The sequence below is a fragment of the Pseudochaenichthys georgianus genome, chromosome 17, assembly GCF_902827115.2.
Source record: "Pseudochaenichthys georgianus chromosome 17, fPseGeo1.2, whole genome shotgun sequence".
Classification (NCBI taxonomy): domain Eukaryota; kingdom Metazoa; phylum Chordata; class Actinopteri; order Perciformes; family Channichthyidae; genus Pseudochaenichthys; species Pseudochaenichthys georgianus.
The window spans coordinates 2,830,195-2,966,350 of record NC_047519.1 but is presented as its reverse complement, the minus strand read 5'-3'; the positions used below and the strand labels follow the sequence as shown (position 1 = coordinate 2,966,350).

The window sequence follows — 136,156 nt, the reverse complement described above, 5'->3', positions numbered from 1 at the left end:
AATATAGCTTTAGGTGATTTGCTTGTTTATTTCTGTGTTTGAATGAAAGCTCAGCTTTAGTTACACTGATTCCATTGTTCAAGTAAACAAGAGTGCAAAGAATGCGGTGGTGGAATATTTTGCTGATTCAAGAGTTTAAAAAAATGAATTATTCAACAAGGGCCCCTTAGTGCATCTATTAAACATTAATAATGCTACATAAAATAGAAATACAATATGAAAAGTGAATCATAAAGTAAACATAACTACACTGATAACTGCAACTCTAAATAAAAAGCTGGGAGCAGAGCCTCCAGCTATCAAACTCCTCTTCTGTCGAAGCAGCCCCTAGTTGTTGTTCTCCATTTTTAAGACTTTCCTTTTTAATAAAGCGTATAGTTAAGACTTCCCTTGAACCAGCCCCTAGTGGTTGGATGAAAATACTAGTTAAGAGTTGACATGTATTTTTGTTTTTCTTCCAATACAAATGAAACGTGTTGTATTATTGTTCATGTGTTGGATTTGTCTCCCCCTGCTGGCAGTAGTCGTAATGTGTAAAATATGTACCATGTGACCTAGTGAATAAGGAAGCTACATGTGAATAGGACAGCCACATGTTTTGGTGATCACAATCCGCTCCAATCATTGACGTTCCATGCCTTTGGTCGCATTATTGGGATGTACAATTGATATCTACATAGTGTTCTTACATTTCCAGTTAATATGTGAAGTAATTCATAATGTAGAGAATATGTTTGGGATGATAGTTAATGTGTGTTGTAAACTCCTCTGTAGAACTACCGTTAGCTACAGCCATAATGTTGTGCTACAGCCATGTGTGTGTCTGTCTGTGTTGTGTTTTGTCTGTCTCTGGTTTCAGTGTTCACCCCCTGTCTTGTCTGTTGATTCCTGTCTCTGTGTTTGCCCTGCTGTGTCTGTGTTCCCGATTGTGTTCACCTGGTGCCCCTGTGTTTTCTCCTCCCTCCTCACCTGTCTCTTGTTTCTTTGATTAGTCCTGTGTGCATTTAGGTTCGTTTTGTTTCTGTTAGTCTTTGTTAGTTCCTTGTTTGTCTTGACTGTGTTCACAGGGAAGAGTTCTGTTTGTTACATTAGCCTTAAAATAAAGGTATTTTCTGTTTAAATCTGCATTTGGGTCCTGCCTGCTTCACTCAACCCTGACAGTGTGTATATGTTAATTCAATGTATGATGCATAATGTAAGTAAATACTCTTCCGCATATTTATGTACTTCTTGTATTGTGTTTATTTCCTAGTTTCACCCTTTCTTCATCATTAAAGTGATTTAAATGACATCTACGGTCTCTAGTTCTTGATGGTGGAAGGTGTTTAGCTGACAGTCAAAGTGCACAAGAGATACGTGCACGTAGGACACAGTGAAACAATAGCCTTCTAGCGGGCTGGACAACAGGTGTGAGCAGATACAAGTTACTGCTGCTACATTACAGCTAAGAGAGAAGACTACAACAACAGCGCTAACGAAGAAACCTCATCCTCGGCTTCCCAATGGAGGAAAAACAGGCAAACCCCTTCAAAGTCAGGTATGTCACATCAAGCTCCGTGAAAGCAGTGCTTCCACACAGTGTTCATTTTGGCAGCTGTTTTTGATTTAGTCTTAGTCATTAGACGAAAATGGTTATTAGTTTTAGTCACATTTTAGTCATTTCTATCCTTCATAGTTTTAGTCGCCGAAAACTCAAAACGTTTTAGTCTAGTTTTAGTCGACGAAAACTCAAAACGTTTTAGTCTACTTTTAGTCGATGAAAAATTACATTTTAGACAACTTTTAGTCAAAATATTTTCTCTCTTTAAACCAAATCAGCAAATACAGGTTTCTCACATTGGAATCAATGGGACAGCATCAAGTGTTGAAATTCGAAAAGCAACATTTCACTCTCTTAACACTTTACTTGTGTAATATCTAGGGATGGGTATCGTTAAGGTTTTCTACGGTACTACTAGTTTTATTGATACTGCTTATCGATCCGGTACTTTAACGGTATTCTTGTATTTACTTTTTGTTATTTTTTAAAGGGAAAAACTAACAAATTGTTAACCGAATTAATTGCTTTATTTAAATGTGAAATAAATGAAATATATATAATTATGTTAAAATATCGTACTGTACTTGAGTAAAATAACTAATAATTAATTTGCGAGATCTCGCAAAACTCCTTGGCAAGATCTTGCAATACTTTTAATTTAGCTCAATGTACTTCCTGGTCAGTTCGGCTGCTAAGGCAACACAGAAACCACAACAATGGAGCGGTTCATCGATTTTACTTTGAGCTTGGCCTTAAATATAAAAATATAACATCAGTGCTTGGCAATAGGCACGGGTTTCACATAAGTGAAATACACCTCAAGAGAACACTCACACAAGGGACATCTTGTGTGCACATCTTTCTCTTTTGGTGGTCATGCCACAACCGTGCACGTGCATGCATAGTCATAGATTTCATAGATATCTGGATTAAGAGGTTGCTTTTTCTTTGCACAGCATGAAAGAAAGGCGAAATGAATGGGCTGTGATTTTAGTTTGTTTATGCAGAGGTCAATAATTTGTACGGCCCTCGGAGGATGTTGAAAAAATTGAAATGGCCCCTGAGTGGAAAAAGGTTTCCCCCCCCCTGGTTTAGAAGAAAGAATCATTGATTTCAATTGTTCAAGGTTTATGGCTGAAAAGCATTCTAATTTACTATCTAGTGTAATATTTAGGGCTGTCAAGTTAACGTGTTCATAAAAAAAAGTGGCATTCAAAAAATGAACGCCATGTGTATTTTTTGTCCTTGGAGCTAGTCTATGTTGTTTTCTTTTCTTCTTTTTCAAAGGAGCAACAGAGTCTAAATGTGTTCGCAGCGCATCTGTAGCACTACAAGATCAATTTGGGGTGGTGTACATTTTGTATAAGTTTCCTCCCTTACATGCAGACATGCTATCGAGTTAAGTATTGATGGAATCTCCTCCTTACATTTGGCTATAGCACTAACAGATAGGCAACTCCGGCGCGTCCATTAACAAACTTAAACACTGCTTCCAGGCGCTCGGAGTTCCTCCGGCAAAAGAGAAAACATCAGGTCCCATCTCCAGTCTGGAGTTTCTCGGCATCACCCTGAACTCCATCGATATGAAGGCATCCCTTCCCTCCGACAAACTGCAGCGCATCCGAGATATAGCGAAATCCCACTGCGAGGCAAAAAAAAAAAATAAAACTCACAAAACAAAAACTGCTCTCACTCCTCGGGCACCCGAATTTCGACACGCGCGTCATCCCGCAAGGGCGCTCCTTCATCTCCCGCCTTCTTACGCCGGCGTCTTCCATCAATAATCTCCACGACCTGATTTCCCTAGACGAGGGCTGCCGCTCCGATCTACGCTTCTGGTCCCACCTCCTCGACCACTGGAACGGCATATCGTTCTTCTACGATGACCCGGTGCATTCCTCTGACTCCCTGAGGTTTTTCACAGACGCGGCCCCTTCCGCGGGTTTTGGGGGGTTTTCCAGAGGGAATGGTTCGCAGGCTCATGGCCGTCCCCCATCTCCCGTCTCGCTCCATCCTCCGCAATGCACGAAATGTACCCTATAGCCGTAGATTGTCACGTATGGGGCCATCTCTGGACACACACAAACACATTTCAGTCCTATGCGACAACAAAGCAGCAGTATGCGTCATCAATAAAGGGTGGTCTTCCGCTAAAGACATGATGCCCTTTATGAGAAGCATCACATGGTCTTCAATCACTCATAACTTCATCATTACAGCTCGCCACGTTCCTGGTCACCTCAACACTTTCGCTGGCGCTCTCTCTCGTTCAACTTCCACGACCGATCAGGATTCCCCCATTCCACCTCATAGCTCTATATTTAAATTCAACCCCATCACGAGCTACCTCGACTCAGCTAGAGCTTTATGAGAAGGCTTAGCCAAGTCTACTATAAAAACGTACAACTTTGCCTGGCATACATTCGCCATGTCTTGCGTCACACTACCCATGCCTCTTAAACCCGTTACTATCAACAACGCGTGCGCCTTTATTTGCTATTGCACGGATGACCGGCATTTCAAGCTCCAGTACATTCGCAGCCTGCTCGCCGGCATCCAATTTAATATCAGATGCTATGACCCCAGCTTCGCAGAATTTTCTCTCATCCCACAGTCAAACTTATTCTTAGATCCGACCGTTATCCACACAGCGTTGGCTAACCAAAGATCTCTCAAACCTTAACACTGGTAAGATACACATATAACTGTGTGCAACTCGATTTTGACAGGATAACAACTGGTGACTTCTAGAATGGTGTGAGTAACATTCTGTTTTTAGATTTCTCTGTTTCAGTGTGTGTACTCTGTATACATGCTCTGTAGTTGATCTTAGTTTAGTTTATTAGGATCCCCATTAGCTGGTGCATAACAACAGCTGATCTTCCTGGGGTCCACAAATAACATAAAACATGACATTCGACAGTACATTACAAGACAATGATACAAATTGTGTACGGCGTCAATTTTCCTTCAAACAGTGACTTTCATATCAACCATCACATACAGCTTATTTTCTGATTCCCCATTTCCTTGGAAAGAAAAAGAAAAAAATAATGATCTGACTGAAATTGTGATTTTAAATCTCAAAACCGCTACAGTATCTGTCAGGCAGAAACTTGGGACAAGTAATTTGACTGAAACCTTAAAACTGAACTAACTGACTGCTAGGGTTAACTTTGATTTAAACATTTGTAGAATACTAAGAGCTTTATTGAGTAGGTGTAACTGTATTAAGGGTTAAACTCATAACTTTATAACTTAGGGTTTAATGTAATTGTAAAACCATTGGGCCACTGAAAAGATACAATAACAACTCTGGGAGCCAGTCTAGATTTCCTTTTGAGGGCCACCAGCTGCAGAAAGTTAACTAATTAAAGGGACGTGGTATCGCTGGTGTTTTATTTGGTTGTTTAGCCCCTCAGGCTATAATCATGTGTATTTTCTCCATTCCTGTTCATGTGTCTTCTCGCAATTATCACTGGCCCCGTGTATCTCGTAATCGATATAACCGGCCTGCTCTCGTCTATCCCACATGCTCCACTGAGATCCAACATCTAGTTTCAGGCGGCCTGTGGAACTGCCAGTCAGCTGTTCCTAAGGCTGACTTCATCTCTGGCTACGCCTCCCTGCAGTCTCTGGATTTCCTTGCTCTCACTGAGACGTGGATTACTCCATCCAACACATCCACCCCAGCAGCTCTCTCCACAGCATATTCCTTCTCCCATACACCCAGACCCACTGGCAGAGGAGGAGGCACTGGTCTCCTGCTCTCTCCCAAATGGAGCTTTTCCCTCTTCAAGCTACCTAACTTCACTCCTTCCACCTTTGAATTCCATGCCGTCACAGTAACCCATCCTATACAATGAACCATTGTTGTTCTCTACCGTCCACCAGGTGCCTTGGGGGACTTCTTGGAGGAGTTAGATCATCTCCTCTCACACATCCCTGAACCTGGCCCTCCCGCTGTACTTCTCGGAGACTTCAACCTCCAGACAGGGAAGATAGACGAACTAACATCTCTGTTATCCGCCTTTGCTTTCTCACTGTCTCCGTCCCCACCAACTCATAAAGCTGGCAATGTCCTTGATCTCATATTCTCATGGAACTGCTCTACTTCTAACCTCTCTGTAAACCCGCTCCACACCTCCGATCACTTCTTCATTTCATTCTCTCTACCCCTTTCCAAACATAACAAACTAATCTCTTCGCATCCTGCACCTGTTCGCCGTAACCTCCGTTCCCTCTCCCCCTCTACCTTTGCCTCATCGGTGCTATCAGCCCTCCCTTTCTCTGACTCGTTCCAACTCCTGCCTCCAAAGTCTGCTGCAGAAACTCTCCTCTCTACTCTCTCATCCTCTCTGGACTCACTCTGTCCTCTCACATCTCGGCAGGCTCGTCAGTCCCCTCCTGCTCCCTGGCTAAATGACTGCGTGCTAATAGAACCGTCCTTCGGGCAGCAGAGCGGAAACGGTGGAAATCCAAACACCATGACGACCTCCTAACCTATCAGGCTCTCCTCTCCTCTTTCTCTGCTTCGATCTCTCAGGCAAAAAGCACTTTCTTTCAAGATAAGATCCAATCCTCCTATTCCAATCCCAAAAAACAATTTTCAATCTTCTCCTCCCTCTTGGACCCTCCCAAAGCCCCTTCCCCCTCCTCCCTCTTGGACCCTCCCAAAGCCCCTTCCCCCTCCTCCCTCTTGGACCCCCACAAAGCCCCTCCTCCCTTCTGTCAAGCGACTTTGTTAACCACTTTGAAAAAAAGGTCGATGATATTCGCTCTTCTTTTTCTGACTCACCTCTACTCACCGCTGGATCACCAGACCCTCCTTCCACCCGCACACTGACCTTCTTCTCCCCTCTCTCTCCAAGTGAGGTTCTTACCCTCATTACCTCTGCCCGCCCTACCACCTGTCCTCTGGACCCTATCCCTTCAAACCTCCTTCAGACTATCGCTCCTGATATTCTACCGTTTCTCTCCCATTTAATCAACACTTCTCTAACTTCTGGTCACTTTCCAAACAGTCTCAAGGAGGCAAGAGTAAACCCTCTCCTAAAGAAACCCACTCTCAACCCGTCTGATGTTATAAACTACAGGCCTGTCTCTCTCCTCCCGTTCCTGTCTAAAACACTTGAACGCGCTGTCTTTAAACAACTCTCCTGTTCTCTCCATCAGAATAACCTTCTGGATCCGCACCAGTCTGGTTTCAAGGCAGGTCACTCCACAGAAACTGCCCTCCTTGCTGTCACTGGGGAACTGCACACGGCTAAAGCAGCCTCCCTCTCCTCTGTCATCATCCTGTTGGACCTGTCAGCTGCATTTGACACGGTGAACCATCAGATCCTCCTTCACACTCTCCAAGAACTTGGAGTCTCCGGCTCTGCACTTTCCCTCCTCACCTCATACCTCAAAGACCGCACCTACAGGGTTACTTGGAGAGGGTCGGAGTCCGACCCTTGTCAATTAACTACAGGGGTCCCTCAGGGCTCTGTTCTTGGTCCCCTCCTCTTCTCCTTGTACACAAACTCGCTCGGATCTGTCATTAGCCCGCATGGTTTTTCATACCACTGCTACGCTGACGACACCCAATCAATTCTGTCCTTTCCCCGCTCAGAGACCCAGGTCGTCGCACGCATCTCTGCTTGTCTAGCTGACATCTCTCAGTGGATGTCTGCTCACCACCTCAAGCTCAACCTTGACAAAACTGAACTGCTTTTCCTTCCGGGAAAAGATTGTCCCACTCTTGACCTAACTATCAACATCGGCACCTCTGTTGTTTCCCCGACTCAGACTGCAAGGAATCTGGGTGTGACCCTAGATAACAACCTGTCCTTCACTGCAAACATCGCTGCTACAACCCGCTGCTGCAGATACACGCTTTACAACATCAGGAGGATACGTCCCCAGCTGACCCAGAAAGCCACGCAGGTTCTGGTCCAGGCTCTCGTCACCTCACGCCTAGACTACTGCAACTCCCTCCTGGCTGGTCTACCTGCATGTGCCATCCGACCTCTGCAGCTCATCCAGAATGCAGCGGCTCGTCTGGTCTTCAACCTTCCTAAATTCTCCCACACAACGCCGCTCCTCCGCTCCCTTCATTGGCTTCTGGTAACTGCTAGAATCCACTTCAAGACAATGGTACTTGCGTACCATGCTGCGAATGGATCTGGCCCTTCCTACATCCAGGCCATGGTTAAACCGTACACCCCAACACGTGCACTCCGCTCTGCATCGGCCAAACGGCTCGCCGCACCAGCACTGCGAGGGGGACCCAAGTTCCCATCAGCAAAAACACATGGGTTTGCTATCCTGGCTCCAAAATGGTGGAATGAGCTCCCATTGACATCAGGACAGCAGACACACTTCACACTCTCTTTCGACTCCACTTCGAGCGATAGCACTATTAACAAAGCACTTATATACCAATAAAGGACTGGCTTATCTAAAGCCAGTTGAGTAGCACTTGAAATGTTTGTACTTATATGATTCTGTTTTCTTCAAGTTTGTATTTTGTTGGTCGAACGCACTTATTGTAAGTCGCTTTGGATAAAAGCGTCAGCTAAATGTAATGTAATGTAATGTAATAACTGGTGGTGGTGTAATTATATCTCTGATACGTCGTATTACATGCAATGTCTCTCATTCTCTACTCTCGTTCTCTAAACAGGAGCCTCACTCCCTGCAACCAAATATACCAAAGGGCCGGGAGATCAGACCCTATTACAAGCCCATCAGCTCAGCGAGCCATCAGGAGCCATACTCCTGCCACATATCAAGGGGCAGGGAGATCAGACCCTATAACATACGCCCCAGCGTCAGCCAAGCTAACAGGAGTTATTCTCCATGCAACGTTACATAAGCATCAAGGTGCAGGGAGATCAGATCCTATAACATACGCCCCAGCGTCAGCCAAGCTAGCTTCTCTCCACGCAAACTATTATCGCATGGGAGCACGCACTACCCAACGCGAGACAAGCCCTCTCGCTAGTAGGCTACTAGGTCGCATTGTACCAACAGCATCACATCGGGCCGAGAGAGCTCTACCCACGCGGCGCTTAAGTAACGTCAGTAGATCAGCGAGGATTCTAACATGTAAACGTCGGTAGCTCCCTAATACGGGCTGCAGCTCACCCTATTTTCCCTCTCTCCCACTGCATATTTCTGTCTAACCCTCCTTCTTTTCACAGACTCGTCACATCGTAAGTATATGTCCACGTTCAGCATTGCGCTATTCGTAACAACACTCGGATATCGTTCACATCATCATTATTGTTTTGGGGGTTTCTCTTTTTAGTCGGCTTCCCCTCAGAGAATTCAGATAAGAATTCTGAATAAGGACCTGGTGCACGATACACTGTAACAAATAAGATTGGCTGCAAAGTTTTCCAGGTCGGATGCGTAAGACTAAAAACGAGGCTTTCAAAGGAGGTATAATTTAATTTTGGTTTAGTTTTGATAAGTAAACTTGAGTCAAAGATTGCTGCAACTCCACCTCCTCGGCCCGTGCCTCGAGCAATATGAGTGTTGATATGGCTGGGTGGAGTGGCCTCATTTATGCTGACATATTCTTCATGTCTCAACCAAGTTTCAGTGAGACAGCATATATCAATATTATAATCTGATATTAAATCATTTACCAATATTGCTTTAGATGCTAAAGATCTTGTATGACACCTCTATTAGGTTTTACCTTAAATTGTCCTTGGGCAGACACACACACCGTTAATATTGGGTATTTTATTGGGTTCGGGATTCCTATGAATGACTGCCCAGGAGAGAGTGCATTCTGATTGGCGTAAACGAACATCATTACCACCGACGTGAATAACAATCCTACTGTATTTACGTTTATTTTTAGCCAGCAGTTTAAGATGCGCCTCAACATCGCCCGCTCTGGCCCCCAGAATGCATGTGACTGTGGAGGCTTCGGTCTCTAAATTCACGTGTCTCATAATAGAGCTACCAATAACCAGAGTTGGCTTCTCAGCGGGTGTCTCGCTGAGTGGGGAATATCTGTTACGTGAACGGGTTGGTGGGGACCTGCGGGTTTCGCGTTATGCCCCTTCTGAACAGTCATCCAGTCTCCCTGCTGCTCGGGAGTTGCCGGGGACGGCTAAGAGGAGCTACCGTTGGCCGGTCCGCACCGACTAACATGGGCTTTACTGTAGCTGAGTTACTTTCTAAGATGCGGAGCCGGGCTTCTATGGCTATGACCTAACAACTATACTACATTTAACACATGTATCGGTACCAGTAAAGGAGCAAGGGAAGTAACCAAACATGAGACAGGAAGAGCAGGAAATAGCACCCGGGGGTGGGGAAGGAGCCATTGCTAGCTATCAAGCTAAAGTAGCTACCGTTTAGCAAACCCGAAAGGAGTGTAGGCAACTGTGTAGTTACAGTCGCTAAGAGAAGGAGAGTTGTGAGAAATGTTTGGTTCTAAATTATTATAAGAAGTACAGAAACACGTAACTCTGGATTTGTTTGAATGTTTGAGGTGCAATAAACGACACAGCAGCTTTTTGGCGGGTTAAAACTATTATTTTCTGCCTCGCTCATGAGAGTAACAGCTGGCAAAATTACAGCCTCGCCTACTGATTTCAAATGTGTGCTCTAAAATAATATTTATAAATGACTATTATCATTATTATAAGCAAGACAATAAATGGCAAAGATATGTAGAAAATAAACGTATTTAAGATACGTTCATAACAAACGTAACGTGGGACAAAATAAGTTTATAGCTAAACGTAATTGAGAATGCAGTTTAGTTCTATGGGAACGTAATTTTTAGGAGACAGGGTTGCCATAACCAGACGAAAAATACAAATTATTATGAATACAAATAAAATAAAAGAAGCCTCCCGTGAGTTACTACAAGCCCGTGAGTTACTACAAGCTATAAAGTAGTCGATTTTAAAAACGTTTTATAGAATAAAAGCTCACTGCAGGACGTTGTAGAAATGCGTGTGTGCAACAGGACAAAGGAGCCTCATTCACTTTACATTGGGGTTGTTTGCGTGGTGCAGACACGTAAATGTAGCAAAGTTCGTAACTCCACCACGCAATGCGGTGTTGAGTCGTGGTGGAGTCACGTATTCTGGTGAGATCAGGTTGGTTATTATGGTAGAATTACTATTATTGTGGTACTACTGCCTTATTAGGCCCATATTGAGCAGAGCATATTAAGACCAAAACTCATGTTCAACAACTTCCTTACTTCAACAAATCAGCACTAAATAGAGTGTTATTGAGGAAAACTGTCAACTAATGGCTTATTACCTGAATATGGTCATGCAGAAAAAGGCATTAATAAGTGTTTTATAATGACTAATAAAGAGCCAACATACTAGTTGATGGTTAATTTGTGTACCTTAATATAAAGTGTTACCATATTTATTTATTTATTTATTTATTTATTTATTTATTTATTTATTTATTTATTTATTTATAGAGCCCTGATCAGAAGACCTTTTGACAAACTGGAAGAGATGCCACCAAAACAGAATACGTGACGTGGATTATAAATATATCAACAATTAAACAACATCTTCCATTTATTTTCACACAATACGTCTCCTTGCAGTATCAACACTAATTCGGCTGACTTTTATATTTGATCCAATTGGTAGATAGGTTATATTTACACCATAACGGTGCACAGCTGATAGAAAGGGATTTTTGTTGTAGTTTTTAAAGATATTATTTACTACCTTTCCAGCTCCTCATGCAGTTGACTGTTACAGGTCTATACAAGTTCATGGTACAATGCATGAGCTTCACATCGAGAGACGGAAACTGTATTTTCCTTTACCGTTCTGTTTTAATTTCACAAATAAAGTTAATAGTCATATTATGTTTGATATTATTATGTTTTATTAACTACACCACTGTTTTTTTAACCCGCGCCGCCTAGTGGTTAAAGCACGTTATTGAATGTTGTTGTTGAATACGTTTTATTTGATGAAAACATTTAAATATTAAGAGTAGCCTAGATACAAAATTTGGGGAAAGTTAAAGGCATGATAGAAATATAGAATAGAAAATATCAAGAAGATACTGAAGTGATCTCTACAATAAAACAGTTTAGTGCAGGACGTCCAAAGATATTAACAGGAGGATGTGCAAAACAGACAAACTAATAAGGCTTTATTTAAACATTAAAGAATACTTTAAGTTAAGGTCTTCTTTTAAATAAGAAAAAAACGTTGGGGTTATCCACAGATAAATATGAAGTCTGACAAAGTACTTAACGTCCAATATATTGCATAGTTTATTTTGGCACTTGACAATCACCTTCCCTGAATTTGACTCAGGTGTAACTAAAGTCTGATTTAAGGGTTGTTTATATTTCACATCATTAATCAGAATCTGCAAAGTAACTAAAATACATGTAGTGGTGTAAACATACCAGGTTAACCTCTGAATTGTAGTGGAGTAGAACAAAGTAGTATGCTGCTATAACAAAAGTCTTGGAAAGTTTTGGAAAGTCTGCCATGGTTCCATTTCATAGAGCTGTGACGCTCAGCGTAACATTGACACACTGCCACTCCAACATCCAATCACAGGGCTTGATGACTAATCACGGGGTCACGATAGCTGGGGATTCTGGGTAGTGTAGTGTCTTCGGAAACTGTAGTGTCTTAACTCCGAAAAAACAATTTGTTTCTCTGAATCGAAGGTTAAAAACACAAAAGCATTGTACACAATTTAAACCAATCAATATTGTGTAATTAACAAGGATACACTGATGTTTTTTTAGTGGATGAGTAATGCAGATATCACTGTGTAATCATTTGACAGTGAGGGGAATATATCCGCTTTTATTATGAAAACTTCGAGACCGGAAAAACTGTTTTCACCCACGCTAACTTTACATGGAAGCTGCACACGTTCTCCTGGCGAGACCTCAACTCATCTTTGTAATATCTATCAAACTGTAGATCCTACACATCGACTGGACGTGGATTCTAAGAGTACAATATACACTTCTTGCTAGAAATCAAATAAAAAGCATTTTAATGGCCAAACTATTCCACAATTTAGGATTTTCCAGAGGGTTATATGTGAATAAACGTCCCTCCGGAGCGTTTGCAATGAACGGGGCAGGGAGTATGGTGTTTCTCAAATGACCACTAGAGCACCTCTAGCGGTCGTGTAAGGAACAACATACACTTTAAAACGTGTCTCTGGGTTGTAATGAGGGCTTGAACAATCGGCCTATATGGTCGTTTGTTGTAGGAGGACAGGCTGGTATGAAAGGGACATTGTCCTGTACTATAAATGCAGAACACAGCTTCCTCTAGGATGATCACATCATTGATAATCAGAGCATGTCTCTGTCAGACGCATTGCCAAGGTCTTACATGTTATTATGGCGCCATCTGGTGGTTACATTTAAATACATCAATAAACCAACAATCACATTTAAATATAAAATCTAACAAATGTTATCGACTTGATGAAAGAAACTCAAGAAATAATATCTGTATATCGCTGCATTAAGTCCCAGTTCCTCCCCGTAGGGACATTCAGGTGTCATAGCAGCAACAGAATAAGAGTTCAATCAGGACAGATAAGAGTTCACACAATGATAATACGAATTAAACATGTAAGTAACAGTATGAATAGAATTAACAACAATAAACAAAAGGTAAAACCCTGATCAGCTGAATGTACACATATAAGGCCATGATGCAATATTGATTTAACGCTATGTATTTAAAATGCTATATGTTATAGATTGACCTTGTAATGTGTGTGGCTGTGTTCCCGATAGTGAAACGTGTTGCTACAGACGAGGTCAGATCCTGTCTCCAAACTGTGCTTTTGTGTTTTTCTTTCCAACAGCCAATCACATCGGCTCAATTCATTCATCAAACAGAATTCAAACTCATCAACCAGAGCTTCTACCAGAGGGGGTTTTAAAATACCTTATAGTAAAAGTATCTTTTTTAAAGCACCTGGAATACTTTACCCAGAGCACTGGAGAACATTGATTCCTCCAAATCAGTCAATATGTAGCGGAACAATGAAACACGCTGTCAAACTGGAGCCAGGGATAACTCGTGATGTAGTCTGTGACTACTGGCTCTTCCCTGTGTGTGTGTCTGTTGTGTGTTTGTGTTTGTGTGAATGTGCTTTGTGTCTGTTGTGTGTTTGTGTGAATGTGCGTTGTGTCTGTTGTGTGTTTGTGTGTCTGTTGTGTGTTTATGTTTGTATGAATGTGCTTGTGTGTCTGTTGTGTGTTTATGTTTGTATGAATGTGCTTTGTGTCTGTTGTGTGTTTGTATGAATGTGCTTGTGTGTCTGTTGTGTGTTTGTGTGAATGTGCTTGTGTGTCTGTTGTGTGTTTGTGTTTGTATGAATGTGCTTTGTGTCTGTTGTGTGTTTGTGTTTGTATGAATGTGCTTGTGTGTCTGTTGTGTGTTTGTGTGAATGTGCTTGTGTGTCTGTTGTGTGTTTGTGTTTGTGTGAATGTGCTTGTGTGTCTGTTGTGTGTTTGTATGAATGTGCTTGTGTGTCTGTTGTGTGTTTGTGTGTGTGTGAATGTGTGTCTGTTGTGTGTTTGTGTGAATGTGCTTGTGTGTCTGTTGTGTGTTTGTGTTAGTATGAATGTGCTTGTGTGTCTGTTGTGTGTTTGTGTGAATGTGCTTGTGTGTCTGTTGTGTGTTTGTGTTAGTATGAATGTGCTTGTGTGTCTGTTGTGTGTTTATGTTTGTATGAATGTGCTTTGTGTCTGTTGTGTGTTTGTATGAATGTGCTTGTGTGTCTGTTGTGTGTTTGTGTGAATGTGCTTGTGTGTCTGTTGTGTGTTTGTGTTTGTATGAATATGCTTGTGTGTCTGTTGTGTGTTTGTGTTTGTGTGAATGTGCTTGTGTGTCTGTTGTGTGTTTGTGCTTGTGTGTCTGTTGTGTGTTTGTGTGGATGAGCTTTTGATTCCGCCTGTATGTGTGCTGTGTGTGCTCCTGTGTGTTTCTGTGGTTAAGTGCATATGTAATTTTCCTTTAACGCCATCTGTTTTTGAAATGAGCTCCACAGTGAGACAGAGAATTCAGGCTGTCGTGGACTTTTAGAAAGAGCTTTTCAGATCTTCAGTAACGTGGTTATATCTAAGATTATCCAAACAGTGTATTGAGAAATGAAATGTGTGTCAAAGGTGATCCTTTATAATGTTCATATCAATGAGTTCTTCCTATGTGTCCGAGCTACAGCCGAATCAAATCCAGGTGCCCACACTTGTGACTATAGATCTTCGTATTGTATAAGCAATCCATTTCGCCCAATATTTGCTTAATAAGGCGTCATGTACTGTTACGTTATGTTCTGTTTCATGTTATTATTATTAGTTCCCAATGATGCTCAAAATGCTTTTTCTGTAGCTTTTCAACTCAATAGAAAACACCTTATCACTTGTGTTCTGAGTGAACAGAGTGTCATACACTCATGTGTTGGTCATCACAGTGACATGACAGATATGTGACTAATGTCTAACAGTGTCAGTACTGATCACATGTATCTCTTAAATGTTAATGAACAGAGCTTGCGTGGATGGCTGGACGTGAGTAGAAAGGTGCGGTGCATGCATTAACACAAACAGAAGAGATGCTCAAACATTGCAATATGAGCTGAGGAACGCTGACGACATGAATCAGTTCCATCTGTTTGAAGAAGTCCGAGGTCATTCCCTTGTGACTAGAGATTACAGAGACGTCCTTTCTGCATGTCCCGATGATGTAACCTGCACGGTGCTGCGGCCTGGGGCGGGACAGCGCTCTCAGACTGCACTGCAGGGCCGCCTTATGTAACCGTCTGCTCAGTGTGTGTACGTGATGTGTGTGTGTCTGGGAAAGACTGGCATTGCGCAACAGAGGCGAGGCAATAGAATGAGTATTTGGCAGCAATACCCCATTACAATCATTACCTGTTGCTGACAATACATCATATGCAATTTCATTTATGTTGCCAGTATTACACACTACTGTTGCAATCCAGCAGAGTACATTGAGTACAAATATTTGACAAATAGACCACATTTTTTACCTTTACAAAGGTTGTGAAAATTCATGGCAAGAAAAACGTGATTCTGTCAATTTACTAAGCGTTCCTCAACATTACATATCAGAAATATTTATAAAAGCTGTGTAACTGGGGTTCTGGGAGGATTTCATAAAAAAATGCAAGTACTTAAATGTATATTAAGACATTCACTGAAGTTACCCATGAGCAAGGCACCCAATTCCCAAATCCCTCAGGACAAATGGTACAATATGACCAGTGTTGGAATGTAACTATAAGTACATTTACTCAAGCACTGTACTTCAGTAAAAAATGGAGGTACTTGTACTTGAGTATTTTCACGTTATGGTACACTATACCAAATACATTATAGGAAAATGTTTAACTTTTTACTCCCCTACATTTATTTTACAGATTAAGTTACTAGTAACTTTGCAGATTTAGATTATTCATACAAAATGTTATTTATTATCACGTATTATAATAGGTTAAGCTACCCAGTAGTTTATAAAGTAATAAACCCCACTTTTACCAAGAGAAACATTGAAGTGATGAAATGATTAATGCATTCATAATTATAATACTACAATTTAAAACATATCGTGCTAGTATACGCACTTCTACATAATGAGTACTTTTACTTTGGTACTTAAAGTAAATTGTGATACTTGCACTTTTCTTATTACTTTTAATTCAAGTACAATTGTATATGCAGAACTTTTGTCTTTTCACTGTACTTCTTCCACCTGTGAATATGACTGACTGAAGCTCCCAGGCAGCTTCCTGGATGCATGGACTATGGCTTTAGATATGTCAATAATTTGTTTAACATAAAAATTATTTGTGTGTAAATATGAGATTTGTAAATGTAAAACACCATCCACAAATGTATTTAAAAGATTTGCAAACTCACAAATACATTTGCAAATGTAAAACGGATCTGCAATTACGCCAAATATAAAGATCTTTGAATATCTCTTTAACATTTACAACTTTCGATCAGGCATTTGTGAATCCATTTTGTATTTGTCGACCACAAATGCGCTTGTGGATCTCACATCTCTGCTCGTGGATCTCACATCTCTGCTCGTGGATCTCACATCTCTGCTCGTGGATCTCACATCTCTGCTCGTGGATCTCACATCTCTGCTCGTGGATCTCACATCTCTGCTCGTGGATCTCTCATCTCTGCTCGTGGATCTCACATCTCTGCTCGTGGATCTCACATCTCTGCTCGTGGATCTCACATCTCTGCTCGTGGATCTCAAGTCTCTGCTCGTGGATCTCTCATCTCTGCTTGTGGATCTCACATCTCTGTTCGTGGATCTCTCATCTCTGCTCGTGGATATCTCATCTCTGCTCGTGGATCTCTCATCTCTGCTCGTGGATCTCACATCTCTGCTCGTGGATCTCTCATCTCTGCTCGTGGATCTCACATCTCTGCTCGTAGATCTCTCATCTCTGCTCGTGGATCTCTCATCTCTGCTCGTGGATCTCTCATCTCTGCTTGTGGATCTCACATCTCTGCTCGTGGATCTCACATCTCTGCTCGTGGATCTCTCATCTCTGCTCGTGGATCTCACATCTCTGCTTGTGGATCTCTCATCTCTGCTCGTGGATCTCAAGTCTCTGCTTGTGGATCTCTCATCTCTGCTCGTGGATCTCAAGTCTCTGCTTGTGGATCTCACATCTCTGCTCGTGGATCTCAAGTCTCTGCTCGTGGATCTCACATCTCTGCTCGTGGATCTCAAGTCTCTGCTCGTGGATCTCTCATCTCTGCTCGTGGATTTCACATCTCTGCTCGTGGATCTCACATCTCTGCTCGTGGATCTCAAGTCTCTGCTTGTGGATCTCTCATCTCTGCTCGTGGATCTCACATCTCTGCTCGTGGATCTCTCATCTCTGCTCGTGGATCTCACATCTCTGCTCGTGGATCTCACATCTCTGCTCGTGGATCTCTCATCTCTGCTTGTGGATCTCACATCTCTGCTCGTGGATCTCAAGTCTCTGCTTGTGGATCTCTCATCTCTGCTCGTGGATCTCACATCTCTGCTCGTGGATCTCAAGTCTCTGCTTGTGGATCTCTCATCTCTGCTCGTGGATCTCAAGTCTCTGCTTGTGGATCGTCTTTTTACACAGACTTGAGACAAACTTTCCCCGGTCTCGGCTAAAATCTACTCGTGTCACTCGGTTATTTTCGGAAATCACGTGATGGCCCGCTGATGACGACATTTCCGCATGGTTTTCAAAGTAAGAGCATGATGGTTTGTTTAATGCACTGTTTTTTTAATGAACAGCAGAACGTTAGATGCATTCTTTATCGCCATCATCATCATCATCAGGTTATAGTGATAAAGTTGGTTTGTTATTTGTTCAACTTTATTCATTGTTTGTTGTGTATTCAGTCAAGCGGGTCAAAGTTACAAAGCACTTCACATCTTATTAATCGGCCGAGTTTTACCTTACCAGTGCAGTGGTGAGGTCATCTGTAGAAAAGCACTGTATTTAGGTCAGCCTTCACAGTAAGGCTACATTAAATGTTATACTATTCATTGTGTCCTTTCTACTGTATGCATATTCCTGTCTATTGCTTTCATTTGTATTTAATGTTATTATTTCCACACATTTCACAATTTGGGATGAATGAAGTATCTACCCCAAGTGAAGGAGTTCAAGTATCTCGGGGTCTTGTTCTCGAGTGAGGGAACAATGGAGCGTGAGATGGGCCGGAGAATTGGAGCAGCGGGAGCGGTACTGCAGTGGCTTTACCGCACCGTTGTGACGAAAAGGGAGCTGAGCCAGAAGGCAAAGCTCTCTGTCTACCGGGCCATGTTCGTTCCTACCCTCACCTATGGTCATGAAGGATGGGTCATGACCGAAAGAACGAGGTCGCGGATACAAGCGGCCGAGATGGGTTTTCTCCGCAGGGTGGCTGGTGTCTCCCTTAGGGATAAGGTGAGAAGTTCGGTCATCAGGGAGGGACTCGGAGATTAACCGCTCCTCCTTCGCGTCGAAAGGAGCCAGTTGAGGTGGTTCGGGCACCTAGTTAGGATGCCACCTGGGTGCCTCCCTAGGGAGGTGTTCCAGGCACGTCCAGCTGGGAAGAGACTGAGGGGGACCAGGCGGAGGGATTTTATCTCTTCGCTGGCCTTGTTCACTTGCAGAAAAATATATGCAACTTGGTTATTACAACCTCTCAAATCAGTCATTACAACTTGACGAATCTGCTCTGTGGCAGTATAAATGTAACATCCCGTCATGTCTGCTAAATTGTTCATGTCATGTTAATCAGGTTCATGTTATTGTTTCACGTTTAGTTCATAGCCCAGGTTAGATTTATGTTTAGTCAAGTCTTTTTGTTCACCTGTCTAGTCCTGTCATTGCACTTCCTGTTTTATTTTGTACTTACCTCTGGTCTCATTTCAGGTCCCCTTACTTCCTCCCTTTGTGTGTTTTCCCGCCATCGTCAGCGTCTGCCCCGCCCCTGATTGTTTCCACCTGTCCCCCCTTACCTCATGTATAAATAGTCCTGTCTCCCTTTGTCCTGTGCCAGTTCGTCTTGTGCCTTGTGCCATTTAGAGAGCCAGCTTGTCTCGCCCAGAGATTATTGTATTTTGTGACCATAGTCAAGTTTATTTAGTTTGTAATTTGCTTTGCTACGTTTTGCCTCTTAGGAGTGATGTTTTGTTTGAACTTTATACTTTTCCAAAGTAAAGACTATTTTGAACAAACTTTCTTTTGAGTCGTGCGTTTGAGTCCAAGTGTCTGTAAGGTTCCTAACAATAAATCGACGAATCTGCCCCCTTGACTTTTGCTAGACTTCTTGCGATGAATGTGTCGCAAAGTAATTTTCACCTGTAGATGTGGGGGGAGGGAGGGGGGTTGGAGCGAAGGGGCGGAGCTATAAGAACGACGAGGCTCGACTGCAGTCCGCTGACATGCTTACCCATTACTTACCCAGTATTAATTTGAATATTATTATTGTGATTGAGGATTAAATCCGCTTTGAAGACCACCGTTTTATATTGTGCATTTTAGCGGTAAAATAACGTCAGTTAGCCAGCTAACGTTAGCTTTGTTGAGTTTATGCTAGCTAAACAAGTAGTGGTTGTAGTCTACAGCAGTAATTCATATATTATAGCCTACTGCTTTGGTACTAACGGTTGATAACCGTTTATGAAAATAAAACCAATTGAACTGTACTGAAATAATGACAAGTTTTATAATTGTCTTGGGCTCCTGCTGTGTTTTTAAAGCCTTTGTAAATTATCCATGCTATTTTCTATTTAGAACGAAGACTTCAGAATCTTAAAATCCCTTAACGTTTGTGTGCAATTGTGCTAAATTCAACACTGGAATCAAGCAAATATGAATATGTTTGCATGACATTAGTTATTTATATTTTGCCATCACTTAATTATACGTTTAATACATTTAAGTCAAGCTAAGGTACATGTAATGGTAGCTACAGTAGTTAGTGCTCTTACCTGTGAGGCGTCCTCCAAACAGCATAATAACCGGACTGTACCATTAAAACTACAAGTACCAGTTCTAGATCCTTGACTTTGGACAAACAATTCAAAAGACAAAATGTATTTAAAGACTGGTGTTTACCCTTCAGGCTTCGCGTCAGGATCTTCGGGCAGTTGAATGTTATGCACCCTCTATTCAAAAAATAAAACGGAGTGAAAAATACAAACAAAAAATGGTGTCAATTGTGTATCTGCACTTTACAACGCTCTGTGTGTACATGTGCCTTGACCTGTTGCTATCTGTCTGCTTTGTGAATATGTATTTTAGTTTAGTTTTTATGTTTTTATATATGCTTTTATCATAATATAAGCATCTCTGTTGAATGTTGTTTTACTGATTGTATTTACCTGTTATTTGAAGTGAATTTTTGTTTTTAGGATGACTTTCAACATCTGTCCAGGGACTACAGACGAAAAATAGCCTGTTGGCTAACTCTGGCGCATTTACAGAAATGTCAATCAATGTGCACTGTCCCTGTCAAATAAATATATAAATAAATAAAATAAAATCAGGTGCGCGTGACCTGCTCCGCTGCGCGTGCATCATTTCCAAAGTGCTTCCACAGCAGTGACACACATCTGTGGATAATCATTTATACGAACATGGTTAAAGCAACCATCACTAAACGCCAGCAACACTGCATCTACTGCAGACCGTAGCAACGGGTCAGATGGGGACATCACATTACCCTCCGCTGTGGACACTAGCTTACTCCCGCCTGACTCGCCGCCCTCGCCCCCGGAGCAGCAGTCTTCGTCGCCCGAAACTACGCCGCCCCTCTGCGGCCCGCAGGTGCCAGCCAGGATACCACGGCGAAACAGAGCCTGCCCCGGTAGATCTAAACAAGTACCCGCCTGTACAGTGGGGTTAGGTGGTCATTTTGAAGCTCGTGGTATACAAATAGACAAGGGCTAGAATATGTGAAAATAGGGCCATATTCTGCCATGCCTGTAGAAATGTTGGTCAAACATAATGCACACAATAGCACAGATGCCTTCACCACGAATGGCTACAGAAAGATCTCATATCCCAAGCTTATCAACAAGCTGATGTTGCAGCTGAAATGTTCTCCAGGTCACAAAGTCAACCTCACATGATGATGATGTGATCCAGTTTTCAAGCACAGTAAATATTCTCTTCCCAGAGTATATGATGGGACCAAGGTGATGTTTAGTATGGTTTTAATAATACTTTTGCTTTTCAATGTTTGCCATTTCAAACCATGAGCTGGTTCAAATAACATGTGCCTTGATTTACAAAATGTTCTCATTTGTTTTATCAGTAGCTTTGAAGCTGTTGTGCTTTTCTTTGCCACAGTCCACTTTGGACTGTATGAGATATTTCAGGATTGCACTTTTAACTCACTTGAAATGTTCTCACTTGCTTGGTTTCAAAACATAACAAAGGCCATAATCTGTTCATTGGGGACCATCAATGCCTCTATTGCTCATGTAAATCTACTACTGCTGCCCCCCTGTAACCTCAGAGGCACCCTGAGTCATGTTGTTCTGGAGCCGGGCCTGCACACGGCCATATACTAAACACACTACAGAGCCCATTCCGTGTCCTGTTAGTGTTTACTTCCTGTCTGCCTTCTTCTGGTGATTTGTCTGACGTCCAGCGCTCCGTCTTTTAACCTCTTTTCCTTTCTCTTTCTTGATCCTCCTTAGCAACCTTCATTATAGTCCTTGACAGTGGTCTGTACTGCTGTATTAACAAACGTGTCACATGTTAAGAAGTTACAATCAGAATCGAGTATTCAACTAACCCGTGTAATACAAGTTGTCAGTAGCCTGAAGGGCCTCCACAGTGGTTATGCTAAACCACATTCCCCTTCACTGGATGTATAATGAGCTGCACTAAACTACATTTCAGCATTTAAAATACCTAGCCATTCTTTTGCGGTTATTTTGGTGAAAGTAACTCAAAAGTAACTAAAAAGTAGTGTAACTCATTACATTTCAGAGACAGTAATATTGTAATGTAACTTATTACTTTCAAAAGACTGTAATATGTAATATGTAATATATTACATTTTGGAAGTAACTTGCCCAACACTGATAACAAGTATAGCCTATTTAGATTTTTGGGTGTAAATAACCAACGGTGTCAAGAGGAAGTAAAGTGCCCTGGTTTGTCCCCTACTCTAACTGCCATGAGAAAACTCAAAATCAATATAAGCATATTTAAAAACGGGGACATGTCCGGGGACAGATTGACCCGGGGATTGGCCACCAAAGCCAGGCAGGCATTTGGTGTGATCACCATAGCCATATGAGGCCGGAGGGCTGTCCTTTGCTTTCAGCTGTCAGATTGTAAACAAAGTCACGTAACTAGGGGCAGATGGCAGCGCTGTAAGGTGTGTTTTATCGCATCGAGACGCTACAATACTAATTGTGGGCTTATCATGTTTATTCGGACACAACAGAAAAAACATAAACCTCTTGCTCTCTCCAGAGGGGCAGGTCAACCAAAAATTGCAAAAGGGCCGTTGCCCGGGCAACAATAGCCCGTACCTGTGCACGTCCCTGGTCACCTGTGATGTAGCTGACTTCACTGGATACATATCCATCCATTTTGAGTGAGCATCCACTATCAGTAGAAACATCTCTCCCAGGAAAGGGCCTGCATAGTCCACATGAATTCTCATACAAGGAGACTCCGGCCACTCCTCACAAGACTGCACTTCCTTTTCTACATCCTGGTCCATCCCCGGCCACCATACATAAGATCTAGCCAGACCTTTCATCTTTGACATGCCGGAATGTGTTTGGTGCAGGACTTTCCATATCTTTTCCCTGCCTTTGTTTGGTACGATGACTCTGGCTCCCCAGAGCACGCAGCCATCCCTCACTCTCAGTTCCTCTCTCCTCTGATGATACGGCTTGAGAGGAGCCTCAGTCACTGAAGGCCATCCCGACAGGACATAACCATGAACTTGAGACAATATTACATCCTTAGGTGTCCAGTGTTTTATTTTGGCTGTGTCCACGAGTGTGTCATCCAGAAGATCAATCATGAGCACTTGTTCTGCGGTCTCACTCTCTCGCACATTTTCCGACAGCGGCAGTCTGCTTGATGCGTCCGCATTAGCGTTGTTCTTTCCTGGTTTGTACACAATGTGGTACTCATAGGCACTCAGGTGCACCGCCCATCTCTAAACTCTAGGGGAGCCCATCTGTGGAATGGGTTTCTTTTGGTTGAAGAGAGAGATCAGTGGCTTGTGATCTGTATAGATGGTGAAAGTTCGACCATACAAGTACTTGTGGAATTTCTTGATTCCAAATATAACTGCTAAGCCTTCTTTGTCAAGCTGTGAGTAATTCTTTTCAGCAGGCGCTAGGGTACGCGACATGAACCCCAAAGGACGTTCAGTTCCATCGTCCATTACGTGTGATAAAACAGCGCCCACCCCGTAAGGTGACGCATCACATGACATCATTAACTCTCGGTCAGCAGAGTAATGCACCAACACTTCTGCTGAGTTGAACTGGGCCTTTGATTTTTTAAAAGCCTCATCCTGTTTCATGTCCATCGCACATCTTGTCGCAGGAGCTCATGCAGTGGCGCCAATAGTGTAGCTAAGTTTGGCAGACATTTGTTATAGTAATTTAGCAAACCTGTACGACTTGAGTTCAGTAACATGTGTGGGGTTGGGAGCCTCCATGATGGCTTTGACTTTCTTTTCCACAGGGTGAAGTCCCTGTGCGTCCACTCCATGTCCCAGATATTCCACTTCCTCTTCCAGGAAAGTGCACACTCCTTCTCAGACGCAATCCTGCCTCCTCCAGCTTTGCCAACACTGTTTTGAGGTTCTGCAGATGGTCTTCCTCATCCACACCGCTCACCAGGATGTCATCTAAATACACTGCCACGAAAGGAATGCCTCGCAGGAGACCTTCCATTGTCCTCTGAAATATAGCTGGGGCTGATGCTACTCCAAAAGGCAGTCTGTTGTATGTGAATAAGCCTCTGTGCGTATTCACTGTTACGTATGTCTTTGATTCATCGTCCATGAGTATTTGCTGGTATGCATGACTGTTTTCCTCCTGTCAGTGCTGCAAACAGGTCTTCCATTCGGGGTATGGGGTATTGTTCAAGTGAGGAAACTGTAATTACAGTGAGCTTGTAGTCTCCACATAGCCTTACTGTCCCAACAGGCTTCAGTATTGGAACCTGGTGCTGCCCATTCTGCATGTTTAACAGGTGAGATTACTCCTTCTTTCAACAATCTGTCTATTTCTTCATCTACTTCGGTGCGCATGGCGTACGGGACAGACCTTGGACGGAAGAAACGAGGGACAGCCTTCACATGGATGGTAGCTTTCATACCTTTCAGTGTGCCAAGCTCCTCTTTGAAGACATGTTCATGTTTGCTCAGTACTTGCTGCAGCGATGTGTCCTCTGTCTTCAGGTTTTCAGGACTCGGGATTTGTGTCTGAGCTTGATTTCTTTCCAACTCAGATGTATTTCCTCCAGCCAGCCTCTTCCCGGCAGGCTGGGGCCGTCCCCTTTAGCCACAATGAGATGTTTGTATTTCACACAATGGCAGCTCCGACCACATTAACAGGGTCACCTGTATAAACGTACAGTCTGCTGCTTCGCGCTTGGTTCCCTTGCATCTGAACACTCTTTGGTCGGGTCTCTGTGTGCATAAGCCGCCTGTGGCTCTGTATCCATGTTGAAGCATTTAGCTGTGGCCCCTTGGCTTTGTATCTCCTGTGCTTTTTCATTTGCAGTCTCTGACGCCACAGCAATTGACAATGCTTTTTCAAATGTTAAATCCGCTTCTGATAAGAGTCGTCTCTGAATCCGATCTTCATTTATTCCACAGACGATCCTGTCTCTCAACCTCTGCTGCAAAGTGTTACCGTAGTTGCAATCCTGCGCTAACCCACGCAGCTCAGCCACGTAGTACTGACTCATTGGGCTCACGGTTGCGGGAGTCAAACTTGTACCTTTGCACAATTTCACTAGGCTTTGGGTCAAAGTGATTTTTTAGCAGCTCCACAAGTTGTGTGTACGTTTTATCTTTGGGCTTATCCGGACTGAGGAGGTTTTTCATAAGGCTGTATGTTGATGATCCCACAACACTTATTAATATGGCTCTTTGTCTGTCTCCATTATCAATTTCATTAGCCTCAAAAAACTGTTCCAATACCTCACAGTATTCTTCCCACTTCTGATGTGTTGCATCAAAAGGTGCCAGCGTGCCAATCATTGCCATTGTGTGTCAATGAATCCTCTCCTCCACCCGCAGACTTTGCTAACAATTTGAGCTAGCTGCCGCTAACGACCCAAACCTGCATGTACGGTGCTAACCAGTCCGTTCTGCATGTCCTCTTTGATCCTGTCTTGATCCTGGTCTTAATCCTCTCCTTAATCCTCATCGCCAATAATATGTTGTATCTTGTGATCAATACATAGGAGTAGATTTAACTGGTTTACTTTGGTAAAATGCTTCCGGGACTTCCTCGTGGGAACATGTACAACAGGCTCTTTTAATACCAAGAGTGAGTTTGCCCCCTGCTGGACTAACGCAATAACATGTAATAATAACACAAGGTAAGATACCACAGAACGCATCTCCAATACGTTTATTTTCTACATATCTTCTAGAAACATATTTTCCCCACTTTACGTTTCATATGAATGTATCTTAAATACGTTTATTTTCTACATATCTTCGCCATTTATTGTCTTGCTTATAATAATGAGAATAGTCATTTATAAATATCATTTTAGAGCACACGTTTGAAATCGAGAATTGGGCTCGATATATGAAATTAAAATCAGTAGGCGAGGCTGTAATTTCGTCAGCTGTTCCTCTCATGAGCGAGGCAGAAAATAATAGTTTTAACTTGACAAAAAGCTGCTGTGTCGTTTATTGCACCTCAAATATTAAAACAAATCGAGTTACGAGTTACGTGTTTCTGTACTTCCTCTAAGAAGAAAGGACAGTAACAGAAGATCTCTGTGACGCCAGATGTGGTATTGTTAATGCGATATGATATTCGAAAAAATATTCAGAGTTTAGGATGGCCGAAGACACTACACTACCCATAATCCCCAGCTATCGTTTGGGACTACAGTCCCGTTGACAAACCCCGTGATTAATCTTCAAGCTCTGTGATTGGATGTCGGAGTGGCAGTGCGCCAAGGTTACGCCGAGCGTCAAGCTCTTTGAAATAGAACGAAACCACGGCAGACTATTCAAAACTGGACTCGAACGTCCCCCCAGAACTACACATGCTGGCTATTGTGTTTCGCAACATGTTCTCTATGGCACGTCTCTACTGGGAATTGTAGTTTTAAAAGACGTTTTCATTTTTCCAAAAATTAGAAGTTGACACTGACAGTATTAAACTGTGTACAGCCCTGGAGGTTTAGGCGATAGGAAACACATTGGTGTGTACACATTTAAAACATGTAATTACTAAATGAACATCGCTTGTATCCATAATGGGCAGCATTAATATATACCCACATGACAGCTCATTGTTACTTTGTAATTCTACTCCACTACAATTCAGAGGTTAACCTGGTATTTTTACTCCACTGCATTTATTTGAGTTACTTTGCAGATTCTGATTAATGATGTGAAATATAAACAACCCTTAAATCAGACTTTAGTTACACCTGAGTACAATGCAGGGAAGGTGATTGTCAAGTGCCAACAATCAGGAGAGATATTTGATAGTTGGTGCTTGAGAAGACTAAACATGTATCTGCAGATCTCTATAAAGTATATTCATTACTCGTTATTCTCTACTAATAGTTAATATAATTGCTATTTTGCACATCCCTTTCAAGATTTCAAGATTTTTTTTTTCTACGGTTTATTGACATATCATATACACAACTACGGTGTAGTTATGCAATGAATGAAAAACTTGGGTCGCAGGTTCCTCAACAGTGCATTACAAGACATCTATCAATATGTGTGTGTACCTCCACCATTAAACTGTCGAATTCTGCACATTTCTTATTCTATCTACATAAGAGTATAATTAATGTGTATAATATCAGTTAAAATAAGTGCTTCAACATAGTTAACATTGCAGGAAAGCAATATCTTAGACGTTAACTGGCCTCCAGCTTGCCCCCTTCCTCTGCTGGCTGCGCTTGTTCTGCCTCCCAACCTTAAACATGGTCTTCCCTCAGACTTCAGGCGCTGCCTTGGTTTCTCCTGGGCCTGGTCACGGTCTCCCTGGCTTCCTTCAGGGTGTCTTCCAGGTGCAGGGTTTCCTCAGTCAAAGTCTCTTGGCCCACAACATCCTCCACACGACCATCAACCTTTGCACAAAGTTGTAGAAAGACATTACTCAAAGTGACTAGTATATTACAGAACATATATTTCATAAAAAAGCTCAAGGTAAGAAGGTAAGAATGCACACACAGCCTAGATTGGACTCAATGTGTAGGTGAACCAACCATGCAGCGATCTGGCGCCTGACGGGTGGCGAGCTTCTCTCCAGACATGAGGAAATAGGGAGAACATGTTGTTGTCATCTGCTTTTTTGTCCGAAGACCAAACATTACGGCATCAAGCTGCTCGTCCCACGTCTCTGGCCTCTGTCCGACCAATCAGATGAGTGCTCTGAGAAAAAGAAAAACAATGATCAGATGAGATTGAAGTATAATTCTGACATACAGACACAGAGGTTTCTATAACATTCTATTTATATTGAACAAGCTGCATTATCTTTTTAAACTTACAAAATATGTGTTCATAACAATTAAAGTTAAGCAAAACTTACAAAATATGTAATCTTTATGATCGGTACTTCTTGCCGCTTCTAGTAACTGAACAGCGCATGAATGAACACAGACTCTCTGCTCGCCTGTGTGGCACCGTTCACCCTCCACCAGCCAGGTCCGAGGGTGATGTGGTGAACACACCCTTCTTCTATCTGGAGAACCTCACAGACCCGGGTACTGATCTGAAAAGTGGTGGAACAAAACATGAAATGGCTTCCTCAAAACTAATTATAATTGCATGGTGTGAAATAAATTAAAATGTTTAATTAAGACTTAAATTAAGTAAACATAGATTATTCATGGCAGATGTTAACCCTTTATTAAGAAACACTTACGGCATTGACAAATGCTCTGCCTTGATCGGTGAGGATTCTTGTGGTGCTTCAAGTTGATAGAAGGATTTCAGAATGCACCCAGTCACTTCTTCAGCAGATCTGCTCCTGAGAGGCCTGTTCCCATTGGTCATGTAGTCATCATGACACAGACACACTGGGACCCATGTTTGGTTATTGCCAGCTTCCCAATCAAATCCATCCGATGAGTTCAGATGGTTGTGTGACCTACGACAGACAACAATGGAAAGACCATGAAGTATGCTATGTGCAGAGGGTAACTCGAGGGTGTGATCATTAGATATTAACATGAGTATCACAATAATAGTATATAGGATTCTTTATACTCATCCTATCAAGCTGTTATACTGCAAATAATGATGTAGGTCTTTATTTTAACAGAAGATACATACCTTGATTGGGTGTACTGCACCTCCTGTTTGATGACGAGGGCACCGGCCTGGCATGCAGCACGTTGTGCAACCTGAATGCAGGGACATGGTCATGTTATCAAACCATTTCCATAGTTACTGGTACATTTCCTTGATGTTTTAATTTATCATCTCAACATAACAATTTAAGGTGAAATAAATTCAACATGAGCATGAATTCCTCTCACATCTCTGCATCACGGTTGATAACGCATCATTCATTAACAGATGTATGTGGGCTGAAGTAGTTGTGGATATGAGAAGAGATAATACTTTGCGATAATGAAGGTTGCTCACCCATTGGTCTGTCTATGCACATTCCGGGCCAGAGAGCGCTTGGAGACAAGTGTGCACCTGTGGGGCTAGCATGAACGGCTTTGAAGACTTTGCCCGCCTCCTCAGCACCACAGACCACTTTCTGGGATTTACCTGTTGCTTTCACCAATAAGTCTCCTCCCGTTTCATCAACACAGATTAATGATGTTATTGTACTGTTACAGTTTTGTTCCCATTGCTAACACGCTACACTTACACAAACAGCAACATTACTTAAAGAGCAACACCTCAGCTCGAGTGTTAGAAACTCTTTTAGCAAAGCACAGTTCTCTAAGTAAGACACTATGCTCTTGTTTGCCACTTTCTAAACACTGCCATTGAAATGGCTACACATAAATCAATAAGAAAATGCACATGCCAAATGACCATAAACACAGAAGTGCACTGTAAGCACTGTAAACAGACTAGATGTAGGAACTATCAGCGAGAGGAAGAGCTGGATGGAGATGTGGTGATTGAGGAGTTGCTTTCAGCATGGAGCTGTCTGAGCATCAGCCCTGTGTGCACGCCTCTTCCACAGGCAGTGGAGAGAGGGAGATATCCTCTGTGATGGCGAGGAGCTAGCCACAATGAAAATAAGATTTTATTTGAATAAAAAAATCTTTATATTTGTGCCTCAAACTTACTTTCTATTTACTGTATTTTAAAAGAGGTATATTTGTAGTTCACACAACTCTCTCTGTGCATGCCGGTGCCTTTAGTTCAAACAGTATATTTGTGTTTCTGCACATATTTCTTTGGTGCAGAATTCAGAAAAAGCCCATAAAGATGAGTGTGCTATAGATTTGTGCCATTTGGTGCACAATGTTTGTTTTTGATAAGTGCTTATGTGGTTTTGAGCGCAGGGCTTTTGCATTGTGCAGCACACGGAGTGCCGCGCCGCACTAATTGAACTCAGTTCGGGCTCGCGGTAAGGCACCCTCCGCCTGTGGGGGGGGGGGGGGGGGGGGGGGGGTGGCCCTGAGTGTAATCATGACTGACTAAAACATTACCCAACATTGAGAAACGATTATTCAATACCAGAGTTGGGTGTAACAATATTACTTTGTCGGTAACGGAGTAGTGTAACGCGTTACTTTTATAATTCAGTAATCACACTACAGTTACTAACATTGCCCCGACACGCGTTACTTCGTTACTTTCTAAAATCAGTCATAATCAAACCTCAACAAACACCTGCAAAGAACACATGCTAGGTGAAGCTAACGCACATAGCTGTTGTTTATTTATATCACACACGTAGTCTGTTCTTCTTCTCTGTTTTCCGGTTGTTGCCTGTTTTGAATGACGAATACACACTACCGCCGCCTGCTGGTAAGGAGAGTTATTGCCACTCACGCATGCGCAGTTCGTACGTGCTCGGCTGAAGTCTTTGCGGTGTGCTCCAGTCTGGCTCCAGTGCAACACATGGCCAACACGCAGGAGAACACGCTGACGCAACAGCGTGAGCAGAGATAGACTGCACAAAAATATACAGATAGCAGGAGACAGAGGACAGCCACGGTCAGATAGCAGGGGACAGAGGACAGCCACGGTCAGATAGCAGGAGACAGAGGACAGCCACGGTCAGATATGAAAACATTCAGGAGCTATCTGGATCAGTCTTATGCGACAATGGAAACTGAACTAAAGAGAACATTTGAAACTTTAGCAGTCTGCGTGATCTGCCTGTAGGGAGGGGCGGGCCGGCCCTGCGAGTAAAGTAACGAGTAAAGTAAAGAGTAAAGTAACGAGTAAAGTAACTAATTACTTTATGTAGAGAGTAACGAAGTAGTGTAATATATTACTTTTTTTTAGTAACGACCCCATCTCTGTTCAATACACAAAACAATAGTTTATAATACAGTAATGCATATACATTTCTCACCGTTGGTTTCATATTTCATGGATCGTCGTCGGATTACATTTCTCTGAACTTTCGAAGCACCCTCGGGATACTTGCCTTTGGTTATGTATTTTACTATTTCGCAAACGACATTTTGATCCATTTCTGCTTGCAAAAGTAGGTGAAAAGGTCACAACTTTGAACTTTCCTCTACCAACTCTGGTACTCTGAAATGAATGACAGTATTTACTGCTTGATAATAGACCATTTGATTTTCTTGCTGTCAAGAAATTACTGGCGCGTATTTTAAGTGTTTATGAGTAAAGGTGAAATTACGACAACATTAAGTTATTTACGTATAACGTAAATAATGATGAAAGTAAAGGGCCCTACGATAGCCCGAGGTTTGTTTTGTAATATAAATGCAAACACAGTTTAACTGCAGTTGAATTGTAGCCTACTTTTACACAGTTGTTCATTAATTTCCGCTGCATTTTTTTAACAGTTTTTTTCAATTGTTTACACACATTTGTGAGCAGGCTAAAACACTAAACACAATTCATACAAGTGCACAACACCATATATGTGCTGCAAAATGAAGCACTGCGCTCAAAACCACATAAGCACTTATAAAAAAAAACGTTAGCACTGATGTAATTAATCTAAAGCACAATCATCTTTATGCGCTATTTCTGCATGGGGAGAATTCAGAACTAAAATATGCTTTCTATGAAATACAGTGAATAGAAAACTAACTTTGAGGAAAATACAAACACAATTATATATTCTAAAGATTATTTGGATTTGTTGCTTAGCTGTGTGGCAACATCTCCTCACCATCACAGAGGATATCTCCCTCTCTCCCCCTGCCCGTAGAAGAGGCGTGCACAGTCTGTTTACAGTGCTTTCATCCTGATTGACGAGCAGAGTTGGGTGTAACGCGTTACTTTGTAACGCGTTACTGTAATAATATTACTTTGTCGGTAACGGAGTAGTGTAACGCGTTACTTTTATAATTCAGTAATCGCACTACAGTTACTAACATTGCCCCGACACGCGTTACTTCGTTACTTTCTAAAATCAGTCATAATCAAACCTCAACAAACACCGGCAAAGAACACATGCTAAGGTGAAGCTAACGCACATAGCTGTTGTTTATTTATATCACACACGTAGTCTGTTCTTCTTCTCTGTTTTCCGGTTGTTGCCTGTTTTGAATGACGAATACACACTACCGCCGCCTGCTGGTAAGGAGAGTTATTGCCACTCACGCATGCGCAGTTCATACGTGCTCGGCTGAAGTCTTTGCGGTGTGCTCCAGTCTGGCTCCAGTGCAACACATGGCCAACACGCAGGATAACACGCTGACGCAACAGCGTGAGCAGAGATAGACTGCGCAAAAATATACAGATAGCAGGAGACAGAGGACAGCCACGGTCAGATAGCAGGGGACAGAGGACAGCCACGGTCAGATAGCAGGAGACAGAGGACAGCCACGGTCAGATATGAAAACATTCAGGAGCTATCTGGATCAGTCTTATGCGACAATGGAAACTGAACTAAAGAGAACATTTGAAACTTTAGCAGTCTGCGTGATCTGCCTGTAGGGAGGGGCGGGCCGGCCCTGCGAGTAAAGTAACGAGTAAAGTAACGAGTAAAGTAACGAGTAAAGTAACGAATTACTTTATGTAGAGAGTAACGAAGTAGTGTAATATATTACTTTTTTTTTAAAGTAATATGTAATATGTAATATATAACTTTTTTTTTGTAACGACCCCATCTCTGTTGACGAGTCAACAATAAAGCAGTTCAGTGTTTATGGTCATTTGGCATGTGTATTTGATTATTGATTTGTAATGGCAGTGTTTAGAAAATGGCAAACAAGGGACTGTCAGTTGTGTGCCTGAACTGTAGAACTGCGTGCAGTGTTGCCAAAGCGCCCTGTTGAATTTAAAATTGAGTGCAAAGCTGAAAATGTGTTTAGATTTGTGGAGACTTGAGCTGAGGTTTTGCTTTTGAGTGTCACTTTAAATAATGTTGCTTTATGTGTAATTTTAGTGTGTTTGCAAACGAAAAATACTGTATTGGTCTAATTATTTATCATTTACAAACCTATTGCAATAAAGTGAAGAAATGGAGAAGATACCACAAATGTGAACACATATGTTTGGGTGAGGTTAAAAGAATGTCCCTTTATGTTGTGTCCATAAAGAACGTGTGCACTGTTGAAAGAATTCAAAACACTTGAACTTGTAAAAACAGGGATTTATCATTGGATAACTTTATTATTATGATATTACACAGAAACGCAGCAACGACTTGGACTGCAAGCAAATAGAAACTCTTCCTCAGGATAGAAAGTGTGCTCTGCTGGATTTGGAAGCCCCTCTTTAGTTTTCACCTGCTGGGTCCAGAGTGAAATGCTTCTGTGAGCACAACCTAGAGGGGAACAGCCAGCACCAGTGTGGTGTTGGTGAGTCTGTGACTATCCGGAGAAAGATAAAGGGGGGGGGGGTTCCAAATCCGGCAGGAGAAACACCTGATCTGAACATGTTATGTAGAACAGTGCAGAAAATAGGAGTGGCATTACAATACAAACATGTGTTGAGTAGGGATATATAAAGATGATATTCAAATGAGCAATTGAAGCGAGTGAAGCCAGTTTGAACACATTATCTTTTAGGCTTGATTGAAAATAACACATGACATGATCATGTGATATCATTACTGTTTTATCATTGCTTACTATTCGTGGTTATCAGACACTTAAACAACAGAGAAGGTTCTAAGAAATAGGACTATTGACAAATCACATATTATCCTGTCATTGTCTGTTCTGAAGGAAGGAGGAATATAACAGAGTGGGACTATACACTCAAAAACGGAAGTTTATTCCAATACGAAGATTGTGAGAGATCTGAAAAACGTGTCCTTAAAACGAGCCTCCTCGCAATTGTATGCACATTATTTATTCAGCCGTTTGCTGTTTAATCTGATATATCACTCAAAAGAGAGAGAAAAGCTTTGAAAAGGGTGAAACTACGGCGAACGCTCAACACACGTCCCCGCGAACAGGGCTTCAATCCACGGCAAGGCTTCAACCTACGGCATAACACCGGCTCCCGTCGTTCACTTAAAAGAGCCGACCGACACATCACTACTGACAGTGTCGTCTACCTCCCAGTCAAAGCAGGACAAAATTGAAGCCGAGCTGTCATCCTATTTGTTGTCGTCTGAGACAGACCCTGATACAGACCCACTGCAGTGGTGGAAGCTACATGAAGCTAACTTCCCAAGACTGAGTAATCTGGCCAAGAAATATCTCTCCATTCCTGCCACAAGTGCCCCTTCGCTCGGAGAGGGTTTTCAGTACGGGGGTAACATTGTAACATGCCAAAGAGCATGCCTCAAGCCAGAGGCAGTAGACAGGCTTGTCTTCCTCGCGAAAAACCTGTAGACAACTTCCTAGAAAGTTAAAGGGATGTTATTTTGTTTGAGGGTATTTTTTTATTATTCATTTCATTATCATTATTTATTATTTGTTGTATTTGATTTTACAAGTTTTTTCAGGGATGGCCTAAAAGAGATTTTTTTTTCAGTTTGATTTAAAAAAAAATCTGCACATTAATGACAGCCAAGTGGCGTGGTGCTGTTTTTATTTTTTTTTATTCTTGAACAACTAATTTGTTCACATAGGCCTAGACTACTTGGTAATCTCATTTATTTGTATTGTGTTAATAAAGAAAATATGTATTTAAATGTTGCCTTGGTCTGGTTTGTTTAGAAAAAAACTGAAAAAAATCGAGGTTTAAATCGAACATTGTCCATTGGTTAGAAAAAAAAATCGAGATTTTATTTTTAGGCCAAATCGCCCAGCCCTACCTCCAACCCGTCTCTTGTTTCACCACTAGGGATGTTTGGACAGAAATGTATATCTCCCTTCCTGGGCTTCCTGATGTTGGCTGCTGGCCACTTCGCTTGTTTTTCAGAGAGTTGATGGCAACCTCGGGGTGTCCAGCTCAGCTGAGGAGAAGAATTATATTTTATCAGCACCTTTAACGGACCAGGATCACAAATTGCTTCACAATTTAAACACAATGGGCTCTATTTTGGTTTTGGCCAAAATGCCATGTCTTTAATACATTTAACGAATGACATAATCGGTCAACATGGGCGCCGAAAGGAAAATGGCTCCGCTTCATCCATCCATCCATCTTCTCCCGCTTATCCGTGGTCGGGTCGCGGGGGTAGCAGTTCCAGCAGAGAGCCCCAAACTTTCTTTTCCCTGGCGACATCAACCAGCTCTGACTGGGGGATACCAAGGCGCTCCCAGGCCAGCGAAGAGATATAATCCCTCCACCTGGTCCTAGGTCTACCCCTTGGTCTCTTCCCAGCTGGACGTGCCTGGAACACCTCCCTAGGGAGGCGCCCAGGTGGCATCCTAACTAGGTGCCCGAACCACCTCAACTGGCTTCTTTCGACGCGAAGGAGGAGCGGCTCAACTCCGAGTCCCTCCCTGATGACCGAACTTCTCACCTTATCTCTAAGGGAGACACCAGCCACCCGGCGGAGGAAACCCATCTCGGCCGCTTGTATCCGCTTCTCAGCGCCAAAAAAAAAAAGGCCACTTGAACTGATGCGAGGTTTACAAACTGAAAAAGTGCATTCCAGAAGTTCAAAAAAATAAATGTATATATAGAAAATTGATGCACTGACACAAGTTAGATTAAAAAATGTCTATGTAAACAAACGGACAAACACAAAAACACATCTCTCTATAATAAACCGTTTCGGAGATATTCACAGATATGTAAAACTTTAGACTTTTTGTCTAAATCTAAAAAATTGTCTAAAAAAAATGCACCCCTACCCGAAAAGCTTTGAATGAAATGCATTTCAATTCGTCAATCATTGATTATTTTCCTACTCAGCATAGAGCACCACGTTTAGTGAATTGCTAGCTAACGTTAGCTAACGTTAGCTAACACAACGGTACACAACACTGTAGGACTAAAGATAAAACTGCTTACAATCACCACAAACTACGTAGATTTGATCATCAATGAATTGATATTAATGTAATATGATAAAAACTGCACGAATAATACACAGATGGATGTAAGTAGACAAAGGATGACTCGGATTACTCACCATTAAGCCTGAGGTAGGAGGTACCATAAACCGCGTTCACACTGCGGTACTTTTCCCACAAAGGTTCATGCGAACTTGAACTAAGTACAGATCGCGTTCACACCAGAAAAAGTCCCTGGGGGTGGATTAGGCCAGAGCCATTTAATAGAAGAGTTACGACATCTCCGTTCACTCCAATGGACCACTTTTTTACAGCAATGGCGGATCGTGGAGCCTCTCAATCGTTCCCCGGAAGTTAGCGCCAAGGCTGGCAGAGCTGTGGAGTTGCAGCATAATACACCGTTCGTGACGGACTTTTAAAGGTAAGAAGAAGTTTAAAGATGTATATTGCGGATATTATCAGTACATCTGATTCAAATGAACATGTGTATTAAAGGATGTCAGTGGATTATCCCTCAATTAGTAGATTTAGGGAACGTTTACAGATAACAGATTAAGCTAGCATACCGAAGCAAGTTAGCAACACACGTTGAACAGCCTTTTAATTGTAAATTCCGTTCTCTTAATGTCATTTCGTCCAACATGTTGAATTAGAGAACAGGGGCTTCTAAACGGGATTGTATGCGGGGGTGGAGGGAGTTAAATATTAGATAAATATAACTTTGGTGCGTGTAAGAGTGAGTGTTTTTAGCAGAGCCATATTGTGTCCTTGTGATTCTGTTGATTATTACCTGTCTGTATAATGTTGCAGCTCAGCTGATTCTGGATTGATGGCAAAGGGAGAGGGATTTAAGTGAGAGTGAAAACACAAGGTACGTTTAATACTACTGTTTTATATAAGTAAACACCTTATCTCCCCAAGGCATTTCCCATCCAATAGGTGTGCTGTGTGTATAACCCTTTCTCCTGTCTGTTACTCCCTCTTTCAGCACAAGAACCAGAGGGGGATTCAATGGAGCCTGAATACCTGCACTGAGACCCTCACCCTGCACCCTGAGTCTCAACTCTGTGTTTTTCAAGCCTTTCCCTGTTTTTTTGTATTAAACAAAACATTAAGCTTTCCCAATGGTGTGGTTTTCGTTTTATGAAAAAGTGCAAATGCAGTGTTTGTATATAATTACATCACATATTGTGTTGCTGTTGGTCGTGAAATTGCTCCTGCTGACTTGAGCCAGCCATTTTTTCCTCCGCTCTGAGTCAGTGGGGAAGCCGTACATTCGTACTCCTTTCTCGGAGCGATGTGAGCATCCCCAGGCAGCACAGCAAACCATGGTGGCGACTAGGAGGCAGCACAGCAAACCATGGTGGCTACTAGGAGGCAGCACAGCAAACCATGGTGGCTACTAGGAGGCAGCACAGCAAACCATGGTGGCGACTAGGAGGCAGCACAGCAAACCAGGACAACACGGAGGAAAAGGCACCGACAAACTGCATGATATGCTATTCAATGTTTATTGAATTCCATGTATTTGCAATGGATGTTCCTAAAGCAACACATTTAACATCATCATCATCATCATCATCATATGCTGCTAGTCCTGCTGCTGCTGCTAGTCCTTTGATAGTCACCTGTCGGTCTCCTGTCCTTTCTGAAAGCCATAAAGACGACATTAGTCATTTAGATAACTTGTGTCCTCAATTACCATGGGAGTACTGAAACTACCATGAATTTAAGAAAATGGTAGAAATGAATCCAATCTGAATTTTAAAGCATTACTTTAGATCCCCTCCCGCTAAATATATCAATATACATTAGAAAGTGATGCTCCTGACTACCATACAAGTTTAAGAAGATAATATTGGTTTGAAAGAATTCAAAGCTATAAATAAACAGCAACAGGCTCTTTAACAAGGCACTGTTAGTAACATGTACACTAGTTGTTCACACTAATCCTAATATTATCACTTAATATTAGCAAATTTGATTTTATTTTGAAAACATATTGATGTAAATACATACACATATCGATTTGTTGTATAAATATTGCAAATCAAAACCTTTATTCACTAATAATTACCAAAAATCGTAGTTCTATCTCCTGTTATCAATGCATTCACATTGCCCGCCATGAACTTCCGGGGAACGATCCCTCGTCTACATGAACCACGTGACGATAACCGTTTTTGGACTTCCGGTGTCGTAACTCTTCTATCTATAGAGAACCGCAGTGACGCGTCCTAAAACCCGGATGTAAACTTCTTCCGGTTCCTTCGTCAAAAACGCAATGCAATTTCTCCATAGGATTTTGGAAAATAGCTCGAAATAAGGTCTGTGGTTGGCACACATTTAAGAGAAGGATCACGTTTTGTTCAGCCGGATAATCTCCACATGTCTCCCCTACTTTTATAATTTTTTAATCATAAATCTAGTCGCCAAAAGCGAAATGCTAACGTTATGCTATAAACTAACTACAAGCCAGTACAGCAGCAGGGTCGCACGAATTCAACGTCACGCCAACTTAAGATCGTTTCAACTGACTTGCACTGAAACTGCACTTTGAACACTTTAAATATATTAACATTTTAAACTGTATACCCCGGTTATCTAGGCCCTTTTTGTTTTGTTTTATGTATAGGCTACATGTCACACTGTGGGAAACAATATTTCTGGATGTATAACACATGTAGAATTTGTTTACAATAAAGCTGACTTTAACTTCCGCGTGCTTGCATATTTTAACAAAGCTTTTCATTTTAGCCACACTGAATTTAACTAGAAGTCATGGCTGTGTCAATTACCAGTCTGATATCGTTTTACAAAGATGACAAGAAGAATGGAGATAGAGGAGAGAACCACTACAAGTCAGGACACGTCCAGCCTCGATGAAGGTGTACTTACCGGTGTTGTCAGGGCTAGCATGAGGGACAAGGATTATAGAGTGTCGGTGAGTAGTTATAGCAAGAGTACCGTTAACCTAGAGTTAATTTATTCCCATTAATTCCCATCAACAAATCCATTTTATGTGTCACATGAAATCTTTATTAGGCAAGGCAAGTTTATTTATATAGCACTTTTCAACACATGGCACATGGCAAAGTGCTTTACAAAAAATGAAAGACATTAAGAAATGGCATTTAAAACCAGTCATTAAAAAGAAAAGCTAATAAAATAAACATTAAAAGAAAAAATACATGGATAAAAGTTACAGTGCAGTTTAAGATGTGAATAGTTCAATTAAAAGCAGCGGCAAAAAGAAAAGTCTTCTTGCTGGATTTGAAAGTAGTCAGAGTTGCAGCGGACCTGCAGGTTTCTGGGAGTTTGTTCCAGATGTTTGGAGCATAATAACTGAACGCTGCTTCTCCATGTTTAGTTCTGACTCTGGGGACAGAAAGCTGACCAGTCCCTGAAGACCTGAGAGATCTGGATGGTTCATCATTTAGCAGGAGGTCAGAAATGTATTTTGGGCCTAAACCATTCAGTGCTTTATAAACCAGCAGCAGTATTTTAAATCTATTCTTTGACACACAGGAAGCCAGTGTAAAGACTTCAGAACAGGAGTGATGTGATCCACTTTCTTAGTGTCAGTGAGGACTCGAGCAGCGGCGTTCTGAATCAGCTGCAGCTTCCTAATAGATGTTTTAGTGAGACCTGTGAAGACACCATTGCAGTAGTCCAGTCTACTGAAGATAAAAGCATGGACGAGTGTCTCCAAATCCTGCTGTGACATTAGTCTTTTAATCCTAGATATGTTCTTTTGGTGATAGTAGGCTGATTTAGTAACTGTTTTAATGTGACTGTTGAAACTCAGGTCAGAGTCCATGACTACACCTAGATTTCTGGCTTCATCTGTTGTTTTGAACATTGCAGGCTGAAGCTCAGCGCTAACTTTTATACGTTCCACCTTGGCTCCAAAAACCATTACCTCAGTTTTATCTTTGTTTAATTGGAGAAAGTTCTGACACATCCAGTCATTGATTTGTTCAATGCACTTACTCAGTGTTTGAATTGGAGCATCGTCTCCTGGTGAAATGGTTACGTAAATGTGTGTGTCATCTGCATAGCTATGGTAACTTATGTTGTTGTTCTTCATTATCTGAGCCAGTGGTAGCATGTAGATGTTAAAGAGAAGAGGCCCCAAGATTACAAATATTACACACCAGAAAACACAGAAATATCCATGAAATAAACATACAGTAGGCTATAAACAATTAAAGGGATAATTGGGAAGGCTTTACAAATGTAAATATATTTTAAATAATAAAACAATCCCACCACCACAGGTATCTACAGGAGAAGAGGGAATTCTCTCCACAGAATGTGAATGCCCACGTGGAGAATGGAAATGCAGTCATGCGGCTGCATTAGCCATCTTTGCCATCCACAGTTTCAGCTGCACTGACGTGACACCCCCTGTCAGTGGAAGAAGCCAACGGCAGCTACACGTACGCATTCAGTGGAGGAGCTATTTCCTCCAACCAATAACTCATTCAACCCGCTGACAAGAGAGCCCACCTCCGAAGATCGTGACTGGCTGAGGGACAGACTCGGGGGCAGGTTCTCAGGAATATCTTGGCTTCTCTCCCCCGAGCCAGAAGAGGAACACTACAGCTTGGAAACACTTACTGTTCCTGAAATTCTCAAACCTGTTGGGCATCAGGGACCTGAGGCAATTGTGGCAAGCATGGCATTGTCTGAGGAGCAACAGAGGGCAATTCAGGTGGCTACACTGGTCAGCGAACCAACCCAAACTGGCATTTGTTCAGGAAAGGAAGGTTGACTGGCAGCAACGTTGGAGCTGTCCTGAGGTCAAAGCGTGCGACTGCTTCCCTTAGTGCCAGGGTGCTAGGGCAACAACAGACCCTTGATGGTGTTTTGTCTGTACAGTGGGGGACTATGAATGAATGTGAGGGCGTCAGGGCATTCACCACTGCAACCCAGATGCAGGTCCATGAGTCAGGTTTGTGGCTCTCCCAATCAGGAGTGTTGGGGGCATCTCCAGATGGTCTGGTAGGTTCTTCCGCTGTGCTGGAGGTAAAGTGTCCCTACGGAGCCAGGGAAATGACAATTAGTGAAGCATTGCAAATAGGGGTGTAACGGTACACGTACCCGTACCGAAATTATTCGGTACGGGCCCTTCGGTTCGGTACACGTGTGTACCGAAGTGTACCGAATTAATATAACGTTAAACGTAAAAAAATTGAGAACGTGAACAACTTCTTGGAAGTAATCTCAGGTGCTGCGTTGCAGCATTCAGAGTAATTTGCTCCCATTGTGTTCAACGCGTCATAGAGCGAGCAAGTCATTTCATTGGACGAGCTGGTCAGAGGGATGCGTTCAAATGTAGTCAGTAATTTGAGGAACTGTCCAAATGGCGAACGCAGATAAAGTTGAGCTCGAAAATCCTCCAGCATCATTGAAGTCTCCGGTTTGGGAACATTTTGGTTTCACAGTTATGTACAAGGATGACGGACAAAGACAGGTGGACCGAACCAAAGCTGTTTGTCGGCATTGTTCAACTAAAATTGGTTACGCGGCTGGCAATACATCAAACTTGCACACTCATTTGAAAAGGCATCACCCGAACGTGAATATCACCGGTACCAAAAGACTGAAGTGCAAACCCAACTCCCACTAGCATTTAGGCCTCCACCACTCGCAAAAACTTCAGACCGAGCCAAAGCTATTACAAACGGCAAATATCCTCATGTTGCCATGTTAGCAAAGCGCTACCTGGCTGTATCTGCTACCTCTGTCCCTAGCGAGAGGGTGTTCTCCACAGCAGGAGACATTGTTAGTGCCAGCAGATCTGCCCTTTCGGCAAGCAATGTGGACAAGTTCATCTTTCTTTAAAAAAACATGAAAATACAATGACCAGCAAGTCATAATGTCAAACTGGCTGCTTAGGTACTAGTACAGTAAAGTTCAAATACAGAGTATTTCAGTTAATTGAAAAGCTGCACCTTAATGTTTATTTTATTATATTTTATATTTATTTGAGTGAATATTCATAGTTATAATAATTAAAAACCCAAAACTAATAGTTTATGTTTTGTGAGTACTTGTACAGTAAAGTTGAAATACAGATTATTTCAGTTCATCGAAATGCTGCACCTTAATGTTTATTTTATTATATTTTGCATTTATTTGAGTGAATATTCATAGTTTAATAATAATTAAAAACCCAAAACTAATAGTTTATGTTTTGTGAGTACTAGAACAGTACAGTTCAAATATAGATTATTTCCGTTCATCGAAAACTGCACCTTAATGTTTATTTTATTATATTTTGCATTTATTTGAGTGAATACATTATTCACAGTTTAATAATAATTAAAAAAAAATATGTTATGTTTTGTGATAATTTTTTCTGCTGTACCGAAAACGTACCGAACCGAACCGTGACCAAAAAACCGAGGTACGTACCGAACCGAAATGTTTGTGAACCGTTACACCCCTAATTGCAAATCAAGGGCTTCTGTGTCAGTAAGGAAGAGAAACATTCAGCCTGCGTGAGGAGCATCCTTACTGGCACCTAGTGCAAGGTCAGCTTCACCTCACTGCAAGAAAGAAGAAGACATTAAGAAATTGTGAATCGTTTTTAATTTACATTTACTCGCCTTTGCAATGTTGTGGTTGTTAGAGTGTTAGGCTTCCTGTCAGCTCGTCTGTTGGGAAGATATAAAATATTAGTTTCATGGAAGTCACACCGTCACATATAAGAGCATTAAGACATACAGTACATAGGCTAAAACAAAACATCTAAAGATATAACCGTGCACTTTGTCTCGTGAACATTTTCACTATTTTGACATTTTTATAGATCAAAATTGAACTAAAGAAATAAAGGTAGATTAATCCATATTGAAAATAGGTGTCAGCTGCTACACTAATTATAATAGTTATATTTCTTAATTAATTAAGATATTACTGTATTGATCCCAATTGGGGAAATGTTTGTGTTGCAGCAGCAAAACAAGAAAAACAAAATATAAGTTATTATATATACAAAAGTATGTTAGGGATGGAATATTAAATTGAATATAAATGTAAAATGTACATGTGATGTTACGTCCAAGAGAAGCTATGGAGCAGAGAGTTCTCTGCCAGGCAGAGGTTATTTGTTATTAGTTCAATATGTCAAACTGATTTCCCTGAATACAATCTTTAGTTACATGGTGAAACGTTATGCTGCTTGTACTAATTAGACTTATCATATAAGCCACACAGGTTTTAATAGGATGTATTCATTATCTTTACTTATGTTGCGGTCTTTTCAGCAGTGCCATCTCTAAAACGGCGATACACTACCCATCATTTACATTTCACCGTGACATGGACAAAAATGTAACGTCAGCTTACCTCATGACACGAATCCAGACTCTCCTTTGGAAAACATTGGCCGGGAAACGATAGAACGAGCACGTTTCATGCAAAGACCTGTGGCTGCAACCCGGAGCAAAGCAACAAACCATTGCGTAGCTAACTAGTAGCGCTAGCTTTAGCTAACGTTAGCCAACGAAACGAACTGCCGAGTCAAATTGGAAAACGCTGGTAATTAATTGTTCTATAATTTGTAAAGCTACGGTGTTAAAAATGACCATTTCAAAAATAGAGATTCTAATGGTAAGATATAGATATACAGATACTAAAGATACTACAGATAGGCTCCTAAAGATAGGCAGGTACTTGCTTTCAAGCAGAACACAGGGGAAAACAAACTTAGCGGGAGTGTTTACGTGTGTAGGCGTAATGACGTACAACGGCCTCGACAATTTCTGTAGTCCTATTCAGCCACTCGGTAACAACCATCGTTTTTCAGACACGTAAACTCTTCAAAAATCACCAGTGGGGTCACTGCTGATGTATCTACTGTCGTAGAACAAAACGTGATTTATCTCTTAAATTTGTGTCAACCACAGACCTTATTTCGAGCTATTTTCCAAAACCCTATGGAGAAAATGCATTGCTTTTTTGACGAAGGAACCGGAAGTGCTAAAAATGCTAACTTACTTCCGGGTTTTAGGACGCGTCACTGCGGTTCTCTATATGGCGCTGGATTAGGCAAATGAAGCCGCTGACGTCACTTCTTCTTCTTCTGCTTTGGGTTTACTGGCAGGCCGCAAACCCACTTCACGGCGTATACTGCCGCCCAAAGTCCCCGGCCGGAAGACCCCGGAGTTGGGGACTGGCTTCAGTAGACGCTGCTGGGACTCCCAGCAGTCTCTACTGAAGCCTTCCGAGTAAATCGCCAGAACGCCGACACCTCCTCATCTCCACCGCTCCCATGTTTTATTTTGTGTTGCCATAAATTAGTCTCTCTGCGTTTCTGCGCTGGGCTAATGCTAATGCTAATGCGAGGATAATAAAATGGCGGCTTCACAAAACTTTTTGGGAGTTTTACGGGGCGTGGTTTGCAATTCGCCCAGCCAATCAGGAATATAGCTCTTTTCTCAAAAAAGAGCCGCTCGAAAGTCCCTGCTAGGTAAAAAGGTTCGCATGAACTACTTTTAGTACCGGCTCTTTTTGGTGTGAACGAGATCATGAACTAAGTTCGCGTGAACCTTTGTGGGAAAAGTACCGCAGTGTGAACGCGGCTATAGATATATATAAACACTAGATGGCTCATGGGAGATTTTCCAGCGTAGCTGACCGGCCGCCATCTTGCTACAGTTAACAGTTACTCTGATTCGCGTTATGGTAGCTGTTGTAAGGTGAGTGATCTGCACAAAAATACTCTTAACTCACTGAAATCTTGACTGATTTACAAACGGTTTGGTTTATTATAAACATGATTAGCATGGCTATGATACAGGATGCTTGGACATGTTGAAATTGCAGCTTTTCTTTGTGTATGTGGTTGTATTTATTAGCTGGCTGATAACAAGAGGCTGTGAGTGAGACCGAGTATTACAAAGTTAACCCAGCAACTTTACACCAGTGGGAGAGGCAGAACTGCTCTTTCCTTTCAACACAACTTAAGTTACACATGATTTCTTCCAAGTGGTTTGGCTTGTTAAAAACATCTTGCATTATGATACAGGAATTTGCTGGCTTTGTGTTTACAGACTATGCCGGACTTTTGTGCAGCCTACGGATGCTCTAATCACCGCAGTCTGGAAACAAGAACCCGTGGGATCACCTTTCACGTGTAAGATATGACTAAAATTAGGATAATCGTTAATTACTTAGTGGATGTAACATTACAAGTCCTGCTACATAGGATCAGTGGGGCTATGTGAGATAATAGTATTGCAAGATTGTTGTTGACCCAGCCTCTTTAGAATATGTTGTTACCATTTCTTTACACAATTATTTAATGTTTCTATTGGACACCTTTTTTATTACTCTTAGTGTGGTTGTCTTATTCTTAAAGTAGGCTATACATACATGCATAAATACCAAAAATATGATAATTTCGGTGTGTATTTTTGTCCTACCCTTAATGTTAAAGGAAAGAAGGGAGGAACATGTTGACAATCATTTATATATCTGGCTACCTTTCTCATGTTTTTAAGGTTTCCCAAAACCAAAGAGAGGAGGAGGCAGTGGGAACTCGCCCTAAGAAGGGACGGTTTTGTTTCCTGTGACAGGACACTGCTCTGCAGTGAGCACTTCAGGAGTGAGGAATTTGAACGGACAGGGCAGACTGTCCGGCTTAAAGATGGTGTTGTGCCAACAATATTCAACTTCCCAGCTCATCTTCAAAGGGTATGTGTATCATTGGCCAACAACAATTCAAGGTGTATAAGATTGATATATAAATATGTGATTAAATGTCACACTTTAGTTTTTCTTTCTGCAAGTTTAGGAATAAATAATGTGTTGTGTATTACAGCACATTTTAAACACTCAACATGTCTTTAATGTTTATTTTAGCCGGAAGCAACAAGAAGCACAACCACTTCAAGAAGAGCGGAAGATGAACCTCAGCCTAATGTTGTGAGTATTCTGAATATGTCCAAGACCAGAGAGATGGTCATTGATTTCAGGAGGGTGAGGACGTCTCCTCTACCCCTGTGCATTCTGGGAGAGGATGTGGCTGTTGTGGAGGACTACAAATACCTGGGAGTGCACTTAGACAATGGGCTGAACTGGAGGATCAACACTGACGCTGTGCACAAGAAGGGATATTAGAAGAAGGATATTAATTTCCATATTACTATTATTTATATATTCGTACATTTTGATATTTATATATTAATGGTGAATCGCTACCACTAGGAGCATATATTGCCACCTATTATGAATTTATTAAATCTTCATGTTCCATGAGATGCAGCACTATGTTCCCCACATATGTTTATGTTTGCTCAGTCCAATAAACCCATAACATGGTTGTGAAAGAATACCAAAGCTGAGGCTGGACGATGATTGATTGTTGGTGTGCCATGTGTCACCGTGTGTCTTATTGGTTTTGTGTTATACTGTATTTTATTGTGTGCAGCTGGTCCTTATCTCCAAGACACATTTAAAACAAATAACCTTGAAGTCCCATCTCTCCCCACCTGCTCCTGCTTCCTACATCCCCTCCACACCACACCAAGTTGTTCTTCTTAATAATAATAATACATTCATTTTGGGGGGCCGCCTTTCATAACACCCAAGGACACCTTACAGGGGCATAGGTGCAATATAGGGAACAATTTAAACAGTGGATTTTGTGATATATCAGCCGGGGTGAGACAAGACAAACCACAAATGGACTACAGAAGGACACATGGTACAGTTTATATTATTCTTGGTCTTTTTTCAATAACATATTTCAAAGGTTCTGGATTTGTTTACACATCTAGAAACTAAATACAAAACTAGGATGATATGAAGATCTCATGTCAAAAATAATTGTGATAAATTAGACAGAACTGGCCTCTCTGTGAGCACATTTTATGTTGGTTTGGTTCTTCTGATAAAGGTGTGAATATCTAAATAATATACCAACATATGCTATTGTCATTAGTTGTGTCCCTGTTCTTCAAGCTACGGCATTGCTAAATTAACAACTCTTGGCTTACAGAGTGGTAACATGAGACCGATTTTTATATATAAAATATAAATGTATTTTAATTTTATAATTTATTTATAATTTATTTTAAATATTAACAATATAATAAAATAAATGGAAATATATACACCGGCAAATATTTAATATAAATACCTTGTGTGTGTGTATAGCTATTGCTTTATCTCATTAATGTTATTTTCATATGAAAGTCCATGATTATAAGTATGCAGTATCATAACTACATCTTTGATGTTTATAAAAAACCAAACCGTTTGATAATTGGTTGAAAATTGAGCAAGCTATGGTTATTTAAATAGTCAACCATAATGTTATGAATGAGAGCACTGCCTGTAGCAAGATGGCGGCCAAGTGGCAAGGTCGGTCTCCATTGGCCAGCAGCGCGGGTGAGTCATCTAGTGTTTATTATATCTATGAGTGCCCCGGCCTGCAGACCACGCCCCCTCAGATCAGTGCCTATTCATATGCTATCCATCAGGAGAACAGAGTGTCTCCTCTCCTGCGCATGCTCCTGTTGCTGTGACTCTCTAACTAAAGACACATCTGACAGGTGAGTGGGAAATCATTTCCAAACATGTTTTTGCATTGTCGTGTAATACAGTGGATATATCATCACGCTTCCAAGAGTTTTCCCAGCCAGTGGCTAGCAGGTTGAAAGATAGACTGCTGTTACGTTAACTAGCTGACATGAATTAAGCTAACTGTTATAACCTAAACTCTATATTTACCGTTTTTCACGTTGCGTATCGTAATTCAACTTCCTTATATGGGAAAATAACGCTACACGCTAGGTTGTTTTGAGACGACTCTTCATAACCATTCAAAATACAGTCCTTTAATCTACGTGTTCAACGTTAGCCTGCGAAATAACGACGGTATCTCATTTTGCCATATGAGTACATTATATATGTATTCCCCTTTGCCATTCTAAAGTTTGAAATCAATATGACCAGACCTGCATTACTTTCTTCATTAGAATGTCAAGCTGACGGCACCGCCCGCCACAGTGCATTCTAGTTGGGGCCGACTGTATAAATTGTCAAATGAACCAGTACTAAATGACGTTTCCTTATTAAAATAAAGCGCCTTTGGTTAATTTTACATATGCCGAATTGTTAAGTGGTTAGTAATAGTATCACTAAGGCTTTGCAATATGTTATGTGGAGAATAAGGGTGTCTTAGTAAACGGTGTAACATTAAATGGCCTGTTTTTTTAACGGAGTTTGGAAGTCAGCCACAGACGGGGACAGTAGCTAGCTTGACAGGGTCCTGCTGCATCACCCAGCGAATCATTTGTCTAGCGTTATCTTGACGTCTCTCGCGTTGTCACTATGTGTCGGTATGAACTCGGTGTGCCAAGAAAGCTGAACGGTGTTTTAAAAATAGATAGTATGACATTAACGCCTGGATTCCTGACCTTGTCCTGTTTGGAATAAGGCACTGCGCAGGCTCAGAGTAACTGGATGCATTGACATGCTCCCTCCAATTATAACACAAGTGAACCAAAGATCTGACAGCATCATCTGGTTCTGTGTGCCAGTGTCGACTACTGTAATGCTACTGAGCTGTTTAGTTTTGTCTGTCTTTTTGTCCACGTAGTTTTGCCTGAATGAAATCAGATAAAAAAGTGTCTGTGGAGTTGGATTCTAATCATTTGAGTGTCTGAAAATATGCCTGTTTATGATTCAGATCATTGTCCCATTCTCTAAAAGCACATTGAGTAACTCATTTATGTTACAGTAATCTGAAAATTCAACTGTCGTCCTTGAACACCAGATTGCACAATGTAAACACTTTGTTATTCTGACTGCATGCTGGAGGAAACAATACTAACAAATACTCCTGCTACAAAAGTAAAGAGTACAGACATATCAGAGATATTTATACTATGGAAAGGAAATGGTATTGGCTATATTTACATTTGTATAACATTTGTTATTGAAAGTGCACCAAAATGACAGACACTGCATTAGTGCTGCACGATTCTTGCTCAAATGTGAATCACGATTTTCCTCCATAAGAATTGAGATCACGATTCTCACACGATTCTCATCGTTTCAATGAAAATATTTATTGCACTCTTACTCTTAGACGTCACGTGAGTACAATGAATTTAAACAGACAACATTTGTCTCTCTTGTAACAAAAACATAACTTTGTCTTTAGTCTGTAGTTGCTGAATACTGAACAAACATTACTACATTCAAAATGTGGAACCTGGAGCCAACTATTGTGGCTTTAAACAGACACCATCAACATCAAAGTGCTGGACTTAAATCCAAGTCTCAGTTTCTTGTAGCAAAAACATGGAGTAACTAAAATGAATTTGACAGCCAACTACTGTGGCTTTAAACAAAGTGCTTGACTTAAACTCAAGTCTCTCTGGTAACAAAACATACAGTAACTAAAATAAAGATATTGCTGCTGCCTGAGTGCTGAACATAACAAATAGAATTTTTGCAGCTTTATAATAACAACATGTAAACTTTGCAGTAGCACCTGTCCACAGTGACAGGACACCCAACTACTGTACAACACCAACCTGTTTGTGACAGGGAGGAATGCACTTCAGTTACTCAAAATACCTCACCACAGTCACAGTGCTGAATATAAAAACAAAACAGTCACAGCTTTAGAATAATAATATAAAAAAAAGCCTAGCCGGCTAGCACCCAGTTCAACTACTGCACTTAAAGGTTCTTGTACTGAAAAAAACATAAACGTAAACAAAGTGCTAGACTCCACTGAGTAGTAATGTCACTGAATCAAAAGGATTAACTTAAATACTGCGGTCAGTACTGAATAAAAAAACGGAACAGAACATAAAGTTACAGCTTCAGAATAAATGTAAATAAAGCCTAGCTGCCTAGCTACTAGCACAGTCCATCTACTGCACTTTAAAGGAATGGTATGCTCATGACACTCATTTTTAAAAAATTATCATCCGATAAAACAGACCAGTCTCTGCCAGTCTCTCTCTTTTTTTTTTTAATCCGATGACATTATCAGTGATTTTAAACTGATTATATACCGAAATAACATCAACACTGTGGGCGCCGCCATTTCCCGGACGTTAGACGTAATCCATGCGTTTGGTTTTCGAAGACACGTTGATCTCCATGTTATTTACTGTAGTTTCTCTCTTCAAATATGCCTCACTGTATCGCGAAATATTGCCATAATTCGGATAGGGACAATCCACGGAATGCTCGGTTCCATCTGTTGCCAAAAGGTAAGCATAAGAAGTACATTCGGAGGCAGTGGCTAGCGAAATGTGGCCGGCCTGAACCGAGAGATTTACAGACCGTGGTAAATTTGGTTTTATATTGGACGTTGGATATTCGATATTCGAAAAATCTATTAAACACTGGCTTCGATGGGCGATTTTTTGTCAAACCAACTTCGATGTGTTAATACAAGGCCCGCCTATATAACACAAAGCTTTTTTTTTTTTAAAAACCCACCTTTTGATTTTATATTTTTTTTGTGTTAAAAAAATCCTATAAATCTATTATGCGGCTTGACCTTTTCACCTACACATGTCAAAACACATCTGATGAACTCAGCTAACTGCCCTACACTTAACACAAAGCTTTTTTTTTCAAAAAACCCACCTTTTGATTTTATACTATTTTTTTAATGTTAAAAAATGCTATAAATCTATTATGCGGCTTGGCCTTTTCACCTACCCGTGTCATAACACATCCGATGAACAAAGAAAAGTACCCTCTGCATGAGAAAAAGCAAACACTCTGATTGTTAAAATGTTCCTCATCATCAAAATTGATAACAGTTCTTTGTTTTTGTCTTTTTGACCATGTTGCAATATAGGACGTATACAGTGTTTTCAACTGTCAGTTAAAAATATCCTCTTGCCTACTATTTCTGAAGTCCTTATATTATATGGAAGCGATTTAGTAATATCCGAATTATTGTCATCCTGAGGTGCCTTTCTGTTGGCATATCCTTGAAAATGCTTAAATAATAATTAAAAAAAAGTAACTTTCATTACTATTGCCTGTGTCAACCTTTGGTTGTTTTATGTGAAGATGTATATTTAGCTATTGTAAGTCATTTAAAGAATTCCATGTAGCCTAATCACCTTAAAAAATGTTAAGATGAAAAGGCCAAGCCGCATAATAGATTTATAGCATTTTTTAACATTAAAAAAATAGTACAAAATTAAAAGGTGGGTTTTTTGAAAAAAAAGCTTTGTGTTAAGTGTAGGGCAGTTAGCTGAGTTCATCAGATGTGTTTTGACATGGGTAGGTGAAAAGGTCAAGCCGCATAATAGATTTATAGGATTGTTTAACACAAAAGAAATAGTATAAAATCAAAAGGTGGGTTTTTTGAAAAAAAAAGCTTTGTTATATTGGCGGGCCTTGTATTAACACATCGAAGTTGGTTTGACAAAAAATCGTCCATCGAAGCCAGTGTTAAATAGATTTTTCGAATGTGTCGAATATCCAACGTCCAATATAAAACCAAATTTACCACGGTGATTTACAGGCTCATGTATGCAGCGAACATTTCACATTTCCGGACGACTACTCTGAGAGTATGATCAAACATAACATGGGATTTAAAGAACAACCATTACTTAATGGAGATGCAGTACCATCGGTCTTTCTGGTGTCATCACCGACCAGGACACCAGTTCGGCCAGTTGAGAAATCGCCCTCTGCAAGTGTGAAGCGACGGAGGAGCAGAAGTAGTGCTCGGAGTAAGAATAAGGTATGTTATAGCGCATTTCCATTGCAGCGGCTAGCCCCGTTTTAACGTCCAGGCCAGGACAGTTTTTGGTGGCCTTTCCATATAGCGTAGTACCGGCTAGTGTGTATTTCCCCCCAGTTTTTCCGGCCCCATAAAATCCTGATTCTATGGCCAGGGACAACGAAGCTGAGTATGCTAAACTAGAGAGGGAATAGCTAGCAAGGGTGGTACTACATGCATACATATAGTATCTTATATCATCTTCCCATTATACACACATGCATTTCCAAACATTTGGACTACCTATGTTGCAAATGTATTATCTTTTCAATTTACACACGGCATCTATTGCACGTCTGTCCGTCCTGGGAGAGGGATCCCTCCTCTGTTGCTCTCCCTGAGGTTTCTCCCATGTTCCCTTTAAACTGTGGGTTTTCTTCGGAAGTTTTTCCTTGTACGATGTGAGGGTCTAAGGACAGTGGGTGTCGTATTGTCATACTGATATGTATGGATGAATTCCCCCATCCAATCTCTTCACATTGGTCAAAACTTCTTCCTCTGCTGACGAGTCCGAACTGAAATACTCCACCATATTTCCGTGTGTTGACAAAGTGAACGCATGGATGACGTCACGACCATCACGTGACTACTGAAAATGGCAAACATGGCGGCGGCCAGACAGAATATACAGGTCTTGATAAAAAAGAGCTATAAAATCATTATTTACCGGGGAATATCGCTGATTTCTTCAGGGTATGGTTTAAACATAACGTTTCACTAAATACTGAAGTTTTGATTAATTATCTAATGAGTGGACCATTCCTTTAAGATTCTTGGCTAAGAACACCAACATGTCGACATTCTGAGGTTTCAGGGAGGAACGCTGGCAAGTTACAATGTTCCCCCTTTTTTTTTCCATCGGTGTTGTTGTCATTGTCCTCGACCTCCTCGTCACTCATTTCTGTGTCACTCATTTCTGTTTTTCTTGTACTACTAGTCGCTCTCGTCACTCTTTGCTAATCAGTGCTAATGCTAACGCTTCTGTAAACATACTGCTGGCTCCTGCCCTCACGTGCTGCAGTCAGTGAGTGTTGCCAGGTATACTTATTATAAGCCACATTGGGTTTATCTTTCTGTAAAGTTTCTTGGTAGTAGGTAATAATGGTTGTTGCGGTGGTGAGCTTGTAGACAGGTTATTTTCAAATAGCCGACCCGACATATATAGGTTTAAAGTGCTCATGTTCTTGTGCGCTTGTTTTCATAGACCTGGTTGCTTATTCCTTCCGCAGAAACTGGCAACACGAGTGGCTGCAGCGTTAACACTGCATGAGAGGAGGAGAGACAGACAGAACACTACCATTTGCATGCGATCATGGTACTTTAATGTTAAATGTATAGAGTATATTTGCTTTACATCGTTTAAGTATGATTGACATTGCAAGTTGGTATAATTCAGAAGCAAAATAATAAAACGTCATAGGATCGCCGTAATTTAGAAATGAGATCGCATAGGTGTCTGAATCGAGATCACGATCTTTTTTCGATTAATCGTGCAGCACTACACCTGCTCATCATCTACTCTAATGCTTATTCACATAATGGATGTATTATGTTTTTCAAATATAAAACCTCCACAGATCAAAAAAATGTGTTGCAATCTTGGTCATTTTTGTGAAATTCATTTACAAAGGTATTTACTTAACTTCCTGTGCTGTGTTGCAACAGTTTGCACAATGCATGTCTCAATCAAGTCATTGCCTAAACTACCTTTCTTATCATTTAACCCTTCTTTTCTTCTTGCCATGTGAGTAATATTTGGCAAATATGCAAAAATACAATTCATCTCAGTCATGTATTTGCTTTGTTTTGACTCGCAATAGTTCCTCTTTGATTTGTTAAGTGAGCCGCTTTGTCACAGATGCTTGTGCCCATTTGGAGCTCCTGTTGTTTAAAAAAACGGCACCTTTATCACATTTCATATTGAACTGTGATAGCTGTCAAAAGCAGAAATTCAACCTGTGTACCAGTGTCACACACTTTTGTTGCAGCCTACTATTACTTCAGACTTCATTGCTTTTCTTTAGGCATTTACAATTTGTCACTAGCACATCTGTCTCTCTAAAGTTCCTGGTTATGCTCCACATAATGACAAATATATAAGCTATACCTCTGCATCCATACAGCTAAAACCTGAGTCAAACTAAAGAACAGCAGTTATCAAAGTATTAACCTGGATGGCCGGCTAATTCAATGGAAAATATCAATCAAAAACAAGGTGGTGTCTTCGATTAGCTGACTAGCTACAAAGACCATAGCATGTCATGTAGGTATCAATGAAGTGCAGCAACTTTTAAAAATAGCTTTATTAGCTAAAGTGCAGTTGTGTGTGGATTTTATGCAGTCATGATATCAATGGTGAGATGTTTCACCATTTTGAGGCCATGATAGCAAGCATGGGTGTTTTATTTGTAAGGGCTAGATAGATAGATCTATCCTTAATTAATCCCAAATTGGGAAATCGTTTCGTCACAGCAGCATTTTGACAGTCAATGTACAAGAAATACTTAAGCACAGTGTACTAAATACATACAAATATTGTGTACGGTAGCTTTTAATACAGTAAGTGTGAGGTAGTGTAAGTGGGCTACAATATTTAAGTACAGTATGTGCACCTCGATCAGTCCAACTCAGTTTGCCGATTGGCTGACGCAGAGCGAAGTACACATGCTGGAGTGTATGGTTTAATCATGTCCTGGATGTAGGAAGGGCCTAATTCATCCCAGCACAGCAGGCCAGTACCAGTGTCCTGAAGCTGATTCGGTCAAGGGAGCAGACTTAGACCTAACCTAGGCAGGGTGAAGACGAGCTTGAGTATTTCTATTTTATGCTACATTGTTCTTCTACTCCACTACAGTTCAGAGGTACATGGTGTACCTTTACTCCACTACATTTATGTAATACCTTCAGTTACTTTACAGATGTGGATTAATGATGTGAAATATAATTAAGTGTTGAATCAGACTTTAGTTCCACCTGGAGTAAATCCACAAGCTACCCTGCAGTATACAAAGTCATTCAAACTAGCTGCACCTTTACCAGCTTTGAGAACACTTTCATGATCAATCATTATAAAACATATCATATATATTATTCTGAAATGGACCAATCTGCACAACGACTACCTTTGGTACTTTAACTATAACTAATACTTTTTGTAAGGGAAACTTCTGTTGCAATGGAAAGTCAGGACTCAGAGAGACACGGGATGAGCAGGAGTTCTGATGTCAAACACTGGGATGTATTGAGAGACAAAACGGCCGGAGGGTTCACAAGGCATATTCACATCTCTACAGATGACCTGCCCCGCGAACTCTGAAGACAAAGGGGCAAAGCGCAGATCTATACATTAAAGAAAGGAGTGTCCTATATTCCCGCCTTTGGTAATCAATACCAGACCTTGGATAGAAAAAACTGTTTGTATGGCAACTTCTCCTGTGCCCATACCCCTCCCCCACAGGAAAGGCAAAAGACCTTTTGACCTGTGTCTTCCTGAGAAATTATTTGCAGGAACATGCAAGAAAGACTGAGAATCTTAACACACAAAGAGATATCCTTAAAATATTCTCTGACATTTCCTTCCTTTTTATCAATTTATGATAACCAATTAACATTAGTCTTAGAATATTTCAGTCCCTTAATCAATAAGCGTCTTCAGAGTTGTGTGGGCTCACATACATCAATTACATCAAAAAGTAAAACAAGATTGAAAACATTTCAATCACCATGAATGAACACAGTCAATCATAATAGAAAAATCATCTCTCTTCAGTGTTTGACTTCTTTTGTCAAAAAGCACAATAATAAACACATGAAATACAAAAATATAATAGTAAAATATATGTTTCAAAAACTAAGATATTTTATCATTTATCACTCAGTTAATCTCATTCATCAAACACAAATTCAAAGTCAGCTTACTTCTCAAAGATTTACTTCAAGGCAATTACTTATTAAAACTAGGGCTGTCAAACGATTACAATTTTTAATCAGATTAATCACAGCTTAAAAATTAATTAATCATGATTGATCACCATTCGAACTATGTCCAAAATATGCCATTTCTTTATGTATATTGTTGTGGGAATGGAAAGATAAATGAAAGAAGGTGGATATATCCATTTAACATACAGTATCTATGTTTATTATAACATTGTTCTGCGTGTCAAAATGAAAGACAGTCCACACACCTATCAATCATCAAACCGTGGGGGCTTAATTCATTACGTGTTGATATCAACGGGGGAGTAGGCTACTTCAGGAAAGTCGACAGAGGGGGGGGGGCGGCGGCGGCTAGTGGAGTACTTCGTGACCACAGAGTGTGAACGTTGTGATCAGCTGTTTTAGCGCAGTTCTCCAGTGAAGGGGGGAGTCTCCCTCCGCAGCCGGTTGGCGTAGTTTTGGCACAATTCCATTGTACAGACCGACGTTAACAGCAGCCCTGTCTGTGCACACGGAGACCGACTCTGTCGTCCGGTGATCTAACCGCCTTCTGGAAAAGCTTCACAAGTACGTCGGTACGCAAATGCGCTTTGTGACACAAGTGACGGTACGCATTTCAGATTACATAACCTGCGTACCAGTTATGTGCACCCCTGTACCAGAGCAAAAGTATTCTCCGTCGGGACTTCCTGCAACAACACCACGCCGTTATCAAAGATGTTCTATTGAGAAGACGATCACTACGTGACAAACGTTTTCAAAACCGTGGCTGCGGAAATCAATCTTACTAACTGCTGTCTGTGCAATTTACTCCGCGAGTTGGCAGACTTTATTTTGCTTACTTTAACATAATTTGTCATGGTGGGGCTCAGCCATTTCTTGGTATGGGTGTAGCCTACCCCAAACATACCCTGGCGCTGCCACTGGTGGCACGTATGGGGTGGGCCATTCTGCACATGCGTTAAATGCGTTAAATATTTTAACGCAATTAATTAAAAAAATTAATTACCGCCGTTAACGCGATAATTTTGACAGCACTAATTAAAACACAATTAGAATTTAGGATTATAAGAAATCCAATTGAGGTATGAAATCAGAATCATGAGATCCAGCTAAAATTCCCAGTTAAGGTATAAATTCACAGTGATGAATTGATCAATCTGTAATCTGTAAAGTTACAGTGTCAATCTTTATCATTACTTTACGTTTACTTCAGTACGCTTATTCAAGAGTAAGGCACTTAGTAGTACATACATTTCATTCAAATACATTTGTTCAAAATCTGAAAAGGAAGAATCAGACATTTTATTTTATAGCATCCTGAAAAGGAAAAATCAAAACACCTGTTCTTTATTCAGAGTGTCAACTGTGTAGGGGGCTTGCCTAAGGGTATTGGCTGCGTACAGTCATGTATTTCAACCTCAACGGAGTCCACTGTTCTGGAGCCAAACCAGGGAACAACTGTTACCAAGGCTTCAATCAACAAAGATAGCGTGTGGTTGAGGTGAACATGTTGGATTTGTAGAGTTTAGCCGAACAATTAGTCTATTAGCTAGAGCTAACTGGAATCTGTATTCAAAAGCTAGGTTAATGTATTTCTTCACATATATTAGTTTTAAAAACATCAATCGTTTGAAACCGTCAGGCAGGTAATTTTTTATTTACTGTATCAACAATGAGAGAGACTAAGCCCTCGTACTGTAAAGGTTGCTCGTTTAAAAGGAGTGATTAAGGCCTTTTTTTGAAAAATCTACATCACCTTCTGATTGTTTAAGTGGAGTGGATAGAACATTTGTTTTTCTATCTGGTCCAGAAAATTTGCATGCAGTAACACCTGGATTGGAAACCTGGTAATCTGGTTTCCTCGTTGTACATTTTACCTGGTAATGATTAAGGATAGTAACATTGTCTGTTATAATATTAGCAATATCTTATTGTTCAATACCTTATAAATCTGAAAATATCAATTAATTTATTTTGTTTAGTGTGAAAGTGTAATCTGATCTGACAAAATATATTTGTCACCACTATGTAACACATATCTGTTCATCGGAAATATAAAAACAATCATTAATTGTACATCTGTAAACATCTGGTCATTCAATTCAAATGTTATCTTTGTACAAGAGCTAGAAGAACATGTCCTCCTGACTCGTTCTCCTCCTTTCTTTATGACACAGAATGTCTGGTGTGTGAAGGCATCCCGATACTGTAGATTAGCACTGAGGTGCTGATTGGCTCAAAACTCTTCTTCATCAGAGCGCCATATTTAAACCCCCCAATTGCTCTGCTTTTTGTGGCTCATTCAGTGAGCACTTTATGATCTCCCAGTGAACCAGAGGCTCATCTGCCTGCATTCCTTCTGCTATCTGCTTGAGAGCAGAGCCTATTCCAAGTGGCACATCCAGATGCCACCCCCGTGATGGGAGAGGTTAGGAAGAAATCTGCCCCTCCAAGAAACACGGAGCCTCTGAAGCCATCGCTCGTCCTGCAGAGTTGTCTGAGCAGAAAGATGAAGAAGCATCCCATCCCATCAGAAAGTTGAAGATTAGAATCCTCTCATCTCGAACGACCTCGTGCCTCCTTGTTGGGGGTGCTCTCTGCAGCCAGAGAGTGTGACCCTCTCTCTCTGACCCTTGGCCTTCAGAGCTGTCCTAGTGATTGGGTTAACACTTGATAGAGATGTTTTTCTGAGTGCAGACAACTCAAGGTAATGGATTAGCACATTATCATTCAATTACAAAAATAGGATAGGCCCCTCAGAATTATTTGGGAGCCTTCCCGACACATGCACATGCATAAATGTAAGGTTTGTGTTAGTCATTTAACATGCAAGAATCATATACTCATCAGTCCAAAGCAGAGAAATGTTATTTTAAGTTAAAGGTGAGCTAGTCCCTGTGGATATAACCCTTTCTCAATGATTCTAAATGTTATTTTAATTCACCATTTACCGTTTGATAAAAGATTAGTTTATCAGGAGTACATTTCCTCTTCCATAAAACATAGGTTTGAGAAATGAATGTTTCAATATGAGATCAATTACTCAAATATAATTGACTCTCCCCTTTCCTACATATGTCACATAATGTAATAACAACGTAGGAGTCTATTTAAACATGGTATTGTCTATAAGCTATTAATCGAGAAAACTCAGTATCAGCTGTGCGCAACTAACAAAAACAATTGTAAGAAACATATATTATGCAGGAAATGCACACCTTTGTTGAAAAAACAAAGCATAGCCCATTTGGGAGGAAAAGCTTCATCCCCCTTAACATCTGAGTTACCACTGAAGGAGCATGAATGATAGTGGGCGTCTGAGGGTGTCATTACTGAGAAATGTCAAACAAATTCAAAACCTTACATTTGAAAACAGGTTTGCATTCCTCCACTTAAGGTGACGTTATCATTGGAAACAATAAAAACAAACTATTTTGATATAGAATCTATAAATTGAATCGTTAGAGCAGAACAGAATGGTTGTATTTTGTAGCCTAAGTTCCGTGCAGCCTCTAGTTTCACCAGGTGGAAACATGGTCTATATAATGTGAATACATGTAGAAGTAGACAGTAAGAGGCCCCTGACATCAGGCCTATACCAAAAATAGTAGGGGCTTTTCACAGCTTGCCAATCTTACAGGCATCCTCTGCATAGCAGTATGGATAGCCTTAAAAAAACAAACAAACCACTCTGTGGTAACGAGAGTCATATTTATGACCCTTATGCCCTAAGTGAAGCCGTTAGTCTCATCTGACTGACCCAAGGGTTTGGTGCTGGTGTGACCGGGAGGCTTCCAAGTGTTCAGAGCAGACGTCAAGCTTTCAGTTTGTGGCTCGGTGGGGGGAAGCAGACCCATGTGAGACAGTATCAACGGCTGTAATGTTCAGTTTGAGGAATGTCATTCTCTCTGGGAGCAGGAAATGGTGTCCATTCTCGGACCAGACCATTAATGTCATGTAGAGCAGCCATAGCATCTCTGTGACTGCACTCAGCCGGACTTGCAGCAGAGCAGAACTGGGTGACTTTTTAGTGAAGCCGTCCGAAGCCATAGACAACAAAAGGGACACAGGGTCATCAATGTCTCTCTTTACCATTGGCTCAATCATAAAAGAAATTAGTGGGAAAATGTGGAACACCAATCCATCATGTGAAATGTTGAGTTAATTTAAATAATTACTTATGGGTTGAAATCAAATTATAATTAACATTAGAACTAAAGTCAGTTAAAATAGGACTTGCACGGATCAGAATCTAATCAATACACCATTTTCCCAGCTCTGTAATGAAAGGATAACAAGCAGGGATGCAAACTTGTCACCTTTTGAATCCAAAATAGGTCGTTTGTGTGATTCATGTAGATCTGCAATAAAAATATTATTGGGGTGTGGGCAAGGTTGCCAACTCTGGGTACCTGGCTGGAGTGAGATTTCGCTATCATGGGTTTAATTACACACATGCACACGAAATGACTGCTATCGTGTCAGTAGCGGGACCTTAGCATATATTTAGGATATATATATAATATATATACAAATACACAATATTGGACACAGACTATGAAAGGGCACACAGTTTCATTCACTAATGAAAGTCAAACACATGTTTGTTTCCACTGTTTTATTGTGTGCCTGTCACGATAAGCAATTGATTGACTTATCGGCTCCCGAGTATTTTTGTTGGGTAATCTATGGTAGGGCTAACCCATTACAGTCAAATCAGTATTTGAAATGTAATTACATACACACTATATCGCCCCCTTGACGGTGAAACGCCACGCGTGAGGTTTGGATTATTTCCCTGTCTCAATCCAAATTGAACTGTATGAAATAAAAAGGCACATTTGTGTTGTAGTAAACAAAAAGGCGACCTGGAGCCAATCCTGTAATTTCCCCACAGGTAAAAAGTTGACATGCTGAAAACCCAACCCCCGCAGGGGGTCTGGGGGGATTTTTTGAAATACTAACATAAAATACACATTTTCTCTTGAGATGAAAAAATAAATCCATCTATTACTACACGACATATGTAAATGAAGCTGAACCTGCTGCTCCTCACAGAGGGAAGAGGCTGTGTGAATGACTTTACATTGTGGATAAGGGTGGATAGCCCTCATTGTTCTGTGTGTGAAAATGGAAGATAGCCCACACACCTATCAATCATCAAACCGTGGGGTCTTATTTCATTATGTGATGATTTCTATCAACACGTAATGTTGTATCGATGTATATAGAGATGTACTACCGCAAAATTATTCTCCGTCGGGACTTCCTGCAACAACACCACGCCGTTATCTTGATTCTGATAGGCCAGAATCCATTATCAAAGATGTTCTATTGAGAAGACGATCACTACGTGACAATCTGCAGCCGCGAGCTGTTATGTGCCAACATTGCCCGCATGGTGTTCTTCTTTTCTTTTTTTAATATTATAATGAATGTTTTCCTGCCCGTCGGCTCTGCTTTTGGATATAATAAGGCTATGCTTTTCCGCTAAGATTGTCTAGCTTAAGCAGCTATATTACCTACGGATGTGTTCGTTCATATTAACTGTGTGTCCCGGAGTGAGTCTTACAGACTGGGCCGCTGGTGAACAGCTGTTAGAACGGGCCGTTCAGGTGTTTAGAGCAGAGCTCCCTGTCGGAGCGGCAGAGCGTGAAGTGAACTGAACATTTTTCTGGCTAACGTTAGCTTTAGTAGGCTACTCAGATCTTGTTCTTGAGTAAAAGTAGAAATACCAGAGTGTAGGAATACTATGTTACAGTAAAAGTACTGCATTCAAAATGTTACTCAAGTAAAAGTATAAAAGTATTCTCATCAAAATATATTGGAAATAGCAACAGTAAAGGTAGTCGTTGTGCAGATTGGTCCATTTCAGAATAATATATATGATATGTTTTATAATGATTGATCATGAGAGCAGGGTGGGAATTTCACGACGGCCATGGCCGCACTTTGGCCGTGATGCCCTGTTAAAAAAAATGCAATTCACGGCCAAAGTGGCCTTTGTGCCCCTGTCAAAAGTAAAACAAAATGTCCTGTGGTATTGGTATTTTGACTAGCAACTTAGTTAAATTGTTTCGTTTATCAACGCTACAACATAGCGTTTCGTGAGTCGGTTGTCGTTGTTGGGGGGAAAAGCAAACAGCTGTTTGCTGCGGAGCACAGCGCGAGCAGGCTCCGGTGAGCGGGAGGGCGCTCCTTCTTCACTACAGACTATCGCGCCACCTAACCATTCGCCAAAATGTTTTTAATACGAGCGGTAACCGGCCAAGCGCCGTGCAAAAAACAATCTTCAAATAAAAGAAAGTCACCGGAGGAGTTAAAGGAGTGACAGGGAGTTGGCTGCAGTGCCGCGTCCTAAAACCCTTTTATAATCTATCGATTAGATGTATGATTCGACAATTATAAAAGTAGGGTAGACATGTGGAGATTATCCAGCTGAACAAAACGTGCATTTATCAAACAGGTTTGTTTTCCACAGACCTTATTTCCAGTTATTTCCAAAACCCTGTGGAGAAATCCCATTGCTTTTTGTCAAGGGAACCAGCAGCTTACTTCCTGGTTTCAGGACGCGTCACTGGCTGCACCTCTTAATATGATGCCAGTATAAACAAGGTCTTCTGTCGGCTCTGTACATCAATGCCGACCTATGCTGACAAGTAAGTGAAGAGTAGACAATATAAAGGTATTGGCGAAATGTCCCAGCAGTTTAGGATAATGAAGGTTCTAATCAAATCAATTACATATAGCCATTACACGTCTAACTCCTAATGACAGGAAGGCAGAAAGTGCATTATACAAATAATAATACTCATAATAATAGCAGACATTTTTTAACAATGACCACAATATCATTGTTTTAATAAACCAAATATGAACAATTGAGGAAAATGAGGAAGAACTGATGATTAAAATGTTGTAGTACAAGTAGTAATGTAGTTAGTGCATACATTATTGCAACAAATGTGTTAATCTTCTTCATTTTTAGTCGATTTTTTTTTGGTGGACGAATGCTCCGGGCCAGTGCTTACAATGATGGGGCCAGTGATAATATAATGTTACCCTTACTGACTACCCCTGACTGACTTATGTGGTTTATGGCTGAACTTAACGTATACATTTAAGAAACACTATTGCTATTCAGCCATTTGTAAAACGACTGGTGTTGACGTTAGTGCTACACTTTTCAGTCATGTTGATTGACCAGCGTAATTTAACCAAACAACCTTTGTGCCCTGTCATGTGGCCTTTGTGCCCTGTCATGTGGCCTTTGTGCCCTGTCATGTGGCCTTTGTGCCCTTAAAAAAAATGTGAACGGGAAGGCCAAATGGCCTTGCCCCTAAAATGACGAAATTCCAAGCCTGCATGAGAGTGTTCTCAAAGCTGGTGAAGGTGCAGCTAGTCTGAAGTACTTTGTAGACTGCAGGGTAGCTGGTGGATTTACTCCAGGTGGAACTAAAGTCTGATTCAACACTTGATTATATTTCACATCATTCATCCAGATCCGTAAAGTAACTAAAAGGTATGAAACACATGTAGCGGAGTAGAAATACACCATGTACCTCTGAACTGTAGAAGTAGAAGAATAAACTAGCAAAACATTTAAATACTCAAATAAAGTACAAGTTTCTCAAAATAGTGCCCAAGTATAGTACTTGTTGAGTTTATGAACTTAGTTACACCAGTGGCTATACATTACAGATAGAAAGACTAAGCCTTGCACAGAGGCATGAAAATACAGTTATGAAAATGCTCAACAGTGCTGGCAAAATTATAAACTGACTGCTACACAATTAAAATAAATGCTTTTATATATTTCTATTAGCGTGACTCTGTAGCGTTTCTGTTATTATTACCTGCTGCTTTAGTTGTTCTGCCTGCTAAAATCATCTGTTATTCCTCATTTCAAAACCGATACTCCGCGGGGTCGGGGGGCTCGGATCCACATCACCCTTTTCTTTTCATACCTGATGAGCTTGCATCCCCGACAAGACTAGGTACATTACAGGAGTGTTAAAACGTGTGTGTGTGTGTGTGTGTGTGTGTGTGTGTGTGTGTGTGTGTGTGTGTGTGTGTGTGTGTGTGTGTGTGTGTGTGTGTGTGTGTGTGTGTGTGTGTGTGTGTGTGTGTGTGTGTGTGTGTGTGTGTGTGTGTGTGTGTGTGTGTGTGTGTGTGTGTGTGTGTGTGTGTGTGTGTGTGTGTGTGTGTGTGTGTGTGTGTGTGTGTGTGTGTGTGTGTGTGTGTGTGTGTGTGTGTGTGTGTGTGTGTGTGTGTGTGTGTGTGTGTGTGTGTGTGTGTGTGTGTGTGTGTGTGTGTGTGTGTGTGTGTGTGGCCAGCTAGCTTCTGAGAGTTCCTTACAATCTCCAGATGTTCCTCTTTGTGCCTATAGGCCATAAAACCCCCCAATGGTCGCTCCGTGGTCTGCTCAGAATCTCTTCCCCTCCAGAGGTCACACCTGTCTCTGACCTCGGGTGCTGCGGTTTTTATTTTGTCCAAAAATGTAAACTCCTTCATGGGCAAAATAGCACATTTTTTAACTGTCCCTGACCTGTACCCAAAACGTTCCCCAAAGCCCGAATTGAGTCTTCTGTCATGCAGCGGAAAATCCCACTTCCAAAAGAATCAAGAGCAAAATAGCTTAGTTGAGAAAAAAACCTCTCTGTCTGTTTGGAAATCTCATGATTTATTTTGTGTGCTCGTGAACGAGAGAAGGAGAAAACAACATCTATCTTTGAACTGCAATTACTTATCTTAAAAAGATTGCAACATTATACATTATAAAAATTGCTCAATTCATTTAAACACATTTATTATGTACACAATAAAACCTCAACAAGTATATTGATCCTGGCTTAACCAGCGACCTTTACTCTATTGTTCATAAGCTCAGTATTTGACAACTATCAGAATTGTAGTAATGTCTGTAGACCAATTTTACTAGAAATAATTTGAAACAGTTTAATAAAGAATGTTAACCTATATTTAAACTGTAATTGAACTTCAACTTATATCAATTATCTGATTCCAGTGGCCAGTTGGAACAGACAATCAACAACGTTTTCATTTTGCAGCAACAGCGCAAAAGGTTTCAATCACAATGAGTATCATGTCTGAGTCTGGTTCTGTCTTATCTGCTTTGTTTCGGAATGTGTTCAATACATTACGTTTTTTATTCATTATTACCATACAATACATAGATTAAGAATAAATGAAACAAATAATACAGCATTGACCTGTTTGAGCTTTACATCTTTACATTATTTTATTTTTTTCAAGTCATTTACTTTTGGTGAGATAACTAAAGTTTAGTTCATTTTACCCTGGCTGTGGACTGATTCATTATTAGTTGTTACAAAGCATACACAAGACGGCGGGTAGACAAACCAATATGGAAACAATTAGACAAACAAACATGAACTCGCAACAAATATCAGGTGACAGAAAACTTCATTTAGCTCAATTGAATCCGAATTAGGGAGAGTCTCAGAGGGGGTAGGGAAATATAGGAATGGAGCACCTTGACTCGCGCATCCACCTTTGTACAAGTGCTAAGATCGTGCCTGAAGACCGTCCAAAAACGATAACTACCTTATCCTCTTGCGACAACCACTACTCTGTTCTAGTGGCGCTATGATCCCCCGACCAGGAGAACATTGACTTGTTTTGCTACCCTCTCCAAGAACAGCCCAGTTAACTGTAGTCCACGACCAGCCTATACACCCGCCATTGAGTTCACCCCAACGGTGAAACACAGTTTTGTTTCTACGCTTGCTTGCCACTGCCCACCTGTGATCAATTAGCCTATAATTGTTCTTTATGCACCCCGGACCGCCACCAGCAGGTCCAGCAACGTAGGGAACGCTTTCAAGCAACGCAGGAAATGCTCCTCCAGCAGAGTAGAGAGCTGTGGCGCGTCAGGTGATGCACGCACCTCGTGCTGTCCCAGAATTTCCAGCAATGCAGAAAATGGTCACAGACAACGATTGCTTTTAGACCATCCCGTTTTTAATTGAGATGACGGTGGTGTGACTTAAAGCTTAGACAAAAAGGCAGTGTGCGAAAAAGTACACGTCCCACCGTCCGGGACGTGTTATTTACAATATCGGACAAGTAGATCTTTCAATTGACTTGTCCGGTGGACAAGTGACGTTTTTTGCCCCGATTTATTGACACATTATTGATACATTGAGTTTACAAAAGGCAGAACTCATTCGCAAATTGTCCGTGTCCGCCATTGTTAGTTTAGAAATGTTAGTTTCGGTTCTGCTTGTCGATTCATAAGGAAATGCATCTCGCCGCTTTCTGTACAGTTAGACGGGGGCGAGGCGGGAAGTGTAGCATATGGGTGTAGCACAGTGGCCGGGTTGGGAAGCAAAACTCGGTTCCGAGTAGGAACAAATAACAATTGTCCGGTCCCGGGATTATGAAGAGTTGTGAGGGGAGGCGAGGCCGAGCCCCGCGGACCGCAGCTCTCTCTCTCTATGCTCCGTATCAGTTGATCGCTGCACGGTGCAGCTCAGCCTCTCTCTCTCTTTCTACACACAGCGGATCCGCTGCCCGTTTAACAGCCTCATCTTTGTCAAACTTTCTTATGTTCTTTCTCTTACACGTAATGAAGGTTATGAAGCGTTTTAGCTCCTGTGTTGTTAATATTGACCGCCATTTCCTTTATGAAGTGAAGCAGCCTCCCTGTGTGTGTCCTCGCGCTGTCCTCACATCCCCGGACCCCCAGACTCGGAGGAGCAGGGATGTCAGTATTGTTTATGAAGCAGGGTATAGAAAGTACATTATTGAAATGAAAATACTATTTATTTACTTTTACAAACAGTGAGCAGCTGGGCAGCTGCAGGATGTGTGTTGCAGGACATGTGTAAGCGTGCAAGCGTCTTTGAGTTGTAGAAAAGCACTAGGCCTATAGGCTATAAATTAGGGATGCACGATATTGTTTTTTTTAAACCGATACCGATAACTTCCTGCTTCTCAAGACCGATACCGATAATAAAAAAAAAATTACGCCACTAATTATTTTAACGCGATTAACGCATGTGTATTTTTTTACCTCGGCCGCCCCGTAGTTTCAGAGCGCATCGAGTTTAAAATACCATCTACAAGCCGATGCTGACAGCCCCGCTCCTGCTGCCCGCTTGCAGCAGACCACACTTCCACGCTCACCAGCAGGCACCGACTGGCCATCGGGAGGACCGGGAGGGTGTGTGTATGTGTGGCCCGAGTGAGAGAGAGACCTTACGTGCATTGTTGTTGTTAGCATCTGGTGCTAGCTAGCTGAGCTAACGGATATAAGGAGCTGTTTAAATGAAAACAGAGGAGCGACATTTCGCCACAACTGCGCCGAGCACTTGACTTTATGCAGGAAGCAGACAGCGGGACATTGTAGGAGAAGTCAGCACACTCAGCAACATGATTGCAGCTCCGGTTCGAGCATATGCCTTGAGTTGCACATAGCTCCAACGCGCGCGCGCAGACACACACACACACACTTTGTATTGTATTATTGTCTTCGTACGCTTTTAACACACCATCGTAGCGATGGCGATGTTTCTGGTGACTGATCAGGTTCGAAGTATTAGGGAGCGCTGGATTTGTGAAGAACTCCCCTCTTCCTAAACCACTAATACCACAGTACTGGCAAAACGGGAGGAGCCTAGTGAAAAACAAGCGCCCCTCATCCCAATCCACCCACACCGCAGTATTTTTTTCTTTTTTTTTACCCAAAAAATATATTGTATATTATCGGGGCTATTAATACTGGTATCGGGTTTATCGGGATGACGTCATAATTCCTAATATCGGACCGATAATTATCGGGCCGATAATTATCGTGCATCCCTACTATAAATATATTAATAATAATAACTTTATTTGTATAGCACCTTTCATACAGGAGATTGCAGTTCAAAGTGCTTTACATCAGTAAAAAATAAGACATAAAATCAGTGTAAAACAAGCAGCAAGAGCAAAGCATAAAGTGGGATAAAATAATTAAAAATAAAAACATGGGGAATAAAACATAGAGAAATAGTGCAATGTCAATCACAGAGAATAGTGCAGTATAATAGTGTAAAATCAGTCAAATGCTTTGGTAAAGAGATAGGTTTTAAGCTGCCTTTTAAAAATGCCTAATGTATTGGCTTCCCTAATATTGTTGGGTAACGTGTTCCACAGTTTTGGGGCGTAGTTTACAAAGGCTGCATCACCGATCTTCTTAGGACTCTTTCTGGTGACCTCTAATAGACCTGCATCTGATGATCGCAGTGTTCTGGCGGGTGTGTAGTTCATTAGAGAGTCAGCAATGTAGCTGGGTCCTTGTCCATTCAGAGCTTTGTATATGAGGAGAAGCACCTTCAAATCTATTCTAAAAGTTACAGGAAGCCAGTGTAGAGTAGTTAAGACAGGACTAACATGTTCCCTCCTTTTGGTATTCGTTAGTAGTCTAGCTGCAGAGTTTTGAATGAGCTGGAGTCTTCCAATAGCTTTCTTGGGGAGACCAGTGAATAGTGCATTGCAGTAGTCTAGATATAAAAGCATGAATTAGCTTCTCTGCATCATGTGATTTATGAATGGTCTTACCTTCGCTATGTTTCTGAGATGAAAGAAAGCTATTTTGGTCACTTTGTTTAAATGGGCGTTGAAGTTCAAATCTGAGTCCAGGATGACACCGAGACTTGTCACCTCCGGTTTAATCTAAGTGGTTAAACTTCCTAGATTATTTGTTAGCATCTTTCTTTTTGAGATAATAATAATGTATTATTATTAGGGCTGTCAAACGATTAACATTTTTAATCAGATTAATCACAGCTTAAAAATTAATTAATCATGATTAATCACCATTCGAACTATGTCCAAAATATGCCATTTATTTATGTATATTGTTGGGAATGGAAAGATAAATGAAAGAAGGCGGATATATCCATTTAACATACAGTATCTATGTTTATTATAAAAAATGTCTGCATGTCAAAATGAAAGACAACCCACACACCTATCAATCATCAAACCGTGGGGTCTTAATTCATTACGTGTTGATTTCTATCAACGGGGGAGTACTTCAGGAAAGTCGACAGAGGGGGGGCTAGTGGAGTACTTCGTGACCACAGAGTGTGAACGTTGTGATCAGCTGTTTTAGCGCAGTTCTCCAGTGAAGGGGGGAGTCTCCCTCCGCAGCCGGTTGGCGTGGTTTTGGCACAGTTCCGTTGTACAGACCGACGTTAACAGCAGCCCTGTCTGTGCACACGGAGACCGACTCTGTCGTCCGGTGATCTAACCGCCTTCTGGAAAAGCTTCACAAGTACGTCGGTACCAGTTATGTGCACCCCTGTACCAGAGCCATATTATTACTATTATATGGCTCTGCCCTGTACTACAGCAAAAGTATTCTCCGTCGGGACTTCCTGCAACAACACCACGCCGTTATCAAAGATGTTCTATTGAGAAGACGATCACTACGTGACAAAAGTTTTCAAAACCGTGGCTACTGAAATCAATCTTACTAACTGCTGTCTGTGCAATTTACTCCGCGAGTTGGCAGACTTTATTTTGCTTACTTTAACATCATATGTCATGGTGGGGCTAAGCCATTTCTTGGTATGGGTGTAGCCTACCCCAGCCATACCCTGGCGCTGCCACTGTTGGCACGTATGAGGCGGGCCATTCTGCACATGCGTTAAATGCGTTAAATATTTTAACGCAATTAATTCAAAAAATTAATTACCGCCGTTAACGCGATAATTTTGACAGCACTAATTATTATTATTATTATTATTATTAGGCCTATGTGTTGGACATGTGTGGTTGGACTCTGTCTCACAGGCAGGTTGCAGTGTAACATCAGAGGAGACTGGGCCAACTGTACATTCTCAAACTGCACCACTTAGAACTAACTAAACAATGCAGAGATTATTTTTATATAATTGTATTCAATAACCGTAAGAAATTAAACAGTATGAAGTGATTTGTAAATAGGAATACAGATTTGACTTAATGTTTTCATAAATATATTTTTCTCCCAGTTTGTCATGGGACTTATTTTTACCCTCTCAAAGAACCGGAATCGAGAACCGAAAATAACCGGAATCGAAAAGCAGAACCGGAATCGTTAAAATCCAAACGATACCCAACCCTATGTGTGATGCAGTAAAATCTTACCGCTCACTTACGTTAGCGGTGTCGTAAAAACCGTGGGAAAGTGTAAAATACGATGACGAAGAAGAAGATTCCAGTGGCCCCAATTTTTGTCCAATTTTTTTTTGTGAAAAATGTCTTCGGACAAGTAAATTGCCAAACTCACTTGTCCATGGACAAGTACTCTCTAAAAACTTTTTCTCACACTGCCTTAAAGGGCTGTGACTTTCTTCCTCATCTGCACGGCTGCAGTCACCCAGACAGGGGAAGTATTTACACACACACCATCGACTGCTGCTGGAGCCATGCACACAGAGGCAATGGAGGAAAATATCTCTGGCTGCTTATTTTAAACTGCTGTTCTTTTTATTTAATCCAGTACCCTGTCTTCCAACAACAGCCAAATGTAACAACTCATCAGTTATGAAATCACAGCTCTATGCCACATTCCCGCATACCACGCTTCCCATTTTATAATCGTTCTGTTTAGTTCCAAATCGATAAATAGTGTGAGGAAAATAATATGTAGCACTTTGTGCTCCTTCTTCTCTGCCTGCTGTTCCCCGCAGGGGGGGGTGGAGAATTCACACACTCCCCGCAGCAGCAGCAGCAGGCAGATTTGAGCCGATGCCCTGCTGTTAATTTAACCAGTTGACCACTGAGACCTCCAGAATTCGGTGATTTGTTTCAATACAAATCTATCACATTGCTCCTAATGCAGAAGCTTCACTTTACTGATGCCCTTCTTTAAAGTCTCTCCGAACCCAAATTTGGTCACACCCCCAGATGTAAAGAGTAGAGAAACCAAAAAAAAAAAATGCAGCCGCTCAGTTTCACAGGTAATTTTATGATACCGTCAATCACAGATTCTGGTAAGACAATATCCAAATATATAAATTTGAAATCACACTTACCAGTCTCTGAAGATCTTTTGGTATCCTGTCGACAACGCCAATGTGTAAGGGAAACTTCTGTTGCAATGGAAAGTCAGGACTCAGAGAGACACGGGATGAGCAGGAGTTCTGATGTCAAACACTGGGATGTATTGAGAGACAAAACGGCCGGAGGGTTCACAAGGCATATTCACATCTCTACAGATGACCTGCCCCGCGAACTCTGAAGACAAAGGGGCAAAGCGCAGATCTATACATTAAAGAAAGGAGTGGCCTATATTCCCGCCTTTGGTAATCAATACCAGACCTTGGATAGAAAAAACTGTTTGTATGGCAACTTCTCCTGTGCCCATACCCCTCCCCCACAGGAAAGGCAAAAGACCTTTTGACCTGTGTCTTCCTGAGAAATTACTTGCAGGAACATGCAAGAAAGACTGAGAATCTTAAAACACAAAGAGATATCCTTAAAATATTCTCTGACACTTTTCTAATTTGACTTGAGTAACATTTGACTTGTAACAGAGTATTCCTACACAAGAGTACTTCTTCCACCTCTGTCTGATTTCAAACTCTTCCACCCTGAGTAAGTTTGTAGCTGTGTGTTTTGCTCCACCTTTTGGTAAATACAACCGCAGCAGCTTGACCACAAAGTGATTAAGGCCCTGGCCACACGGAGACGAAAACGAACAGAGGTCGATATCAAAAAAGTCTTCCGTCCACACGGAATCGGCTCAATAAACGTGTCCGTCCACACGAGACCGCTCGACCCGCTGGAGACGCTGTAGTATATATGCCGGGCCTGTAAGTGGCGCTGTGCTTTGGCCACAAAATACACCAAAAGCAGCGAAGAAGACCCCCTGAGCATGTGTCTGTCTTGTCTGAAACTATTGCCCTAACAGAACTTCAAAAATGAATAGGTTATTTTAAATTAGCATTTAACCCCAACTTGTTTTAACCATAACAAAATATTGTACTAGAGTTACAGGCACCAGAAAAAACTACACTTTTTTGAATGAATGTGTGAAAACTCACTGAAAACAAGGGGACAAATATCTCAGCATCTGAGATCTGAAAAAGTGCTTCATGGAAGTGCATGTTTATAACTACAGTAACCTTTGTTTTCCTCTCTTTCAGGTGGCCAGGGTTTGTTTAACTTGGGAGGTCTTCTGATGATGTTGCTTCAACACCTGAAGCAGATTCGAGTCCTAATGCTGAACGAAAAGGAGAATCTAGAGAGGACCCTGTTCAGACTGGAACAAGGTAATGCTGCTTCAAGCAACTCCTTTACTAGATCTATGTGTATCGTCTGGTCCTCTAGACATAAACACACATTGGTGGTGGATTTAAAGAGCCTGTGACACCATCCCAACAACTGTTGTGCAATGAAATATTGGGCTCCTAGTAATCTCGAACCGTCAGTTTAAAAAAGAAAAAGCGATACCGTTCCGTTAAATATCAATAATTTCGAACATCGCGGGGAAATTCCTTGACTCATTTTGAAGTTTTGGGGGAAGCCGGAAGTGACGTCAATGCGGGAACGCTTCACTGTGCGGCGAGAGAGCCAAACACGGACAACGTGTGTTGTCATGCGTAGAAATGGTGAATTACTGAGATTAAGCACGTTAATAACGTTTTAGTGAAGTTGACTACAGTATATTCATATGTGTCAGTGCTTTCATGTCAATTCGGCGACATAAACATAAATGATCGTGGTGAAGATGATGATTATATTAGGATTAAAAATCGGGAGTGAGAGCTGCTGAATTTCCTCCCGTCAGATTTGATATAAAAACAAATCGATTATTTTTGTGGTTGTAAACTCAAGTGGATGAAACTACATTTATTAGTGCTTTCATGTCAATTCGGCGAACATATGATACATTAAATGATCGTTTGTTTGAGCCGGTCTGCATTTCCTGATGAGAAAACAAACCGATGCTTTTTGTAGTTCTAGTACACCAACATGGATTAAACGTGTGGTTTTTTTACCACAATGTTGGGGAAATTAATGGATAAAATGCACGGATTATTATTATTATTATTCCCACTCCGATCGGGACACTAGGTCCACCGTTTCCCCGCAGCGAGGCTCCCCCCATTGACAATTTACGTGGGCTGGGTGCAGTGGCGGACTGGCCATCGGGACAAATCCCGATGGGCCGGTACCGAAGTGGGCCGGTCGGATAAGTCACGAGCACATCCCCCATAGGCGGCGCGTGAGGCTCAGGTTTGAGAAGGCTAAATAACTTCTTTTACCTGCCGCTGCCCGCCTCCGGCGTCTATAGAAAAGAGATCAACTCAGTGTGCGGAGTTTAAATCTCTCAAGTCATATTACAGGATAAAGAAAATACAGTTTAAACTGCCGTATGCAGAGAAGACGCCGACGTGTCGCACTTATCATTCATATTACATCATCAATCAGATCATCGATCATATAATATCATAATATATCATATATTTCCTTATCTGAGTCAGCTTCTCCAGCCTCATCTGGCCGTGCAACACTCACAGTGTCACAGACTGGATGCAGAAGTATTATTTAACACATTATGTTGACGAAACACTCGAGACAAATGTAATTAAAGTCAGATCCACTCGTGTCTTAGACGTGAACGCGCTCTCAGCTGGAGAGAGAAACCCTGGCTTGATTTACCGAGTTGATAACCAGCGTCGTAGGACCGCTTAGCGAGAACTCGTTTGTTAGTTTGTTGTTGTTAGTTTGTTACTCAAACATATCCAGGGTCTGTTGAACTGGCTTCGTAGTACAGGGCACAGGTGGCTAGCAGCGCTAATGTCAAAGACACAGACATTATACATTATATTTGTATTTTACCAGGATGCAGTGACACAAATAGTTACATATTTACATTTACTATCTACAGCACCCGCCGCCCCTGACATCCCCCACTCCCCCCGTTGACAATTTACTAGCGGTACCGAAGTGGGCCGGTCGAGAGTCCCGGGATGATTTGTAGTCCCATTCCACCACTGGCTACATGACCATATGATCGCCCATATTGACGCACCTCATTCCTAAACTTCTAACAGATACAACATAAACCGATCCTTCAGCCTCATATGAGCTCTCAGACACGTTCAACATGAACCTGTCATCGCTGTCTGAGCTTGCTGCTGTGTGCGCCGTCGTGCGTTTACATCTGGCTGTATATATATATAAAGGTTTACATGCAGAAGCTGGGATCCTGGACGGTGCAGCTGGAGCGCTGTGCCCGCAATGACGTCACCCATCATTTGGCGGGACTTGAAGAATCCGCGAGAAGATCCAGAAAATTGTCAACATTGAAGGCAGATTAATGGTTATCAAAGTACAAATATCCAAAATCAGTTCAGTAACGGTTTTCAAGGGGACAATATGTACTCAAATTGATGGGTTTGGATGATGGGGGAAAACCGTGTCACAGGCTCTTTAAGGTGAGTTCAGGTTATGCACTGTAAGGGTCTAGAAGTCCAATGGCCCCCAGCAAGTGTGCAGGGGATTGGTATTGGACTTTTATCACGAAGGAATGCAAGTAGAATATGCTTTGGTTGAGTGAAAAAAACAACATGAAAGAGCCAAGAAATAGAAATGAGAAAAAAGCGGGATTTGAATATATGAAAGAGAAATGGAGCTTTACAACGGATATTGCAGGGATTTAGTATAAGAACTCGGAAAGTGGTTTATTTTTGTATTCAGTGTCTTTAGAGCAGGATTGTAATGTGACACATAGAAGTCAGTAACAACTTGTAGTTACCACATTATAGTGAATGACCAGAGCAGCAGAGATCTGTGTGTGAGTTTGAAGGAGGGATTGTCTTGCATGTTACATTACTGATGTTGAGAGAAGAGAATTCTATAGAATCCACAAAAACATTATTGGCACAGCTATAAGCAATTAAACATAAGAGTTTGTCTTTTATTAAAGTGGCCCAATTGTGCTTTTTCAGGTGTTCCCTTTCCTGTGGTGTGCTATATAGGTTGTTGTGCATGTAAATGGTCTGAATCAGAATCATTTGTTTGCCCGGTACAGTACGTTTTACACATCCAAGGAATTGGCTTTGGTGTATGGTGGTGCAAAAATAAAGGGAATAAGGAAAAAACTCTAAGCGTTTGACCATTCACAACAGAGCCAGCTAACCAATCAGAGCAGACTGGGCTCTGGTTTCAGACAGAGGGTGAAAAGAGGTGCTGCAGCACAGACGGTATGAGAGCTTTTTGAACATTAAAGCATGGAGACATGTCAGAGTGGAAACACTAATATGAACCTGAAGATGAGCTGAACATGGCCCCTTTGATCTCTGTTTCGTATAGTGGGCTCACCCCTCTACTCTCAAATCAGGCTGTAAACAATAAGAAGCACAAAGAAGATGGAGTCTGGGCCCGGATATCCGGTATCCCAAAATCCCCTGACTTTTCCCTCTTAATCATCCTCAGACTGATAGCCAATGGGTCCTGACATTGGTCTTTCATGAATACCATGTGCTGAAATAACGCAATAAATCCCAGAATGTTCTGTGTCCTCAGGGTTCGAGCTCCAGTTCCGCTTGGCTCCCAGCCTTCAGGGGAAGAGGGTGATGGTGCACACCAACTATCCTCTTGAAGGAAAGCAGTTTAAACGAAACCTCTTCCATGTTTTGGCGTGGAGCTACCCAACAGGGAGGGAGGATGACTCTGATAAGTTCTGCTCTCTGGACCTCGAGATTGCTGGGTCCTATCAGTACTACTTTGGATATGGGTAAGACCCGTACAGTTGTGCAATATTATTGTATTGATGAAAACTGAAGAAATACAGGCTTTAGGCAGTTGATGTTTTAGCTTCTTGAATTGTTGTCGATGCTCTGTGCTGAAAGTAGGGCTGTTGACAGTGATGTATCATAGTGTCCAACAATATGACAACAACATAACATAACACCTAACATGATACTAGCAAAAACATCTTGACCTACGAAATAACACTTTAAAAAAATTATCCCAGTTCAGCCAGGGCACAACGCTAACTTTTAAAAGTAGTTGCCAGGCTGGCAACCAGGCATCAGCTTTTGGTTGCCAAAACTGAAAATACGGTTGCCATTTTTAGTCACCTTATATTTTAAATAATGAAGATACTATACAGTTATACATGAACTTAATAATGAACATGTGACACAAAAGAATGTTCAAATGCTTTACAATAAGTAATCAACACACTTATTTGAAACTTAAGTGGAAGGAAACTTGTCCACCCTCAAGTGCAGCTGTTGTCATGTTCTTCACAGATCCCTCACAAATGAATTGAGCAAGTCACTAGTTTCTTGGTCATCCGTTGTCTCCCTTTCAAATGTGTGCTGACCCCCACCATAGATCCACTGGCCCTTCAGCATTGAAGTCTGTCATTGGCCAGACTAATACATTTCTAATGTTAAATACATGAAAACCATTCATAGTTAAGAATTAGATATGAATTATTAATGCTGTAAATTACCTTTAATATGTCCAACTATATTTCAAATGTGTTACCTTTTTATAGAAGTGATTATATTTGTATGCCAATATTTTCCTAATAAAGTTTCGTTTGGCACTTTTATTTTGGTAGTAATAAGATCAGGACTCTTATTTTGAAGGAACTTTTACCGGAAGTGAATGGACAACGGCGCAGAATGTACATATATATTTCGCCTCCCAAGACTTTACACATTTCCTCTTTGCTTTTCGTTCGGGTTGATCTTTATCAGTTGAATCACTTTGAACATTCGTTTGAGATGTTGACGGGTTGGCCGAACTTTTTACCCCACAGTAGGGGTGTTGAAAATAATCGTTTCTACGATGCATTGCGATGCGGACGTGGACGATTCGGTCTCGATGCAGTGACGGAAGATAATCGGTTATAGAGTAGTAACGTTGCTTCCTGATTTTCCGGCCGCGGCTTTACTACAACGTTTTTTCTGTCACTTTAATATCAAATCGGTCGGTGACGCAGAGATCAGGGAACAGACGTGAGAGCGGCACAGCAACACGGAGCAGTCTGCTTTATCCACCAACACAAGAAGACCAGTCCAGAACCAGCAGCAGAAGGACCCGCTCTGAATCACTCCGTGTCGCTGCGGCTCAGAGACACAGACAGGGATTTATGTTTTTCAAAAATAATCGCGTTACAATCATGTCAGGTTTTTGGTGGATCTAATTAAGTCTTGGATTGCAGAGTATGAATGTCCTCTAGCAATTTGCAGACGATATATACGTGTGTAAAGTTTGTGAAGGCAGGAGGAAAAAAGCTTCCGCGATCACCGTCTCCTCTCCGTTCCTCCAAGCCCCGCCCCCTCCTGAAAATAATGAGTGACAGGCTGATAGTGACCCGATAGAAACGTTGTTATTCACTTAATCACTGAGATATAATGAAGCTAACTTAGTCTCATACATTCATGGGATTTATGTAACAGTAAAACAGAGAATGTGAGTGTGCACCCACATGCAGTATTTTAGTTTGTATATGCTGTTGTAAATCCTCCTGTTGTCTGCTGTGTTCAGACTCAGGTCCTGTGTGTGAAGCCTCCTTCAGGACATTCAGTGTCCTTTCTTAACAGAAGACCGTGGCTAGAAGCTGCAGCTCGACTGCAGAAGCATTAGCTTTTTGTTTTTGAGGATGGAACAACTGCACACACGGAGGCTAGACCTATACAATTAATTAATTTTGGTTTATAAATTAATGTCAAGACATTTATGTTATTGATTTCTGAAGCACTTTCTAAGTAATAAAAAGAGAGTTCATATGTATTTACTGCATGCATGCATTGATGAAAAATAAGCCATGTGCAGTAATATAGAAAATTGAGGATGCAACGCATTGGTATGAATCGTGATGCATCGTGATGCACCGTGATGCACCGGGATATCGAACTGAATCGAATCGTTGACAGGATAATCGTAATCGAATCGTGAGACCAGTGAAGATGCACAGCCCTACCGCACAGTCAAACTTTTATTTGCTTCGCCATTTGTTGTAAAACAAACACACGGCGCACCACGCACGCGAGTAAACGTGCATCGCTTTCTGGCTCCGTAATCACACCAATGCACGTGCAACTTAAGTATCAGGTTCCGACTGGTCACAACAATAATTAAATATCATCATTTATCTATTTTGGGGTGCACATTTAGCTGTTTGCCGTCCTTATTTCTTTATGTTGTGAAATTTTTTCTGAATGGTTGCTAATGGCAACCTGGCAACCGTTACTGTTGAGCCCTGTCAGCATCCATTATTAGCTTTTTCATGACATTGGTTTCCAGATAAGGAGTATGCAGTAGTTGTTCTGATTGAATCAAAAGCACTTTTGGACTTCTCATTTGATTTGAAAAGCCAAGCATTAGTTAATCCTTCACTTTGGAAATGGTAGTTCCCTTGTTCCCGACCCAAGTTGAAATGACTTGAAAGTAATTGCTGTCTGGCAGGAGATACAGACGTCTCTGCTGTTATACCTCCAGTCTACAGAGCAGCCTCCTGTGACACTCGTTAACTACCACAACACATGAGTTTGTTTTTTCTCTTTAGCATAAAGGGACTATAGCTATATAGCTTTTCATTCCGTTGTGCTAACCCTCTGTGGTAGAATGACAATAAACACATGTGTGTCATTCTTTTCTGCTCTGTGTCTGTATGGTACTAGAAAGTACTCTTGTTGATTCAGTTGGGGACTTCCGGTTATGGCGCGGTGTTGATCAGACGTAGTTCAGTCGTCGCTCTGCCCTAATATTGTAAATTAACTATTTGGAACGTGGGAGGTAAAAGGAAAACGCAATTTACACAGTCATAACGGTGTTACTAATGCCTCCACGCAAGAAAACAACTAGAAAGGATGACGTTTTGGAAACTTTATCCGAAGAAGATTGGCCACCGCTGTCTCAACCTGGCCTTACATGGAATACGAGGAGGGAGAAGAGCTGTCGCAGCAGGATAAATATTCAGGTGAAATTCTGAGTGCAATCAACAATTTAAAGAAAGACCTGAAGGAAGACTTTGCATCAAAATGTAATACGGTGATACACTCAACAGGGTTTCCCACACATAGACTATACTTGGGCGGGCCACCCAGGTATATTAACGGCCGCCCAAGTATATTTCGCGACCCATTTAGTTTTGTTTTTTTTTAATAGTTTTTTTTTTATATAATTGTTTTTCTTATTCGTTCGTGACCACGACGCCATCTGCGATCGATTAACTTGTGGACAATGATCCCTCGCTCCCTTGCACTGATCTCGCCTCCTTCTGGCCTGTTAAGTGGCCTGCCTCACACAGGGTGACTGGCTGTCCACATGATGTGGCCTGCCGACATGGCCACTGTCATACAGATCATAAATCAAAGCCCTTGATTGGTCTCTGTGTGTCATTCAAGCTCGGGATAACCTCAGCTCAGGTGAGGTAAAGGACTCTCTGAGTGTTTAGATAGTTAACTTAGTCTAAGTTCTCAGTGGGTCTCAAACGGTGTGGTCACCATTTATGTAAACACATATTTCCATTTGAGAGGGTAGTGATTGGTCTAATGCAGTGGTTCCCAACCTGTAAGGCAATACATGATTGTCACTAAAGCCTTGTCTCTACATTACAATAAAATATAAAAAATAATTGATTAATTAATTGTAATAAAAATTCAAGTTAGTATTAAAGACATAAAAAGAAAGAAATGTATAATTTTCATTTGCGGGGGCTCTTGGGAAAAAAGGTTGGGAACCCCTGGTCTAATGATAGTGAGGTGGGCTGAAGATCGGAAGACTGTGAGTTAAAATCCGGCCAGGAACACCACCACTAGTGTGCCCTTGAGTAAGGCACTTAGCCCTTAGTTACTCCAGGGAGAATGTCCCTGTAATCAGTCATTATAAGTCGCTTTGGATAAAAGCGTCAGCTAAATGAAATGTAATGTGATTAGTAAAATATGCATGAATAAATAAATAAAAAGTTAACTAGGTGAAAAAAGGTAAGATACACTTTTAAAACTTGTTGAGAGAAAACTAGTCTTTGCTGCTGCCTCAAAGAGGAGCAGGGGGGAGATAGGCTAGTGACAATGGCCCCAACATTTTTGAGATACCCCTCCCGGAGTTAGGACAAAACACAACTTACTTTTTCATCATCTCTAAGGCCTCCCATACATGAAATGGATTGTTGTATAAAAATATTTTACTGCAAAAGTGGTGAAATTGATATATAAAGTTAGACACCCCACACTAAAAATAAAGGTTGGCCGTCTGGGGGTTGAGGCATACCAACTCATGTAGATTCACAATGGAAGGTCTGATAGGTTTAAAACTTGGCATACCTGAGGTCAGGACATCCCTCTGCATTATAGAAGAGACTGAATGTCAATATCTTACTGTAAATTGGAGATACAGTCATTTGAACACATACCTACAATAGGCAGAAATGCATCTATGTAGAATGATCTCTTTACTTTGTATTGACCCTGACATGGATTGCCATAGCAACACACACAGGCGCTTGTTGAAAAGGTGTGGTTCTACTCAATCCAGCAATACCAATTGTGTAAAGGTAGCTTACATACTCATCGAGTTATGTCACTAAACGTTGATGGTGTCTTTATACACTGTTATGCCCAACTGCAGCCAAAATGTGCCAGGGACTAGAAGGTGAGACACAGAGACAAGGAAACAGGTTTTTAGATTAACAAACTTTAGTATTCAAATTAAATGTTCTTATCTAAACTTAAGTAAACCTAAGCTAGTGGGAGCCGGGGGATACATGCATATAAACACATCTCTATCACTCATCCACATTGTCATCAAAAACAACATGGCTCAAATTTGGGCAGTCAGAGCAAGAGCAAAACTCTGCAGGTCAAGCCTACTGAAAGACATGCTATCATTGCCCTTTCCGTCCTTACAGTATAGGTGGGTGATGTGACTTCTTTAGGTGCAGGTTCTTTGACGAACATCACTGGTTCAATAGACCCATCTTCTCTGAGCCTCCACCCTCTACCAACTGGGTTCCAGAGATGAGGCTTGGCCACATGGCTGTGACACCACACTGCGCTCTGGTACATGGCTCTTAATACATGTCGCTGGAAGGCATCTTCTGTTGGGGGTAGATTTGCAGCTGATGAATCTGTTGTAGATGCTAGTGTCTACCTCAGCTCATCCAAGGTGGTGCAAGGACGGCCATCCTCCCTTTTCTTTTGGCCATACAGAAGGAGGGCATACTTTCTTGCCACAGGAATAGCCTCCTCCAGACTTCCAGAAAGTCCAAAACTGGCCATCTCATTTAAGTCACTCAGATGGGTCTTAAGTCTTGTAAACACAGTAGCCTTCCAAATTCTGTCCAAGCTGCTTGTGGCATCACAACCTGTGAGGGCGTGGCATGCAGGTAGACATGCACACAATGCTGCACCAAGCTTCTTTGCGATGGGACAGACTGGGACAAACCTCTCCCTTGGGCCATGTCCAGAGTGCATGAACACCGTTGAGGATCCAAACATTCCTTTGCTGGAATAATACACAAGCAAAACCAGTACGTCGGGATCATCACATCTGATGACGGGCCCAGAATGAGACTCTGCTAGATGTATTGCATGTAATACCAATCTGGTGTCAGCCTCCTCCTGGTCACTGTACAGATCTGTCAAGTTGTCAACACCTGACTTGCTGACCACTTTGACCTCCTCACCATTTTCGAAGCCACCTGCCAAAAGGACTGTTCTCTGAGGAGATTCTCTTGGGCCCTGTATTGGCTATGTAGTTGGTAACAAGGCTGCATAAAGCAGCCTTGTTACCACTGACCTTGAGGTATTTCCTGTGGTTAGGAACTTTGGCTTTGATGACATGTGTAGATCTGCTTGCTTGGATGGTGCCTCTTCTTTGCCTTTCCAGGTCTTTGATTGAGTGTGGATGATCATACCTATCAAACACTAGAGCAACACAGTTGTTGTTTTCCTTTTCCATTAGTGTTGTGATCTTCTTCCAGACACACTCACCCAGGTCATTGAATGTCTGAAAGCCTGAGTCAAGGAGACTCTGTAGAAGAGCCATGCCATCGATGATGTATGCAGATGGTTCAGCAACATTAGGCAACTGCTGTGTCTCTTCAACTACTGACTCCAATTAGTTAGCAAGGTCGGCTTTTGTTGACTTTCCCATGCTTCCATCATCATAAAACAAAGAGGGGGGGACAGCAGCAAGTTCATGAGACATCAGTCTCCATGGATACCTCTCTTTGCTTGGATACAGCAAGTCATCTTCGAAAGAGCACATCTGAGTCCATGTGAACCTTTCTAGTACTGACTCCACCTGATCTGTCTTTGAAGGTTGCACACTGTTTTCTTTCCTCAGGATCCCAGAAGCTCTTTGCCAGGCGTTGTTCAATAAAGATGGCATTCTGCTCGACACCATCTTGGAGGAAACTTGACAGCTCTTTTGCAACTTTCTCAGATGCAACCTGACCACTTGCAATATTGATCAGTTCCTCAGGGATACTATCAAGGTCAAAGGGGTCCTGCTTCTGCTCCACAGCTTCCATTATCTTTTGTATGTCTCCCTCATCTCTGTCCATTCTAGAGGCTCCATGTTCTCTGTGTGCTTTTGGGCCCTTTGCATCAGTGTCACAAAGGTCTTTCATGGCATCCACGTATGCTGTGGTCACATGCCTTGTCATCAACCATCTTGTGAGAGCTGCCTTTCGCAATGTGAAGCCAACAACTCCACCCTGACTCTTGCTTCTCGGTTAATGGTTTGCTCCAGTGCCTGATCAGTCGCCACACAGTTGAAGCTGTGATCCTCTGACCGGCGGACAACAAATCCGCCTTCATGCATGAATGTGTATGCTTCTGGTTGTTCATGTTCAAGAGCTTTCATTTCTGCAACGTAGACCGGCATGTACTTGGCATAATTGGTTCTTCCAGCAGCTCTGAACCAAGGGATGACTTCACACATGCTATTCAGGTGAAGTTGAAAGTCTGCTTCACGTTCTGAACGAAGGATCCTGAGCAACAGATCAGCACCCTTGAGGAACATTAACCAATAGCTACAGGATAGAACATTTGTTGAATTTGTAGGAATATATATTGACCTCTATTTTATAGGGCTGTAACGGTTCACAAACATTTCGGTTCGGTACGTACCTCGGTTTTTAGGTCACGGTTCGGTTCGGTACGTACCGAAAACAACAAATATTTTATGTGTTGTGATAATTTTTTATCACAAAACATAAAATATTTGTTGTTTTTTAATTATTATTAAACTGTGAATAATGTATTCACTCAAATAAATACAAAATAAAATAAAGAATTTCGATGAACTGAAATAATCTGTATTTGAACTTTACTGTACTAGTACTCACAAAACATAAACTATTAGTGTTGGGTTTTTAATTATTATTAAACTATGAATATTCACTCGAATAAATACAAAATATAATAAGATAAACATTAAGGTGCAGCATTTCGATGAACTGAAATAATCTGTACTAGTACCTAAGCAGCCAGTTTGACATAAGGACTTGCTTTTCATTGTATTTTCATGTTTTTTTAAAGAAAGATGAACTTGTCCACATTGCTTGCCGAAAGGGCAGATCAGCTGGCACTAGCAATGTCTCCTGCTGTGGAGAACACCCTCTCGCTAGGGACAGAGGTAGCAGATACAGCCAGGTAGCGCTTTGCTAACATGGCAACATGAGGATATTTGCCGTTTGTAATAGCTTTGAACAGGTGGGCCTTTTCAAGCCCCACCTGTTCCTCATCGCTCCAATAAAATGGTAGGCCAAGCTTAAAATTGTCATATGTATCGTTCTATAACAGGGGTCTCCAACTTTTTTTAGGATGAGGGTTACTTTCAAAAAATAAAACGAGTCGTGAGCTACTTTTACTCCTCTTTTTTTGCAGTGTATATATTTAGCACATTTTAACATTATTATATGCTACCTTTAACCTTTGAGTGCTGTTTGGGTCTGTGGGACCCGTTTGCAGTGTTTACTAAAATAAAATGTATGCAATTTAATTATTTTAACCTGCTTTATTTGGTGGTGGACGTCACATCCTCGAGGGTCGGGGGGCATGCACCCCCAGGAAGATTTTTTTTAAATGTTGAAGTTGAATGCATCAATCTGGTGCACTTTGAGCTAGGGCTGCTCAATTAAATCGTATTTTAATCGCAATTACGATTTTGGCTTGCAACGATTATGAAAACAACATAATCGAAATAAAACGATTTTATTTATTTTTTAAATAGGTTTTTCAGTTGAATTATACTTAAAGTTCAGGGTAATCAACTGTTAAAAACATACTTTTCAAATTATTTTCTTCAATAAATTGATGTTTTTCAAAGTAAATGGTTAATCGTTTTTAATAATCGTGATATCAATTATTGACCCAAATAATCGAGATTATGATTTTTGCCATAATCGAGCAGCCCTACTTTGAGCCCAACATGAATTTATGGATACAGCTCTCAACACTCAGATGAAAGGGAGCTGTATACTTTTCAATAATCCAAACATCTTTAGAATATGATCACAACAAATCATTTAAACTTGTTTATTCTTATCTTATGTTACCTAGTTAGCATTCTTTCTTTTTATTTATGCATATTTAACTAATCACTCCCCTTTTACACTTTTTACTGTCCTATAGTACAGTGCTTCTCAAAGTGTGGTCCGCGGACCACTGGTGGTCCGTGAGTATATTGGTACAATTTCACATTTTAAATAAATTAATAAATTAAAGTTGTACGCACTCTCGCGGGAATATATCCGCAATGGAGCGAGCTTAAGTTTCACTTTCGATTGTATGATATAGCCCAGCGCATCACCTTCATCAAACATGTTACCACTTGTTTGTACCATTTTCAGGCGATTTGTAATCTGTTCTAGAAAAACGATGTGATTTTGGAGTTAGGTGGTCCACGAGTGTTTTTTTATTGGTTAAGTGGTCCTTGGTATGAAAAAGTTTGAGAAACACTGCTATAGTACACATTGGAATGATTTCTTACTTTATTTTGTACAACTTTATTAAATAGATGTGTGTGCTCTCTCTTGCTCTCTTGCTCTCTCGCTCCACATTACTTTTCTTCCCGACTGCAACGCTGTTGTGTGTGTCTGTGAGAGCGTTTCACACGTGTGTATGAGAGATTTTTACCAGTGGCGAGCCTGTCTCTGAGGGCCTAAGATATTCTACAAAATAATATTTAAAAACATTAAAACAAATTATATTTTTCTTTATATATTTTTATACTAAATATGTTTTTAGTAATATTTGTCAATAGTTTTACCAAAAATAACTTGATTAAATTGTATTTAAAATAACATTTCCAAAGAAATAAATCCTTTGAATATGCCTATTCAGTTTCTGTTTGAATGTGAAGGGTTAAATGAAAGAAGCTCCTCTCTGCGAGTCTGTGAAGACAGGAGCTGATTGGACGTCTAGCTATGAATTCACAGAGGGCCAGCTATAGTAACTGAACGAGAGAGTAATGTCAAATGACAGTACAATTGACCAATCATATCTTCCCTCTAAATGGGTGGGCTTTATTATCGCGGACTTTATGACAAGTTCCGCCCGCTGTGAAACGTTTCTTGTTTCCATAGCAACAACAACTGTCAACAGCGTAAACTTGCCTTCAAAATAAAAGCATGCCAAATTACACTTAAGACATACAACTGCAACGAAAGTAACAAAAACAATGCAATATCCTTTTCAATTTCAAAGAACACAAATTGGGTTATCTACAGGTGTTGTTTTGTGTGGTAGAGGGTCGCTTTTCATTGATACGTTTTGCACCCCGGACGGGCTGTTGTTTTGATATTCCACCAGTGTATATATAATAAATAAATGTGAAAAAAAAATGTAAAAAGAAAAAACCGCGACCCACCTATCACATCTCTGCGCCCCACACTTTGAGAAACGCTGCGCTAGGGACAGAGGTAGCAGATACAGCCAGGTAGCGCTTTGCTAACATGGCAACATAAGGATATTTGGCGTTTGTAATAGCTTTGGCTCGGTCTGAACTGGTTCGAGTGGTGGAGGCCTAAATGCTAGCGGGAGTTGGGTTTGCACTTCAGTCTTTTTTCTTTTGGTACCGGTGATATTCTCGTTCGGGTGATGCCTTTTCAAGAGTGTGCAAGTTTGATGTATTGCCAGCCGCGTAACCAATGTTAGTTGAACAATGCCGACAAACAGCTTTGGTTCGGTCCACCTGTCTTTGTCCGTCATCCTTGTACGTAACTGCAAAACCAAAATGTTCCCAAACCGGAGACTTCAATGATGCTGGAGGATTTTCGAGCTCAACTTTATCTGCATTCGCCATTTCGACAGTTCCTCAAATTACTGACTACATTTGAACGCATCCCTCTGACCAGCTCTCATAGTATGCCTCTCGTCCAATGAAATGACTTGGTCGCGTTGAACCCAATGTGAGCAAATTACTCTGAATGCTGCGACGCAGCACCTGAGATTACTTCCAAAAAGTTGTTCATGTTCTCAATATTTTACGTTTAACATTATATTCGTTCGGTACACTTCGGTACACATGTGTACCGAACCGAAGTACAAGTACGAACGTATACCGTTACACCCCTGCTATTTTAGCATGAATACTAACGAAACCTCTCCAACTGTACGCTGGGAAGCGTTTAAGGCATACATTAGGGTTCTCAAACTTTTTCTGTCAGGCCCCCCCTTTGGAGAAAAAAAAAAGTCGAGTAATTTTTAAAAAAATGTAAGAAAATATTTGCCAACTTTATCTGGAATAATAGACGCTCTAGGCTCCGTTTTACCCTACTTGAATTGCCTTATGACAGAGGGGGTCTAAAACTGCCCAACCTACGCTGGTACTATTGGGCAGCGCAACTGAGAGCAGCCATGTGCTACTTCTCCCCAGAGGGAGCTCCAGCGTGGGTCAAGATTGAAGCATGCTCAGCTCAAGGGTTATCGCTTAGTAGCTATCTTTATTCTTCTGAGCCAAAGAAGCTAGGGAACATCTGGCACGAGGTCCAAAGAAATATAGGGGACACCCCCCCACTGTCAGGTTTCACCCCCATATGGGGCAATAGTCCATTTATACCTGGTAGAGAAGATGCTGGTTTTAAGACTTGGGCGAACAAGGGATTAAGCAGGATTACCGATTTGTACAATGATGGAAAATGAATGTCATTTACTGAACTACAAGAAAAGTATGATATTCCTTCTCAGCACTTCTTTAAGTTTTTACAAATAAGACATTTTATCTCTGCATCTCAAAACCGCTCACTTACTCAGCCACCTCTCTCAATGTTGGAAGACATTACAGTTAAACACGTGGTTGGTAGAGGCCAGAAGTCGCTGCTCTATCAGAGCTTTGAAGAGAAGTCACCGCATCTTCAGAAGATAAACTTAAAAGCTGGAGGCTTGATTTACAAGAGGAAGTCTCTGAAAAAGAATGGTCTGAAGTGATTTCTGTCCTGTATCATCTGTATACTGACCTTGTTTGTTTAACCAGGTGAAAGCCCCTTGAGATCAAAAGATCTATTTTTCAAGGGTGACCTATGTTTATTTGCATGCCTATTCATTTGATTGTACACTGTATCTGCCACCTAGACTGACCATGTATGTATGTGTAATGTTTGTTATTTTTATTTTATGTATGTGTAACATCCTTTTTTGAAAACTTCAATAAAAATATTGTAAGAAAGAAAAAAGTACTCTTGTTAAGTGGTAGTTACAAGTGTTACTCCATCTCTTCTCTTTCCAGTGTTTGACTAGATAGTGTGTTTATTTACATGTATTTCCCCACAGAGCCACAGAGCGGTCTGGAGGAGGGTACATCGTGGTGGACCCGGTCCTTCGTGTTGGAGCAGACGATCACGTCCTCCCTTTGGACTGCATCACCATCCAGACCTACCTGTCCAAATGTCTGGGACACTTGGACGACTGGGCGGACAGACTGAGAGTAGCCAAGGAGTCCGGTGTGTGTCTATATTTAAAAAACAATTGGGAATGGGTAACTAAGCTGCTTAAGATTGTCTGTGAGCCTCTAGTTTCTTTTTTGTAACTCTTCATGTTGAAGGGTTTAATCACTTCCCACTAGTGTGGCGGACCCAACACGGGAACACACAAACAAAGTAGAAGGGGGAGGGGGAGGGTTTAGTGGTTGCATTAGAATTAGCCATAGTGTTTATGCAGTCAAGTCTTGAATAGCAAACAGGAGACGCATAATGAATATTGTTGGGGGTATTAATAATATGTGGGTTTCTCTCTCAGGGTACAACATGATCCACTTCACTCCTCTGCAGACTCTGGGAGAGTCCCGGTCCTGTTACTCCCTGGCAGACCAGCTGAGCCTGAACCCAGAGTTCAGCCCCACTGGAAAGCGCTACAGCTGGGAGGACGTGGGGGCGCTGGTGGAGAAGCTGAAGAATGAGTGGAACATGCTGTGTATTACAGATGTGGTCTATAACCATACTGGTGAGTGACTGTGTGCATTCCTTGTTTACATGGTTAACATCCGCACATAGAACAAACCAGAACCGTGCTTCTGCCTGGGGAAATGCTCTCTGCTTTGTATCAAGGCCACTCTATAAACCATCACTTATATATATATAAACAGACTGTTTTCAAAGTGTGTAGAGTATAAGTGGTTTGCCCAAGATCTCACGGAATATATATTACAGTTTCCAATTCTATTTGAAATGAGCACCTAGACATTGGATATGCTCCAGTTTGTGTGACGATACAATGAAAGGGTTGAACAGGCTTTGCGTTGCTAGTGGGGATGATGTTCATGCAGGGTCAGTAGCCTTTAGTCCTCTGCATCTACAGATGCAATTGACCTTACTGTACATTGACAGTGTGTTACATCAGATCTGATAAAAAGGAATGTGTTCGAGTCCTGAAGCCATGTATCAGGAGTAAGGACACAGCAATGTTTCACTATAGATGGGAAGAGACTAACCGTTTTGGGTTAATTTACTTCTCTGAAAACGTATGTCCTAATGTGTAAATACAATATCATGATAATATAACAGTTTATCATATAACATAGTAACTAACTACCCTAAACTGGCCATTTCTTCATATTATTTGACTTGATTTGGGAAAAATAAAACATTAATAAAACATATTTTTTCAAAACATCAACAAACAGCTTTCCTTGATAGAAATAAGATAAAGACAATTTTCATTTTACACTTTCAGCATATTATTGATGGAACTTACACGTGCCAATGTATTTCAGTCACTCTCCTCTATCTGTAGACATACAGATAACCTTTGAACATACAGGCGTAGAACTCAAATAATATTTTATTATGTAAAACTTCACTGCACATTTCTATCCTTTTCAAATCAACAGCAATATCTCTGGGGAAATAACAAATGTTGATGAAGTAGGCTTATAGTGAATATTATTACTATTCCTTGTATCATTCCCCTTATCGTTTTCCCCATCTCATAGAAATAAACTAAATATTTGATTTACCTATCTCATGTGCGCTATTTTACTTCAGCCTCCTGCATTTTGCTGTTATAAGGGTTAACTGTGAAAAATATGTAGGATATTAAATGTATTTACTAGCAAATTACAAAGCCCCCCCCCCCACCTGTGGCATACAGTTATCTGTTCTAAAGTAGAATTGTGTAAATGAAGTGAGCAGAAATGTTACAGCATAACAGCTTCAGCAGCACAAGTGGAAGAAGCAAGTGATTTGTGTTCTCACACACACACACACACACACACACACACACACACACACACACACTGTGAAGTATGTGAAGTGTGAGCAGCATGCTAAACCAGGAGCTAACGTCACAATACTAAAGGGGCCAGTGGCATGAAGCCGTATAAAGCAGTGTTTGGAGCCTTCAGGAAACATAGATTCACACCGTTGTGTACCAGCTCATGAGATAAAGGTGAGGTCTATGAGGTGTATCTCATAGATGAAAGGTGAACACACTAACATGTAGTTAACTGAAAGGACATATGTTAGCATTGTGTCCATGTTTACCCATCTACTCTTATCACCCCAGAAAAGGTCAAGCAGTAAACTGAGCAAAGGGTTAGAGCCTGACTGAGGCTGGATTTACTGCCTGACCAAGTGCTAGTCTATCTGTACAGCTGTACATCTCTAGTACCAACTCTTCCAAAAGATCATCAGGGTGGAAGGGTTCTTTAAAAATATTATTACTAGTTACCTGTAAAACAAAAAGTAATGAGTAACCTAATCTGAGTATCAAAAAAGAGGAATTTTACCTGATTATTTTCTGTTTCTTTTGGATTACCTCAGTATCAAATCTACGGAGCCCCCTAGGGGACATGGAGAAGAAAAAATAAATTATTTGAAAAAATAAATAAAAAATGTTTAGTGAGATCTCGCAAAACCCCTTTGCGAGATCTCACTATACTTTTGCGAGATCTCGCAAAACCCCGTTGCAGTTTGTAGACGGTCCCTAAGCACTCCTCTCCTTCCTCCAGCTGCAGATTGTGACCGATTCTTGATGTTTAGCTCGGATGACGGCGCGTATCGAACTGTTCTGATAAAAACAACTCTGTAGCTCGTTGTCTACCTTGCTATGATTGTAAAGTCATGTTGTTTGTATTTTTACAACTTTATGTTCATGAGTTATTGATCCGCGAAATTTGAATCTGTCAATAACTCAGCTCAGAGGAACGTGCATGTCCCCTCGCTCTGAGTGTTCTCTTGAGGTGTCTTCACTTATGTGAAACCCTTTTATATATACAGTCTATGTGAAACCCGTGCCTATTGCCAAGCACTGATGTTATATCTTTATATTTAAGGCCAAGCTCAAAGTACAATCGATGAACCACTCCATTGTTGTGGTTTCTGTGTTGCCGTAGCAGCCGAACTGACCAGGAAGTACTAAATGAAAAGTATTGTGATATCAAGCAAAACTTTTTTTTTCTTTTTTCAAATTATCATTTTTTTTCTTCTCCATGTCCCCTAGGGGGCTCCGTACAAATCCAATGCAAATAAATAAAAGAGAAAAGAAAATAAATAAGATGTTTTTTGTCTAAGTGTATTATTTAAGAACAATGTAATCTTAGAAAAGAAGCAAAGAAAGCGAAAAGCATAAAGCAGATTCAGGCAGTAGGCGTATGGACTCACACTTAGTATTAGCCTACAGAACAGTACAGTTTACAGAGAAGAGATAACGGCTGATCAGGGGCGGACTGGGACTGAAAGTCAGCCCTGGACTGTGACCCAGCCCACACAAATTGGTATAGCACGCTTGTTAACTCTCAACAGGGGGGGGGGGCGCTGGGAGAGCTCGATGCTCGTGAACTGTCAACAGGAGGGCGGGGGGAGCCTCGCTGCGGGAAACTGTGGACCTCTGTCGCCTGTCAGCGCAATTTAAAGGGGACCTATCAGGCAAATTGCACTTGTTGATGTATTTTCTACATAAACATGTGTCCCCGGTGCGTCAGGGAACTCACGCAGCGTCAGAAAATAAAACCCTCTCTCTTTTCCTCCATACCCAAACTCTAAAAACGGGGCTACAACGGAGCTGATCCAGATTTGCATCCGACTAACACTCAGAGCTAACCTGTACTGGAGAGCATGTGTGTGAAGAAGCAGGAAGTAAAAAGGAACTCACCTTGTGGTCTAACCGGCAAGAGAGAAAGCCTTTGAGCTCCAGACTGTTTCAGAGAGAATCCTTGATAATCCATGATATGGTGTTTCATCACGGCAGTATCTGCCGGTAGAATCTCCCGCATGAGCTCAGCCCCCTCCAGCACTTTTGAAACGGGAAGTGAAGTAGAGGGATATGAGGCATGGCGAGAATGGGTGATCTGGTTGGTATTTTGAGCAAAACACTTCATAGACAATGACATGTTTTTTATATATTTGTATATATCTGAGACCTATGCTATTGCCTAAAAATAGCATGATGGGTGCACTTTAAATGATGCCGTTTAAAAAGAATATATATAATGGGCGGTGCCGGCCGTCAGCGAACCGAGCCGGAACGGCGCCCGGGGAGCAGTGTAGGGAACGGTGCCTTGCTCAGGGACACCTCGGTAGCACTTGGTCTTTCCGGGACTTGAACTGGTGACCTTCAGGTTGCCACCACCGCCCTTCTTCTTCATTGAAGTTATTCCCACCATGTATTGTTTCTGGTTCATCCTCAACATTGTTGCACTTCAAGCACTCATAATACCTTAGACAGTTAGTGTTTCTGTTTGTCTTTGCAGCTTCTAACAGTGTGTGGATCAAAGAGCACCCAGAGTGTGGGTACAACCTAGTGAACTCCCCCCACCTGCGCCCAGCCTGGGTCTTAGACAGAGCCATCTGGCATCTGACCACCAGGATAGCAGAGGGCCGCTACGCCGCTAAAGGACTTCCTGCTGACATCACCAAGGAGAGCCATCTGACTGTGAGTACACTATGTTCATGGCTGTAATGTAGAAGATACACATTTGTATATCACATGAGCATCATTTAGTCGTTACCTCGTGCTTTGCCATATATATTTAACAAAAAATGAACAGAACCTTTACACATTAAAGTTCAAATGTACCGCTCAAGTGTAAACAACATCTCCTCTGTTTGTTGCATGAATGAGCAGTGATGAGGAAAGCCCGATTGATTACGATGCCACCACATCATGCTCAAAGGGAACTATACAGGTTGTGGTTGAATAGATTACAAATCAGGTGCTATGCATTTTTCTAACTACTTGTCCTTATCCTCAGTGAAAGATCTCATGGGGTTAAGGAAAGATGTAAAGGGGAATTCATCAGGACGTGGGAAAAGAGACTGGACCAGCTTTGGGAGACATCATTATGATGCGCCAGCAGATTAAATTGATGCTCGTCTGCTGTGACAAACTAGCTAGCTTTTTCAAGGTGGACAACAGTGAAAGATATATAACTTAAATACCAAGTTTTGTATTCAAATACGAACATTTGATTTAAAGGTAATGGTGCTCATCATCCTGTCCACTTTGTATTAATTGATCTCAATTATTGTAGGAAGCTTTTTGATAAATAGTACTTTAATACAAAAATATCCATTACTTGTTGGCCTACACATCTAATAGTGTTTAAATCATCATTCAACCATGTTGCATTAAACAAAGAATAGCTTAATAAGCACCACCCAACTCAGTAAACACTGAAACATGATTTAACATGTTTTACTATAATTAGCCCAATATTAATATTTCTGCTTTGGTTTAAGATATTGATGAAAGTTCAAACATATAAGCATGAGATGGAAAATGCTGAATAAGCACCATAACCTACATGATCCTTCTTTGTCGGCCACAATCGGTCAGTTGTTGCATCACTTTAAATGTTGCTGCTGCAAGGTATTGTGGGACAGCATGATCTCCTTTCCTTTGTTAAAGGATGTATCGATAGTTCAGGTTCACTCTTTCTGCTGAACATGTTGCAAGGACTGCATGATGTCATTAGGATTCCACACTACGGACACTGATACATTACAACATATAGGAATGAAATGAAAGCAAATAACACAGCTGCTATATTTCACGGTTACCGAACACATTATTGGAACAACTTGTGAAAATGTGTGTTTGCTTTATGATTGATTTCTAATGTTAAATACACTAGCATGTTACAACTTTTAAAGTAATAATGGCTGATCTAATAGTATTGATCATGTGTGCGTTTGCTCCTCTCAGGCCATCCGCAGTGTGTTGTGGGAGGACGTGTTTCCTGAGATCAAACTGTGGGAGTTCTTCCAGATCAAAGTGGACCTGGCTGTGGAGCAGTTCAGAACCCTGCTGCTCAACGGTCAGTGCTGGGGATCAGTGTTATTGCTAACCTTCATGTTAGCACAGCAGCAGCGGTGTGTACACAGGAAGAGTTCAGACACATGACTCTGTAAACAAATAGAGGCATATTGATCTGCCAGGTGACTGTATACAGACCTTTACCAATGTCAGCAGGACTGAACATAACAACGAATACTCTTTTTACTTAGATACTTGCTTTATCAATGCTTTCATGTCATCATAGGCTGCTTAGAGACAGAGTCAGGAAGGTCATAACGGGTCATAATTCCTACCTAAAACGCCTCAATCGGACTCCTTTATTTACTTCAGGAACATAGTGACATCACTATGCAACACTTGCCCTTCTGTTGGCTCAGAGTGATTTATTTGAGCGACAGCCTTTGGCCGATTGCCATGTTGAATCGGCAATCGGACAAAAAGGTGTTGGCATGGCCGAAAAGACACAACGGTGCGGGACACACCGATCTGCTGGCTCTAATGCTGTTGCCGGCATCTTTGTTCTCTTCATAGCTTGTTGAACGAGAGTCTGATGCTAAGCAGCGGCTCACTTATCCTTAGAGGCAAACCATTAAATCAGCTAAATAAAATGTTTGCTTGCCCTGATGCTAATTAACATCAAGCCCTGGTTGTCCACTTTAGTTTTTATAAATGCTGCCGCTGTATTTTAACAGTTTTCACTGATGCACATTAATATGTCACAATCATCTCTGTTTATTGATGAAGAGTAACCTGAAAGGTAAAACATAGCAGAAAGGTATCAGATAAATACACTATGGATTTATCTGATACCTTTCTGCATTTTTTTTTTTGTACTGCTATTGTGTCAAAAGTACTCCAAAAAGGAGCAGCGACGCTTGCTGTTCGGTGACAACAAGCTGCTGGCGTGCTGACACGGACACATTTGATCTGGATGATATCTAACAGACATGTATTTGTTTTTAGGCACCAAACCAGGCCAGGGCAAGACTGGGGGGAAGAAGAGCCTGAAGATCATTCAGGACCTGAGTTACCGTCGTTATGGCAACACACTGGACATGGACTCTGCTCTGGAGACCTTTGTGCCTCACAGGTCCGACTACAAAATACAAACTGCTATTGTTATTGTTCAGAAGGCCTTTGTATGAAGGTTTTCTTCTTCACTGCTGAAAGGACATGATCATTGAAATGTGAAACAAACCTGCGATTAGCTCACCTCCTACGGCTTGGCTTTTGTTAGATGAAGCCGCTTCTTAATGATCCTTTGATTGCATAACTTTGGAGATATTATATATACTTTATACATTATATAAACTGTATATACATATATATATATAAATACTTTTGTCACATAATAAAAATAAAGAAACTCTCTGTAGCTCCACCCCTCAGCACATCGAGGAGTGCTGTGGTTGGCTGAAACAGAAACTGGACGCTCTGAATGAAGAACAGCACCAGATCATGCACCAGCATCATGAACAGGTAATGGGGGTACCTACTGATGTACATTAATAATAATATAATGATAAGTATGAAGCAGTGCTCGAGCATGATACGACCAGGCTGTACATACAGACATGTGTGTGCACATGGTAGGCAGCTGGAGCCAAACCTGACACCTGTTGGAAGGAGCTGCTGATATAGATACTGGACTTATTATCACCTGTATACTAACGACCCAAAAGGTGCACTGTCAGCATGAGAATAGTGTATTTGGAGACACATTCCTAAAATACACAAAGTACAGTATGCTGCGGCTGCTCGTTAGAAGGTGTTTATGTTGCTCCTCTTCTTTCCTCTAGGCTGCCAACTGCATTGTGGGAAACGTAGTGTATGAACATCTGGCAGACCACGGACCCAAACTCGGTCCTGTTAACAAGAAAAACCCTCTGGTTACCAGGTAACAGTTAAATGGGACCTATCATGCAAAATGCACTTTTTGATTTATTTTATACATAAACATGTGTCCCCGGTGCGTCAGGGAACTCACGCAGCGTCAGGAAATAAAACCCTCTCTCTTTTCCTCCGTACCCAAATCTCTAAAAACGGGGATACAATGGAGCTGATCCAGATTTGCGGCCGATATGACGTAATATCAGCGGCGGACCCACAGCACTATCAGAAACGTTGCTATTAGAAACAATGCCCGACTGTTTTAGACGTAATATGGTCGGTGTTTACATTAGCATCGCTTACACTCAGAGCTAACCTCTACTGGAGAGAGCATGTGTGTGAAGAAGCAGGAAATAAAAAGGAACTCACCTTGTGGTATAACCGGCAAGAGAGAAAGCCTTTGAGCTTTGAGTTTCAGAAATAATCCTTGATCTAATAATCCTTGCGCTTCATCACCGCAGCATTTTAGACAGTATCTGCCAGGTCCCGGAAGAGCCAGCATAAGCTCCGCCCCCTCTTATTTTATTTGTTTTCAGTTAAAGGTGGGGTAGGTAAGTTTCAGAAACCGGCTCGAGATACACTTTTTGCTATATTCCATGGAATGCTCTTAACATCCCGATAGCAATGAATATCTGAAGTGCTTTGACAAAAAATCCATAAAAAAATGTCATCTGTAGAAGCCGTGGTACTGTAAAAAGCACAACCAATCCGTTTAGCCAGCCAAACGGATTGGATGGCCTACCTGCCTGTCAGCCTTCCATCGGGGCACAAACTTATCTCGTGCCCTCATTGGTCATGTGCGCGTTCGTGTGTGTTGGAGGAGGGGCTCTATAAGGAAGTGGCAGATTTCCGGCTGTGTATTTTCAAATTCTAGCGATCTCGAGCCGGTTTCTCAAACTTACCTACCCCACCTTTAAATAAAAAATAAAAACCTTTATTTTTATTTAGCCTTTATTTATACAGGTGAAAATCTCATTGAGACACAGGGTCTCATTCTCAAGAGAGACCTGTTTATACCCAGAATCAGCACTTTTGGAACAGGAAGAGAAATAGAGGGATATGAGGCATGGCTAGAATGGGTGATCTGTTTGGTATTTTGACCAAAACACTTCATAGACATGTTTTTTATATTTTTTATATATCTGAGACTTATGCTATTGCCTAAGATTAGCATGATAGGTGACCTTTAAAGAGATGGGTGTAAAAAGGGAGGAACGTGAATGTGATTGGTAATTTATTTCAAGATATTATTTATTATGTATAAATCAATTCCAACTGGGGAAAAAACATTAGCAATATGTTGCATTGGATTGGAGCTTATGAGATGCATGCATATATGTGTCTCTGATCAGTGTACATTCATTTAAAGTATTGAGCATAATGTCACAACTCAGTAATATCTCCATTAAACAGAAGCATTACAAATCCTAATAAAATGTGCATGTCAAAATGATTACTTATACTTATAAGGGAAGATATTCATCCATCCATCTTCTCCTGCTTATCCGTGGTCGGGTCGCGGGGGTAGCAGTTCCAGCAGAGAGCCCCAAACTTCCCTTACCCTGGCCACATCAACCAGCTCTGACTGGGGGGTCCCAAGGCGCTCCCAGGCCAGCGAAGAGATATAATCCCTCCACCTGGTCCTAGGTCTACCCCTTGGTCTCTTCCCAGCTGGACGTGCCTGGAACACCTCCCTAGGGAGGCGCCCAGGTGGCATCCTAACTAGGTGCCCGAACCACCTCAACTGGCTTCTTTCGACGCGAAGGAGGAGCGGCTCAACTCCGAGTCCCTCCCTGATGACCGAACTTCTCACCTTATCCCTAAGGGAGACACCAGCCACCCTGTGGAGAAAACCCATCTCAGCCGCTTGTATCCGCGATCTCGTTCTTTCGGTCATGACCCATCCTTCATGACCATAGGTGAGGGTAGGAACGAAAATGGCCCGGTAGACAGAGAGCTTTGCCTTCTGGCTCAGCTCTCTTTTCGTCACAACGGTGCGGTAAAGCGACTGCAGTACCGCTCCCGCTGCTCCGATTCTCCGGCCCATCTCACGCTCCATTGTTCCCTCACTCGAGAACAAGACCCCGAGATACTTGAACTCCTTCACTTGGGGTAAGGACTCATTCCCTACTTGGAGTGGACAGTCCATCAGTTTCCTGCTGAGAACCATGGCCTCAGATTTGGAGGTGCTGATCCTCATCCCAGCCGCTTCACACTCGGTTGCGAACCGATCCAGTGAGTGCTGAAGGTCGCAGACCGATGAAGCCATTAGAACCACATCATCTGCAAAAAGCAGTGGTGCAATCCTTAGTCCACCGAACTGCAGACCCCCTTCCCCCACGACTACGCCTCGAAATCCGATCCATGTATATTACAAACAGGATCAGTGGCAAAGCGCAGCCCTGGCGGAGGCCAACCCTCACCGGAAATGGGTCCGACTTACTGCCGAGGACCCGGACACAGCTCTCGCTTTGGGAGTACAGAGATTGGATGGCCCTGAGTAGAGACCCTCTCACCCCATACTCCCGCAGCACCTCCCACAGTAACTCCCTGGGAACCCGGTCATACGCCTTGTCCAAATCTACAAAACACATGTATTCCAGATAAGCATACTCCCAGGCCCCCTCCAGGATCCTTGCGAGAGTAAAAAGCTGATCCGTCGTTCCACGACGAGGACGAAATCCGCATTGTTCCTCCTCAATCTGAGGTTCGACAATCGGCCTGACCCTCCTTTCGAGTACCTTACGCAGCGTCCACACGGCGGCCTGTGTTGAAGCTTGCCGGTGGGCGTGTCTGAAACTCGACCAACAACTAATCACATGAATCTCCCGCCCTGGACACACAAGCATATGATTTGATTTGCTGACGCTTCCGTCGAAGCAACGTGAAAAAAGCGAAGTGACCACAATGCAGGTCGGCAAAGCGTGACGTCACCCCATTCAAAGTGAATGGGCAGAAGCGTTGAAGCTTCAACGCACACCGCCGTGTGGACGGGCCGTTAGAGTAAACTTTCCCGGGGAGGCTGAGTAGTGTGATGCCTCTATAATTGACACACACCCTCTGATCCCCCTTTTCGAAAAGGGGAACCACCACCCCGGTCTGCCACTCCTTCTGTACTGTTTCCGACTTCCAGTCAACGTTGATGAGACGTGTCAACCATGACAGTCCCTCAACACCCAGAGCCTTCAGCATTTCTGGGCGAATCTCATCCACCCCCGGGGCTTTGCCACTGTGGAGTTGTTTGAATACCTCAGTGACCTCCCCCCGGGAGATTGGTGTTGATCCCCCGTCATACTCCAGCTCTGCCTCTAACATAGAGGGCGGAGTTGTCGGGTTCAAGAGTTCCTCAAAGTGTTCCTTCCAACGCCCTAACACTGCATCAGTTGAGGTCAACAACGTCCCATCCTTACTGTACACAGCTTGGATGGTTCCCTGCTTCCCCCTCCTGAGGTGTCGGACAGTTTTCCAGAACAACTTTGGTGCTGCCCGAAAGTCCTTCTCCATGTCTTCTCCGAACTTCTCCCACACCCGCTGCTTTGCCTCGGCCACGGCTGAGGCTGCTGCCCTTCCGGCCTGTCGGTACATTGCAAGTGCCTCGGGAGTCTCCCGGGATAATGAATCCCTGAAGGCCTCCTTCTTCAGTCGGAAGGCTTCCCTGACCACCGGTGTCCACCAGGAGGTTCGAGGGTTACCGCCCCTTAAGGCACCTAAGACCTTGAGACCACAGCTCCCCGCCGCAGCTTCAGCAATAGAGGCTTTGAACACCGCCCCCTTTGGTTCAATGTCCCCAACCTCCACAGGAATGCCCGAAAAGCTCCACCGGAGGTGTGAGCTGAAGGCCTCCTGAACTTGGGCCTCCTCCAGACGTTCCCTGTTCACGGAACCAGCCCGGCGCTTCACACCTTGGGCAACTCCGGAGAATAATAGAGTCCAACCCCTATCCAGAAGTAAGGTTCCAGAGCCGACACTGTGCGTAGAGGTGAGCCCAACCAGATCCAACTGGTAACGCTCCACCTCCCGCACAAGCTCCGGCTCTTTCCCCCCCAGAGAGGTGACGTTCCACGTCCCCAAAGCCAGTTTCTGTCGCCCGTGTGTTTTTTGTGGATGAATTCCCCTAAGGGAGGGGGGGCCAGTCCATGTAAACATTTATAAAAAAACACGTACTTTTAAAAGACTTAAAATTGTCAAAACTTAAGAAATGGTGTTTTTCAAGGATGAGTAAGGCTTTCTGTCAAACACCTTGATAGCTCTCTTGTACAGCTGTTCTATCGGTTTCAGGTTTGTGGCACAAGCAAACGACCAGTTTGTAAAACAGTATTCAATGTGGGATAGAATCATACAGTGGAGGTATGACTTTGCAGCATTGACAGTTAAGAAAGGACTAATTTGTTTAAAATGTTGCAAGTTGAATTGAATGGTATTTGATACTTTCTTAAAAGTCAAGTTTGAGTCCAATATGACTCCAAGATACTTGAACTGGGGGACTAGTTCTATTTCTGCTCCGTTTAAAAACACGTTGGATCCTTCGATTTTGACTGGTCGTTTACTGAACATCATGCATACTGGTGTTTTTACGTTTAACTGTAAGCATATGTTGTTCAGCCAGTGTTGAACCTTGTCCAAAGCTTTTGAGAGACAACATGAGATCATTTCAGTGTTCTTCCCGTGTACAAAGATGACCGCATCATCGGCATATATTTGCACATTCAACTCAGGACATACATTGTGTCATTTATGTACAGTGAAACAGTAACGGTCCAAGAATGGAGCCTTGTGGAACCCCAACAGGGTTGACAAGGTAGGGGGATTTGGCACCGTTGACCAAAACACACTGTTTTCTGTTAGATAAGTAAGACTTAAACCAATGTATAGAAAGTGCAGAAAAATGGAAATGAGTCAGCTTTGTAAGGAGCACTTGGTGGTTAACAGTGTCAAATGCCTTCCTGAGATCAAGGAAGACAGCATATGGGCTTGTGTCCAACATACATTTAACCTTTAGAACTATAAATAATCCTTTTGTATGTGCTAAATTGCTTGCGGTAAAACAGCTCTGCACTAGGCAGAAGCGTTGCCCTTGGTGTCACACATCGCTCGAAATGATCATCAAACTATGCGTTCCAAGTTCAAATGATTTCAGATTTCACTTTACCGCTGATCTTTCAACACACAACCAATCAGATGACAGGTTTATAAAGCGCCACAAGCTAGCGGGGGATCTAACTATAGATATGAAACTTATCTAGCTGTTTTCCACCCAAGGCTTTGCACCAAACCTCGCAGTGGGCAAAGAGCAAACATGAAGGTGATCTGGTGAACCGGCTCCGATTTCTCAGTGCCCTCATCTGTGTTCCTCAGGTATTTCACCTTCCCGTATGAGGACATGACTCTGGAGCAGGAGCTGCAGCTGCTGGATCAGCCAGACAAGACGTGTCACTTCCTGGCCCACAATGGTTGGGTGATGGGCGACGATCCTCTGCGGAACTTTGCTGAGCCAGGTTCATATGTTACACTCAGTGGAAAACATTCATAGAATTTAAACACATGTAAGATACTGTAACTAGAGTTCCTACTGCGGTCAATCATGATTATACATCGTTTTTTATAAGGCTGGCGTCACACTGTCCCGAAATTGACACCCGATGGACACACGATAAAGGAAATTGGCTCTGATCGTAACAACATCGGGACATTCCTGACCGAGTATGACCGCCGGTGGAGTTTCTCAGGCTTCGGCAGCAACTTCGTGAGCGGTGGCAAAATCTTTGGCATGTCAACAAATTGCCGAAGGACCTTGCGAAGGTCGTGAGGCTGTTGTTAAATTACAGACTGTTTTTAACATTATTCAGGCTCAGCTCTCTGAGCTTAAACTTCTTTTAAATGTGGATAAAACCAAGGTAATGCTCTTTTCTAAAGCTAAAGCTAAAAATACACCGGAGACTGCTTTGGATATTGTAACTACGCAAGGAACACAACTTGAAGTGGTTACCCGTTACAAATACCTTGGTATCTGGCTTGATGATTGTCTCTCTTTTAAACTTCATGTCAATAACCTGCTTAAAAAGCTGAGGGTTAGACTAGGTTTCTTTTACAGAAACAAGTCCTGTTTCTCGCTTGAGGCCAGGAGAAGGCTCTGTGACTATGGACTATGGTGACTATGGTGATCTGTTATATATGAATGCACCTGCCCATTACCTGAGCAAGTTAGATGCTGCGTATCACAGCGCACTGAGATGTGTGACAAATTGTAAAGCACTTACGCATCACTGCACCCTGTATACCAAGACGGTTTTGCCATCACTAACTGTACGGAGGCTCAGTCACTGGTACATTTTCATTTACAAAGCCATGTTGGATAAACTACCATCTTATATCTGCTCCCTGATCTCTCGGCGAATTGAAAGTACTTATTGCCTGAGATCGCATGCTGTGGTTTTATTAAATGTGCCAAGTGCTAGGACTGTCTTAGGGAAGAAAGCTTTTAGATGTGCAGCTCCACTAACTTGGAACAGTCTGCAACAAGAATGGAAAATTACCAAGCTAGTACCACTACATGTTTTTAAAGCTCGGTTGGATGCTACTCACTCAGATGCTGTTGGTACCGGTACATGTGGTTAGATATGTAGATTGTAATCGCTGTACATGTTGCTGTATGATGTCCTTTTGTTGTTCTGTTGTTTATGTTTTTATGTCTTCTTGTGGAACCTACTGCTGCAGGTCTCCCTTGAAAAAGAGATCATTGATCTCAATGGGATTTCCCCTGGATAAATAAAGGTTTGAATTGAATTGTGAGGGCATCTTGTTATCATCGGTGCCATCGGGCATTCGCCCCGATCAGAGTGAGGGCGAATGCCCGATGGCACCGATGATAACACGAAGATGACATGATTTGACAAGATGCCCTCACGAGTGCCTTACGAAGTTGCTGCCGGAGCCTGAGAAAGTCCACCGGCGGTCATACGATGGCTTCGATGCCCTCACGAATGGCCCGATGTTGCTACGATCACAGCCGACTTTGAACATTTCCTTTATCGTGTGTCCATCGGGTGTCAGTTTCGGGACAGTGTGACAGGGGCTTAAGGGACAAATAATTTCTGTGCCCATTGAATCGTAATGGAATATGAGCTCATTTCAGGTGTATATTGAACAATTACCCTGATGAAATGGAGATTCCTTGTCAGTAATGGTCTTTGTTCTTCTAGGCTCCAACGTGTACCTGCGCCGGGAGCTGGTGTGCTGGGGGGACAGTGTCAAACTGCGCTATGGCAACGGGCCCGAGGACTGCCCCTACCTGTGGGCCCACATGAAGAAATACACTGAGATCACAGCCAAGTACTTTAATGGAGTCAGACTGGACAACTGCCACTCGACACCTCTACATGTAGCCGAGGTATTCTCATATTATCCTCATTGATATATACTTATAGGTGCAGCAGTAAACAAAGTATTTAAAAAGAGTTCCACCTTTACCAGCTGATCAACAATCAAAAAGTGTGTGTGTGTGTGTGTGTGTGTGTGTGTGTGTGTGTGTGTGTGTGTGTGTGTGTGTGTGTGTGTGTGTGTGTGTGTGTGTGTGTGTGTGTGTGTGTGTGTGTGTGTGTGTGTGTGTGTGTGTGTGTGTGTGTGTGTGTGTGTGTGTTGTGTGTGTGTGTGTGTGTGTGTGTGGTGTGTGTGTGTGTGTGTGTGTGTGTGTGTGTGTGTGTGTGTGTGTGTGTGTGTGTGTGTGTGTGTGTGTGTGTGTGTGTGTGTGTGTGTGTGTGTGTGTGTGTGTGTGTGTGTGTGTGTGTGTGTGTGTGTGTGTGTGTGTGTGTGTGTGTGTGTGTGTGTGTGCAGGCGATGCTAGACGCAGCTCGGTCCGTCAGGCCCGACCTGTATGTGATAGCCGAGCTGTTCACAGGCAGCGAGCTCATTGACAATGTGTTTGTGAACCGGCTGGGGATCAGCAGCCTCGTGCGAGGTACAAATACTCAGTGTTTTATCTCTGTCTCCTCTCCTCCTTTCACTTCCTTCTTCCTCATCACGCCTCCTCTCCTCCTCTCTCACTCCTGCACTGTGTGACTGCATGCTGTGCTCTCCTCCTCACCGGCTGCATACCCTTCACACATCTCTCCTCCTCACTGTGTTTTCTCCTCCACTCTCCATCTTCTCCCTAACTCTCTTTCCTCCTACTTTTCTCTCTCATCCCTTTCTCTCCTTCATCTTGCCTCCCCTTTTTTGTTCCATCTTCCCTTCCTCCCACCCTCCTCCGTTTCCTCCCTGTCAATTCCCCCTTTCTCCTCCTCACTCTCTCTCCTTTCGCCGCCTTCACCTTATTCTCTGTGTCTCCTCCTTTAAATATATCATCAACCTGTTCTCTTTGCTTCTTCCCTGTCTCTCCCCGTCTCTCATCCTTCTGCCCTTCTGTCCTCCGCTCCCTCCTTTTCTGACCATCTCCTCCCCGTTTTTCCTTCTTTCTCTTTACCTCTCTCGTCCTCAATCTCTGCCCATATCCTTCTCCTATATTTGCTCCTTCTCTTCTGTCCATCTCTTCTTCTCTCTTCCCCTCTTCTGTATATCTCCTCTTCCTCGATGCTCCTTCCTCCTCCTCCTCCTCCTCCTCCTCCTCCTCCTCCTCCTCCTCCTCCTCCTCCTCCTCCTCCTCCTCCTCCTCCTCGCCTCCTCCTCTGTGTGCTGTGTGTGATCAGTTCCTGCTGGACGCTGCCCGGACAGTGTGTCCTAACCTGTATGTGGTGGCTGAGCTGTTCACTGGCAGTGAGGAGCTGGACAATGTCTTCGTCACCAAGCTAGGGATCTCATCGCTCATACGAGGTACACGTCACAATCACCACACCACATGCCCTTATACCAAGTGTATTTAATAATACTGACAAAGTTGACAGTTTGTGTTTTTATGCTGATTATGTTACATGCAGTACAAATAACGTGAGACAAAGTCTGTTCAAAGAAAGGTGAAGGTGAAGGCCGTCATCCATGTACTCCTGAGATCTCCATCACGACTCTCACCGAGTGCTTTGCCTCCACTGTGTCGCACGTTGTGACAAAGTGCAAACAGAGAGCTGCAGGAATAAGTCTTAAAGCCCAGAGATGAGTTCATAATGTACCGCTTCCGGTTCCCTTGTCTCGAATCATCGTTGTTTTGAACGTGTTTTTGGTTCCACAGCTAAAATAAGGTCTCAGCTAAAGACATGTCATGTGTTGCTCTATAAACATGTCAGTAAATACCCCACTAGTGAACGTCTGAAGCTCCTATGTGTCATAAACTACTCAACGTCATCACGCCCACCTTTAGCCACCTTTAGCTTAGAAGTAATGATGTACGGCCATGTGGCCGTGATGCAGTTTGTTTATAGCCTAATGTTAGCTTCTTACTTCTGGAGATTGCATGTACTCTTTAAATCCCTAAATGGTGTTAATCTGTGGAGATAATCCGCTGAACCAAACGTAGGTACGTAAAATACACGTGTGTCTGCCACAGATCTTATTTCCTGCAATATTCCCAAATCCAATAGAAAGATCAACTGGTTTTAGTTGAGGGAGCACTTAGGATGCTAGCTTCAGGGTGGCACTACAGAAACACGTCCTCGCTGCACGACTCTATACCAAGTAACTAGTGTTAATTTCGTTGACTAAAACTATGACGAAATATGTTCGTCAACGACCTTTTTTTTCATGACGAAAACGAGACGATGACGAGACGGCACCGACGGCAGTAAACAATAACTAACGAAATCATCATGCAATATCGTTGACGAAAAGTGACGAGACGAAAATGTAGTTTACTAAATAAAAACTATGACAAAATCTCTCTTTACTTTCGTTGACGAAAAATGAGGAGACGAAATATTATCAAAGATAACGTTACATCTCTGATAGTCAGTTTTTCTCCCAGCAGTTCCATTTCCGGTGCTGCGGCAGAGCAGCAGCTGTTTCTGTGCTGCGCGCGGCGGTACATTTGAATTACACCGGGCAGCGGCACAATATGAACTGTCAGGAAGACTCGGGTCTAACTCATGGTCTATCTAACCTTATTTAACAGAAAATAAAATGGCAACAACAGGGCTTAGGAGCAGTGGTCGCGTTAACCGAATACCCCCCGTCAGCGCGAGTGAGTGATACATTGTGCACTCGACGGGTAATAATGGATTATGACGGAAATGTTACGATCCTGTCCGTCAAAATGACTGACAACGAAAGAGTCTAAAGCCACCACTGCTTGGGAGAAAGAAACGATGTGATATTTGGGCCCATTTTCGCTACAATGAGGCGGAGAAAAAAAGCGAATGCATTGTTTTATCAGAAGGGAAGCAATGTGGCCATAACACAGCTGGTACAAACACCACAAACCTGACCAGATACTCTCTGCAAAGCTTCTTAATCATTCAACCTGTGTTTTTCATCAAATAAGGACAAGATAATCTTATTTATTTATATACTAAAATGACAAATTATTGGTTTTGGCTAGACTAGTTTGACTGAAATGTTCTATATAATCTGATGACTAAAAAAGACTCAACAGTTTTCATTGACAAAAAGTAGACTAAAATAATTAGTTTTCTTTGACTAAAATAAGACTAAAATGCTCAGACTTTTAGTCGACTAAATCTTGACTAAATAAAAACAGGATGAAGGTGACTAAATATGACTAAAACTAAAAAGGAAATTTAACACAGGACTAAGACTAAAACTAAATTAAAAAATAGCTGACGAAATTATCACTAAAACACATTGCACACTGCACCAATAGTGAGGAATGCCAGAAAGAGAAAAATGAAAAGAAACATTGATAGGAAAAAGGGATTCTTCTTGTCATGATTGTAAGCTTAGCCTTGGTGAGCATGTGTCCTTAATGCGAGCCTGTGTCCTTAGTGTGAGCCTGTGTCCTTAATGCGAGCATGTGTCCTTAATGCGAGCCTGTGTCCTTAATGCGAGTCTGTGTCCTTAATGCGAGCCTGTGTCCTTAATGCGAGCCTGTGTCCTTAATGCGAGCCTGTGTCCTTAATGCGAGCCTGTGTCCTTAATGCGAGTCTGTGTCCTTAATGCGAGCCTGTGTTGAGCTGCAGTGCCTGTGCACCTGCATGTGTTCTGAAAGCTGTCCCTCCATGTCTCACTCGGCTCCCTGTCCACAGAGGCCATGTCAGCCGGGGACAGCCATGAGCAGGGCCGGCTGGTCCACCGCTACGGGGGGGAGCCGGTCGGGGCCTTTGTTCAGCCCAGCCTGCGCCCACTCATGCCCTCCATCGCACACGCCATGTTCCTTGATGTTACCCATGACAACGAGTGTCCCATACAGGTGGGTCCCGGGTTTGGTCTGAAGATGTTAATAACCACTTGCTTCAGTAGGCACAATGCATTGTGTGTTAAGGTGTGTACAGTGATGTGTGTGTGTGTGTTCCAGCTGCGCTCAGCGCTGGACTCCCTCCCCAGCTCAGCCATGGTGTCCATGGCCTGCTGTGCTACCGGCTCCACCAGGGGGTATGATGAGTTAATGCCACATCAGGTGGGTTATTAGGAACTGGATTGATCTTATCTTGTGTGAGACGAATTCCTCAATATCATCATATTCATGCAAATATATAAACAGGGTGAATGCTAGTTTATTTTCTCTTAAGTCGTGACTTTTGTAGTTTGAAATCTCTGTGTATACTGTAGCTAGAGTGTCACGTGTTTGTCCTTCAATGATCTGATTTAAAGAGTCTCCAACTTAGCTCTGTAGATTACGCTAATCGTATACTCAACTATCACCTTCTGTTATTCATTCTTGTTTGTGATTGTGTGAAAAACTAAAAGCTGCAAGATTTATTTTTGAAGGTGTAGCTTGGCTCACGCTGAACAGCTGCTTATAATCTAAATAAACTGACTATCAATCAACAGCTAGCTAGAAAGAGTATTTCATTCTACATTCTGTTAATCTTATTCTATCCTTTGTGAACATAGTTGACTCATTCCTGCTTTCTACTTGCACCACTGTATTTACTATTTAGTGTTTGCAGTATTTGACTTCCTGTGTCTGAAGTATACTTGTGTTGCACTGATGGCCAGAACCGGGACTTCACATATTTCCATTGCCAACAACTATGGTGTACATTTTGTGCATTAGACAATAAAACCTTGTCATCATCAATCATGAGATTGCTTTATTGTATGTGTTCAGGTGTGGATGCTCACACCATGTGTTAGCCCCATTCCACGGTCTACAAACAAATATTTACAAACAAATAAACTCAATGAATGTGAAACTCACCTCTGATTCCACTGCATAGAGTTGTATAATGTATCACGTGTGTGTGTGTGTGTGTGTGTGTGTGTGTGTGTGTGTGTGTGTGTGTGTGTGTGTGTGTGTGTGTGTGTGTGTGTGTGTGTGTGTGTGTGTGTGTGTGTGTGTGTGTGTGTGTGTGTGTGTGTGTGTGTGTGTGTGTGTGTGTGTGTGTGTGTGTGTGTGTGTGTGTGTGTGTGTGTGTGTGTGTGTGTGTGTGTGTGTGTGTGTGTGTGTGTGTGTGTGTGTGTGTGTGTGTGTGTGTGTGTGTGTGTGTGTGTGTGTGTGTGTGTAGATCTCTGTGGTGAAGGAGGAGCGGTGGTACCCCAAGTGGAGCCCTTCAGCAGCCCCCTCCTCAGGCGGTGAGGTCGGGCCTCAGACGGGCATCATAGCTGGGAAGCTGGCCCTGAACAAGCTGCACCAGGAGCTGGCCTCTCAGGGCTTCATCCAGGTAGGAGCCACTCTCAGAGCTCTGCTGAGAGAGGGGAGGAAAATAGGGATTTTATTTACGCACAGTATATAACATTTTAAGGACTGGTAATAAAATAAAATGAAAAAATAGGTTAATTATATAAAATACAAATAGAAATGCTCTAGAGTCCAGGCATAATCTATTAAACAAATAACTTTTAACAAAAACTGCTGCCTGCTCCAAGAGCCACGGACTTCCTCTTCCAAGCCCAGGAATGTAGAACCAGTCCATAGCTGGATGCAGGAAGACCTCTGTAACACGTGGGTATGATGAAGGCGGTACTGGGCAGGTTCAGAACTGACCTCACATTCGGGGGGTGTGGCTGTGACGCCTTGGACGTGACTAGTGGCGCCATTAGGGGAAAGCATTTGGGACTTTCAGAATGGCCCGGTGACTAGGAAGAGACATTTTGGAAGATTATGGGTATTGTCCTCGACACCATCACAAACTGGATGTCCACCTTTCACCCTGAACACCTACACCGAACACCAGGTGGCTGCAGCAGAGAGGAGATGAACAGGAAGGCAGCCACACATTTCTCCAGATATAAGTGTGCCACACATAAGGAAAGGTTTGGCTACGAGCTTGCTAGGCATTAGCCCTCAGGATGCACGTAGAGCCTGATGTAGGTGCATCCATAACGTGATGGAAATACAATGAGCAGAGACCTGGTGAACAACTGTCCAACTGATTCTTAGAATAGTCATAAACATATTTTGGCCTCTAATGAAAACAAGGCCTCCTTAAATAATTCCTACCGTGGAAGAACATTCTTTTAACAAAAATATGCAACATCTAATGTTTGAATATTAGAATATTGATATAGTAATATGCATACTAATATATTATATCTAATATACTAATAGATAGGAATATGCTCAAATAATACATGCTGCGGGAGAGCTCGGTTTGGAATTTGAGCCTAGGACCCTTTGCTGCAAGTCATCCCCTCTACCTCCTCCTTACACACTATCACTTCAATAAAGGAACGAGGACGAGTATTTATAAAAAAAAAAAAAAAAAGGTCTACTCAACCCATAATGAACTTTGTATGTGTGTTGATATAATAAGGAAACATTTAAATGTGTGTCATATCCATTGATCTCATCTGGTCCTGCAGGTGTTTGTGGACCAGGTGGATGCAGATGTTGTTGCAGTGACTCGCCACTGTCCCAGCACACACCAGTCTGTGGTGGCCGTGTGCAGGACGGCCTTCTGGAACCCCCAAACACACAAATACGACACCAACATCCCACCCATGTTCATACCTGGTATGGAGATTACATTATCACCCGTCTGTCACAAATCTCCAACTTGTATATCTAACTATCTGTGTATGATAATCTGTCTCCCTCTCTGTGTCTCTCTAGGGAAGATAGAGGAAGTGGTGCTGGAGGCCAGGACAGTGGAAAGGCATGCTGGGAGTTATAAGAAGGATGGCAAATACATCAACGGCATGCCAGAGTACACTGTGGAAATAAAGGAGCACATATCGGTAGATATTGACCATGTTTGTATTATTGATATAAATGAGGTCATTTAAACTATTATAACATTCAGTGCATATATGTAGTTACAGGAGAGTACAGTGGTGAAGCAAGCTGGGGTGACCTCTAAAGGCATATCAGAGTTTATGGAGGAAATCACCTTCCACAATTTGACACCTGGCAGCGTCATCGCCTTCAGGTAGACCTCAGCCCTGAGGGAATCAGGACTGTGTGTTCGTCGTCATTGAGACATTACGATGTATCACCGCTTCATTGGCTTCAAAGCTCCAGCATTAGTTTGTTAGCCATGACATCCTCTCCTCTTTCCCTCACAGGGTTAGTCTGGACCCCACGGCCCAGAAGCTGGTGGGGGTGCTGAGATGCTGTCTGACTCAGTTCAGCCCAAAGTACCAGAGAGGCAGTGCAGCAGATGAGCACCTGCCAGAGATCCTGACCCAGCCCCTGGCCCAGTGAGTACATGTGCACACGTCACTCACTGTAGATATGTTCTTATGGTTAAACCCGCCTTAACTCTCTTTCATAACTATAACATTGTTGTGAAGGGTTAGAGGCAAGCAGTGACTCAACTCACATGTCAAGCTGTGTGTACAGATGTTGTAGAGTTATGCAGATGTGCCAAAGGCTGCATGAAGTCTTGAGTGTCTCAGGAACTCTGATTGGATGTCCTCAAGTGTCCCTCGAGCTCGTGTCGGTTGGCTGTAAGAAGAATGAAACTGTGGAGGTGTGAAGCTCAGCGGAGTTATTGGAAGTCTTGCTACAAGCAACTGATACTGTCATTGAGTTGCATTATGGGAAATGTAGGCACCATATTTGGACAAGGAGAGGAAGACAAGGAATTAAAACCATATGTCTGCTTGTTATATCCTTTTTCTCATTACACTGCTGTGCTTACTTTTCATAAATGTGTATTAAACGAGACGTCTAGTAAATGTCCCTTTGATGGGATGGGACAGCGTGAGTGCACAGAAGAGGTGTGGAAGGACAAAGATGATGACACTCGTGTGTGTCCACAGACTGATGTCCAGGCTGACGTTGGCCGACCTGAACATGCTGCTTTTCCGCTGTGACGCGGAGGAACAGGAAGGTGGTGGAGGCTGCTACGCGGTCCCAGGGTGGGAGAGCCTCAAATACGCTGGACTACAAGGTGTTACACACTGTTTCAAATTGAGACACGATACGGTGTTCTACATAGTTTACAGCGTACTATAATAAACTATAATGTTTCCTCAAATGAGGATGTGCTAAGTACAATAACATATTATATAAAAAGGCAAGTACACCTTTATAAAATACATAAGACAACTACACACCCAAGGTAGTAAAGTGAAGCAGCTGCATTATAACTCCCGCCTTCTTTGTGTGGCCGTTCCAACGCTTTGAAGTGAAAACATGTCTCCTGTTCAGATATGCGCTGGGAGCTCACTATCGGAGCGAGAGTAGAACCTAGCTTTAAGCCCCATGTGTCCCATATACGTTTAACACATCTTAACAAAGACACTGCAGCTGTTGGCGAGTGTTGTACTTTATCAACACTCACCGTCCTGTTCGCTCGATGGATCTTCTATTTGGTGTTCATGCTGAAATCTTGAACAAAACTAAAGTAGCCTGAACATATGGACAAAAGGCAGTCTGTCCTCTAGAAGCGGTGATTGTAATTGAAAAAGTAAATGATATTCCGTGTGGACACGGGGCCTGAGGGGAGTTGATTTTGTCGCTTCAGGTCTGATATCAGTGCTGGCTGACATCCGTGCCAGCAATGACCTGGGCCATCCTGTGTGTGGCAACCTCAGACAAGGGGACTGGCTCATAGACTTTGTCGCCAACAGACTGACCCGCAGAGAGGGACCGCTGCAACAGGTGAGCAGCCTACAGGGCCACCAGTACAAAGACACATGTCATGTGTCTCTTCTGGTGTTCAGCCCTTCAGAGACATCTGGTTTGAACTGTTCAGGTTTTGAGGAATCCGTCTGTGATGTTATCTCATGAGAGTTGAACACAATGAAGGTGTAGCGAACAGTATTTACAAGACTTAAAGGTGGGGTAGGTAAGTTTGAGAAACCAGCTGGAGTGCACTAGAATCTGAAAATGCACAGCCTGAAAAAATCTGCCACTTCCTTCAGAGCCCCTCCTCCAACACACACGAACGCGCACGTGACCAATGAGGGCACAAGATCAGTGTGTGCACAGATGGAAGGCTGACAGGCAGGTAGGCCATCCAGTTACTTTAGCCGGCTCAGATGATTGGTCGTGCTCTTTACAGAACCACGGCTTCCACTGATGATGTTTTTTAATGGATTTATTGTCAAAGCACTTCAGATATTCGTTGCTATCGGATGTTAAGAGCATTCCATGTAATATAACACAAAGTGTATCTCGAGCCGGTTTCTCAAACTTACCTACCCCACCTTTAACGAATTCGAAAAATATCTTTAAAAACCTAAATAATCACTGGTGCTGTCACACCTCTGCAGACACAAGCCACTGCCAACACATTGAAAACACACTGCAATCTGGGTCCCATTTTATTTTGTTAAAGCGATACTACTTCTGCTGCTATGTCATCTTAGCCTGAACATTGATTTGAATGGTGATTTTTCTTTTTATTGACAAAGTCTTAGACACCACTATTTAAGTACAAAATGTAAGTGACAAAATATGTCTTAATCAGATGAGCTGTGCCTTTAAAAAAAGCTTGTCAACCCTGCTGTCACTGTAAGCTACTCGCTATGCAGGGCAGAGCAGGATGATTACAGACAGGATGCACATAATGCTCCAGTTGGATATCTGTAAAGACATTAGTACTCATGCTCCAAACGGCATGCCTCTGGTTGAAGTCTGATGCGTGTACCTTGTGTGTGTGCAGATTGGTCAGTGGTTGGCAGCCATGTTTGACTACCTGAAACACATCCCACGCTACCTCATCCCCTGTTACTTTGATGCCATCCTGGTGTCCACCTACACGACCGCTCTGGACGCATCTCAGAAGCTCATGTCCAGGTAGGAAACAGGAAGTATGCTTCTTAGGATCTGATGTTACGGGGGCCAACAGGTGCACACGCGCTGCAACACTTCCATTAGGACAAAGTGCTGCACTTTCAAAACACGGGCGAATAAAAGCCCATCTTCACCAACTTGTGGATCCGTGCGCAGCGGTTACTAAAGGTGTTGCATCCATCGCACTTCTTCCTTCATGGAAGTGCAACGGGTTTGCACCTGCCGGACACCGTAGTGGCAGTTATTAAGAGACATGTTGGACAACCCCACTTCCTGTCTCCCTTCAGCTGCTTATATTCTCTCTCTTTGTTCAAACAGTTTCGTGCAGAATGGCTCCAGCTTCGTGCTTCACCTGGCGCTGGGGTCCGTTCAGATGTGTGGCGTTGGAGACCTGCCGGCCCTCCCTCCCCTTTCTACCAAACTTGACAACGTTCCCTACCGCGTCAGTCCCGTCACAGGCCAGAAGGAGCAGTGCTGCGTCTCATTGGCTGCAGGTAGCATAGCAACAGACGCTTAATGGTGTCTGTAGATAAAGTTACAATTATTATGAATTATTATTAATAAAAGTGTGTAAACATAAATACTGTAGAGGCTCATTGGCCGATTTGACTCCTCCTCCAGGTCTGCCTCATTTCTCCGCTGGGATCTTCCGGTGCTGGGGCCGAGACACTTTCATCGCCCTCAGAGGACTGATGCTGCTCACTGGGAGACACGTCGAGGCTCGGTGTGTGTGTGTGTGTGTGTGTGTGTGTGTGTGTGTGTGTGTGTGTGTGTGTGTGTGTGTGTGTGTGTGTGTGTGTGTGTGTGTGTGTGTGTGTGTGTGTGTGTGTGTGTGTGTGTGTGTGTGTGTGTGTGTGTGTGTGTGTGTGTGTGTGTGTGTGTGTGTGTGTGTGTGTGTGTGTGTGTGTGTGTGTGTGTGTGTGTGTGTGTGTGTGTGTGTGTGTGTGTGTGTGTGTGTGTGTGTGTGTGTGTGTGTGTGTGTGTGTGTGTGTGTGTGTGTGTGTGTGTGTGTGTGTGTGTGTGCTACTTCATTGCCCTGCTCTTCAGTAACTTAACTCTAAAATAAACCATTCTGTCTCCTGGTCTCCATAGCAACATCATCCTGGCATTTGCGGGCACGTTGCGTCACGGTTTGATCCCCAACCTGCTGGGTGAGGGTCGCTGTGCTCGCTTCAACTGCCGTGATGCTGTGTGGTGGTGGCTGCAGTGCATTCAGGTAGTACTATGGTATCATGGAAAGGGGAGGTCTACATACATTTCACTTTCAACAAGCAATCCCTTCTAAAGTTATTCCTAACTATATTAAATGTTTGTTTACCTACAATAAATAAAGAAAAGTCATGTATTTCTACATACACATACAGTATGATCTTATATTGTCTTTTAATAATGTACTTATTTATAAACTTTAACCTCCTTTGTGCTTTCTTCAGGACTACACTTCCCACGTTCCCCAGGGGCATGAAATCCTTCAGTGCCCTGTAACACGCATGTACCCTACTGACGACTGCGAACCTCTGACCCCTGGAGAAGTGGTATGTACAACACACACACACACACACAGAGTTAAAGGTCAGCAGCACATCACTTTCCATATTGTGTGTGTGTAGGAGCAGCCTCTGTATGATGTGATCCAGGAGGCTCTGCAGCGCCACCTACAGGGGATTTCCTTCAGAGAGAGAAACTATGGACCCAAGATAGACATGCACATGAGAGATGAAGGTAGACAGACTGTGTGTGATTGACAGTAGGATAAAGTACCACAGAACGCTGCTGCTGCACGACACATGGTGTACCCGGCAGCAGCAGCCGGGGTGTTTCATCAAGTGCATGAATGTTATTCTCAGGGTTCAGCGTGGAGGCCAAGGTGGATCCAGATACCGGCTTTGTGAGCGGAGGAAACCGCTTCAACTGCGGCACATGGATGGATAAGATGGGAGAAAGTGAGAAGGCAAAGAACAAAGGCATGCCCGCTAGCCCAAGGTAACACACACATACACACACACACTCACACACACTCACACAATCCAAGGTAACACCCAAATACACACTCACTCTGAAAGAACACATGATCACACGCATGCAAACACACACTTCAAGATACATACAAGCACACAATCCAATATATCATAAAAAGAAATACACACACAGAAAATACATGATAACACATATACACGCACAGTCCAAGATAACACACACAAACCAAGATATCACAAATACAATGACACACAGACACTCCAAGGAACCACACACACAAGCTACCACACACACATTCATCACACACGTCACATTACAAACCCCTCAGTGTCTTAAAGCAGGCCATTGTCCTGTATTGGGTTTAATCAGATGTGAAGATTTGCTGTTTTCCTCAGTGTTACTTCAGCATTTGTGTGTGTGTGTGTGTGTGTGTGTGTGTGTGTGTGTGTGTGTGTGTGTGTGTAGGGACGGAGCAGCAGTGGAGATCGTTGGTCTCAGTAAGTCAGCTGTCCGCTGGGTGGTGGAGCTCCATGTCAAAGGAGTGTTCCCTTATGACGGAGCCAAAGTACACAGAGATGGTACACACACACACACACACACACACACACACACACACTGTTTGTTCACATGATGAAATGTGTCCTGCACTCCTTTAGTTTGACGAGCCATCAGTATTTTTTTTATTTTTTTTTTATATACTTTATTAATCCCCGTGGGGAAATGGTTTCTCTGCATTTGACCCATCCTAGTGTTAGGAGCAGTGTGCTGCCATTTTGAACGGTGCCTTGCTCAGGGACACCTCGGTAGCACTTGGTCTTGCCGGGACTTGAACTGGTGACCTTCCAGTTGCCAAGCCAAGTCCCTATGGACTTCGCCACCCCCGCCCCCGCCCCCAGTATGAACCAGGGGCCTCAAACTCATTTCAGTTCAGTGGCCGCACACAGCCAGATGTGATCTCAAGTGGGCCGGAGCAGTAACATCGATGCATGATAACCTCTACACAACAACAACTCTAAATTGTTCCTTTAATTTTAGTGCAAAGAAGTAGATTCTCAAAATGTTTATCATTTACACACGTGCATTACAGATCATGGTGTATCTACAGAGGCAAACATTTAGACAGTATCTGGAACTGAACAATTCAGTATTTTCCTTTATGATCAAAACAACTTCTAGTCAAGATCTAGAAATTCTTTGACATTAATTTCCACTTGTGTGCAGTAATCCTGACCACCTGAACGCACACACCACCATACCTAACGTGGGGACTGTTAAGGAAGAAGGTGTACTTATCCCCCTGCCTTTTAAATGTATAACATATTTATACATGAAAAATACATCAAAGTCTTTGACATTGCAGTTCATGTCTGTAATGTATACACTTTGAAGATACACCCTTGGTATAAACCCTGTTGTTGTTGTTGTGTTGCAGGTAAGGAGGAGTTCCTCTCGTACTCCCAGTGGAACCAGCAGCTGCAGCAGACCTTCGAGGCAGGGTTCTGGGTGTCCGGGGACCCAGGTGACCCCAATGAGAAGCATGCTGACCTGGTGCACAAGAAAGGCATCTATAAGGACAGCTACGGGGCCTCCAGCGCCTGGTGTGACTACCAGCTGAGACCCAACTTCACTATCGCCATGGTGGTGGTGAGTAGAACATCTGGTATAGGCTCACAGTGTGCTGAGCTGTGATTGGCTGCTGATAGGCTCTCTGTGTTGAAGGCCCCCGAGCTGTTCACAGTGGAGAAGGCCTGGTTGGCCCTTGAGATGGCTGAGAAGAAACTGCTGGGCCCGCTGGGAATGAAGACGCTGGACCCCGAGTAAATATCTTCATTAGGGTGTTTGGCAGATGTACTGTCACTCCACCTTCTTCTAAGTGTATTCATGTACATGTGCTTAACAGAAGAGTGGTGGCAGTGGGAGGATTCCTTATACATTCAGTCTCATACTGATAATAGTATACTCACAATTAATTGGCTCGTACAAATAGTATTTGTGTTTTCATAGTGACATGGTGTACTGTGGTGTCTATGACAACTCTCTGGACAACGACAACTACAACCTGGCTAAAGGCTTCAACTACCACCAAGGCCCAGTGAGTTACAAACAACTCCACATCCACTACAATCTCACAGAAGGCAGATATGTGAAACCCTGAGGCTTCATCATCACCACCCAGACACTGAGCAGATGGTCATCTGTACACATCTTTATTTTCAGTTACGATAAAAACCTACTATAACATCTTACATTTACTAGTTACCTGTGACAAATCTGATCAGTAACCTAATCTGATTGTTACAAAAATAAAAGTAATTTACTTTCCGTTACTTTTGGACTGCCTCATTATCAAATATAATACAAATAAATACAAGAGAAAATAAAAATCAATAAGAAGTGCACTGAAAAAACTGCAACGATGACTTTAGTTAAATGTATCATGTCAACAGCATTCATATAACAATTAAGTTTAAATACAAATATTAGGTTCAACCAAATATTATTGATTTCAACTAACCTAATACAGTTATGTGACATTTGTTGACATAATACATTTAATTAAAGCCAAAGTTTTTTCGGTGTGTATTCTGACAACAGAACAATGTAACCTTAGAAAAGAAGAAACCAAGATATTCAGTATCAAAAATGCCTCATCTGAAATTAAAGGCCAACAGAAAAGTAAATTTACACATTTTAGTTAAAAGCATTCGTTTACACAATTAAAAGCAAACAGTGTTTTGTTTAATAAATCAGGTGTCCTCCTACTTAATTTAAAGTGCACCGATCATGCTATTTTTATGCAATAGCATAGGTCTCAGATATATAAAAACATGTCTATGAAGTGTTTTGCTCAAAATACCAAACAAATCGCCCATTCTAGCCATGCCTCAAATCCCTCTACTTCACTTCCTGTTTCAAAAGTACTGATTGTATGTATAAAGCTTAAAAAAAATAGAATTTGATAATAAAAAAACAAGGAGGGGCTGAGCTCATGCGGGAGATTCTACCGGAAGATACTGCCGTGATGAAACGCCATATCATGGATTATCAAGGATTCTCTCTGAAACAGTCTGGAGCTCAAAGGCTTTCTCTCTTGCTGGTTACACCACAAGGTGAGTTCCTTTGTATTTCCTGCTTCTTCACACACATGCTCTCCAGTACAGGTTAGCTCTGAGTGTTAGCCATGCTAATGTAACACCGACCAAATGACGTCCAAAACAGTCGGGCATTGTTTCTGATGGCAACGTTTCTGATAGTGCTGTGGGTCCACATTGCCGATATGACGTAAAATCGGATGCAAATCTGGATCAGCTCCGTTGTTCCCCATTTTTAGAGATTAGGGTACGGAGGAAAAGAGAGAGGGTTTTATTTTCTGACGCTGCGTGAGTTCTCTGACACACCGGGGACACATTGATGTATAAAAGACATCACAAAGTGCATTTTGCCTGATAGGTCCCCTTTTTAAAAAAAGAATGAAAGTAGCCTAAATGAAAACCATAACGAAAGTTCAGATAGTATGTCTCCCTACAATATATTGATCTTTATTTCAAAATGTATTGTAACATTGTTGTCCTGCTCGTAATCCCCATTTAAAAGTCACCTATAATGCAAAATCCACTTGTTCATGTCTTTTATACATCAACATGTGTCCCCTCTGTGTAAAGAGACTCTGAAAGTTTCAGGAAAAAATATTCTCACTCTTTTTGTCCTGATCCATTTCTATAGAAACCTGTCTGACGATGAGCTGATCAGATTTCCCCCCCCCCCCCTTATCACCTGAATCTCCTCTAGAGCACCATTGAGTTCTTTGTAACCAAATGTCTCTCAGAGGGGCGTGGGGAGGGGCTCCTTGCTTTCATCTGAAGTAACAGACAGAGAATCAGCACTTTGGAAACAGGGCTGAAACAGAGAGGATTATGGGTAGCCTAATGCTGCAATGACCTGTTTGGTGTTTGGAGCCAAACACTTCAGAGACTTGTTTTGTATCTGAGACTTATAATATATTTATAAAAAACAGTATAATAGGGGACCTTTAAAAAAAAAAGTAATCTTGGTGCGTCTTTTTGAATGTAATTTATACAGTTACCATTTTTTAGTATCCTGATTACGTAATCCGTTACTTCCCAAGCCTTGAAAAACTTTACATACTAAAATCTATTTCATAACAACTGCTGTCTCAAAACACAGATAAGGGCATTTTAGACAATGTGCTGCAGAAGAGTTAGCTTAAAGCTAACCAACACCTTGAACTATAGCATAGAACCAGCGGTGAAGCAGGATTTTAATTTTTTTTTTTTTTGTAGGAGTGGCTGTGGCCTGTAGGCTACTTCCTGCGTGCTAAACTCTACTTTGCCAAGAAGCAGGGAGAAGAAAGCTACGCTAAAACAGTCACCATGGTGAAGAATGTTCTGTCACGGCATTACACCCACCTGGAGAGGTACGAACACTGTGCTCCCTTTCACTTATTAAGAGACTTTTAAAAGGCATACTGAATGAATGGAAGGTATGCTAACGGCTAATGCTGAAAGAATGGAAGGTATGCTAATGGATAATGCTGAAAGAATGGAAGGTATGCTAGCGGCTAATGCTGAAAGAATGGAGGGTATGCTAATGGATAATGCTGAAAGAATGGAAGGTATGCTAACGGCTAATGCTGAAAGAATGGAGGGTATGCTAATGGCTAATGCTGAAAGAATGGAAGGTATGCTAGCGGCTAATGCTGAAAGAATGGAAGGTATGCTAGCGGCTAATGCTGAAAGAATGGAAGGTATGCTAGCGGCTAATGCTGAAAGAATGGAAGGTATGCTAATGGCTAATGCTGAAAGAATGGAAGGTATGCTAGCGGCTAATGCTGAAAGAATTGAAGGTATGCTAACGGCTAATGCTGAAAGAATGGAGGGTATGCTAATGGCTAATGCTGAACGAATGGAAGGTATGCTAGCGGCTAATGCTGAAAGAATGGAAGGTATGCTAGCGGCTAATGCTGAAAGAATGGAAGGAATGCTAGCGGCTAATGCTGAAAGAATGGAAGGAATGCTAGCGGCTAATGCTGAAAGAATGGAAGGTATGCTAGCGGCTAATGCTGAAAGAATGGAAGGAATGCTAGCGGCTAATGCTGAAAGAATGGACGGTATGCTAGCGGCTAATGCTGAAAGAATGGAAGGAATGCTAGCGGCTAATGCTGAAAGAATGGAAGCTATGCTAACGAATAGCTGAATTAACGGTTGTGTTGTCATCACTTCGCCTCTCTGTCTCTGCTCAGGTCTCCATGGAAGGGTCTGCCTGAGCTGACCAATGAGAGCGGTCAGTTCTGTCCCTTCAGCTGTGAGAGCCAGGCCTGGTCTCTGTCTACCGTGCTGGAGGTCCTCTTCGACCTCTGAAGCCCCCCCAACGTCACGCAGCAGTCCCACTTCCTGCAGCAGAATAGTTGTGCTGAAGAATGACTGAAGAAGAGAGTGCCCTAAACCCAGAGCTTGCCTTGAGTAGAAACACTGACGCAGCAACACTCTGTCTTCAGTGTCAGTCCACTGTTGTTAGGGTTACCAGTGAGACAGATCATCTGGGAGCTCCATCCTGTTTCAGCTACCCTGCACTGATAGGGAGAGTGTGTATTAGAGCCCGAGTCCACATAGCATCTTCTTCTGGAAGGGCGCTGTGCAGAGCCTCCTCCCCCCTTTTAATCAAGAAAAAAAACGTCTCGGCACTGATGTTTCTATGACAACCATATCTTGATAGTGTACCAGCGATGTTGTTTGGCAAACTCGCTTTGCGCCCTTGTTCTCAATGAACTATTGAAGCTACTATATATGTGTTTCACCATTACAGGCAGCCAGAAGATGCTTACTCTCGCACGTTGTATTATTGAGCCTTGTTAATCAGTCCGACAGCCGGCTTGGCTGCTTCTAACTCCCTTGACTGAATACAGTTTAGTTCAGGATCATGTTTACCATCTCTCCCCGATCACATACAAGCAGCAAGAGCATCATTTCAAACAATATTTAATATTCTCTAATGTTTTGAATAACATAAGAGAGTAGCCCAGCACTTTAGTGTTGATATGTACTTAATATCATATCACATTATACTCTGACGCACCTTGACCAACAGAAATAATTCCACACAGAGCAGAACTTGCATAATAAGTCCCTCGTAGTCAGCTCCACGTGTGAGAAGATGCTACAGCTTTATCACAGCAGCAGTTCCTTCAATAAAAACCCTTCAGTTCGGTGTCCGACTGGTGCAAATGCACTTTAATGTCCCAAGACATTTCCATAAGGAGAAACTCGCTGCAGCCTCAAAAACAATGCACATTAAAAAACGATGAAGAAAAAACGTCACCAACTTGCGCAGCGTTTAATAAAAGCGCTGCATAAACAAAACCCTGCAAATACAAAACACAGCAAGAAGCTCGAAACACAACAGAAACCAGGGGACACACAGCTGGGATCGGAGCGCTTGGTGACGTTGTGTTGTTATATTCGCATCGTTCAAGTATTTTGGTATTCAGTTTTTGAAGCTGCAGCTCGTTTCTCCTAATGAAAATGTTTTGGGCCGTTGTAAAGCGTTTGCACCCGTCAGCCTGCGTACTTTAGAGCATAAAACAATGAATATTTTGCATATGATTGTCAAGCTTTTCCCCATTTTGCCACATTTTTCCTACAAGATATGTTAGATATCATCTGTCTCCGTGTAGAGATATTCAAACAGCAGTTCTGTGCGTGAACAGTGTTCCGTGTTTGCCCTGTGTGTGACTGTCTGCAGCGCTCTGCTGGGGGCTTCCACTGTCTACCCAACGCTCAAAAGAGCAGAAACACGTGAGGAGCATGGAATATGAGCCATGTCTTTCTAATATCACTTGGATTTCATTGTCAATGTCTGTGTGTAAAAGTAAAGCATATGTAGTCTCTAGCCTAAACATGCTATGTAGAACACGACATCACTCACCCAGTGTCACAGAATGTAAGATGTACCGTTTCTTTGTTAAAGCGTCTAACCCAAGGGATTATATCCTCACTCAAATATTCACATTAAAGAGTTGTTAGCTTTTATTTAGAGTTGTACTTGTGTTCATCTTAACAAAGCCATTTAGAACCAAGGTTAGCCTGTGCCATGGCTGGGTTAATACAGAGGGATGTAATCTATCCGACAAACAGACATCACAATCATGAACATATGTACTGTACTGATAGTACGTTACTGCATTAACGTCCCCTCCCACCGTGTGTACCTGCTCCATTATCAGTGTGGGTTTTCTGTGTCATGTTATAATGCCTGTTTGCATAGTGTTACAGTAGCAATGCTGAATAAACTGTTACAGGTCATGGCTCCTCGTGTGTGTGTGTGTGTGTGTGTGTGTGTGTGTGTGTGTGTGTGTGTGTGTGTGTGTGTGTGTGTGTGTGTGTGTGTGTGTGTGTGTGTGTGTGTGTGTGTGTGTGTGTGTGTGTGTGTGTGTGTGTGTGTTGTGTGTGTGTGTGTGTGTGTGTGTGTGTGTGTGTGTGTGTGTGTGTGTGTGTGTGTGTGTGTGTGTGTGTGTGTGTGTGTGTGTGTGTGTGTGTGTGTGTGTGTGTGTGTGTGTGTGTGTGTGTGTGTGTGTGTGTGTACTTGTGGGGACCTAAATCTGTTTACACTGTCACGTGTGGGGACTCGCCTCCCTTATGGGGACAAAATGGAGGTCCCCATGAGGGGAATCATTAATTTTAGGGTGAAGACTTGGTTAGGTTTAGGATTAGGGTAAGGGTTAGGGAATGCTCCGGTATTGGGACAAAATTAACATGGGATCACTCCGGTCATTGTACGTACTTCGTCTCACTGGAATATTAACGGTCAGATTGAATACAACATCGACCCAATTTCTCCGGGCAATGACGGGAGAGTTTTGAAAGTGACGAAACACTTTTCACACATTTAAAAACAATTAAACAATGTTTACCCAGGATTCAGGCACCTTCCCTGGCTTGTAAAATGTGGTGATGCGCCCTGGAGGTATCAGACTATTTAAAACATGTATACCCAGGATTCAATCACTTTTCCTGGCTTGCAAAGTGCTGTGAAGCAGCCTGTTCTCTGGGTGTTCTCATGGGTGTGCATGGAGGGGTTTAGTCCGAGTGAGGAGTGCTCAAGTGTGGGAGGATGTGTCAGGCAGAGGAGGGTTAAAAAAAAAAGTTAAAGTGTGAACCTCCAGCGGGGCAGGTGGTGCTGTGAATAAGGCCGAATATTGATGCTGGTAAAGCACCACAAAAGCCATTACCTTTTAAGTTTTACCAGGGCCATGAGAACATCCTCCACAGGAGGGTGGGTGGTGCTGCTGTGAATAAGGCTGAATATGGATGCCGGTGGGCGGACAGTAAAGCACAGGACACCTTTAAGTGTCACCAGGGGCATGAGGTTCTGGAGGGTGTGAACATCTGGGTTTAGTCCATTGGGGAGTGCTTAAGTCCGGGGTCTCACGGTGTGCGAGGTTATGGAAGTATGCGTGATTTTCGAAATTCTCATAAAAACGGCTAAGTGCCAACGGAGGAGGGGCTACAAAAAGCTCAAGTCTTCGGCGCTTCCAGCGGAAGCCCCGGAGACATTTGCACCCCCCCGTTGCATTTTACAACGGAGAGGGGAATGGAGACCTCCCTTCCTCCGTCGAAAAAATGCATTCATCTTTTCCAAGCTACCATCTGCACGAAATCGGAAACCCGGTTTTTGAGAGCACTTAGAAAAAAACGGGCTATTTTCCATCATGGAGAAATCATGGAGGAATGCATCCGCTACATGAGCACTTTGGATCGGATACAATTGTTGCCTGGAGCACCCCCAATCATGATTGTTACCAAACTTTAAGTTTTTGAACTGGTTTCTGGATGAATTCAAGGGGAGTTGGCACGGAATATTGAGACACTATTTTCGGATACATTTTATCCATTTTCACCCTTTTCTCTGGTTCTTCCAAAAGTTAACTTTTTCTGACTCTGGAGGAATGTGATGGGAGTTGTCAGGGGACTCTATCCGCCTTAAGAGACACTATTTTGGGATACAATTTCTCCATTTTCACCCCTTTTCTCTGGTTCTCTGATGCCTGGAGACCCCCCCCAGCCTGGTTCTTAACTTTAAGTCCAAACTGTGGGGTGTGTTTGAGGGGAGGGCCCTGGCTGTTTCGGCAGCCTCCGCTCCTCTCTTCTCTCCCTCGTGCTCCCGCTGTAAAAGGCAGGTGCGCGGGCACCCACTGCCACTCTCTCTGAGCCTGGCTCCCGAGCAGCGCGTTCTCCCCGGCAGTCCGCCAGCAGATGAAAAACACCCACCTCTCCGCCTCTTCCGAGGGACGAGGGAACCGCGCGGGGGGGTCTGCTGGAGGCTCCTGCCGGGTGCTCCGTCCTGCGTTTCACCGGGACCCGGCTCCAACACTCGGAACTCTGACTCCAGCGCGGTGTGGCTGCCTTCGCCCTGGCCGTCCACCGTGCGCCCTCCGGGTACCTGACTCCCCTGCCTCCTCCGGGGGAAGGTGTGAGGGGTTCAATGCCTCCTCCCCCCGCTGCGGTGAATGCCGGATCGGGATGGAGCGCCCGGAGGTACTCTTGTCCCCACGTTACCATGTTGTCTGGAGGATAGGACCGAGAGATGACATACTCTCTACCCGGGTTACAAGTCACTATTTTCGGACACTTTCTTTGCTTTACCCCGGTTCTATCACTCTTTCCTCCTTTGACCATAACACGTGTTTCCTGCTGGGGTACAGCCTGGTTCCGGGGCACCCCAAACCCTCTCATGGTCGGGCCACCATGAATTGATGCATCGGACCCAATGTTGCCATCACCAGCCCCGCGTTGGTGCGGAGGTGGGACCATTTTGCCAGGTGGTAACCCAAGTCCTCCTTTGGTCCGTGTACCAGGCATTGAAGCATCGAACTTTTGTTGCAATTACCGGTTACGCTAACACATATAAACGGAGAAACACAACATAATTTAAATACAATTTACTGTGTCTATTTCAGTGAGGATGTCGTCCGAATGCCCGGTGTGCAGACTCTTCTATCTGGCTTTGTATGCTGGGAAGAAACTGCACCGTCATGTCACTCATGGCCACCCTGAGTTATCCCGAGATGAAGCACATCAGGTCCTGGCAAGGCTGAAGCATAGTGTGGCCCTGCAGTTGCTCCATGACCTCAGACAGACTAATCCCATCATTGGAATGGCTACATCATTGGATATAGACAATGAGGAGGAATACCCGGTGCACCCTCCACCCTTCTCCCCACATACTGAGTGTGACGGAGAGGACTGCAGGCAGGTGATGCTGGAAAATGTGGCATTGAGGGCTCAGAAGGATGCCCTCATTGATGAGGTGAAGACCCTGCGCTCCAGGCTGAAAAAGGGGCTAAAACCCAGGAAGCAGAGTGCCACTGCTGCTGTGCTTGAGGAAGAGGAAGAATGTATACGATTTAAGGGCCTGGCAATCTCAAGTACCTCCGGCATAAACAAAGCAGCCTCCGGTAGTCAGACGCCCCTCAAGACCCCGGTCAAGACTGTCATGTGGTCCCCAGCAGCCTCCTGTAATGAGGACTGGCCCTCTCATCACTGGTCCACTGGGAGGGGATGGGGGAATACCATGCGTGAAATCACATTGCCTCAAAGTATGGAGACGTACATTCAGACATACAGGCATCATTGTGAGGGTGTCGCACCGACAGTAAAACGGAAAGAAAATTGTCCGTCCAATGTCAGCCGGATAAAGAACTTCCTCGTATTCATGGCCCATGGTGTTAACCGGCTGTCAGATTGGCTGTTCCTAAAAGACACGGAGAGGGTCCGTGGCTGGAGCGAGTATATTGTAAAGTCGGGCCGGGCAGTCACAACATCGCTGTTGTTCCTGAAGAATGTGAACCATTTCCTGAGGTACTTGTCTGAGTCAAAGCTCCGGGGGTGCAGGCTCACCCAGTCTGATATGACCCACATTATCAGAGAGGTGACAGCCAACATGAACGACTTGAAAAAGTCTGTCACTGTCCACCAGTTCAAGATGAAGAGGAACAAGCTGGATCGTCTGCCGAGCCAGGCGGAGCTTCTCGCCGCCATGGCGGCCGCTGAGAAGCGCATCCCTGATTTACTTGATCTGATGGCTTGCAACCCGACCTCAATCACCCAGTACCTGCTATACCGCTATCTAACCCTCCATTGGAGCCTCCTGTATGGCCACCGTCCGGGTGTGTACGCAAACATGACCAACACTGAGGTGTTAGAGGCGGACATAAGGGGCACTGCTGAGGGCTACATCATCCATGTGCAGGATCACAAGACTGCCAAGACATTTGGCGAAGCACAGCTGGTGCTTACAGTAAAGGAGTTTAGCTGGGTCATGCGGTGGATGGGGATAAAAGAGGGCTTGTCGGGTCCTCAGAATGAATTCTTCCTTTTCACAACGGGGAAGCATGCCTCCAGGAACCTGAACGCTCACTTGAAGAGGGCTTGGGCTGATGCTGGGCTAAAAACACCTTCACAATCCTGCGCACTGCCCTGGCTGACAATATCAAGCATCACCAAGATCCAGAAAGCAGTTCGATTCTCGCCAGGTTTATGTGTCACGACGTAAGCACTGCAGACCGGTTCTACGCACCGTACAAGTTAGACGGCTAATATGGCCCCCGGGCCCCCGCTAATCATGTTTTTAATCACGTTATTATTATGCATATAGTGTATAATGTTTTTGTAAAAATAATGTGATAATTAAATAAATAAAAAAACATTTTAATAACGTTTAAGGTTCCCAGGGGTTGATACAGTGCCAGGTATCAGACTATTTACACAAAGTTTACCCAGGGTTCAGACACCTTCCCTGGCTTGTAAAATGCGGTGATGCACCCTGGAGGTATCATACTATTTAAACATAGTTTACCCAGGATTCAGACACCTTCCCTGGCTTGTAAAATGTGGTGATGCGCCCTGGAGGTATCAAACTACTTTAAACAACTTTTCCCGCCTGTCATTTTGCAAGATATGATTTAACATTGAAGCTCTCCTGTAAATTGACATATTCTGTCTGTCTCCAGGAGAGCTTCAATGTTAAATGATATCTTGCAAAATGACAGGCTAAAAATCTCTTCCAAACATTTAAAAACACTTCCCCCGACAATTTAAACATTATTTCTGGCTTGTAAAGTGCAGTGGTAGTATCAGACTATTTAAAGTGTTACCAGGGCCATGAGAACATCCTCCACAGGAGGGTGGGTGGTGCTGTGAATAAGGACGAATATGGATGCCGATGGGCGGACGATAAAGCACCGCAAACTCCACCCCCCCTTTAAGGTTCCCAGGGGCACGAGGTTCTTGAGGGTGTGATCATCTGGGTTTAGTCCGTGGGGGAGTGCTTAAGTTCGGGGGCCCGGGGACCCAAGGTGCGCGAGGTTATGGAAGTACGCATGTCAGGGAGGGAGAGATGCTGGAGCTGCTTAGTCCGTCATTTGGGGGTCTTGGAACGGCCACAGAGAGGTGCTTTTCCCGGTGTATTTCATGGAAGTCTGCCATAGCCTGTTTGCTCATGTGAGGGAGACATGCTGGAGGTCTGTAGTCCGTCATTTGGGGCTCTTGGAGCGGCCACAGAGAGGTGGTTTTCGCGCTCTGTCTCCTAAGGAAAAGGTCTGCCTTATGGACAGAGTTAACATGGGACTTGTCCTTCAAATGTACACATGTCCGCACAATGGAAATGTGATGTCAACTGCCAATGCAAAGTCCCTGCCACCGGCAGGACACATTTTACCAACTGTAAACCAACACTTGGGGGTGCTCTATGCATGTGTCTGAGGGTAAAATAATCATCATTCTGTATATAAATATGTTTGTCAATATCATGGACATTTCCTTTTAAATTGGGGTCAACGAAGCTGACACAAGATACCCGCAGATAAGCACTCATCTCGGACTAAAATCCTCAATGCATAGCGGTTTTAATGGCATTTTTGTTATTCAGTGTTACCAGGGGCACGAACTTCTGACCGGTGTTCTCTCTTGGTGTAGTCTGAGGGGGAGTGCTTAAGTGTGGGTACACAGGTTCGCCTGGTGCACAAGGTTATGGAGGTGGGGGTCTTGCTGGTGCTCAAGTGTCCATATACGTCTCCCCATATTCACATAACTTTTACTCGCCTTAAGAGACACTATTTTGGGGTACAATTTATCCATTTTCACCCCTTTTTCTGGTTCTTCCCAAAGTTAACCTTCCCTAAACGTATGTTGTAGACGAATTGAGATCGCGAGCGAATGCTACCCGCAGATCCATTCTCACAACGTTTAACAACCTTTTTCTTACTCAATATCAAGCCACACTTATTGTTTTTACTTCTTTATTTTAATTAAATAATGTAAGACTTTTGTTGCTGTCAGTTCTGCAGTTCTGCGGCGGGATTTGATGCTCATGGAAGCACGGCATTTGTTTGTGTCGACTGCCCTGTGAGCGTCCATTCCCATTGGATAACGGAGAATTTTACACCCGGAAGTAAGTATTCTCCTTACTGTCGATTGATTTTACAGTGATATCTGCACTACTCATCGACTAAAAAACACCAGATTATCCTTGTTAATTACACAACATTGATTGGTTTAAATTGTGTGCAATACTTTTGTATTTTCCCCCTTCGATTCGGAGAAACAAATATTTTTTCATAGTAAAGGATGGCAGAAGACACTACACTACCCAGAATCCTCAGCTATCGTTTGGACTACACCATGTGCTCTGTTTGACTTCACGTGATCACGTGATTCACGTGATCTTCAAATTTCTCCCTGCAGAAAAAAAAAACATGGCCAAACTTCGTTTTATTCTCGGTGGAAAATTACTATTTTAAAGTTAGTTTGGCCATTCAAATGCATATGAGTTGTTATTTCAGATCATGTGTGAAGTGGATCTACATGATCTTTAGTTTGCTAGTTATTACGAAGATTACTTCAGGAAATTGCGTCCATAGAACGTTTTCATTGTTACCAAGGTGGTTGCTAGGGACGCTGCTATCGATATTATTTCTGTTATGTTGTGTAACTGTTTAATGGTGTTATCTTTATTGCTACCCTCTTCCCCGTCAATGTATAGTGTTGGTCCACAGCGCAAACGTATAAGTTTATCAAAATCCGCATCTAAAGATAGCCTACGTTATTTCCCCCTGTGCAATTCCAGTCTCACATCTCACAGCACATCGTCATTAACAAATACCGGAAACGGACCGAAAACATTTAAAAACAATAAAATAATACTTTATTCCGAGTGTGCTTGCTTTTCTCTTTGAAAGTCATCACATACCAGCATTGTAATACACGGTTCGGCTGCATTAAATATTACATATCTGCCGTAGTTCTGTATTTATAGAGCCCTGATGAGAAGACTTCTTGACAAACATGAGGAACTGAGAACGTGACGTGGATCATAAATATATCAGCCATTAAACAACATCTTACATTTCTTTTCACACAATACGTCTCCTTGCAGTATCAACACTAATTCGGCTCACTTTTATATTTGATCCAATTGGTAGATGGGCTGTATTTACACCATAAAGGTGCACATCTGATATAAAGGGACACCTAGTGGTTAAAGCATGTTATTGAATTTCATTATTTTTATTATTAGATATTAATAGGATCCCTATAAAGTATATTCATTACTCGTTATTCTCTACTAATAGTTAATTAAAGACTGTATATAATGACTATTTTGCACATCCCTTTCAAGATTTTCTAAGGTTTATTGACATATCATATAGGCCTACACAACTGTGGTGTAGTTCTGCACTGAATGAAAAACTTGGGTCGCAGGTTCCTCAATAGTGCATTACAAGACATCTATCAATATTTGTGCATACCTCCAGCAATGTTAACTATGTTGAAGCACTTATTTTAACTGATATTATACATAATGTATTATGCTCTTATAAGATGTATGTAGATATTTCATCTCCGGCCTTGTCGGGTATTGAACAATCAATAAATAAAGAACACAGAATTGTTGAATATAAAACACAGAATTTGTGTGATTATACTAAATGATTTACAAATAAACACAACTGCATATTTAACTGTTACACATGCTGATGTAACGCACATGTTCCAACTTGGGATCAATAAAGTATATCTTATCTTAAGCTGATTGATGGCTACTGCCATATTTGCAAAATGTGCCTCTGAACCTTGACAAGTGCATGTTTCAGGCTTATCAATTAATGTAATGTTATCACAGGGGTCACACACATAAGACCAGCTGTTAAATAAAGCTCTTCTGACCTTAGCTGGCATGTGTGTATATATATTAATACTGCCCATTATGGGCACAAGCAATTTTCACCCATTTATTAATTATATGTTTTAAATGTGAGTGTTTCCTGTCCCCTAAACCTCCAGGGATGTACACAGTTTAATACTGGCAACTTCTTATTATGGGAAATACGAAAACGTCTTTTAAAACTACAACTCCCAGTAGAGACGTGCCATAGATAGAGAACATGTTGCGAAACAGAATAGCCAGCATGTGTAGTTCTGGGGACGGGGTGGGGGAGGGGGGGGGACGCGGTGGACCCGTTCAAATCCAGTTTTGGACAGTCTGCCGTGGTTCCATCACATTTCAAGTGCTGTTCGAGGCTTGGCGCAACCCTCGGAGCACACTCTCCAATCACAGAGCTTGAGGACTATCACGGGGTTTGTCAAACAGAGCACATGGTGTAGTCCAAACGATAGCTGGGGATCCTGGGTAGTGTAGTGTCTTCTGCCATCCTTTACTCCGAAAAAATATTTGTTTCTCCGAATCGAAGGGGAAAAATACAAAAGTATTGCACACAATTTAAACCAATCAATGTTGTGTAATTAACAAGGATAATCTGGTGTTTTTTAGTTGATGAGTAGTGCAGATATCACTGTAAAATCAATCGACAGTAAGAGGAATACTTACTTCCGGGTGTACAATTCTCCGTTATCCAATGGGAATGGACGCTCACAGGGCAGTCGACACAAACAAATGCCGTGCTTCCATGAGCATCAAATCCCGCCGCAGAACTGACGGCAACAAAAGTCCTACATTATTCAATTAAAATAAAGAAGTAAAAACAATAAGTGTGGCTTGATATTGAGTAAGAAAAAGGTTGATAAACGCTGTGAGAATGGATCTGCAGGTAGCATTCGCTCGCGATCTCAATTCGTCTACAACATACGTTTAGGGAGCTATATAGAAGCCTATGGACATCCCGGAAAGTTGAAAATGTACGCTAAGGGCCCCCCCCTTGCGTTGGAAAAAGCTGACACAGGGGACTTGACATAACGTCAACATAGGCCGACCTGGGAGTGAGGATGTGTTGGAGTGAACAGAGGGGGGAGTGAACAGAGGGGGGAGTGAACAGAGGGGGGGAGTGAACAGAGGGGAGTGCACAGAGGGCTGTTGATGTTCGTGAACCTCCCCACAGGCAGCACAAGGAGGCAGACAATATACAACACTTCCTGATGGGTCACTACATCACAGTGCTATTGAGTACTTCTCAGTGAAGGTCAAAACGAATAGATTGAATCAATAACTTTACTAAAGTCAAAATGTTTTACACATGTTATTCTAAATGACAACGCAGCATATGGGAAGTCTGAAGGTGTGTGTTCCTGTTCTCTGTGTTTACCGTTGCCCCCCCTGCTGCGGGCCTACAGCAGGAAGCCCTCGGAGTGTGTGGACCTGTTCTTCACCTCCAATGAGGGGGAGAAGGGGGAGGCTGTCAGGTTAGCCAGGGTCAGAGAGGCTAGCTAGGTAAGGGAGAGGAGGGTGGAGGAGCTAAGACTTGTGAATTACATTTAAAATTCAAACAAAGTAAATACAAATGTCCCAAAATAATTCTTAGGAATGTGTTCAATGAGACGACAGGAACTGAGGACAAAGTAAGTTCCTCTAAACATGACCTTTGACCTCTAAGCTGTTACACAGTACCCTCCAGGGATGGAAGAAGACTGGGGGGTTCTAAAGTGAAGAGAAGGGGGAGCAAGAGGAAGACAAGGAGTGAAGACATGATGATCCGAAGAACAACCTCCAATAATGCTTTCAAGAGGCCCTATTATGTTGTTTGGGTTTATATAGGTTTGTGTGCATGTAAATGGTCTGCTAAATGTTAGACATATTTCATCTAATACAGTATCCCCCGCCTGCAGGGGGTCCCCAGGTGTAGTACCTGTGAGGAGGCCTCCGGGTTTGTAGGCTGCACTGTCCACAGACACAGTGAAGGGGGGGCTGGTGGTGGTGGGGGTGAGAAGGCAACATGTTGCCACAGGCCGGCAGCACTGAGCCGTCAGGGAAACACACACACTGCTGAACACACCACACACACACCGCTGCTAGGAGCCACAGCATGGCTCTCACCTGAAACACAGGAACATCTCCGACATGTGACTTCACATCCACACTTCCTCAGGACTACCACTACAGACTCTTTAAGAACCATCTATGAAACATTCTTAAACTAAAATGTAATACAACAACTTCAAAGATTCACATCCAGAGGCTCAGGGATATGCAACATCTGGATTTTGAAAGGCGATGGTTAAAATTCAACACTGACAAGATCGTGATGTTTGATCGTGCTTCCATTGAGTCAATTCTGTGGTTCTCTTCAGTGTCATGGCTTGGTGCCTTCAAAGAGCAGGAAGTGTCATACTGATGATAGGGCTCGGACTGGTGAGTCACAGTTCAACCTGGGACTTGCCTGTTGTCTGTGTTGTTTAAACATCTGTCTCCATGGATCCCTTGTATTTTAACTGAAAACCAAATCTACCTACAGGTACAACAAATACATTGTTAACAAATAATGGTAGTAATAGAAATCCCAAGCTAAATAAGCGTTTTGGCTCCGACAAAGATAATGATTGCTTTGAGTGTTGGAAGACTTAAATCCACTTTATAAATAAATGTGAGATTTATTTTGACATCACTGTGCTACTTTGCCTTTCATTAACAGTTTGCTGACTGAGGTTCTGTGGCAGATCAGGCTCTGGTACACACACTATAATATTAAGTGCAGACATTCACTGTTGGATTGGTCATTTCGTAAAAAAAAATCATTATCGGCATTATCTTTTATGAAATAGCAAAGCTATATGTTCCTGAATGAAAATATTAAAGTTTTTAACAATTCTGAATGCAATTGTCATACAGGGTTGGTGTTTACTTTGAATAGAAGTCGCTGTGCCTGGAAAAAACGTTGAGATAAACGTATAGACCTCATAATTCATAACATGTTTGTTTTTAATTCCTCTGCGATATGTAAATATTAGCAAAATGCCACTTGTCAAACCTTCTTTGGGTTCATTACACATGAACTGTAACTGTTTATATTCATATGTCAGCATCCTCTGAGTATATATCATTCAATATAAATCAAACTTTCTCTCTAACATTTCATATGATAAGTGAAGCGTTACGATTTATCTCTGCAAACGTCTCAACATCTGTACTCACCTGGTCACTGAGCTGAAGGTCTTCCTTTGGAGAGACACACACACACACACACACACACACACACACAGCTTCAGCAGAGTATTGAGATGCTGGAGCTTCTCCTGAATGTGTTACCTCATTCACACCAACGCAACTCCGGTTCAAGCTCCGTGCTAGAGCTTTATTAGCTCTGGCTCTTTTCACACCGCCCAGAGTCCGACTGGTAATGCGTCGTGCGTCATCGTTTGCGTCATGACGTAACCGTTTGCGTGCCTGCTTCATAAAGCCAAATCACGCGGATGAAATCAGTTGCATTCATTTCTTATGGCTCTATCTGCAGCTTTTCCGGAGTCATTTCTGTAGTTTAGTTATATTCTTATAAAAAAGTGTACTCGTGTCAATCATAGACTGTATATATAAAGGTGTCAATAAAGGTTTTTTTAAAACACAACTGCTTCCGAGGTCGGTCTTATTTCTTAAGGTGGACTGAACCATGAGTGTGGAATAACGTTGTATCTTTCATTTAAATGAACAGTCTGTAACCTTCACCCAGGTATGTAACAGCTGTTCTCAAATGAACAAGTGAAGTAAAGTTTAATATTTATAGTTTTATAGATTTATAAAATGAGTTATAATGAGAGGTGATCAACGTGAATGCTCAGGTTCCACCTTAACACAGACACGTTGCTTCACCATGAGCAGAAACTCCCGCCTTTTAGTTCAGTATAAAATCATAGCACACAAAAATACCATTATTGGAGTTTGTTTTCATATCAGAATGTGTGTCCATGACTTAGTTAGACTTTTGATTTAGTTACTTAATTGTGTACCCAGGTTACATCAGTCTTTGTGAATACGGTGTCAGACCGGTGTATAGGCATTACAACGGCCCAAAACATCTTTTGATTCGATGCAAATATAAAAACACACAAATGTGCCAAAACACAGGTGTTGTGATATTCACAAACATCACAACACCTGCTCAGCGTTTACTAAAGTGCTGCATAAATGAAACGCTGCAAGAAGCTCAAAACCAAGTTGACCAACTGTCACCATGTGTCGTCAGGTTGGGGAAGATGTGTGTTGCATGTGTTCTGGTACATTTGTTTTTACATTAACGTTTAACATCCTTTCTGAAACTGAGCGCGTTTCTCCTAATGGGAATGGGGCAATTATTTATTCATGCGTGATTTATGCAGCCAAACTTTGTTTTTATTGTATTTCTTAATCTTTTTGGGGTTTTTGTTTCTGTATCAGAATTTGTTTCACTAACTTTATTTAAATTATATAATTGTAAAAAACAAACATACCTGTTAACTTTGGCCCTGGTAACAGCAGTCTTTGATTCAGCACTATTACAAATTGTATTATTATTAGGGCTGTCAAACGATTAAAATTTGTAATCAGATTAATCACAGCTTAACAATTAATTAATCATGATTAATCACCATTCGAACTAAGTCCAAAATAAGCCATTTATGTATATTGTTGTGGGAATGGAAAGACAAATGAAAGAAGGCGGATATATCCATTTAACATACAGTAGGCCTATCTATGTTTATTATAAAAAAATTCTGCGTGTCAAAATGAAAGACAACCCACACACCTATCAATCATCAAACCGTGGGGTCTTAATTCATTACGTGTTGATTTCTATCAACGGGGGAGCACTTCAGGAAAGTCGACAGAGGGGGCGGCGGCGGCGGCTAGTGGAGTACTTCGTGACCACAGAGTGTGAACGTTGTGATCAGCTGTTTTAGCGCAGTTCTCCAGTGAAGGGAAGGGGGGGGAGTCTCCCTCATAACTAACCTGCGTACCAGTTAGTTATGTGCACCCCTGTACTACAGCAAAAGTATTCTCTGTCGGGACTTCCTGCAACAACACGACGCCGTTATCTTGATTCTGATTGGCCAGAAGACATTATCAAAGATGTTCTATTGAGAAGCCGATCACTACGTGACAAAAGTTTTCAAAACCGTGGCTACTGAAATCAATCTTACTAACTGCTGTCTGTGCAATTTACTCCGCGAGTTGGCAGACTTTATTTTGCTTACTTTAACATCATTTCTCATGGTGGGGCTAAGCCATTTCTTGGTCTGGGTGTAGCCTACCCCAGCCATACCCTGGCGCTGCCACTGGTGGCACGTATGGGGCGGGCCATTCTGCACATGCGTTAAATGCGTTACATATTTTAACGCAATTAATTAAAACAATTAATTACCGCCGTTAACGCGATAATTTTGACAGCACTAGTTATTATAGATTCTTCTTTTTAGAGGGGGGTCCAGATCAGTGTAACAGGGGGACTGTCCCCTGTTGGCCTCCCCCCTAGAACCGCCCATGGCCCTCCATATTCTTTAAATGAGCACCTGAAGATTTCTTTGTTGTCTTTTTGTCCCTCACCAAGAGGAGCAGCAAGCAGGAGTCCCACACAGAAGCACAGCTCATAGTTTATTCTCTATGTGATACAGTGAGCACCATGAGCAGCAGCTCTGTGACATCTTCAGGTGCAGAGCATCAGATCACACACTGCTTCCTTTTCTACTCGTTTCCATTGACGTGCTTTCATTTGATCTGAAGTGTCACCCCGGAGAGGTCCAGCAGGTGTTACTGCACCCGCTACTTTTCACAGCAACTTTCATCTTTGCATTCAAACCGTATCACTTTTTCCACATCCAAGTGTGTTTCCAGGTGGGGTGCACTGGTGGCCGACGGGTGGAACCGCGCTACAACGGCCCAAAACACTTACATTAGGAGAAACGCTGCAGTTACAATGCAAAAAACCCACAAATGTGCCAAAACATGCATAAACAAAACGATGTAAAATAGAAACGGTGCAAATAAAAAAAACCACTGGAAGAAGCTCAAAACAGAACGGCAACAGGGGACAATGACAAGTGAGGCACAGAGATGGGCCCCGAGCGTTCGTTGATGGGTTTTATAAAGTTGGCCGACTGTCACTGTTGTTGGAAATGTAAATTGTATGTTTTAATGGCTTATTTTAACAACATGATCACATGACTCCTTCTGATATTATTTCTAGCTGGCTAAAATAGCTAACTTAGTCATTTCAAATATACTGACAAAACACTTACAGTTATGAAACAGACTAAGTCTGCCAACAGAGACATTTGGCCAACTTTATTATTCCCGAATGTCAACAAGTGCATATTTTAAATCGTTTCTAAAGTTGCACCAGCGTTGTGGGATGTTGTATTACGTTTGCACCTGCTGGCCTCCGGGGGTACTGCTGAGACAAGGGTCAGCTGGTACAAAAAGATCCTTTTGTTTTAAAAGGAGGAGGCTGCAGTAAAGATGGAGTAACTCTGTGACATTAAGCTGTGTCTCTATTATGTCTCGGAGGCAGAAGAAAAAAA

General features: G+C 42.3%; 2 protein-coding genes and 1 long non-coding RNA gene across 4 annotated transcripts in view; 2 read left to right on the top strand and 1 right to left on the bottom strand.

The window, feature by feature from the left end:
* The first annotated feature begins 36,075 nt into the window (after positions 1–36,075).
* Positions 36,076–37,026, top strand: LOC139435677 (uncharacterized). Its single transcript, XR_011644886.1, has 3 exons — positions 36,076–36,230; positions 36,620–36,680; positions 36,798–37,026. It is a non-coding gene; the product is annotated as an uncharacterized lncRNA (long non-coding RNA).
* A 10,254-nt stretch (positions 37,027–47,280) lies between these two features.
* On the top strand, positions 47,281–121,684 carry agla (amylo-alpha-1, 6-glucosidase, 4-alpha-glucanotransferase a). 2 transcript variants are annotated; one of them, XM_034104976.1, is made up of 35 exons: positions 47,281–47,379; positions 71,711–71,836; positions 75,099–75,309; positions 87,314–87,483; positions 87,779–87,982; positions 91,728–91,909; positions 93,182–93,293; positions 94,238–94,364; positions 94,651–94,753; positions 95,074–95,171; positions 100,520–100,659; positions 102,364–102,551; positions 103,846–103,969; positions 106,288–106,451; positions 106,557–106,658; positions 107,710–107,865; positions 109,007–109,157; positions 109,257–109,381; positions 109,460–109,572; positions 109,709–109,843; positions 110,408–110,538; positions 111,115–111,251; positions 112,258–112,391; positions 112,707–112,882; positions 113,010–113,112; positions 113,481–113,604; positions 113,822–113,923; positions 113,999–114,110; positions 114,236–114,371; positions 114,831–114,943; positions 115,798–116,009; positions 116,085–116,182; positions 116,370–116,457; positions 118,667–118,800; positions 119,626–121,684. In XM_034104976.1, the coding sequence occupies exons 2-35, from the start codon at positions 71,746–71,748 to the stop codon at positions 119,741–119,743; spliced, it is 4,614 nt and encodes a 1,537-aa protein (XP_033960867.1). In that variant the 5' UTR covers positions 47,281–47,379; positions 71,711–71,745; the 3' UTR covers positions 119,744–121,684. The 2 variants fall into 2 exon arrangements, with proteins under 2 accessions (XP_033960867.1, XP_033960866.1); XM_034104975.1 differs by lacking the exon at positions 103,846–103,969 and adding an exon at positions 102,995–103,118.
* A 13,383-nt stretch (positions 121,685–135,067) lies between these two features.
* The window catches only part of LOC117462479 (ADAMTS-like protein 2), a 35,257-nt gene continuing 34,168 nt past the window's right edge, over positions 135,068–136,156 (bottom strand). The window contains exon 19 of the mRNA XM_034104719.2: positions 135,068–136,156. This exon is cut by the window's right edge and continues 711 nt beyond it. The gene's annotated coding sequence lies outside the window, so the exon portion shown is untranslated.

Coding starts and splice junctions, on each gene's coding strand:
- agla (XM_034104976.1), top strand. CDS start 71,746: ATGATGTTGCTTCAACACCTGAAGCAGATTCGAGTCCTAATGCTGAAC. Junction 107,866..109,006: donor CCTCTCAGGGCTTCATCCAG/GTAGGAGCCACT, acceptor CTGGTCCTGCAG/GTGTTTGTGGACCAGGTGGA. Junction 111,252..112,257: donor GAGAGGGACCGCTGCAACAG/GTGAGCAGCCTA, acceptor GTGTGTGTGCAG/ATTGGTCAGTGGTTGGCAGC.